This window comes from Pleurodeles waltl, chromosome 6, assembly GCF_031143425.1.
Source record: "Pleurodeles waltl isolate 20211129_DDA chromosome 6, aPleWal1.hap1.20221129, whole genome shotgun sequence".
NCBI classification, from domain to species: Eukaryota; Metazoa; Chordata; class Amphibia; order Caudata; family Salamandridae; genus Pleurodeles; species Pleurodeles waltl.
In genome coordinates this window covers 1640304613-1640426508 of record NC_090445.1, presented here as the reverse complement: position 1 = coordinate 1640426508, position 121896 = coordinate 1640304613, and the positions used below count along the sequence as shown (strand labels likewise).

General features: G+C 42.9%; 2 protein-coding genes across 4 annotated transcripts; one reads left to right on the top strand and one right to left on the bottom strand.

The window, feature by feature from the left end:
* Positions 1-8262: 8262 nt before the first annotated feature.
* On the bottom strand, positions 8263-59868 carry ZBTB6 (zinc finger and BTB domain containing 6). Its single transcript, XM_069241545.1, has 2 exons — positions 59637-59868; positions 8263-10298 (listed from the first exon to the last, which is right to left on the bottom strand). Exon 2 carries the CDS (start codon positions 10286-10288, stop codon positions 8993-8995), a length of 1296 nt encoding a protein of 431 aa, XP_069097646.1. The 5' UTR covers positions 10289-10298; positions 59637-59868; the 3' UTR covers positions 8263-8992.
* A 386-nt stretch (positions 59869-60254) lies between these two features.
* ZBTB26 (zinc finger and BTB domain containing 26) lies at positions 60255-74109 on the top strand. Of its 3 annotated transcripts, none has more exons than XM_069241544.1 (2): positions 60255-60417; positions 68551-74109. In XM_069241544.1, exon 2 carries the CDS (start codon positions 68561-68563, stop codon positions 69749-69751), a length of 1191 nt encoding a protein of 396 aa, XP_069097645.1. In that variant the 5' UTR covers positions 60255-60417; positions 68551-68560; the 3' UTR covers positions 69752-74109. The 3 variants fall into 3 exon arrangements, with proteins under 3 accessions (XP_069097645.1, XP_069097642.1, XP_069097643.1); XM_069241541.1 differs by having other exon boundaries at positions 60255-60546; XM_069241542.1 differs by having other exon boundaries at positions 60255-61115.
* The last annotated feature ends 47787 nt before the right edge of the window (positions 74110-121896 follow it).

Here is a 121896-nt window from a genome sequence, read left to right as displayed (position 1 = left end):
AAAGTGTTAGCACCCCTGTCCAGAGCAGGTCTTCATTCTGAGCCCTCAAGAGCGTTGGCTCTCACCTCGGGGGCAGAACTCTGTCTAAGGTGGCTGCACTAGTTTTGACCAGGCTGTGTCCATGCTGAGAGTTGGTAGGTTTTCAGCTGGGAACCTCTAAAGTGTCCTCTGTGTGCAGTTTTTCATAAATCCATCACCGGAGTCAGTAAGGGTTTAATATTCTGAGATGTTTGATACTAAACATCCCAGGATACAGAGAAGCCATCATTTAGCTGGGGACCTCGTAATGACCGGTGTCCATATTATTTAAAATGGCTTCCTTGGAAACTTACTATGTCCGACAATCGACAAAGACATACCAGGGGCATATCTGCTCATGCAGATATGCCCTCACATGTAATGTAATGCACCCTGCATTAGGGCTGTAAGGCCTGCTAGAGGGGTGACTTACATATATTGCTGCAGTGTTTAGGGGGCATGGCACACTGGCTGTGTGCCATGTCGTGTTTGAAATGTTTTGAAATTTAGTTCTGCACCATTACACACAGTCTGAGAAAGCACCACTGTGTGCAAGTAATGGGGGGAGGGGAGTGGAGGTGGGGGGAGGGGGTTGGAGGGGAGGAGGGTGGAGGGGTGGGGGGGTGGGGGAGGTGTCACTGAGGGCTGCACAATTTGTGCTGTAGCCCTCAGGGGCCTTCCCTTAGTACCTCAAGCCCTAGATACCAGGGCTACCATTTACTAGGGACTTACAGTTTTGGGAGATTAGATCTGGCACTGCAGGAACCAAGTGCACTAACAGTCAAAATCACACTAGAACACAAAAAGTGTGTGCGGGGGTGACCATGCCAAAAGAAGCATTTTCCTACAGCGCCATCTGGAGAAACAAAGTCTGGCCCTCAAATTGACAATCAAATCACATAAATTGCTGTTAAGTTGCACTGCAGATACTATCAAGCTGGCCAAAACTAGATATGCAAATTTTATGATGGAATCTTAATTCCCTGAATGCCTGATCTTACCTAAAGGAACTTATACATAGCTTAGTTCGACAAAAAGTACTCAAATGAACTTCATACTCTTTCCTAATAAAAAAATTGAGATCATCCTGGTCTAGAGTAGCCATTCACAAATCTAAGATGTAAGCTCTGTAATTACAAAACTGAATCAATACTTCTGGTGAGTGGGAAATGGGAGAGGCAAATTGTAATTAAACAGTTTTATCATGTTAACAAAATTATGTGATGCTCAGGATTAAAGTAAAATATGGAGAAATAAGTGTCTGTCCCCAAAAATGAGTGGCTTTTAAGCCCAACTTGTAACCATTGATCAAATTAACAAATGATTCAGTGTAAGGGTTTCTTGTCTGTGGCAAGTGTTTCTTCGTGTTTGGAGTTGTCACCTGTGCCTTTTGTACATAATTCATGGTGGTCTCCTTCCAGAGTCTGCATTGTGCTACATGCCAGTTATGCTGCTCAGAGAGTGCAATGCCACTGATGCCTAATAACTGAACAGAGTTGGGAGGATCAACAGTTATTGTCTAGTAAACATTCAATACTTTTGCAAAGGAAGAAAATAAAAATAAAAAGATTGTCTTGAATGATTTCCCAGCTAACTTGTAATACTTAAGCATGAGCTGTAAATACAAGACCATGAAGGCTACATAAATAACACAAAATGTTGGTGTACATGTCACAGAAAAGAAAAAGATGCAACAATGGAGACTTATCAGAAGCAATATGGTAGGTCTAGCACAAACTGCATACCTGTGAACACCACAGGGACACTTTAGTGTCACACCACAATCTAGTTCACACCATATTGGAGTCATTCAGTAATGATCTACAATATGTAGCATAGATCCAGAAGATACAGAGGAGACTCTTTTATCAAGTGTCTCACAGCAAACTATTCTCTATGAATCACTTAAAATAGAAAGGGGATCTGAGTCAGTATAGTAGGGCTGGATCCATGTCAGTTTTTCAGGATATTTGCAGAAAATGAATTTACTAACAACACATCTGAATGGAGTTTGTACACAATCTGCTGTTTTCCTGAATCTCTGGCACATATGCAGCCCTCGTGGATCTAAATTGGAAATCCCAGATTTAAATTATACACATACGAGGAACAAGGCAGCTTTATGGTTGTCAAGGGTGCCTAAATACGTTTCAGTCAGGAAAATTTCAACACTAGTGTGTGATACAGTGCAGCTTATGGGTGATGTCCTGGCTGCTTTGTTTGTTTATCTATTCACGGATATCACTGAGACCATGTCAAAAAGAACTCAACATTGTAGAGTAATGATGGGAGCGATTTTCCTCTTGCACTACAAGGCTTAATCTTCTTTTCAAGAGCATCCTCTTAAAAACAGTTAAATGCCTTTCAAGTATTGAGCCAGAAAAGTAGGCCCTCTATTACTTTACCAGCCCTGACAAAAAGTCTTAAGATATGAATAGGACTTTGACATAAACACATTGGACCTTTTCATCCATATCATGCATTACGAACGAGATTACTTAAGTGGAAAGTAGTCAGAGATTTATCTGCAACCCTGAACTAGGCCAGACCTATGATAAAGTTATATCCATGAATAAAAACAAAAAATCAATTGTGTCACAAAACTTCAATACTTGGTAAATGTCTCGGTGAATGAATGGCAAAGATAATCAAACACAGAAAGGCACTGTCTCAAGTGGGGGAAAGGAGGAAATTAGCTTAAGAATAAATGTAGCATAAATGTCTTCCTTTCTTTGCAGAAAAGAGAGAGAAAAAAAAAAAGAAAATGCTGTGCACTGCAGGGGATTTAGAGACCAACAGTGGTGGATATTTTTATAGTTTAAAGATAAACGTGATGAAGTTGCATTCCTGCCTTCTGAAATTTTGCATTTGGTTACCAACGACATGGAGTTTAGGACACCCAACACATCTGCAATTTGAAAGACTGTTTGCCAGGAATGTATACATAAAATACACAAAAATGAATTACAACTTCACTCCAGTGACAAATTTACATGTGCTACAAGACTTTTTTAATGCTCATATTTAGGAGTGCCATACTTTTACTATACATATATCAAAATTCAAATAACAAAAAAAAAAATCCAGTGATCATCCATTCGCTTATCAAAAATACAAGCTTTTCAAGCCATACAAATACTTGTTTCAGTATACAGCAACAACTTTAAAAACAGATTAAGTGAAGGTAAAAGCTCTATTAAGAAGAAAAAACAATATAAACAATGTGCATATTGAATTTGTCAAAATGTTAAAATGTCAGGTTTTAATACATGAATGTCCAATTTTCCAAAATAGCTTTTTTGATCTATTTAACAGACAAAATACTTACATGTATACTTCAAGAAGGTGAACATTATTCAAACAATTACAAAAAATATAAATGATGTTCAATTTGAATAAAAACTGATTTTTACCGTACTCGATATGGGGATTTAAGAGCCTTAAAGAGAAACCCATCAGCTTTTACATCAGGCACTGCTGTTATGTTTGTGAAGTATAAAACAGTGGAGAAACATGTATGTTATACCTCAACTGGTTCCACAAGTTATTAGCAAACACATGCTAGGCAGAAACAGTAAACCACCAGTTATAAAGACTGGATTAAAATGATGAAACTCATTTTATATTGATAACCTTATTCACATAAAGTAGAAAATATTTCTTCCATGTTGGGTCAAACTATGAATTACCAATTGTAAGGTTATAATCTGGTTTCCAATTTACATGAGTACAATACAAAAATAAATGTACTGTTTGCCTTGCTTTGAAATAAGAATAGTTAAATAACAGGAGTCAGACAGGTGTCTGCACTCAAGTGCAATAGAAACTGAAAACTGAAAAGATAGTTTTTGGATGTGGCCTTATGTATCAGCACAGTCATCAAATCCAACGGACATTGCCGGTCTAACTGACTTATTGATTCCTCAAAGCAACTTTCAAAAGCTAAAAAAGTTGGTATTCCCATCATGATCTTCATTACAGCAAGTGATATGAAAGTAGCTCCATCTGCCTACTTGAACAAACAGAAAAATAATCTAAACAAGCATTATTAGTGACATCAGTAATATCGAATAAGAAAATTAGAATCAAATCAGGAGTAAGGAACAACTTACTTAGGACATAGAGACACTATTCCTTTTACAAACTTCATGACAGTAATTATTATGAAGGTGTGTTTCCATCCACCTTCATGAACAGATAGAAAAATAATCTGAAAAGATATGAATAGTGACTTCATTAATGGAAACAAAAATAAAGAAACAATCTGGGATAAGCATAAATATGGAAAAGTTTACAAACAATTGTTTACAAAAATAAATACATTAAAACAGTTTTTAATATTAGAATGCAAACTGTTAGAAAACATTCATGCAAGATTCTCTGCAATATATTTGTTTAAAAAACAAAATAATACATAGGATATTTCATGCATATAATTGATATTACAAAACAAATAATTTATACATTAATGTCAAAAGTCTTGCCTGTTTCTCTTCCCAGTTATTGGATAAAATAGGCTGGATATCAGATAAATGAGCACATACAAGAATGAAATGAAATGAATGGGACATGCTCATCTTGCTACCATAGCTCACAAAGTAGGAGAAAATGTATCAAATATGTTGATAAACAGTAGTATTATCTTTTAAAAGAAGAAAGGTTGAGCTATAAATATGGGACAAGTTTCTCATAACGTATACTGCAAATGCAGGACTTATATTGACAAAGTCCATGCTGGAAACAAGTTAACATTGGGATATGCATGCCACTATTGTCCCATCCTGCCCCTAGAAGACAAAATCAGCAATGGATCTGGTTAGCTGAAGTGCTAAATGAAGATTGCTATACATGTACAACACTCAGCGATCACTCCATATTTAAAGTAATTAAATCTTTACATAGTAGAGAATGTTTCTTTAGATAAATTGTAATTGCATACATCATGTACACTCACAAAACAAAAACGTCTTTGTATAATTCAATATCCATCAACATAGGTGTTCAACATCAAATAGCAGAGGAAAATAACTTTGTAGGGATCCCCACATTCACTCAACACACAGAGAAAAGGGAAATGAATTCAAATACACAAAAGGCAAAATTTGCAGAAAATATACTTAATTCAAATAGACATACTTGACTATTAAATTTGTAAAATCCCCTTGTCCTTGTTGGTCGGTCCCAATTCAAAATATGTTCTTACACAAATGATCCATCATCAAACTGGTGCCAAGTGCCACTGGATTGTCCTTTAGATAAATCAAAGGCTAGAGGCCAGGTTACATACACTTTGCACTAAGTTTCATGCAACTGTCCACCGGCATATTTACCAACCAACCAAACATGCAGAAATAATATTTGCACCAGTTAGTAGAAGCAAATGATTTGCACCAGCCAGTCAATACAAATGAGCAATGTTATATACTGAATTTTATCTTGTAGTATAATTACTAGTTTGACTTTTCACATTTTATACTTTTTGTTCCAATAGCAAAAGCAAAAACATGGTTAGCTCAGCAGCTCAGTAGAACATTATCTACAAGTGCTGTTCATCAAGGTACATTTACTTATTATCAGACCAACTATGAAACTATGTATGCCTATTTTCATGGGCTCATTTTTAAAGTGTTCACTAAACAAAATAAAATCAAATTTTTACATATTATATGTTTGCTTTTGTTTCTGCAAAAGGGCTCACCGTCGCTGCCAGAAGCAACACTGTAAAGTAAGGGTGTACCACAGTTGCTATAAATGGGAAATTCACTCCTTATTGCAAATGTCCTTCTCTGCCTGACATCACCTGTCACAGTTATTAGGTCTGGTATTAGCCAAGATCTATTGATTTGACCACATTTGTATGTATGGTATACTTCTTTATAACGGCTTTCAGCCAGCCCTGCCCGTCCACTGGTTTGATGCATTTTTTTTCCACCCACCAAAATATATAGCATGGGGTAATGGATCAGCACACTTCAGCCATTATCTAACTTCACTGAGAACGCATTCTGCATTTCACAAGGAGCAGCACATCGAAGTACAAAGTAGTTCCCACACGTCAAAGGGACTGCTATGCCAACATTTTATTTTGGAGACCAAACCATATTTTAGCCATGTTATTTCTTTTTAGATTGACAGGGGCTCAGAAGCTTCTCAAACAATAAAGTTTTTAAAAAAATAAGCAGCACTGGCAAATCCAAACTGCTGTTTTCTTTTTTAAATTAGACCGCTAATGTGCTTTATGCACGGTGAGTATCCAAGGGGATTACAGTGATGCTAGCTAGCCTCCTAGCTTCTGTAGGATAATGGCCTAGATAGCATGTCCCAGCACTTTCGAAATACTTACAAAAACATTAAAGACTGGGGAAATGAAAACTCTGTGAGGCAGGGACTTTATTCATTTAAGAATATACTTGAACTAAGACTAAAACATCGGTTGGAAAATTAATACAGCACTCATAATCTGCCATTGCTGAAAAGGATTATCATCATCATCATCCTTCATTTGCTCACAAGAATGCCTTTCCATTTAATATTAATCACAAAAAGGACAGGACTTTTTTTATTGGAGTTACAGGAGAAATCTATAAAGGAAGAACTGTTAAGCTAGCAACCCAAAAACTGTTGCATGCTCTTCATAATTCCACACGTTTGTTTGAAGAGACAAATCTTGTATTCTTCCCGAATGTCCAGATCCGATGGTGGTGGATATGGAGGAGCAGATATCCTGATTAAGTGTATGAGCCCTACAAGAAGCTTCTTGATTCTTACCAAAGAAGGTGTAACTCTGTGTACACATGACATTGTAATTAAACACCATTGACATACTATAGGCGCATCAACAGAAAGTTTTGTTTTTAATTTTTAATACGCAATAAAGAAGATTACATTAGCACATACTGGTTGAAGAAAGAAGTCTATTTGCCTTTTTGTACTCATAGAAAGCATACCTCAACAAGACTATAAGGATTCTGAAGGAATCACAAAATAAATGGATCACACAAGCATTTCTGGTCCATCATGAAAAAGGTTCAACAGAATGATGCCCTGGCAAATCTAAGTAAGCAAAAGCAAATAGGAATTCAAAAATTATTTCTAGGTCCTGCATCTGCTAATGTTTAAGTGCATTATTAAGTGCTTCCTAATTTCTTTAAAAATATTCGAGCAAATAAACAACACTCAAATAAACAATACTCACAAATATGATACAAGGTGGATATATACCACTACCCCTCATTTTACCTCTTCTAACTTTACCTCATCAGACTATTTTGAACATTTCAAATGCCTTTACATCGTCATGAACCAGTATTACATATTCAGTTATTGTAGTATTAACTTAGAGTTAATTACCTTAAATAACGTGTCCTTACTCAATCCCCACTGCAACTGTAAATCTAGCTTTACACTGCAGAAGATATGTAGGTATTTGTATTTGGTCAGCTTTGATTTATTTTCTTTATGTTGACAATGTAGCTTAATTCTCCTGCCTGTAACCCATACAATATTTATTTTGAATAAAATCTGTAAATATTCTCATATGAAATGTATTAATGCATGTTAAATACATATTTTTTAAATTAAATGTAAGTTATTTTCTTTGCATGAAGTATGGTACCCTTACCCTAGCCCTAATGCCAATTCCAGCACTAGACAATGTTTAGCATTTAACATGATCAATTTAATTAAAATAAATTAATTAAAAAAAAAAAAGCAGGCAAACATTACTTTGTCTAATAACCATAACCCAAACATTAACCCGGAGTCTTAAGCCAGGGTATTTAAAAAGCTATACAACTTCAGTTGTATTTAATGTGAATGAAATTATATGTATTTGCATCAAATGAACATAAAATAATGTAGCAATAAATATGCCATTATTTTAAAACTCTGACAAGGTAATGGCGTATAGTATTATGGCAAATAAGTTAATATGATGCAGAGGAAATTTCACCAAGGTAGTCTTGGGGTACTAAGGTAAACGAATTCTGTTATCTTGGTCCGGACAGCAGAGCCAATTTGAAGCTCTGCATAAATCACCCAATGAGGTGGTGGCAACGACCACAATCAACATTTTCTTACAGGTGCACAAAATGCACATTTCAGCAATGTGACACTAAACAAGGCTCACAATGCACAGTGTTTACAATGCCCACTGCCCATTTACTACTATCCCCAGTGTGTCTTTATAATAATAACATATACACACACATTACACGCTTGATTAACAAAGGCACTGAGATCACATAAAAACAACCATGTTCAAGATTTATGTTTACTACCACATGTGAAAAAACATCACCATATTAAAAACATTAGGAAACTAGCACCAGCAAGGTAATGTTAAAGTAAATTATTGTTGGCAACAGTACATGAATTTGCTAAATATCTGAAAAAAGAACAATTCATTGAACCATGTTTTCTAAGAATAAAGCTTCTCATAATAGTCAGGCAACAGTTACATAAATGTGTAGTGGGTAGTAATGCACTAAAAATAAGCATGGAGAAAATCATCATTTTAGAGCACTGGTTCCCAACCTTTTGACTTCTGTGGAACCCCACTTTATCAGTACTGGAACCCTATGACCCCCACTGAATCATTATTGGAATCCTGGAGACCCCCCCCCTTAATGAGCCACTACTGAAATTAGTTAGTATTATTACATTTTCTCTAAGCAGTCACGGACAACCTGAGGAGGCTTTGCAGATCCCCAGGGGTTCCCAGAACACAGGTTGGGAACCACTGTTCTAGAGCATCAATAGATTCCTGTGATTTACATGCTGGTAATTTGCTGGTGTGAAAACACTTGAAGGAAAAGCATCCACTGTGTTTTATAAAATGATTTAAGGTTCAAAGGTGGTACAACCCAACAACATTGTACGGTCTTAACATCATTCAGGACAAAAGTTGCTTAAGTAATCATATTTGGATGTGTTCACCCTAAAATATAGCCCTTAGGTTTAAAACTGAATTTTATTAATCATAGTCTATTGTAATCTTTGTAATGGTGTCAGGGTTTGATTTGTCATTGTTACCCCTTGCATGGACTGAATTCAAATGTTTTTTCAGAGCAGATTTGTGCTTGAAGTCCATGTCACAGCAATTACACTTATAAGGCCTGTCTCCACTGTGAATATTCATGTGGTCCTGGAGGGTGCTTTTGGCAGTAAAAGTCTTCATGCACACTGCACACTGGAAGGGTCGGATCCCCATATGCCCACGGATGTGCCTGTTGAGGTTTTTCTTCTGAGTAAATGTCTTGCCACACTCCAAGCAGAGAAACAGTTTATGCATCTTCAAATGCCGGATATAGTTCTCAAGGTTCAAAAATCCCCGTGGGCACTTAGGACACTGGTGTCGCCACTGACCAGTGCCTTCCGCCACGCACTGCAAGCCATGGAACATGCTTGTATTTGAGCTCCCCTCCTGGTTTTCCTGAGAAAAGACCTGGAAAGGGCCCATTGCTATTTCAGGCAATCTGTTTTCTACCGTAGAATTGATGAATGAGTGCTGCGTTTCTGCAGAATACATGTTCAAACTAGACGAGGTGCTGTGTTGCGAAAAACGACCTCTATCAGAAGCATCTGCTTTGTCGGCCGTGGATCCCATTTGAAACACACAAATCTCATTATTCTTATAATCCATTTCAACTGTAGATATTTCAGAATCTTTTATTTCACTCTTGTCAGAACATGGACTTTTAACAACAGTTTGTGGAGAATGTGCTGTTCCTCGTTCCCTATCAATTTTTGCATCAACTGGACCATCTTCTGAAATTTCAATAATTTCACAGTCTTTCTCCAGGTTGCGGTCCACATTATCAGGTTCACTGTCAATTGATTCACATTTTTCACTGTTCTGAGAGCTTTTCACTAGTGGTTGTTCATTGTCAAAATATCTTGACAGCGCTTCAGTGCATTTCTCTACAATATGGACCATTTGGAGGTAACTTGCCGCAGTGAGATATTTCAGAAGTTCCTTTCTCCTGACCTCTAAAACACCAGTATAACAGGACAACAGCAGCTTTCTTCCAATCTCCGCACTCTGCAAAATGGATATCCTCATTTGCTTTGACTGGTTGAGCAAAAATTGATCCCTCATGAATGTGGAGCAAGCAGCAAAAACCACCTTGTGCCCATGAAATTCTGCATCGTTTATATGGATTGACACATCGCAAAACAAGTTTTGTTCACGCAGAATATTCATCTTGTGCAACACACCATTACCCTGCTGTTCAAATCGGAAGTGTAGGATATCCAAATCAGAGGCCATATTGTATACCCTGTAACAAGAAAAAAGGAGAAACATAAGAAAATAAGATCTACAGGCACATGAAGATGTTACACAATCCCTTTCTCTCCTAGCAGGACCGTTACATAATGTATTATGGAGGAACCCACGTGTCATTCGCACATAGCTGTACAATGACATTTTTGAAACTCTTCTTTGTATTGAATATATGGCATAGGGAGGACAATCATCAACACACTTGTATCCGAACATCGGGAGAAGTGTACATAGTCCTTATGAAAGAGGTAAGTAATGGTCCTAATTGTTCTATGCTCTCCACCTTCCAAATCTATCTCCCGTAAGTTCTCATTTGTATTGGTTAAGGTATTCATGCATTTCTCTTTAAATTACAACACTTGTTGCAGCCAGGTCAGTAAAGTGTCACTATTAATATTGACATACGAAATAGGTTGATTCTGCCATCAAAAGCTTCTTTCAGTCATAAATATGAGAACAGGCAAAGAGTCATGAAGCACGAGGGGCAGGTAAGTGTAGGAGTGGTCATTGAAAGTTAAGACAGCTCCTCAGAGTTTCGAAATTCTTGTACGTTTCTCAGAACCTGGGTTAGCCTTTCCATTGCCATCATATTTCACAGTCTAAGGTCTCAATGTGCAATCAAGGGACCTTATCCATCTTTTAGAAAGCCAGGAAGAGTTCTGCTGCGCCCACACAATTCCACAAGTGTTCCATCGGACTTAGGGGGTTATTACAACTTTGGAGGAGGTGTTAATCCGTCCCAAAAATGACGGTAAAGTGACGGATATACCACCAGCCGTATTAAGAGTCCATTATATCCTATGGAACTCGTAATACGGCTGGTGGTATATCCGTCACTTTTGGGACGGATTAACACCTCCTCCAAAGTTGTAATAACCTCCTTAGACTGGTATTTCAAAAGGGGTGATTTTAAACCTAGTGGTACAAAGTAAAATGACCTGGAATGGGCTTTACCAGGATCTCCTTCACAGTTGCTAAGATTTCTTGCCACAAATTCACAGCTGCTAAGATTTCTTGCCACATGGGCTGGCTAAAGGGGCAGTCCGACATGTATGATCAATATCTTCTAATAGTCTGCAATAGTTAGTTTGTAAGGGCGGTGTGAATCCTGCCCCCAAGGGTTCCCTCAAGACATCCAGTGGTCCCAGGGTTTTTATGGTTCCATCTAGTTTTCGAAAAGGGGTGGGGTGTGGGCCTCCTACATCTATCCATCAAAGGGTTCCACACCAGATTAAGGTCTCCAGTGAGATTCAGTTCATCCTTTACAAAACCTGCAATGATGCCCCAGAAGTTCTGTTAGAATCTCTTGCCCAGTATAGAGAGCATAGAGTATGGCAATGGTTGTCTGATGACCAGCATCTACTGGTCATGTATCTGCGGGAAGGTTGTGTGGTGTAGGAGAATCTCGCCCAAACCAGCCTTAAATAGTGGCAACTATGAAGTAGAATTGGGCAACATATATAGAACCTGTCCCTAATCCCACCCCTAGAGTCCTTAGGAAACAAATAGGAAATCCATCAACAAAGTAACAAGTAAACTGTAACCGGTGTAGAATCAATGAAGTGGCCTCTCCAGTGTGGGATGTATGATGGAACAACACATGCGTGAGCCACGCATGCCTGAACAACGCAGTCGGAACATTGTTTCCATGCATACCTTTACAACGATTTTACGTTATAAAAGCATGCCTAGTGAAGGTATGTGTGGGAACGGCATGCATGGTTATAGCATGCCACCCCTCCCCAATAAAAACATATCTACCCTGACACATCCACCCACCCTAAATACATATCTACCCTGTCCCCCATCCTAAAAACACTACTACCCCGACCCCCCACCACCTGCCCTAAAAACACTACTACCCCGACCCCCCACCACCTGCCCTAAAAACACAACTATCCCGACCCCCCACCACCTGCCCTAAAAACACAACTATCCCGACCCCCTCGCCTGCCCTAAAAAACACAAATACCTGACCCACCACCCGCCCTAAAAACATAACTACCTGACCCACCACTACCAGCCCTAAAAAATAACTACCCCGACACCCCCTCAGCCGCCCTCAAAACATAACTAACCCGACCCCCACCCCTAAAAAAAAATTATTAAAAAAATAAAATAAAAATACAGAGCCCCACCCTAAAAAAAAAAATATATAACTACCACCCTTGCCCCAACCACCCACCCCTAAAAACTACCCCCGCCTCACTTCTCTTACCGCGTCCTGTCCCGATGCACTCTCCCTTTTTCTCTGCCTTAACCACGCATGTGCGTTGTTCAGCACATGCAGGGTTAAGGCAGAGATAGAGGGAGTCGTTCCCGTAAGTGTGCTGACGGCATCGCGGTAAATGAGTCTTGTTGCATTTTCTGCGTTGTAAGTGATGTTTCCCTCCACTGTGCATGCCAGGAGGGTCAACTTGGCACTGCGTAGGGAAAGTCCTTTCAAAAAGAGTCCCCTCACGAAGAGACACTCCACAAAGCCGTTTTAAGCACCCAGTACTTTACTGCCAATCTTCAGCTGTTCATTGCAGCTAAGCATACCCAACTTCCTGGAAGGAACTGGAACGTATTATACACGTGAATGCATATATGCATTTATGCATATTTTGAGTTTCAACTTTCTCCTGTGGCTTGAACTAAAATGCAGTGTACAAAGAACATGTACTTACAGTGGTTTAACATTAGACATATTGTTGGTAGCAAAATGTGATTTACCATGATGGGCAGTTCAAGTGAGAAACAGGGAAAAGAAGTAGCCATGCTCCACAGCATAGAAACACTAGCGATACAGTATCTGCTCTATACAAGCGCCTGGCCTTCCCTCTACTTGCACCTGGTGCTCCAGGGCACAAATTGGCTGCCTTGAGCAAGTGATGGGTGCACAGTGCCCGACTTCTCTTTGTCAGCCACGGACAGTAACTTAGCCAGCCAGCACCTTGTTCAGCCTAGCACTTTCATGCTGTTGCTGAAGGGCAGTGTATTGTTTTAGCAATCATGGCATTAATCCTCTGGTAAAAAAGGGTGGGTGTTCCTTACCTGTTTTGATGCACGTTATGGCAGTAATCGATTGGAGCACTGCCAGAGGATAGTGTGTTCATTTTATTATATTCTCTCTTTTTTTTTTTTTTTAAACAACAGGCTTTATCAGTGATGCTTTTGTATCACCTTTTTGGCTGTGTGTGACTTTTACAACTTTAAAGTTATAAATGGGATTTTACTCTAATTTACCCCACTATAGCTCTGCAAGTTTGTGGATTCTTCAAAGAAACCGGATTTATTCTGTTATGAATAGATGTCAAAAATCACATAGCTCATAACCAACTTTGTAACTTGCAATCAATGTTGATCCATGGGTGATGCACTAATCAGTTGTTGTGGTCATCTAGATTTCTCTAGAGATGCACAAATGTGTGAAAGAATCCGGTCATAACGGACAGAACATGTATTGACCCCACCAAGTCCCATAAAAAGGATGTTCTAAAAATAAATAAAAAATGCAGCTTTCAGGTGCGGTGTAAAAAGGATATCAAACCAGTGCAAAGTAAGTAAATGCTTCACTGATGAAAAATTTACTATTTTGAAATCCTAGTTCACTCGGCACAGTTTCAAAGGATCATGAGTAATGCAACATGGCTTTAATTCATTGTGGCATAAAATCATTTTAACAGTGGTTAACTCACTTTAGTATAATAGGGAGTCTGAGATCCAGACTGAGCTATCTAAACAAATTAGTAAAACCAGACAGAAAATAATTTGACATTTTTTATAATTTCTGGTAACAACCCACATAACACTTTATGGGTCCCTGTGGACATTCAAGACCTTAAATTATACCTCTAATGGCCTAGCTGTAGTCTCTAGGACCCATTTCTAGTCTCTGGACACCTGTTTTACAAAACATTGTGACATCTGTAGAAGTCATATCTCAGTTTTCCTGGAAGTATATTTATATCCTATGTACTCACAAAGTGAGTCAGATAACCAGTCTGAGCTACTTGAAAAATTATCAAAACTGGGCTAAGAATAATTTTCTGATTGGTTTTGTTAATTTTTGGTATCTACCCTTGTGACAGTTTATGGGTTCTTGTTGACGTTAGGACCCCTATATTAGACCTCAGATAGCATAAAAGTTGTCGCTAGGGCCCATATCTAGCCTCTGGGCACCGGGTTTTAGAAAGAATTGTGACATGTTATGTACTCAGGTTTGAAGAGACAAAGTCATCTTTTCTATCCCAGGCCATGGAACTTCGAGACTGCCGTAGACAGGTTGTGAAAAACAAATTAATACAATCCACAAGCTAAAAGAATTTTGGTAAAGCATTATATCTGAGCTTTCTAGGATGTGCACTAAGTCCTGTGTACTCAAATAGTAAGTCTACTATCCAGTCTGAGCTAATTGAAAAACATAGCAAACCAGGCATTTTGACTGGTTTTGCTAATTTTTGGTAGCAGCCCTTATTACAGTTTATTGGTCCCTGTGGACATGAGGACTATATCGGGTCTCAGATGGCCTAGCAGTAGTCTTTAAGACCAGCTTTTAACACCTGTAAACCAGTTTTAGTAAGAATTGTGAATAATTTAAGTCTTCAAGTTCAAGGAGACAAAGTTCTATTTTCTGCACAATGCCACAGAACTCAGAGTCTGGCAAGATTACACGTTTTTCCACTGGCATGATGTAAAAAAAAAAACTGAACTTGGTCTTAAAGATACCTAATCAACTTTAACGAATCATACCTGAACTTTCTAACAAGCGTATTTAAGTCAGGGGTACTTAAAAAGTGAGCTGGATATTCAGTCTGAGCTCATTGAAAAATTAACAAAACCAGTGAAAATTACTGTCTGCTTTTTTTTTTTTAATATCAAACCTTGTGACGGCTGATGAGACTTTGTGGATAGCAGGACCTCATTGAATAACTTAGAGGGTATAGCAGTAGTCCTAAGGACTCATTTCTTGCTTCTGGGTACCAGTTTTAGTAAGAATTGTGACATGGTTAGGATTTCAGGTTCACAAGGACAAAGTCTTAATTTCTACCTTAGGCCATGGAACTACAAGTCATGCAGGATTGCAAGTTTTTCCCTAGACTGAATGTGAACAAACTTAAGATCGAAAAAATATTTAACCGCCTTCAAAGAATCAGATACTTTCTAACAAGTGTATTTAGGCCCTCATGACAGTTTATGAGTGTCTGTGGAAATCAGGGCACCATGCTATACCTAAACTGCCCTAGGAGATTACAATGTTTCAGCAGGAGGGAGTAGTCTCCATTAAAACCCCGATAGCCTCGCCATATTGATTCTGTTGCCACTGATCAGTGACACTGTCCCCTCTGCTCACTAAGAGGTTCACTTTTTGCAGAATGGAAGGGGACCAGGCAAATGAGACCTAAAGTAAGGGTAAGCTGAAGAAGACGTATGTTAAAGGTTTTTTTTCTGTAAGGCTCACCGGTCAGAGAAGAGCTGGTCTAAGATTGAAGAAAACGTAAACAATCAAATTCTGTGCCATGCTGCTTTACTTGCTGAAAAAATAAAAGTAGGATAAGTCTCTGTTCATTATGTTGTTGCATTTAACCCTGAAATTCCATTCAGTACTAAAAATATAAGTGAAGTTAGCTGGGAGCAAACTGTAGAAGGTCAGGCCAACGCCTCCCTATGTAAATTAGAAGAAAAAAAAACAAGAGTGTTTAAGATATAAGGAAAGCAATTGGCTTGCATGGAGGGTTGGAGACAGAAGGGTAACCCGAGTCATGTGATCAGCTCTTGAGCTGTCAAAGCAGCAATCAACCAAGCGCCTGGCCTCTCATCCTTGCATGTGCAGGGTGCCATTCTGTCTGGGCTGTGAGACATGACACAACTACAGAATGCCCACCTTTCAAAGCCTTCGGAAGCTTGGGGTGCGAATTCCTGCTCTATGTTTGGCCCTCCTTGGGCCCAGAAGCAGCAGGCTCAATTCTGGGTTTTTTAAAGACTATGTCGTTTTTGTTCAGCTTGCCACTGATATATGCTCTGCAGAATACACTTTTCAATCTACTGGGGTTAGCACTTCCAAAGTCTCCAAATTCTTGGAATAACACGCAAGCCTTTTTGGGTTATGTAAATCGTCATCATGTCTGCTTTCTGTGTAGGAAGAACACTGTAAGGAAATACAGGAAAACAGGCTTTGGCTACCGTAGACAAATCATGGATCCCAATTATAAAGAATAAGGACATACAGAAAATCGTCCCTCTCTGATATTAGTATTTTATGCAAATGTACATGCTGGGAGGTAGAACATCACCATGTCTATTTGAGACATCCTGGTGACTTCTATTGGCATGTTGATTCCTCAAACGGATGGATCCTTCCTACTACCGATACCTAGTACTGACAATTGAGAGACTATAAATGACCTTGAATCTGAAGCTACGCTGAATAAATACTCACTATAAAGAATAAGCAACCCCCCTAACCCAGGATTCTGTTCTGGTCCCAGTTCCTCCTCAGTCTTTGAGGAGATCAGAGCAAGGTCTTTAGGAGATCAGCCACCTGCCTACTGGAAGGGGAAGCTGTGCCATGAAAAGGCCCTGCAGAGAGCTCTTGGCTGCATCAGCCCACGGTAAAAAAAAAAATGCACAATATGCTCTTCCTAATTACACTGTAGATTGGTGAGGAAAGTGGAAACAAAATAATTAAGGAACCCAAGCATAATTATTTATTAAATTGGAGGTCCTTGTTAAAAAATAAAAAAAGTAGAATATAAAGGAAAGTAATGTTCCTTCGTAATCTCTATAACTGGTCAACGTGTTTCTTGTCCTTTATTTAGTCAAGTGATCTACAGCAATTTGTCAGGACGAACAGGAGGAGTGTGCTCACATTTAGCAATCACCAAATTTGTGTTGGAAAAAAATAGATTTACCTCTTGTCAAATGCAGAGATACTCTGCACCTATCCAGGATCGTGTAGACGGGGCAAGTTCCTGTCAGTGTCCACAAATGTGTTCACACCAATAAATGGGTGGTTTTCCAGGATACTCAAATCCTAAGGGTCCTGATCTAAATGGGAATAGGTTGGATATTTTGGGTACAGTGTCTCTGCAATTGACAAGAGGTACATCTCTTTTTTTCCAACACGAATTTGGTGGTTGCAAAATGTGGGCACACTCCTATAATTTAGTTTTAGTCCCATTCATTTGTAGATTAGGGTCCTGACGAACTGCCATATAACATCTGACTAGTTATAGACAATAAGACAGAACTTACTTTCCTTTATATTCCACTCGGTTTTATTTATAAGCAAGGACTTCCATATAATAAATAATTATGGTTGGGTTCGTTAGTTATTTTTTTCCACTTTCCTCACCAATCTACACATTCAAAAAATAGCCTTTCAACTTTAAGTAGACTTCATTAACAGCCAGACAACTAAAAGGTCTTGGGCAAACAGCCCCTTTCAGGAGCCCGCTGTGTATTGCAGCGCCAGCCCAAGGAGGAGCTGGGCGATGATGAAGCATACCACCTTTGTTGGTTGGTGAGGGGTTTTGCTCCGAAATGTAAATATTTTCACCGACCTGTATTTTACTTGGGTATACTAGTGGTGTTTACCTGAAGTGTAAATATTAACAGCATATTCTGAATTTGTTGATAGCACTGGGATTGTGTATGCTGGACCTTTATTACTGCTTGTCCCTCCAATTATCGATAATGCATCAGCACAGTGATAGTAGAATCAGCAGCTGCAAGTGCAGATCAGGGATAGGGAGAATTGTCATGTGAAAGGGAAAAAAGCAGACCGGCTACTGGGGATGAAGGTAGGAAATAGGTGCTTTTAATCGGTCATCTACAAGAATTACAAGGGGGCAATGGAAGACATATGCCTGTTTATAATTGTAGGGCATTTATTGGATTATTGTCACTGGTAGAAGTGGTTCTGACTAAGTCACTTCACTGCTATTAGTACTTAATGTATGCCAAAATAAATGGAACGGAGTGGAAGGTGACAATGCTATTCTGAGGTCTCTCAGCTCACTTTTGCTTAAATTACAAACTCTGCAGATCCTTTTCTTCTGCCTTCCTTCAGGCCCACATGCAGTCCACTTCGGTTAAACAGTGCAGGTCACCAGAGACTTGTATTTCCTCATATATTTTGTGCACAATCTCACTACTAAGTAACTGCAATATAGGCAGTATTTGGATGGAGAATGAAAGCTGGATTTAAGGGGTTGTTAAGCCAGCTGTATACTTCCTTCTACCACTGGTTGGAACAATGTTAAAACATGCCTGTATTATAAAAAGGAATGGCATCAGGGGCCTACTTGTTGCTAAAGAAAACCACCAATAAAAAGATGCATGAACAAAAATATATCATTTGGCCTACAATAGCACTCTACAAATCTCTACTAGATGCTTAGAAAAGTAAACAAATCTTTGTGTATTATCATCATCATCATCATGCCTAATGGGCAGGCAGGAGTGGTGCAAGGAGGAATTGGAAGACACAGGCTGCCTTTTGATTCCAGTTGTCTGTTCTTGGGCTCAAACTCACTGATTGGAAATGATAAGAAAAATGTACCACTCGCATCTCTGTTTTTTAAAATCAAAGTTTTTGTTTTTTTGTGCAACATTGCACCTACATCAGAAAATACATTAACCTCTTCTCGCACCAGCACAGCGCTTAAATATTGTCAATAAGTTTAGGTAGCACATCATAGAGTTATACACCATTAACAGTTGCAAGCTGTATATCCAACCACATCTAAGCCCACCCCATACTGTACTGCCCACCCGATCCCATCCTTTATGGTTGTCTAGTATGTGCCCGGTGCATCCCCTCGCCTCTGCATGTCCTCCTTATGAGTGGGACATGCCCGATTATAAGTCAGTGATCATCTCCTAGCTGTCCTCAGGTTGCAGGGCTGGCTTCAGCAGAACTTCCTACTTGGTGGCCCTGATGGAGAGCCTCTAGCACGGTTTTCCAGCATGCTGTGTCCTCTTGTGTCCCCATATCCTGTCGCATATTTGCCATTTGTTTAAGGAATTACCTGTGGAGATGAGTAGAATGTCATCATCAATCTGACCTTTCACTGATCATTTCTGTGTGCATGTTCATCCCTTTAAATAGACAAAAGAGTTTTTGTTATGGATCTACAGATCTGGATACAGTGCTTCTTTGTTAATCACTGCACAACATTGGAAAGCTTCGTTTTTCTTAGGTGCCTGGGCCTCTTGCCCTTCCAAGCCTAGCTTGCTACAGGTTCATGAGCAGTGAGGCTTACTTGGATGAGGCACCCCCCTGAGGCAGCCACAGAAGCCTTATGGCCATCTGGAGCTGGCTTGAAGCCTTGGGCCTCCCCCAAATGCCTACAGTGGGTGAAAGCCGGCAGCTTGGGGACAAGAAGAACAGGAGTGGGGGACATGCTATTAAGAGCCAGAGGTTACTCAGACTGCGAGAAGTCATTAGTGACAAAGTCTCCCAGCTTAACTGCACAGGAGAGATGACCCTCGCCAGCTGGTGAGTGAGGAGCTCTGCCGGGAAAGTTCTGGGAGAGGTTTTCTTGTGAAGGGAGCTTTGCACCGGAACATGTGTCCACAAGGGAGTGTGGAACGTGGTGAGAGTGAGTGATTCAAGGCAATGACAGTGCAGGTAGAGGCAAAGGATGATTGACGAACCATCTCATTCCTACTTCATTGCATATTTTCTCTACTCACCATCTGCCTTTAGACGTTTCTTAATTGATTCACCATTGTTTTTTCAGCCATCCTGTCCCTTCTTTTTGAACGGTCTTTCTTTCTCTTCATGCTTCCATCCCTATTCCCGCTGCCTCCATTTCTCTGTCGCGCTACCTCCTTTTCCTTATGTCTTTCTTACACCCTACCCTCCAGGTGTATGTCAGTCCTTCTCAGTCCGCTTCTCCCTTCCCACGTCTCACTCACTCCTATATCTGCTCCTCTATTCCAATCACTTTCCTCCTCTGTCTCACTCTCGCTTCCTACTGTTCCTCTTTAACTCTACAGCCTTACCTCCTTCTTGTATTTCATCCTCTGTCTAACCTCAGTGACTCCTGGAGTCTCTCCCTTTCCTTCGTTTTGAGGCTTAGGCCTCATTCCCAATTCCTCCATACACCTAGCGGTATCCCTTCTGCCACCAGAGAAGACTGCAAGTATAGGTTATTTTTTACATAAAATTAAAGGTGATGGGAACGCTTGGCCCCCTTCTTTGCCCTTCCTCTGCACCCCAAATAGACCAGAAAATTAAGAAACAATGTTTTTTTTCCCTTGACTACAAGTCTAAATCTCTTGAATTCCTTTCGGTATAGACGAAGGTTCACCTGCACAACTTTAAGTATTGCTCTTGCCAGAAATGTTTAAATGGGACCTATTGTGTGTTCTTCGAGTTTGTTCAACAAGCAATTAATGTGGTATTTCCGGCATCAGGATGGAACAGCCATAACAATAAGGGCACAATGAAGTGCAAGGTCTCTGTACTCAACTGTCCTTAACATTTCTGAGGCTACTAGGCACAGCCAAAGGGCAGGGCAGGCTTAGGAACTTCCTAACCTTGAACATCAGAAAGTGCAGTCTCACTTCTGCAATCTACGAAACAGCAGTGCTCAGGAAGAAACTATTTAGCAGCACCTTGATAACAGAATTAACACAATAGGGGAAATGAGCTCTACATCTGCCTCAGTTCATTGTCTTGGTCTCCACCCTACAGCCACAGGAATGCGGGCAAAATACACTCCTACTGTCTGGGAAACCTTACTCTCTGGTGCATCCAAAATGGATACTACTTTGCTTTTGTAATAAATACTCTGAGCCAAACGAAGGTTGAACATCAGAAGACACACACGCCTGCATTTGCAGAATCTCCTTTTCGATGAGTGGGTTATTTACGTGCACATTCCTTCTAACCTAGCTAGGATCATAAGGTTCCTGCTTCCTTTGAACGTGGTCTGAACTTCTCAAAATTTCTTTACGCATGCACCAGCCATTATTTTACCCTTACAGCCCTTGAACAGATCAGCTGTTCTTGCTGAAATGGAGGTCTAGAGGGGACAGAATATATGCCTGATTCTACTGCTTATCAAATTTACCTATACAGCAAAATATAGCAATGTCTCACATGTAAATAAAAGATTACTTTTACAGTTTTGCATTATCAGATTGCGTGCAATCTCAAAACAAAGACTCCTCTGTATTAACAGGAAAATTGGCTTTGCCTTAAAACTAAAATCATTGCCTGTGCTTTTCTTTCAAATGACCCTCTACTTACTTTCTATCCTGTGCATGCCTCCTCTCTCTGAGCAGTTTACTCTTAATCCTATTTTTACCTTAATCCCTATTATTGTATTGTACCATGTCCATGGACTGACTTAACCCCTCTCCCACTAAAGATCACACTTAGCTCCTGCTAACTTATTCTACCACACAAACTGGAGTTAATGTATGGAATGGTTTCCTGAAGAGCACAAGACTAATCCCAACAGCCAATAATAATCAGTGGAGAAAAAAAAAAACTAACCTTGAGTTCAGGAGCAGTGTGCTGCATGACAAAGAGCTTTCAGAAGGCCAGGCCACCAAAGAGTGGAAACATGGAATGATAATGCCTCTGTTAAATAAGCTGAATCTCGATCTTCCCAATTGGTCTAATTATAAACCAATTTCTCTTCTATCATTACTTGCGAAAATTCTCAAAAACCGTGTCAATCAGCAAATTTCATTGTTTGTTGAAACAAATGGCTTCCTCTACCCTTCTCAATCTGGTTTTAGGGCTGGTCACAGCACTGAGTTCACTCACTTGGAGTCACTGAAAAGCTTAGACTCCAACTAGATAGAGGTGGACAGCAGCCTTGATTTTACTTGATCTCAATGCTGTTTTCGACACTGTGTCTCACCAGTTACTTCTTAGAAGACTGGAGGACATGAGTGTTCAAGACTTAGCCTTGTCCTGGTTCAGCTCAGTCTTACAAGACCATTCTTTTCAGGTCTTTTCTAGAACCCAACCCCTATCCTGTGGCATACCTCAGCATTCGGCTCTCAGCCCAACCCTATTTAACATTTATGTGCGACCCTAAGCAGATGTTGTGGAAAGTTGAGGTCTCACTCTTATTTTCCTACGCAGATTATTATCTTTCTTTCACTTAAGGAAGATCACAGCTCTGAACATCTGCCTTATGAAAGTTGCTACTTCAATGAGTAACTACTCCCTTAAACTAAATGGAAATAAGACTGAACTGAAGTTCTAATGGTGGGTAATCAACCCCATCTCTAGGGACCATATCTGTGGCCTGATGCTTCTGGTACTCCTCAGGCCCCGTCTCAGCAGTTAAGAACTTAGGTTTGTGGCTTAATGAAAAGCTCTCAATGAATTATCAGATCACTAAGGTATTCTCCTCCTGTTTCAGCGTCCTAAGATGGAAAAAGGAAAATACTTTGGTTGTCGCCTGTCTATGCCCAAAGAACGGTAATACAAGCATTAATTAATTCTAGGTTGGACTACTGCAACATTCTTTATCTAGGGGCCGAAAGGCCTCACTCAGGTATGTTCAGGTAGCCCAGAATGCAGCCACCAAATTGTGATTTCACCGCCCTAAGCATTCCTCTACCTCTAATCTTCTTTGAGACTTCCACTCGCTTCCGACTGAAAAGTGTATCCATTCCAAAGCTTTGTGCTATATGCATAAGGTTACGTCAAACTCAGGCCCACTCTATCTTAGAACTTTGCCAACACCCTATTGTCCCAGCCCTCCTCTTCGATCTAGCAACAGCAATTTCTCTACAGTGCCCAGAGTTAGGAGAACCCAACAGGGTGGTGGGTCTTTCTTTTACCTGGGTCCCACATTGTGGAACACTTTACCTGCCTCTATGAAAGTGTGCCAATCCTTTGGTGTTTTCCAGAAACGTAAGGACTTGGCACTTTTAACCCCTCTGCTTTCTGTTAAGGTGCTGATGCTCTACATACACATGCCTAACGCTGGGAACCTTTTTAAACTAGAAATGCGCTCTACAAAAGTGTAAATAAAATATTATAATGATAAAGTGTATATATATATATATATATATATATATATATATATATATATATATATATATATACACACACACATACACACATATATGGAAAATGTCACTTACCCAGTGTACATCTGTTCGTGGCATTAGTCGCTGCAGATTCACATGCTGTGCACATCCCGCCATCTGGTGTTGGGCTCGGAGTGTTACAAGTTGTTTTTCTTCGAAGAAGTCTTTTCGAGTCACAAGACCGAGGGACTCCTCCATGGTAGCCCCTTTCTTTCTAGTTGAGTGTGCCTTTGGTGTAATAGGCAGATCTCTTTTTGCTTTAAGATAACAGGTTTGAATGCACTTAACTATCCATCTAGCAATTCCTTGTTTAGAAATTGGATTTCCTGTATGAGGTTTTTGGAAAGCAATAAATAATTGCTTTGTTTTTCAAATTAGTTTTGTTCTGTCAATGTAGTACATTAACGCTCTTTTGATGTCTAATGTATGTAGTGCTCTTTCAGCTACAGAGTCTGGCTGTGGGAAGAACACTGGTAATTCTACTGTTTGATTTAAGTGGAACGGTGATATGACTTTTGGTAAATATTTAGGATTTGTTCGTAGAACTACTTTATGCTTGTGTATTTGAATAAATGGTTCTTGTATGGTAAATGTTTGAATCTCACTTACTCTTCTTAAAGATGTGATGGCAATTAAAAATGCAACTTTCCATGTTAAGTATTGCATTTCACAAGAGTGCATGGGCTCAAAAGGTGGACCCATGAGTTGTGTTAAGACAATGTTGAGGTTCCATGAAGGAACTGGTGGTGTTCTTGGTGGTATAATTCTCTTTAGACCTTCCATAAATGCTTTTATGACTGGTATCCTAAATAGAGAAGTTGAGTGCGTAATTTGCAGGTAAGCTGAAATTGCTGTAAGATGTATCTTAATGGAAGAAAAAGCTAGCTTTGACTTTTGCAAATGTAGTAAGTATCCTACGATGTCTTTGGCAGATGCGTGTAAGGGTTGAATTTGATTATTATGGCAGTAATAAACAAATCTTTTCCACTTATTTGCATAGCAATGTCTAGTGGTAGGTTTCCTAGCTTGTTTTATGACCTCCATACATTCATGTGTAAGGTCTAAGTGTCCGAACTCTAGGACTTCAGGAGCCAGATTGCTAGATTCAGTGATGCTGGATTTGGGTGTCTGATCTGTTGTTTGTGTTGCGTTAACAGATCTGGTATGTTTGGTAGTTTGACATGGGGCACTACTGAAAGGTCTAGTAGTGTTGTGTACCAAGGTTGTCTTGCCCATGTTGGTGCTATTAGTATGAGTTTGAGTTTGTTTTGACTCAACTGGTTTACTAGATATGGAAGGAGTGGGAGAGGGGGAAAAGCGTAAGCAAATATCCCTGACCAACTCATCCATAACGCATTGCCCTGAGACTGATCTTGTGGGTACCTGGATGCGAAGTTTTGGCATTTTGCGTTTTCTTTTGTTGCAAATAGATCTATTTGTGGTGTTCCCCAACTCTGGAAGTAAGTATTCAGTATTTGGGGGTGAATCTCCCATTCGTGGATCTGCTGGTGATCCCGAGAGAGATGGTCTGCTAACTGATTCTGAATTCCTGGAATAAATTGTGCTATTAGGCGAATGTGGTTGTGAATCGCCCAATGCCATATTTTTTGTGCCAGGAGACACAACTGTGTTGAGTGTGTCCCCCCCTGTTTGTTTAGGTAATACATCGTTGTCATATTGTCTGTTTTGACAAGAATGTGTTTGTGGCTTATTATGGGTTGAAATGCTTTCAGCGCTAGAAATACTGCTAAAAGTTCTAAGTGATTTATGTGAAACTGTTTTTGGTGAGTGTCCCATTGTCCTTGGATGCTGTATTGATTGAGGTGTGCTCCCCACCCTATCATGGAGGCATCTGTCGTTATTACATATTGTGGCACTGGGTCTTGGAAAGGCCGCCCTTTGTTTAAATTTATACTGTTCCACCATTGAAGCGAGGTGTATGTTTGGCGGTCTACCAACACCAGATCTAGAAGTTGACCCTGTGCCTGTGACCACTGTGATGCTAGGCACTGTTGTAAGGGCCGCATGTGCAACCTTGCGTTTGGGACAATGGCTATGCATGAGGATATCATGCCTAGGAGTTTCATCACCATTTTGACTTGTATTTTTTGTTTTGGATACATGGCCTGTATTACATTGTGAAATGCCTGAACCCTTTGTGGACTTGGTTGGCAATCCCTTTTGCTGTGTTGATTGTCGCCCCTAAGTATTGCTGTGTTTGACACGGTATAAGGTGTGACTTTGTGTAGTTGATTGAGAAACCTAGTTTGTGGAGGGTTTCTATGACATACTTTGTGTGTTGTGAACATTTTTCTAGCGTGTTGGTTTTGATTAACCAATCGTCTAGGTACTGGAACACATGTATTTGCTGCCTTCTGATATGTGCAGCTACGACTGCCAGGCACTTTGTAAAAACTCTTGGTGCAGTTGTAATTTCGAATGGCAACACCTTGAATTGGTAATGTATCCCCTGGAATACAAACCTTAAGTACTTTCTGTGTGAAGGATGTATCGGTATATGGAAATATGCATCCTTTAGGTCTAGTGTTGTCATGTAGTCTTGTTGTTTGAGTAGTGGAATTACGTCTTGTAATGTTACCATGTGAAAGTGATCTGATTTGATGTAGGTATTTAATGTTCGGAGATCTAATATAGGTCTCAGACTCTTGTCTTTTTTGGGTATGAGAAAGTACAGAGAGTAAACTCCTGTTCCTTTCTGGTGTTTTGGTACTAATTCTATTGCTTCTTTTAGTAGCAATGCCTGAACCGCTAGTCCTAGAAGATCTATATGTTGTTTTGACATATTGTGTGTTTTCGGTGGGACGTTTGGAGGGAATTTGAGAAATTCTATGCAATAACCATGCTGGATAATTGCTAGGACCCAAGTGTCTGTTGTTATTTCCTCCCAATGTTTGTAAAATTTGGTTAGTCTCCCCCCCACAGATGTTATGTGTTGGGGATGTGTGACTTGGAAGTCACTGTTTGTTTTGAGGAGTTTTGGGACTTTGGAACTTTCCTCTGTTCTTTTGAAATTGTCCCCCTCTATATTGTCCCCGAAAACTTCCCTGCTGATACTGGCTCTGGTAAGTGGGTCTGGTCTGTGAGGTTGTGGGTTCCGTGCTTTGTCCCCGAAACCCCCCTCTAAACTGTGTCTTTCGAAATGTGCCTCTGCCCTGTGGGGAGTAGAGTGCGCCCATGGCTTTGGCCGTGTCAGTGTCTTTTTTAAGTTTTTCGATCGCAGTGTCCACCTCCGGCCCAAACAACTGCTGTCCGTTGAACGGCATATTCAGCACAGCTTGCTGTATTTCTGGTTTAAATCCTGATGTACGCAGCCATGCATGTCTCCTTATTGTTACTGCTGTGTTGACAGTTCTAGCAGCTGTGTCTGCAGCATCCATTGCTGACCGTATCTGATTGTTGGAGATACCCTGTCCTTCTTCTACTACTTGCTGCCCTCTCTTTTGGAACTCTTTGGGCAAATGTTCTATAAAGTGTTGCATTTCGTCCCAATGGGCCCTATCGTATCTGGCTAACAAAGCCTGTGAATTGGCAATACGCCACTGGTTTTCTGCCTGTGCCGCCACCCTTTTGCCTGCTGCGTCGAATTTTCTACTTTCTTTGTCTGGAGGTGGTGCATCTCCTGAAGTATGTGAGTTCGCTCTTTTGCGCGCAGCCCCTACTACAACTGAGTCCGGTGTTAGCTGTTGTGTGATGTACACGAGGTCTGTTGGTGGCGGTTTATATTTTTTCTCCGCTCTTGGAGTAATGGCCCTTCCTTTTACAGGCTCTTCAAACACTTGTTTGGAGTGTTTTAGCATTCCGGGTAGCATAGGAAGACTTTGATACTGGCTGTGTGTGGACGACAGTGTGTTAAAAAGAAAGTCGTCTTCAATGGGCTCAGCATGCAGGCTGACATTATGAAATGCAGCTGCTCTCGACACCACCTGTGCGTAGGCTGTACTATCCTCTGGTGGCGACGGTCTAGCTGGATAACATTCAGGACTATTATCTGACACTGGTGCGTCATAAAGGTCCCATGCGTCAGGGTCATCTTGACTCATTCCTGTATGAGTTGGGGATTGCATCATTGGTGGAGTGGCTACCGGTGATGGTTGCGGAGAGCATTGTGGAGATGGTGGCGGGGTTACTTGTTTAGCCACCTTCGCCTGTGGCTGCTTGTCTTTTTCCTGAAAGGCAAGTTTGCGTTTCATTTTAATTGGAGAGAGAGTACTGATCTTCCCTGTTTCTTTTTGGATATGGAGCCTTCTTTGTGTATAGTCTGGCTCTATTGTTTCTAGTGCCTGTCCAAATCTATGTGTCTTCATTTGTGTGGACAGTCCTTGTTCCTCAGTGTAGGAACTTGTTTTCAGTTCCGAGGCCAGAAGTTTCGGTATTGAAACCTTTTCGGCTGCATTTTTTCGGTTCCGACGAAACCTTCTTTCCTTTCGGCATCGTGGTCTCTCGGTGCCGACCCATTTCGGTGCCGCTATCTCGGTGCCGAACCTGCTCGGAGCCACTATCTCGAGCCCGAGATTGCTGTGTGGCGGTATCTCGACCGGAGTCGGATGACTTCGCCCCCAGCGTGCCCTTTTTCGGTGCCGATGATCGGTCACCTATTTTTCGGGTTAAGCCATGGCCTGTTGGCGGTGGCGTCCCCTGGGCTTTAGTGGTTTTTTCGTGAGTTTTGTGTTTCGATGTCTTACTCACGGTTTTTGGCGTTTCTTCGGGATCGATCTCATCCGAGTCCGATTCATGGATGGAGAATGTTTCTTCCTCCTCCTCGAAACGCTCTTGTCCTGTCAGCGCCGATGTCATTTGCAGTCTCCTTGCTCTTCGGTCTCTTAGTGTTTTCCTGGACCGAAACGCTCGACAGGCTTCACAAGTATCTTCCTTGTGTTCTGGCGACAAACACAAGTTACAGACCAGATGCCGATCTGTATATGGATACTTGTTATGGCATTTTGGGCAGAAGCGGAATGGGGTCCGATCCATCAGCCTTGAAGAGACACGTGGCCGGGCCGACCAGGCCCCGACGAGGGATCGAAAAAAACCCAAAGGGCCACCGGAGCTCTTCAAAAGTCGGTGTCGATCTGTTGTAACTAACCCGATACCGAACGCAAACAATACCGACGATTTTTCCGGAGATTCTAACTAACTTTCCGACCCGAAACACGGAGCGAAAAGGAACACGTCCGAACCCGATGGCGGAAAAAAAACAATCTAAGATGGAGTCGACGCCCATGCGCAATGGAGCCGAAATGGGAGGAGTCCCTCGGTCTCATGACTCGAAAAGACTTCTTCGAAGAAAAACAACTTGTAACACTCCGAGCCCAACACCAGATGGCGGGATGTGCACAGCCTATGTATCTGCAGCTACACATGCCACCGAACATATATATATATATATATATATATATATATATATATACACACACACACACATTATATATATACATATACACACACACACACACACACACACATGAAAAAGTATATTGAATGCAGAAGAATTCCGAGGGGATTGAAGATATTTGTATTACCTACACTTAATGATATGGATGCTGATCTACTCAAACAGTGGCAGACAGGCACAGTGGCATGCTTCATGAGATTGATGCAAAAACCAATTACCCAATCAGAACGAAAATGAGATAAGACATTACAAGGGATAAAAGAAATTGAGGATCTACTTGAATCTGCTAGTACATCAGAAGACATCAAAATATGTTAAGTGAAATGAAAAAACAACTAGAAAAACATAAAAAAGAGATACTAGTCAAAATACCGAAGAAAGTTAATAGAGATAAGGGTGCTTATCCCATTGGGGAGAATATACACATTTTCAAGATTCTTTGACTCTTTATATGCCACACAGAATATGGACAAGACCACTGAAAGAGATAGGATTGTGTCAAGTGCTGAAAGCTCTGACTTAAGTTCGGCAGACGAGCTCCCCTCTATAAAAGGTCCAGTATTGTATTTTTCAGGAAAAATGCATCTCTACAATATGTAAACGAGACAGAGGAGAAGAGGAATACAAAACAAAATGAGCATAAGAGCACAAGAAGATCAAATAGGAAGAGGAAGAGGAAGAGGCAAGAAAAGAGGAAGCGAACAATAGATATCAACATGTTCGGACAGCAAGAGGACTTAATCATAAACCTGTCCTCAAAGTCATTAGAGGATAAGCATATTAGACTTTTAAACAAAGGCTTGATTTTTTTCCCATGGTTCAAATGGATCTAGCCACTGCCAGAACTGATCTATATAAATTTTCCAGGAAGTTGAAATTGAAAAAATACTTTGCATTAAAAAGTCAACAAAAGAAATCAGAGCAGAACACAAAACCACACGAGGTGTCTCCCACTAACAGTTCAGATATGGAACAACATAAGAAGCCTTCTTGAATTGGAAGAAGAATCCAAAGAGATCACAGAAAGGTCAAGTTTTGAAACTCTTTCTAATGAGGAGCTATGCCAAAATATAGGCACTCCAACAGATTTAACATTCTTAAGTGTATACAGACCCAAATCACAGTTTTGTCCCCAACTTCCTATGGGGAACAAAGTAGACCTGTTTCAAGAAGTGATGGTAGAGGGGTTAATGAAGGTTGCTTCGGAGACAAACAAACACAGGCAGTCTAATATGATGCAAAAAGATTGGGAAGCATTAAGACACTTGAAAAATGATGATACAATCATCATCAAAGCATCAGATAAGGGAGGCAATATTGTTATCTTAGACCATATGGAATATATCAAGAAGGCTAAGAGACAACTCAATGACAAAGGGAGCTATATCACGTTAGATAAGAATCCTATGGATGAAATATGGCAGAATATCTCAACAAATTGAGAAGATGGCAAGATGAAGGTCTCTTAGAAGAGGAGGAAGTGAGGTATCTTAAGATAGACCATCCCATCACTCCGCCAATATACTTTTTATCAAAAGTACACAAGAACAAGACAAATCCACCAGGGCAGGCAATTGTAAACTCCATAGGATGACTGTCAGAACATACTTCAAGATTCATGGACATATTCTTGTTCCCTTAAGTTCTAGTCTCCCCTCGTACTTGAGAGACTATATGGATTGCCTTAATCAGTTCAATAACATACCATGGAAAAAGGAGTACATTATGGCAACAATTGATGTGGTCTCCTTATACACCTGTATAACACATGAAGATGGCTTAGAGGCCTGTAATTACTTTCTAAGAGCCAGATCCGTCAGTTTAATGAAACACACGGAGATGATTTTGGGGATGCTACAATATTGCCTAACCCACAATGTCTTTTTTTTTTATGGTCCTTTTATTTACAAAAGAGAGGAACGGCACTGGGAACATCCTTTGCACCAACATACGCTAGTTTAGTGATTGGATGGTGGGAAGCGGATATCTATCTGGCGAGACAGTAATGAAAAAGATCTGGAACATGTGATGCTATGGGTTCGTTATAATGGTGATTTGTTCTTGATCTGGGAAGGAGAACAAGAAGCACTAGAGAGTTTCATCATTTCATTTAACGATAACCCACAACAGCTGAAATTTACATATGAAATCAGTATGACGAATATCACTTATTAAGATACTGGTGGCTATGTAAAAGACAATACTTAATATAAAAAAATTAATAGAAAGCCAACAAGTGTGAATAGACTGCTGCACGCAAATAGTGGTCATCCTCGGGTCCTCAAATGGAGTATACAGTATGGTGAATTTTTGAGGGTCGGATGTAACTGTTCGGATGAATCTGACCTTGAAATACAAATGGAAGACATGTATCATCAATTTGTCCAAAGAGAATATCCGGACACGGTCCTAAAAGATGCATTGATAAGGGTGAAAAAACGTAAACGGAATAAGCTCTTGATACCAAAGAAAATAAAGCATCTCTAAAACATATATCATAAGATTTGATACTACTAGCTTTGAGGTTAAGAAATTGCTAAAAAAAGAATTGGAACTTATTGCGATTTGATGAAACACTGAAAGGAATACTACCAGATCATCCACAAATCACATATGAGAAAGCACCATTGTTAGGGGAGCATTTGTCAAAAAGGTATATGGCCCCTCAAAATAGACATGTCTTAAATTGGTTAGAACAGAAGAAGATCGGATTTTGGAAATGTGGGAAAACGCAAGGCATGCTCCATTGGGAAGAATATGAGCACATTCAAACTACACAATGGAAAAATGATGAAAATGAAAGAGAGAATTACTGGTGAAACATCATTTGTAGTTTATGTATTGGAGTGTGGATGTGGTAAGAAATATGTGGGAGGTACTGTGAACAAGTTAAAACTTTGCATACTCAAACACCTCAGAGCAATCAACAATAAGAACATAACCTACTCCATGCCTAAGCATATTTGGGAACAACACAATGGAGAACAGACAGGGTTACAATATTATGGTATACAATGCATCAATTGAAATCCCAGAGGAGTTAAGAGTCTAATGGATTATCCTAACGGGGTCTGCGAGTCCTTAGACGTTAAATACAGATGCAGAATTACATGTCCATTTGTGATATAAAATAGGGAATGTGCAATATGAGGGCACCCGAAGCTGGATATATTAAAAGATAAACAGAAGACCCAGGGTCCACATAGTTTACCAAAATGAGATGACCAATAAAATAAAATAAAAGGCAATAAGTGGGTATCCCTAGTTAGATATATTAACAGACATACAGAAGTTTGAGGACCCGAACAGTTTATCAGAATGAGATAATTAACATAATGAGACTTTCAGCAACAGGAAGCAAGATTGATCAAAGACGGACAGATATAATTATCTGCCATCAGGCATTTAATGATGAAATGACCAATGCAAAATGATGGTATTGAAAAGTCAGAGACTCGATTTTGCACCTGTGGTTCAGTTATTTGATTAGGTACATTGATGATAATGGTCTTATATTCATCTGAGCATTCCCTTATTGATAAGGATATTCTTTTTAAACATCGTTGATGAGAGTATCAGCACTTTACCAAAAAGAAGAAATGCATTCTAATATTTAAAAATGTAGGTAATTGTAAAAACTTGAACATTTTAAATTTGAGTTTGTATGTGCTAGTATTTCTTATAGTGATAACAAGGATCCTTGAAACTATGATATTCTGTTCAGTAAAAGGCATTTGCACTTTAATTGGGTACCTCACCTAAAAATAGCTAAGTTTGCTTATAAAATTAATGGTAGTAATAACTTCCAAGTTTTAATTTCGAAAGGTTTTGTACTTTAATTATTTGCACGTGCACTTTGATCATTGGCGTGTCATACTTATATAAGGCTCCTTATAAATCTATCTTCTATATAAAAAGTACATGACTGATTATGCACCTTATTGATAATGAGTAATGTATCTGTAGAACTAGTAGTAAAGTAATAACTTAGAGGCTCAGATTCCAACCTTGCATTTGCGTTTTACTGTACTGTTTAGTAATAACATTGACAAAGGTTCTCTCAATCACTACAATGTTATATTACTTGATCAACAGCCATATGTGAAACGAGTATTGTAAATAAATAGATTAGTGGTACTGTAACAACCTAGAGGCAAGCCAAGTTCCAGATTTCCAAAGACAATAGTGGGAGTTACAAAGATACTAGTGAATAGATTGCTAAAAATATACTAATGAATAGATGTGCACACTCCAACGACGTGCAATAGCGTTAATGAATATGCAGCATGGATTTACTGTTTATAAGAGGTTCAATCGGATACTTTACCATGAACAAATAATGGCTAGAAAGCTGTTTTGTGTATAATATTTATGCATTTTATTTAACAACTTTGTTGGGGAAGATCAAATTCAAAGAGTTTAGACATTACTCCCAATAAGGAAACCGGAAAAGCACTGGAAAGTATAGAAAACGATGGTTAACGCTCTAATGGTTGTGTAATTTGTGTGATGTGGGTTTTTTTAACTTAGTAAAAGGCACGCTAGCATAGAGAACTCTATGGCGAGTCGAAGGCTTTGGCCGAAACATATCACCATTTTCTTTATATGCACGGAGCACTTTATGAATAAATACAATTTGGATTCCAGATCTGGTGGTGCCGCCGTCTCTCTTTTTCAGAACTTACAAGAGAATTGGAAGGGACAGAGGTTCCTGGAAGAAGAAAAAGAGACATTCACATATGTAAGGAAATGCCTCTTTGGCATGGTTACCCCCTGACTTTTTGCCTTTTGTTGATGCCAGTTATGATTGAAAGTGTGCTGGGACCCTGCTAACCAGGCCCCAGCACCAGTGTTCTTTCCCTAAACTGTATCTTTGTTTCCACAATTGGTACAGCCCTGGCACCCATATAAGTCCCTTGTAAATGGTACCCCTTGTACCAAGGGCCCTGATGCCAGGGAAGGTCTCTAAGGGCTGCAGCATGTCTTATGCTATCCTGGGGACCCCTCACTCAGCACATGCCCACTGCCTCACAGCTTGTGTGTGCTGGTGGGAAGAAAATGACTAAGTCGACATGGCCCTCCCCTCAGAGTGCCATGCCCACCTCACACTGCCTGTGGCATAGGTAAGTCACCCCTCTAGCAGGCCTTACAGCCCTAAGGCAGGGTGCACTATACCACAGGTGAGGGCATATGCGCATGAGCACTATGCCCCTACAGTGTCTAAGCAAAACCTTAGACATTGTAAGTGCAGGGTAGCCATAAAGAGTATATGGTCTGGCAGTTTTTTCAAACACGAACTCCACAGATCCATAATGGCTACAATGAAATCTGGGAAGTTTGGTATCAAACTTCGCAGCACAATAAAAGCACATTGATGCCAGTGTGGAATTTATTGTAAAATGCACCTAGAGGGTATCTCAGAGATGCCCCCTGAATAGCAGTCCAACTCCTAGAGCTAGGCTGACCAGTTTTGCCAGCCTGCCCCAAAAAGACGAGTTTCTGGCCACATGGGGGGGGGGGGGGGGGGGGGCGCACCCCAGGGCATCCCAGCTAGTGGTGATGCCTGCCCCTCTGGCCACTGCCCCCACTTTTGGCGGCAAGGCTAGAGGAGATAATGAGAAAAACAAGGAGTCACCCACCAGTCAGGACTGCCCCTAAGGTGCCCTGAGCTGAGGTGACCCCTGCCTTTAGAAATCCTCCATCTTGAGATTGGAGGATTCCCCCAATGGGATTAGGGATGTGCCCCCCTCCCCACAGGGAGGAGGCACAAAGACGGTGTAGCCTCCCTCCAGGACTGTAGCCATTGGCTACTGCCCTCCTGACCTAAACACATCCCTAAATTCAGTATTTAGGGGCAACCCAGAACCCAGGAAATCAGATTCCTGCAACTTACACAAAGAAGAAGGACTGCTGACTTGAAAGCCCTGCAGAGACGACAACTGACTTGGCCCCAGCCCTACCGGCCTGTCTCCAGACTCAAAGAACCTGCACAGCGATGCATCCGACAGGGATCAGCGACCTCTGAAGCCTCAGATGACTGCCCTGAACCGAAGGAGCAAGAAACTCCCGAGAACAGCGCCATTGTTCACCTACAGCAACATTTGTGCAACTTTGAAGCAAATTTTAAAGAACTTACTCTTCCCGGGAAGCGTGAGACTTCACCCTCTGCACCAGACGCCCCCGGCTCGAGCTCCAGAGAACCAACACTGCAGAGAGGACTCCTAAGCGACTGCGACTTTGTGAGTAACCTGAGGAGACCCCTCTGCACCCCCCACAGCGACGCCTGCAGAGAGGATACAGAAGCACCCCCTGACCGCAACTGCCTGGAACAAAGAACCCGATGCCTGGACCACGCACTGCACCCGCAGCTCTCAGGACCGAGAGAAACCGAACTCCAGTGCAGGAGTAACCCTCAGGCGACCCTCTGCCTAGTCCAGTCGGTGGCGTGCCTGAGAAGCTCCCCTGTGACCTGACTGCATCGCTAGAGTGACCCACAGTCCCTCCATTGATCTCTACAGGAAACCAGATGCCAACTTTGCACACTGCACCCGGCCGCCCCTGTGCCGCTGAGGGTGTGTTTTGTGTGCCTGTTGTGTCCCCCCCCCAGTGCTCTACAAAACCCCCCTGGTCTGCCCTCCGAAGACGCAGGTACTTACCTGTTGGCAGACTGGCAGTGGAGCACCCCTGTTCTCCATAGGCACGTATGTGTTTTGGGCCCTCCTTTGACCTCTGCACCTGACCGGCCCTGTGTTGCTGGTGCGGTGACTTTGGGGTTACCTTGATCCCCCAACGGTGGGCTGCCTATGCCCACGAAACTGAACTTGTAAGTGCTTTACTTACCTCAGAAACTTAACCTTACTTACCTCCCCCAGGAACTCTTGATTTTTGCAGTGTCCACTTTTAAAATAGCTTATTGCCATTTTAACCTATACTGTGTATGTTACTGCTCTAATTCAAAGTTCCTTACTTACCTGTGTGGAGTACCTTGCATTTTATGTATTTTCTTCAAATCTTGAATCTTGTGGTTCTAAAATAAACTAAGAAAATATATTTTTCTATATAAAAACTATTGGCCTGGAGTTAAGTCTTTGAGTGTGTGTTCCTCATTTATTGCCTGCGTGTGTACAACCAATGCTTAACACTACCCTCTGATAAGCCTACTGCTCGACCACACTACCACAAAATAGAGCATTAGAATTATCTAATTTTGCCACTTTCAACCTCTAAGGGGAAACCTTGGACTCTGTGCACACTATCTCTCACTTTGAGATAGTATATACAGAGCCAACTTCCTACAATATATACACACACACACACACAAACACACACACTACAATATAGAACCCTCCTGGCCCACACAAACACTTATATTATAACAAATAGAGGATAGAGTTCGGGCAGTCGAATGTAATTCGTACAGGCTGCATAATGATTGCCTTATACTGGGCAATAGTCTTACGCTTACATAAGAACAAATGCCTTAGGACCCTGTCCATCACTCAGCAATGTACTACAACACAACATTAAACCACGCATCACCAACTGAACAGGCATGAAATAACTGAGGAGGTAAGTCGCATACTGCAGCCCAACGGAGGACTTTAATTTAGTCCACCACTGCAGATCCCAACAAGTTACATATTAAGACTGCTTTTTGACAGCTAAGAATGACAATCAGATAGACGTTGATATTAGGAAAGTCCACCCCAACAGATCTCTCCGCCATTTCTGCTGCCAACCTATGCCTGCTCTTGACTATGAACGTCAGACAAAATATCTCTGAATTAGCAAACTAGTGAAGTAACCAGCCAAGTGGACTATGTTCACAAGAAATACCATAAAGCGACTGCATAGCTGCTAAAAGCTGCCAGCTCACTAATAATCAAAAGATGTGTACCTCTTTCTCACATCTCTTCATTCAAGCACTGCGTCCTATGCCACGATAATTGCATTTCGGTAGTCAACACGCACGGCATTGACACTCTTCCAACACAGGATCGTAACAAAAACATACTACCAGCCACACACTCTACAAGGTCTGGTGCGCTACCTATGTAGGCAAGTGCTTCAGTGCCCCACATCCGGGAAGTAAGCACTATAAAATTGTTGCAATAAAATGGAAATCTACTATAGTCAATGTAAATCGCCCAAGACATGTCTTTTATGGAAAATGCTCGTTTTAGTGTTCGATTGCGCACTCATTGAGTGATTAAATTTGGAACAGTAGATTTAAACAACAAGACTGAGCCGAAATGCTCTCAGTGATGAACAACCGTTCTATTCAGAGTTCTATGTCAGAACGTACAGAACGTTACAAAATGCCTCACTCAGCATACAATATTTCCAAATGTTTCCACATTTCATAACCCTACTAGCATAAAAACGCCTGAGAGATTGTGACCATCCCAGCCCACTTGCACAACTAGTGTGGTAAATTATGGCTTTTGCAAAGAGAGGCTACGCAATCAGAGCACAGCTTTGTGGAAAACAGAACTTTCTGATGTAACTGCAAAAAGAAGAGGAAAAGAGCTTTGCAATATGTACCAACCCTAATCTGTTGTCGTCGCTTCTAGTTTACACCTGGACTACTAGAAAGAGGCAGCATTCTTGAATTTCAAGAATGGTCATTTTACCTTGCAAAAAGAAAAGAAAAGACTCACATGATCTGCATTTTAAACGTTACGTTATACTTTAATGTTTTGCTTTCCACTTTCTATGAGCACATAAATGTAAGGCTCTAGAAAATCATTTTTTTCTTAAGCTTTGTTTTGTAAAACCGGGAAATTTGCACCCATTTCTCCTTTGTTCTCGTTGCAAAAGCAAAAACAGTATTTTCTCTTCTGTGTTTAGAGATGCCCTGATTAACTTTTCTGTGGAAATTCTAAGAAAACCAAAACTTGTTTTGACTACTAATTTCATCTCATTCTGGGAATAAAAACATATTTATCCCAAATAACATCGGGAAGTTAAACACTGGATATTGATGCTCAATGAAACATGTAAGAAAAGTGAATTTCAGTGATATATTTTTTGATAGATCTTTTTTATATTTCAACCAAAAGAATAAATCAACACACCACATAGCGTCGTTGCTGTATCCCTTTTATCAGTTCCCATCCGCGCCTTCCCACCTTCAACTTTAAAGAATCGGGATACACACTCAAAATTGGGCCTTATTCCATATTCACGTGGGGGGGGGGGGGGGGCAAACAGTCCACCACGATAGTCATTTTATTTCCCCCGTATTTTCTCCCATTTATTCGGACATCCTATATTCTTATAAACCACTTTCTCAGCTACCATCCACAAGTCGATGTTGTTCTTCCAGTCTCTCAAGCGTGGCGCAATACCTCTTCTCCCCCACTCCACCCAACTCCAAAGCCCACTTCTCACGCAGTTGTGTAAGTGTGTATGGGGTGGTGTTAATCAGTTTCCTGCCTTACGCGCCATGTGGTCATCAAGCAGTCTATCCTCCAGGGGGGGAGGACTCGGGCAGCTCCTCGCCTTTAAGCAGCACTGTTTGAAACGCGTAACAATCCTGTAAGTAACGGTACGTTTTCGAGGGAGCAAATTGATAGTCCCGCTGCAGGTCTGCAAAGGGAATGACGGCTTCTCGAGACCAGAGATCGCCCACCCTGGACAGTTCGATGAGATACCATTGGTCAAATTACGGTAGTGTACCTAGTGCGTCCTGCGCCTCGGAATTCCATAGGGCATGGATTGGGTTAATCTACCCCTTCGCCTAGCGCGGCCAGTGCAGTGTGCCAGAGTGTGATTGTGACAGCCGTGGGGCCTTGTAATGTACAGCGCAGTGTAGTGGAATATAAAGCGTGCAGGTACCCCCCGGTTGCATAGTCAGGCGATCCATACAGAGCGATGGCTTGTCGTCTGGGAGGTGTACCCATTGGTTGATGGTTGCCAGCTGGGCTGCCCCGCAGTATGTTTATATATCGGGCAAGGCAATACCGGCGTCATACCACCCCCTCATAAGCTTGCTTAGCACTATACACGCGTATCCCCTCTCCATCCTTCCCATTTCACAGTAGCATTTGTACTGTGGAGTTTATGTTTCTGAAGTAGCACCTTGGGACGGGTATGGGGAATTATGGAGTGAGTACAGGAAACAGGAAAGTGCCATCATTTTGGAAAGCGCTGCTCTTCCCAGTAGGGACAGGGGGAGAGATCTCCAGTGTTGTACGTTGTTCTTTAACCTCTCCAGGGGTGGCAGCAGGTTTTTCCTCATAGAAGAGGTCTCGGTTAGTGGTAACAAAGATTCCCAGGTATTTGAAGCCCTCGTGACTACTCAGACCTCACAATCGCGGGGCAGCACAGGAGTCGGACTATGTAATACATAATCAGTGAATTCGTTCAATCTATAGACTATACAGAGTAGCGGCCAAATAGGGTCAGTATGTTCATTATTCTACTGAGGGAGAATTTGGGGTCAGCACGTATAACAAGACATCATCGGCATAAAGAGAAATTCTATCCTCCCACCTGATCAGTCCAGCGGAGCCTCCTGAGCAGGGGGTCCATTCGGATCCAGGCAGTCAATGGCTCTAACACAAGGGCTAGGAGGAGGGGGCGGCAAAAAGAGCACCCCCGCCGGGTACCTCGCTGTAAGTGAAAGACTGGAGAGGTTCCACCATTCACCACAACCTGGGCCCGGGGTTCAGTATATAGAAGCCAGATCCATCCCAAACATTTTGGGCCAAAGTCCATTTTGGCCAATACCTCGAAGAGGTATGGCCACTCAACTGTATCAAATGCCATGCAAGCATCCAGAGAGAGGACAACAGCCTTCTCATGGATGTGATGCGCATGGCTCAGTACCCCGTGCAATCTCCTCTGATCGAGCACCGTGCTGCCACCCAGTATGAACCTGGATTGGTCCGGACGGACCTGTCTACTTATAACCTGTATTAACCAGGAATCCAGGAGTTTGGCCAGTATTTTGACCTCAGCACTGAGGAGTGAGATCGGCTGGTATGAAGCACATTCATCTGGCGGTTTGTTCTCTTCATGTATGACTAGAATTGTAGCCACATACTGGTCTCTGGGGAGCACATCTCATTCCCTACTCTCCACAAACATCCGTAGCATGTGGGGGCAAGGTCCTGGGCCCTTAGCTTGTAGAGCTTGATGGGCAGCCCGTATGGGCCAAGCACTTCACCAGTGATTAGTCCGCAAATCGTGGAGCATTAGGTGTTTCTATAGCTGTAAGATGTCATTTTCAAGCCTCTAACCCTACCCTTCTGTCCCTTTTGTGGCCCACGTTTAAGGAGAGTCCCTGTCCCTTTATTACTGCTTTATAGGCTTCCCACACTGGAGTCTGAGGCCACAGCTGCCTCATTTTCTGAGAAGTAGTGTTCAGTGGCTTTCACCCTTGGGACTCTGAGGCACCAAGGGATGCCTTATCCTATGTCGGTTTTCAGAACCACCGAGATTATACACCACCCAGAGTGGGAAATGATCGGAGATGCCTCTTGCCAAATGCTGGACCTCACGAAAATGCAGGAGGCGATTGGCCAAGGCTAGCAAAAAGGCAATTCTGGAAAGGCTACCATCGGCCCCTGAAAAGAAGGTGAAGTGCCTCACTGTGGAATTAAGGGGGCGCCACAAGTCCACAAGGCCTTTGGTATTAAAGAAGTCCACCAGTGAATTATGATTGGATGGTACTCGTCTTGAGGGGACAGGGGAGGGGGCGTGAGCGATTGCTAGCCTCACTGAGTTGGGTTGAAGTCCCCTCCCATAAAGAGCTCTCCATCTAGGAAATTAAGGAGCACCGAGCCCAAGTCGGGCAGCGCTGTATAATGAAGTCTAAGTGAGATATAGACACTAACGATATTGACAATTGTCCCCTCCCGTATGCCAGAGAGGGCTACATATCCCCCACTCTTATATGCCCAGGTGTTCTGGATCCTTAAAGCCAGTGATCTTCTGACTAGTATGCCAACGCCCCTTGAGCCTGTTGTGGAACCTGCATGAGCTGCCATTTTATAATCCCATCTATCCATGGCCTTACACATGATGCCCACCAGGTGTGTCTCCTGAAGGAGGACACCGTCGGAGGGAGTGCCTTTTTATATATTGTTGCACCACACCCCTCTTGATCCCATCACCCAAGCCATTTACGTTCCAGGAGTAGACATGCGTTATCTCCACTAGCTGTCATGTGCTGAGTCTGGGCATGTATTTAGGGTGCTGTCACTCCACCGTGGTGGGGTAGTCAGGGCGCGAGCACCTCAGAATGACCTGTGGAATTGTGTAGGTGCAGCAGTGGGAACAGTGATGGAACTCAACCCTGCATATTGTGGAATAAACAGAGCAACAGTATAAACCCAACAGTACTCTCCCCACACCCCCATCTGACATTTCCTAAAATAAACAAATTACCCATCTAAAAACACCCATTATTTAAATTAGAGTTGACTGAGGAGAAAAATAAAGTCAGTCAGCCAAAGAAAAAACTGGTTCAGACTTGAGTTAGTAACCAACACAATGTCGTCACAGCGAGTCTGCTCAAACCAAAATGATGGGGAAAGACTAATGCATAGTCTCCTTTCTATGTTAATATCCTCACATGGCATGTGCACCTGGCGGAGACCGCTAAAAGAAGAAGAAAGGTCTTGCAAGCGTGTCCCCGCTGTCGGTATGCGGGTGAAGGCTGCCAACATTCAAACCCAAACAAGAGGTAAACCTCAGGTAAGTGCCAAGATGTGAAGCGAGTGTGTGTCACATAGACAAACAAACAATGTAGGCTTCAAGTCTTTTTTAATGTGAGCCTGAGGTGGGAACAGACGTATAGAAGCTTTCAACAAAAAAAAGCTAACGTGATCGCAGGAAAAGCATCCTGAGCAGGGACGCTTCAAACCTAAAACAGACAAAAAAAACACAAAAAAACTACCAAAAGGTAGATCACTGGTGTTGTATAGCTATTTTAGCCATATTTTAGACAGTTATTTTAGCAAACTTGGCCTGTCGCTGTGCACTTTAACTTAGTTATATTTTATTCAGTATTGCTTTATTTACTAGCAATAGCTACATTCTTGAGGTGCGGTTTTATTTCTATCTCATTGTCTTTTCACCTAGGAAAGCATTACGCTCATAGTAAGACATTTACTCCATTCTGTGCTTTTTCCAAGGCTACAGTCAGATAGGGTTGCAGACAAACGTGGTATGCTGTGTCTCCAACATTAACAGAAAAACACACTCATACGTTGGACCATTTTTTAGAATGTCCACTGTTTTAGTACAAAAAACACTCCTTTGTCCCAATCACCTGAGATGGAGATTCCAGCCAGATGACCACGACTGTACGCTGATTGCTTTGCTACAGCTACTTGCTTAGACAGCCGAACCCCTAACGTACATGGGGACGATATCTTCCTAGACTACAGGCTTTGTTATCCAGGTAAGAGGGATGATGCTCTCCCGGGTGGGAAACCTGAAGGGCAGTTTAGGCGTATCATGCTGTGCTCAATCATTGAGTAGGGAGAAAACATATACAACATTATTCTTAGCGACAGGATAGTAGGACTATTTTTGTGTTTCACCCTCCTCTTGTCCTCTTGCTTTTATTGTGTTTTATCATCCTAGTTATTGCAATACATGCCTTTTTTTAAATCTAAGATGCAGTTAATTCAATAAACTCTTATTGAACTATATTCTGCCTCTGTTGTCTTTGGCTGTGTGAGACCTGAGTAACTGGGAGAAAGGGATAAGATCTGATTGACCAGGATTCCACAGAGGAGTCTTTCTTGTCATGTGCCCAATTGCCATAATCATCCCTGTTCTTAGACAGAGATGAGGCACTGCTAGTTAGCTGAAAACTCCGGATTAGGCTAACAGGCGTCATATGGTGAGGAATTGTACTTAGTACCCACAATCTATGTGATTCTGCCGCCCAAATCCAGTAGCCGTATTGGCATAATGAGAACCTACGCAACACTGGCATACAAAGGCTATAATGGTTAATCCTTACACTGGAATTACTAAAGGGCAAAATAAACACCATTAAAATAAAGAAGTTTAAAGATGGAAAGATGTACGTATCTGAAATAGCAGCTAATAAAAGAGGAGTAGGTGTGTGTGTGTGTGACAGATCTATAAACTCTGGTGACACCAGAATGGAAATACATGTTTTGTGATTTTTTATGTTCTTTAAAGGGCTACAGTTTGGAAGCAGCAACTGAAGACACGGTTGTGGAATTCCTATAGCCCAACTCCCAAGACCTATTGTTTGGGGTCAAGGGCAACAGGTTTTCACGTTTATTTTGTTCTTTGGACAAGTAGATCCAACCCCCTGTAGCACAAACCATTTGGCTGCAAGTTTACAGAGAAGGGAACGTTCTGCAGTTGAGGTAATGTGTGTTGAACTAATGTTAATGCTGTTCAAACTTGTATTTATGGTGCATTCATGAAAAGACTTCATTATTAGTGTGTGCGCTGTAAATAAATGTTTTGAGCTCACACTGCACTACTGACAGTGGTTCCACTAAAAAGAAAATGTACACATTTAAAAAGTTTACCAATATGTAGCTAAGTATAATGCACCCAGAATGGTCTCCGATTAGATGCAAATGTTTGTAGAAGCTTGTAAGCAGGGGTGATGATTCTTTGCTTTCAAAAGTAAACGTTCATTAAAAATGCAAGTAGGAAAAAAATAGTTTTGCTACTATGAAATTTTAGGTGCTATTTCTTTGAAACATCATTTAGTAAAATGTGTTGATGCATGCTAGTATTTCCAAAAAATATTCCTAATGGAAATTCAGTGTAACCATTTTCAACATGATTTAGGGAAGCATGAAAATAAACAAACACTGGCAAAGCCAACCGATCAGACATTTTGTTGTGAGTCTTTTGGTTTCGTCAGTGCATGTCTTGTTTTGATATGGCTTCTGTAACTCTTTATTGTTGTGAGAGCTGCCATGCACTCACCATTGTTGCAAACACTGGCAAAAATTAAAAAAACGTTTTGGTCTCAAAAAGCACACATTGCCACCAGTGGCGTAACAAAGGCCCAGTATGTAGCCCCTTCTTACAGCACCCTCCCTGAATGAGTCTGGAGGGCGGGGGGTGGGTGTTGTGCGTTTACAAGTTCACTTTCCCTCTAACCACTTTATTCCCAATCCAGGAAGAACTTCTACTTCTGCCATTGTTTGGAGTAAATTTCCAACATTTCTCATTATGGGAAAAGATTAGAGGAGAGCTGGTGAAAATCCTTAAAACATGCAAGTTAGCAGGTTTGAAGACTTAAAGGCATTCCAGCCCTGGAACTACTGCTTACTGCTTCCTCCAGCCCCAGTATGTAGATCTGCTAAATGGTGGTAAAATAAGGAAATTGCTATCGTAAGGATTGAAATTGCAAGTATTCGAGCCCAACTATGGTAGCCCTGGCATAATCAGAGGGGATATTGGTCAGAGCTCTTGCACAATGAAATGGCTGCTATAATTTGTCCCAGCACTACATGGCATCAAAGTGACAAGTAGATTTTATTTAGAGGACAAGTAGATTTAAGAAGCAACCTGTCCCATGGACAAGTAGATATTTTATTAAATTCCACAACCCTGAAAGGATATGCATAACGATAGCCTCTGGGCCTGTAATGAAATTCTTAAAGTATGTTAAAAGGCCATTCTTCAATGGCAGTTGCATCAGTCTTGTACTACCTTTTCCACAAGCCATTAGCCCTTGAGATCCGGCTTGGAACCACAAGAAGAAGAAAGTCTCTGTTGTATGCTGCAGAAATATCTTGTGAGGATGGGGAGCTGCAAAGCACAACATGGAATGGGAGTATCAGATTACATGCCTCCTAAAAAAGAAATGCCTCACTAAGCACATTACTAGAGGTCTGAGGAAGTTTAAGGGCCTCAAATGGGCATCCACAAATATAAAAAGCTCACATGACACCTACCTAAGGTACAAGGAGTGTCCCTGGCTGCTCAGGACTGGAAACTAAAGTCGTTTTTAGAGTCAACTTCCAGATTACCCACGGAAAGGACACCGCCTCCCAGAAGACACAGTACCACCCTACACAGAGTTGTATATGTGAAAACTGTCATGTGTCTCCTCGACAGGGACCCAATTAGGAGGAAACCGCTGAAAGGAAAGAAACCTCCTTGGCAATCAGCAAGCCATCAAAAGCCTCTCTGACATAAGGAAAGTGATAAGATCAAAGGAGAATCCAGGCATACAAATCTAGAAGAATGTCACAGGCAAAAATAGTAGCAGTTGATGACAAATGTGACAAAAAATAAGTTAATAAATGTGTTGAGATTCCTCCAGCACTTAAAAAAGCCTCCTTCTGAATGGCATTAACAGAAACTGTTTGTACAGTAAAAGAACTCTGTTCTATCTTGGATAGGCCGCCTCTTAACATTATGCAACGCTCAGTTTGGAGTGGCTGGTTATATGGCTTGACCACATACCATTTCTGGAATTTGAGGTATTTACAACTTAGATGAACCAATAAGATTGAGTTCAACATCTCTTGATCAGCATGTATTTGTCAGTACCTCCGCCACCATCTGCAGCTGGTACTCGGACTAGCTCGTAGGATAAACCTCTGGGGGGCCACGAGCAAAGAGATACCACTGCAGTTCAGGTGGGTGGTCAGCCAGCAGCCGAACGAACTTTGGTGGTGAATTTAACATGAAGCATCTCTGATTTACCTTCATCTGATTCTGTAATTTATTTAACTTGCAGTCTAAAAATGGACTACAGTTAAACAAGTATGGATTCTTGGGTCGGCTTGTGGCTAAAATGCCTAACAAAATTAAAATCTAGGCAGAATGTATTTCCTCGACTTATCCTGGAATCAGAAATTGGAACATGCCTTTGCTCACATGGGACTCAGAGCTGGGCATTCATCTACTTGCTCTGTAAAATTCCATGTTATCTGCCACATTCTCACTGGAATCTGAGCCCACCTGAATATACTCTCCTGGAGCCATAAGTCTGGAAATTATCCTTCCTTTCTCAGATTCAGATTTGGTGTCTGTCCCACCTCCCCCCAGGAAAAATACCCACTTCTTCATCCTTGGTATCAGGGCTTGATATTTACTCCTAACTTGCGTTATAGTTTAGCACAAGTCCCATTTCCCACTTTCTCCATTTCCCCCTGAAACGTTGCTCAGTACCTGTTGCCTCCTACATGCAATTAGAGGAAGCCCTCCTAAGGGTCATGCATCATAAATTAGGACTCACACTTCAGTGTCTTCACTACATCATCACAAGGAAATGCAATGTCATGCTTCGGTAGAAGTCCTCAGTACTGCCTTATTCCTCGAGGCCCTTTCAGTGTGACAGCATTAGAGACAGCATTAGAGACAGCATTAGAGACAGCACAAGCTGTTAGCCTGCATTTAACAATCTCAGAGGAGCAGAGAGGTGGGTGCTATACTGAGGTGATACAGCTCAATAAAACACATAAATGGTAAGCGGGCAACACACAGCTTTATTCTTCACTACTACAACCCTCAGCAACAGCAAGATCAACCGTTCCTTCTTGAACACTCAACACATACATCATTCACATTCAGAGTATGACATATGTGGCATTTATGACATTACCAAAACATGTCCCTTCTTCTCATAAAAACAAAATAACCTGCTGCCCAAAAAGGGGCACAGCCAGCTTAAAATATAAAAGAAACATTGTTGCACAATTGTCATCTTAAATCATGCAATATGTACAAACTATGAAAAAATAAAACAATTGATATACCGTATTTTCCGGCGTATAAGACGACCCCCTACTTTTCCTGTTAAAATATAGGGTTTGGGCTATACTCGCCGTATAAGACTACCCCTCTTCCAACGCACACCAAATAAAAATTAAAAAACATCAGATTTGATTTTAATATGGTAATTTTAATTCAAATGCTTATGACATGCAGGTACGTAGTAGGAAAACTGTCACTTATAAACATAAGGCTGTTTGTCATCAAACATGTAAACATAAAACAGTGCAAGTGGATTAAACGTTTCCTAATTCATTCTAAAGCTGAAAGGAAGGATAAGACAATAAACCCATGGGAACTGCCATGCTGTTTGTTTTCTAAGCTGTCAACCAAACTGGAACTGAAGATGATAGGAGGAAGATAACAAACAAACAGAGAGAGAGAGAGCAAGTGCCGGGCAAGATCCTGGGGAGTCAGCAACGCCCATCATAACTCCAAGCTATTTTTACAGGACTTGCTGGCTTGACAGTTTCTCTTTAAAAGCCTTCAAAATCCTCCTGTTCGTCATCTGATATCATAAGTAAATCAATTACATCTTGTGGTACATTTGTAAGGCAGTCATCGTATGGATCTAATTCCGTATCAGATGGTGTGGTCTCAGCTTCGGCTTTCTCTTCATCTTGCCACAAGTAGTCGTCCTCCATACCATCTAATAAATTTGATATGCCACACTTCTTGAAAGACTTGATTACTGTTTCTGCATCAATATCATTCCAGGCTTTTATGACAAACTTGCACAAAACATCCAACTGTGGAGCACCCATGTTTCCTCCTTTTGTGAAAGACTTTTCGCCGCTAACCATCCACTCATTCCACTGTTCTCGAATGCGATCTTTAAATGGCTTGTTTAGGCACACATCCAGTGGCTGTACCAACAATGTCAATCCTGCAGGAATAACTGCCGCATCTGTGTTTATTCTTGCCAGCCTTTGCTTGGTGCTGGGAGTTAAATGAGCCCTGAACATATCCCACACCAGTAGACTACGTTTTTGAATAAGTCCACCTGGTCGCCTGCTCCATACATTATCAAGCCATAGCTTTACCCCTTCTTCATCCATCCAGCCTTTTTCATGTACATGTACAAAACAACCAACAGGAAACTTGAGTTTCGGCATTGTTTTTCTTTTAAAAATAATCATTGGTCTCAGTCTGGCACCATCAGCTGTGCATGCTAGTACCACTGTAAAACTGGACTTCTCATGTCCTGTTGTTTTAATTAAAATTGTTTTTGCACCTTTTGGATGGACAGTTCTATTTCCAACCATATCAAAATTCATTGGAGTTTCATCCATATTTCCGATACTACTTAACGCATAGCCATGTTTATTGCGCTGTTGTATTACATATTGATGGAAACTATTTACTTTGGCTTCAAGATCTGCAGGTAATTTTTGTGCAATTTTCATCTTTTGCCTCAGTACCAGATTATGCCTTTCAAAGAATTTAGTACACCAGGATACAGTGGCTTTAAATCTGTTGCTGTGATCTGGGTTAGATTTGGCCCACTGAAGGGCAAACAAACGTATTTGATTTCGTGTCACTATATAACCACTTTGGCGATGCTCATTCACCATGTCTGCTACATGTTTTTCGAGTTCCGGCCAATGTGGGGTGCCTCTTCTTAATGCACACTTACCCCTTGGCATACTCCTTAATGCTTTTTCATTTGCTTTCCAGTCCCAAACCATCTTTTCTGTTACTCCATATTGTCTTGCAGCAGCACAGTTATGTTCCATGGCAAAGTTTACAACTTTAAGTTTGAAACTGGCTTCATATTTCTTTCTTCTTGCTGGTGGAGCCAGGATGGGGTCTTGTCTGTTAGCCATTTGTATACTGTACTGTATGTACTGGTGCTGTACTGTATGAACTGGTACAGATACTGGTACTGGTGCTGTGCTGTACTGTATTCACCACCACATGTATCTGCTCACCAGATTGCCTTCCCTTAGAATCACCAACAATACAACAACCAGCCAATCACGGAGAATGAATATTACATTTAAGATTGTTGAAACTGCAGTACAACCAAAGTTAAATGCGGTCAAAATATATATTTTTTTATAATATTGTCATATCCCAATCCAAAATGGCCGTTACTATATGGTAATCTCCTAACATGTGCCATGCGCGAGAAGAAAGAAACAGAAAACAGAAAACAAATGTTGTTTCTATGGTACCGTAATAGCGCGCTTTGAATAGCCTGGGGCACGCGCAGGAACACGCGCCTGCCCAGACAACTGCCAGCGAGGACGCGGAACCCATCGTACGCTTGGAATTCATTTCCAAATGCAGCGTACGGTGGTTCAGCTACAGGGCGCCTGTCCCTGAAGTTTCGGCACGCCGTATACCGGCGTATAAGACGACCCCCGACTTTTGAGGAGATTTTCAGGGGTTAAAAAGTCGTCTTATACGCCGGAAAATACGGTACATTAATCATAGCAAAGAAAACTTTAGGTAACCGGTAGTATTAAAACTAAAACTAATAATTCCATAAATTTGATGTCTTAGAAAAGGTTTCTTAATTTGCATTAGACTTTTGCATCTCAACACTTCCCCATCTTTTCCCGCATCGAGATTGAAACCATTGCCTTGCCCCGCAGATATGTTGTGGAATTTTGAAGACTTCACTTCAAGACTTGAAGCCCCCCCCCCCCCAGACTTCACATCCTTCACTCTCACTACTCTTTCCAAAGTCCACCATTCGTTTCCCTTGACAAGTATAGCATTCCCAGACACAGCTTCAACTTGGACAGGTGGTCTGAACTTAGGTGTACCTTTCTTCATCACATAATTAGGATCTTCAATCCTTACCCAATCTCCAACATTTATTTTTTCCATCTATTTCACTTTGTATCTATCTTCATGCCACACCTTCATTTTGACCTGGTGTGTCTCAGGCTTAGGTTGTAAAACCTTGTCAACATACTTCTTGTGAGCAGTTTTAGATTGAAATTTACACACCCAAGCTGGATGCATTTTGGAAACTGGTGCACGTCCTCATGACTGCAGATGGGCTTACCTCAGTAGTACTGTTCGGACATGACTGATGAAACCACAGCATATTCTCCACAGCTCCTCAAACCTCAACCCTGTTCCGAATGGACCACTGGACACAATCCATTAAAGTGTGATTTATCTTCTCCACAAGGCTGTTGGCTTGGGGTTGATAGAGTGCAATTCTTCTGTGTTTGATGGTATTTTTTCTAGAAACTCTCTCATTTATTTAAACCAATTGAACCCCATTGTCCAATATAATTTCCTTGGGGCACCCTTCTCTTAAGAACACTGTACTCATGAATTTGATAGCACCATTTATGTTGGATTCTTCCATAAACTCCACCTCCCACCATCTGCAACAATAATCTACCACAACCATGGCAAATCTCAATCTCAAAAGTAGAGCATTTAGCCAACCACCAATTTAGACCATGGACCCTCTCGTACTTCAGTAGGTTGTAAAGGTACATGCATAGTTTTCAAAGCATTGTCAATATTTGAGCAAATAACAGATTCCTTGGCCATTTCTACTAGGTCCTGGCCCATGCTTGGCCACCAATAATGTGCCATAATTTTTCTTTTAGTGATGGTTTGTCCTAAATGCCTTTTGCACGCACAAACCATAATCTTCCCTTTCAAAGCAAAAGGTGGTACAAATGTTTCTCCTTGCATAATAATGTCATCACCCTCCACTGACAACTCTTCTGCCACCTTGTAAAATGGTTGAATTCTGAAAGATAACAATTTTTCTCTAGGCCACCCTTCCGTAATAATACGTGTTACTTCTTTCAACACATCATCTTCGCTAAATGCTGCATTCAAGTCAGCTTGCATGAACCCACTAATCACACACATCAAGTGTCAGACTCCGGTGTTGGCGCGGTTTCAATCCCATGTTATCGGAGGATAAACTATGTACTTGTTCAATTCTGTCTAAACACAAAGGGTTCTCCTCCTGCCCCCTTTGTGGCAAGGTTCATTTGCCAGGGGGAAGCACTAGGTGGTGGCTGACTTGCATTCACCCTTCACGCATTGTATCTGGGACTACATATCCCAGCAACCCTCAAGGTTAGCCATTTTTAGGGTGTGGCTCTGCTATATAAACCAGCCACACCCAATCTCCAGTGCACACTATTCTGGAGCCTTCATCAAGCTGACTCAGTTTCCAGACTCTGCTAGAGAAACTAATAATGAGTGTTCCAACTCGTTCACGGTGAGCCCATTCCATTGGGGTTTTCCCTAATGGTGTTTGTGTCAGTTACTAAGCAACTATAATAGTTGCAATCTCATCTCCGACCTTCGAAGTTGAGAAATTGCATGTTGACTTAGCGCGCGGCTTTATTTAACCAGCAACATTGTTTTGAATGTTGCCTTGAATACAAAGTATCCAAATAGCTGCCGCTTTGCTAAAGAATAACATTTGTTCTTGTTTTTTGATTTTCCAAATAGCTGCCACTTTGTTAAAGAATAACATTTGTTCTTGTTTATTGATTTTTCCAAATAGCTGCAGTTTTGCTAAAGAATAACATTTGTTCTTGGTTATTGATTTTTGGATTGCTTGTGCTATCTGTTTTACACACGTTAAATAGAATAAGAGAATTGACCTTGTAATAGTTTTCTTTTGCAGCATCTCGTTCGTTCTTGTAATCACTAAAAAGAAAACGAGTGGACTTATTTAGAACGATTTTCCTGTGATATTAACCCTTGATTTCCTGGTTTCTATTTTGGGGACTTACTATTTCTCTTGAGTTTCTTACATATGCTCTCTGGTACATTATGGTGTTGGTTTGGAGTTCCAATTATTAGATTGTCAAGTGAGAATAGGGAGTTTATTTTATTTAATATGTTTGATGGAAGACATATTTACAATTTTATATTGTTTGATTTATAAATACTGTGATTGTTGTTTTATGGTAAGTCTAACAGTTTTTCCTTTTAGGTCTCCCTCCTGGCTGTTCCCATCCTAATTCCCTTCCCCCCGCCTGGCCGCTCAAAACATCAGTGCTATTACAGCATTCTGAGTTGGTGCTGCCTGGAGGTGGGCCTCTAAATCATCAACGCACAGACTCCGAGGAATTGGGCCTTGACAGAAGAGTGGCTATTAAACATTTTTCTTCTTCACCAGGACTTCCTGTAGTCTCATGATAACACCATGCAGGAGATAGTGATAGTCAGCTCTGATGTTTTTTCTCCCAGTTCCCATGTTCAACTTGAAAATTGTATTGCAACACCTTTGAGCTCAACCTTGCTATCCTGGATGCATAGTCTTTTATCTCAATAATACTCAGGATGTTTACTAGTGGTTTATGATCTGTCTTTACCAAAAATGTTCTTTCCCAAATTAAACACTTAAAATACTTGACTGCCCAACAGCAAGCTAATAGTTACTTCTCCATCGCAGAAAAAACTTTTTCATTCTCTATCAGAGCTCTAAATGCAAAACCAATGTTTTTTTCTAAATCATCTTCGATTTAAGCTAGTGTAGCACATAATCCCCCAATGCTCGCATCCACCATAATGATACACTGTCTGGTGGGGTCAAAAGGTGCTAACACTTCTGAGATACAACGTCATTTTTTAAAACAATAAATTTCCCTTTCTTTAATAATTTGTGCATACTGACAGTTTTACAAGCAAAAATCATAATAACTTTAGGGTAGAACTAGCACACTCTCAGAAAAGAAGAAACTTGCTCACTTGACTCTGGAATGGGAACATTAAGGATGGCATCAACCAAACTAGGGTGTGGTTGAACTCCTTTCTCTGAAATGACATGACCGGAATACTAATTTCTGTCCTTTTGGAAATCACATTTGCTACCACGCCTGCATCCTCCAGCCTTTTTATAACTTCAACAATTACCCTATCATGCTCTTCCATGTGCTTTCCAGCAATCAAAATGGCATCTTGAAAAGTGACCACACCATTTATCCCTTCCAAAATATTCTCAGGAATGCACTGAAAAAGAGATGATTTGGATGCTAATCTGAACAACATCCTTTTAAATTGAAAAGTGCCGATCTTTGACACAAATGCTGTTAGATGTCTAGAGAGGGATTGCACACTACTTGGTGGTATACAGATGTTAGGTCGATCTTGTTGAACACCTTCGCTATCACAAAATTTATGACGATATTATTGATTCTGGGTAGAGGATGAGAATCTACCCATATCGCTCTATTACGACTCCTGAGATCTACACAGACTCTCTGTTGCCCATTCTTCTTGTGGGAAATAACCAGAGTAGAAAACCATAAGTAAGACTCAATGGGGTCAAGCACAACATCCTCACACCTCTTCTTCAAAATGGTAGTCAAATCTTCTCTTACACTAAATGGACCATTACGTAACTTGTGCTTGACTGAGTTAGCTTCTCTTTGGACATAAATCTTGAGCTTAAACCCCTTGATTCTGTCTAATTTACCCCCAAAAACAGTTTTGGATGACTTAACCTAAACATTGCCTTTCACGGATGCAGACACTGCGTCATCCCCTTCAGCAATCACAACACTTGAATATCCCTACCTGGCCGAAGTGACATTCCAAAGAAAAACTTGATGATACCAACCAAGAATATGCGCTACATATACTTTCCCATAGATCATTTTCCCTTTAAACTCCAAAATTGTTTGAAAATATCCTGTTACTCCAATCTTTCTTCCATCATACGATACTGGATTCCAATCCGGTGGGCATAGCTCTCTATCTGGCCAAGATTCCTTATACAACTAATTTGTTATCCTGGTCATTTGTGTCCCAGAATCAATCAGCAAATTCAAAAGCCTTCCATCGACAACAATGTTCTCATAAGGATCTACAGACTCTGATTCACCACCCTGAACAACCAAGACAACATCCCTTCCAAAACATTGCTCTTCTTCTGATCCTTCATTAACTTCTATTTCTGGAATTGCATTAAATTTTCTCCTTTTTAGACTGAAACACGTTTGCGAAGTGTCCCATTTTACCACAAACTCTACAGTTTACATTTTTCGCTGGGCAGGGGCGTCTATTGAGTAAGTGATTTGGATTGCCACAACGAAAACACATTTTTCTGTTTGAAGAAAGGATTTTTTCTCTTCCTTTCTCTCACCACCCTTCTTACCTGAGAACCCTGTTTGTAACTTCAAGATTCTTTCACTAAAGCAACATCACTTTGCGTGTCAGCTCTTTGCACGACTTTTGCGACAATTCAATGCTCTTTACAATTTCATTAGTCCTATTAATATGGGACTTTTTTAGTGTTAATTTCTCCTGAACTTTTTTATCCCAACATCTAACAACAATTTGGTCCCTTATCATTTGTGCTGTAAAAGTCTGAAATTCACAATCCGACAAAAAATTTGCAAAGTGGGCACATAAATATCAATAGATTCCTCTTGGCGTTGTTTTTTCGTGAACAAGGTGTCTATTTACTATCAAACTAGGTTGAACATCAAAATGTTGTTCTAATTTAATGACAGCTAGTTGCAACTCATCAATATCCCCCTCATTCTCCCTTAGTTGGAGCAGTGGTCAATGCTTATAGATGGCTTGGCCTTCAGACTCAAATTGTGTTAAAGAAAAACAAACAAAAAAAAACGTTCTTTCTGGGCAATATCTATTTCCTTCAATTGCTCCAATGTATTTTGTGAAAACTCTGGACCATGACTTCCATGGAATGGAAGGATCTCCAGGTTTTTGAAGGAAAGGAGATGGCGCATTGTTGACTTGCATTTTTTATTAATCAATGTTGAATGGAAGTGTGTGTGTATCACAGATGCCACTAGAAGAACTTAACAGTGTCACAGCTGACACTAGGTTGTGCCACATCGCTTGGATTAATTACTCTGGAAGCCAACAGGTTTAGAATTCTGAAATGTGGCATGTAGTTTGTGTTGCATAGCGCGGTGTGGTTGATCCAGAAAATAATGTGTGTGTATAACAGCTCTGGCAGAAGTTAACTAGCTGCTGTAATTACTAGTGTTGCCTGGTAACAATGGCTGCGATGTGTAGTTTTTAGAATGATGTAACACTGTGTGCTTTTCACAACTGAGGCAGGAAGTAACAGGTCACGTTATGCTGTGTGGTGTAAATTATTTAGAACGATGCAACACACTTTGTGTGTGTACCACAGCTGAGGCAGAAATTAACAGGCCACGTTTGTGTTGCCTGGTAACCTTCATTCAGGAGAAACCAAACACAGTGGAACGCCAATAGCAGAGAGTCAATTAAATTAATATATACTTGTGTTGCCCGGCAACTAACAGTATCTTGTCAGCATTTGCTGATGTAACATGTTGGTGACACACGCCAACACCATCCGCGTCACAAGGACACACCTTCCTCTAAGCACGCGAACGTTACTGTGCTTCCCTGACTTGTGCTCCGCCTCCACAGGGCGTTCGCTGTGCCAATGATGCACCTCAGGCTCCACTTCATGGAACCCAAAATGACATACAAAATATTCTGAGCCCCTCGTAGCAGCACAACTGGTGAGTCTGTCAAACTCCCTGCGCACTGGTCTGCAAAAGTCCTAAAATAGGTATTTTTTTCCTTACTCTATTCTCCACACTTAAGTCAGAATCTTGCTGGGTGAAGAACACCACCAGACACCGTCGATGTCGTGGGTTCAGGGTCGTGATCACTACGCTCATCGCCATATTGAGGTGATACCGCTCAATAAAACACAACAATGGTAAGCGGTAAACACAGAGCTTTATTCTTCAGGATCACAACCCTCTGTGACAGCAAGATCAACCTTCCCTTCTTCAACACTCAACACAAATGGCATTCACATTCTGAGTATGACGTTTGTTGCATTTATGACTTCACCACACGTATTTACTTACAGCACAGTAAAGGCTTGATTGATGGACACGAGTGGTGCCTCACCCAGAAAATGCACGTTTTGTTGTTTGGCCATGCTGTGGGTATCCATCTATACTGTAGCAAAACTGAGTCATGGCCAGGATCAGACTGTAATACTAAAGTGACATATCTCATGCAACCATCACTTAGCACTCTGATTTAGGAAGTCATTGCCTCACAAGGGACCCAAATTCTGCAGATCACACTGTTCTGATGACTGTGCATCCCATCTTCTTTAGCTAGAGTTTCCCTGAGACACATCGCCTACTCCGTGATGACTGGTTCCAATTGGCCATGTCAGAATTGGAGCTTGTTCTCAATGCATCTCCTCATTAAGCTCAGAGCCTAGTGACTTCTAGTTTATGGGTGTCTCAGTCCTACTTGAACAGCTCAGAGTTCAATGATTATGATCCATTTACCATAATATGTTTGAGGTAAGACAGAGACACTGAAAGTACTACGGGTGCCACAGTTAAGAAAACATTAAAGTAAAGATTCCTTCGTAAAAATAGACTACAGAACACTACGTGTTTTAAGTGTGTGTAGCAGTGTTTATGTAATATGTATCCTAAAAATGTATAAATAGTAATATAATGTGGTTACAGATATATTCCATATATTTCTTTCACATTCTTTAAGTACTAAGTCTGCTCAGCTGTCGAGTATAATAAATACTTTAGAAAGTATTTCACAAAAAGCTACATCTTCTGACAAATTGCGCCTTATTTTTTTTTATTTCATTATTTTGAGTCATAACAGTACATGTGGTTTCCTCAGTCGTAATGATGTAATTTACGATGCAATATCACGGGACACAAACAGTAAAGAGACTTGAGTACCATTAGGTGTATAAACATAAAACAGAATTTAGTAGGGGAGAGGAAGGGTAGGAGAAAACAGGTGGTAAGGGTCGAGAACTAGTAACCATACCTATTCCATAGCATTCAAACGTTATGTTGCAGAGTGTCCCATCAGAATAACACATTTGGCCCAGCAGGGTAATTAAGATTACTAGGTGTTTAAGTACTGTGCGGGGTACCCTCTGTGTTCATTTTAATGTCATCGTCGAGTGCCACTTTGATGTGTTGTGCAGAGGCATGGAGATCATGCAGGATAGGTTCCCAATACGATGAAATGGGGTATTTGTGGAGTCCCGAAGTATCCTCCTTATGCAAAGCCACACTCTCTGCTTGGGCCCATGTTGAAATGGAGTGAGATCAGGCTTCTACTGTTGGGGGTGCAGAGGACTTCCACCTGCAAATAATGAGGCATTTAGCAACTAGGAAACCCAGATCTAAGAAACGTGCAGTGGCTTTATCACGCTTTCTGCACTGATGTTTGCACATACAAGATTAGAGTTGTTGTTATTTTTTTTAATCATTGTTGACGGTGTGCCAAAACAAACCAATATGTCTAGTCCTACAAGAAGTAACCAGAGTGGTCCATACTTCCTCCTTAAGTTCTGCCTTTCTTCTGCTGATCGCCAGTTTGTAGGCGATAGCCGTCAAATCCCTTGGGTTAGCCCTTAAGGCATTCTGCAGGCATCTGTTCGCCTCTGTGCATGCCTTTTTAAATCAGGAGTTGGCAACAGTACTGGTGTTTGATATGGGCTTCAAAAGGAATGAGTTGATGGTGAATCCTAGGGCAACAAATGAGTCCACACTACATCTGGAATCGTAAGTCAGTCTGAGAAAGTCGTAGAGCATACTCAGATGGCCTGCACACAGCCTGCTCTGGACGTCATTCAAACTGTCAGTCTTCCACACTAGCCTGAGCCCATCAATCCTCTTAAGAACATTCATACCCCCATGGATTTGACCAGAGAGCAAAGCTTTAGGCATGCAGTGTGATGGAGAATGTGTTGTGATTGCTGTAATTACAAGGGATAACTACACCATCCACAATATAGTCAAGAAAATTCTTACTGACAAAAATGTAATCAATTATCGACATTCCAACCCCTCCGATAAAAGTGGGTGTTGAAGGAAAGCGTGGAGCAACCCATTCAATCGTGCTACATAAATCATATTTGAGCAAATAAGGGAATAACAACGATCCGATAAGGTCCCTGGACCCAGCAAGTGCTGCTGTGGAAAAAAGATTGAAGTTAAGAAATTTTGAGCCTGCGGAACCATCCCCCGGTATATATCATTCCAGGGGGATGGAGTCCCTCAGAGGCAGGCAAACGGTGTGTGAAAGGCGTCCCGTGCTTCTAGGCTTGGGTATACCTCAGAAGTTATGACTGGGGCAGTATCATCGTGATAATGTCCCTCTTACTGGTAATCTTAATTACTCAGTCGTGCTGGTCTTCCTCTCAGTCACTATCCCCTGCCCACCTTCCCTCAGACTTTGATAGGACTTGGTAGTGTCTGGAGGATACTGGGCATGCCTCAACTATTTTGACAGCCAGTATATAGCAGACAAGACTGGCGTTTTCAGCTATCCTGGTGCGTGCGGTTTCTGGAGGTGAGATACACCTCACAAGTAATGACTGGGACGAGTAGGACTTAGAGTAATTAAGATTGCTAGCAAGTAAAGCCCTGTCAACTTGAAAATAAAATTAGCCCCGTAAGAAGGGGCGTGGCCTTGGAGGGGTGGAGCTTTATACTGAGAACAACATTTGAAGGTCATCTGCCCCTGTGCCCTGTTCCCTCGACCTCCTTCCCCACCAATAAAACAAAAAACACAAAGGTTGATAGGGCTGTGCCGATGTACTTGGGTGTTTTCAATTCTCTTCCCAGGGTTGTCACTTTTCTCAGAGAACAGACTGACCACCTGATCTTACTTTGAGGTTCTGAAAGTGCCAGGATTGAGCAAAACCCCACAACTTATTTTTATCTAGGGAATTCTACATCTGTTTTCTTTCACATTCATTAGGGCACCTGTGGAATGCGTTTAACGTGTTTTCATTATGTATCAGTAGTTATAAAAACATATGGCGGAAATCTAGGATTTCGAATCTTTTCCTCTGTTTTTAACCACTCTTAACTCGTGTAACCCAATTATAACGCATTGGGGGGTTAAACTAACAGCTGATTTTCCAAGGCTCGGGTGATTGCAGACAGCAGTACTAAGTTGCTGCAGGCCAGCACTCGACCCTAAAGAGTTAAAGTATGTCAGGAGGTAAAACTGTGTTAGCATTCAGCTGCTGCTTTGGGTGCGGCCTAGAGGCGTTGCCATGGTCATGGGCTCTGACTTTCTCAGCTTCAGCAAGGCCTGCTGTCCGACGACAGGGACACCGTTTAAACTCAGAGCCTATACTGCTTCACACAGTCTGTTTGAGCGTATCCGAGCCAGTCTCTGGCAGACAGTGACAAGACCTGAGACATATTCTAACAGGAGAGAGCCTTGTAACCAAGCTATTTTTTGTACCGGCAAAACAGTTTTGGTCTTAAATCGACATTTTCTGTCTAATAAAAGATACACCTTTACAGTATAAAATGTTCATACTTTATCATGCACATTTTCGGATAAAATTGGATTTTGCCTATGGGGATTTGTTACCATTGCCTTGCAGATACTTGATTTAACAGACCATAGCTGGATGGGATGTTTTTTGTTTTGGGCCTATGAATGCATACTAAACGTGTAGAGTTCCTGGTTGAAAACATTGTGGTACTGGTAGTTAGCTCTTGGCAGGAATAACAGGCATACCGAGATGGCACAATTAATTAATTCTTTCTTTTTTTTCTCTCTCTCTCTCTCTATATATATATATATACATACACACACACACACCATTGACACACATTGTTAATAACAATATATTAAATGGTGAGTGTTAGTGCTCTTCACAGATGTGATCATTTACTCTTCCATTTGCAGCAATAAAAAGAAAAAGTGTCAATATTCATTTGAAAAAATAATCAAAATTGCTTGATTGTTGTTTATTATGGCCCCACTTATGTTTCTAGCTCTGTTGTGTTAGAAAAGCGAATTAAGTGAGCACCTGGCTGAAGCATTCGGAGCTCTGCAACATTATTTTGACAATTTCTAAAATGCATCTCATATGAGCATATCTGCTTCGTCTGCTGTCAATAAACTGTCACTCAAATTGTCACACATAAGGCACTGGAATGTCACACATACGCGCACTAAAATATAGAAATGCCACATATAAGCCAAATAAAACCTATGCACTCTTTGCATGAAAATACTGGTCAGGTGGGTAAATTAACCACTGGTCGTCCAGAAACTTGATCAGATACAGAGACCACATTTTTCCTGAACGCTAATGTCTCTCCCTCCCCCAGGCCCGCCTTGTTGTATTGGTACCTGTCAAGCAGCCGGTTCTGGCCAATTGGGTCTGAAGCCTCGTTCCGCTGAAAAAAGGGGGAAATGCCTCTTTTTCGCTACTACTGGGACCAGTTATGACACCAACATCCACTTCCTCTGTATACAGAGCGTTCAATCTACCTCCAGGCTCGCATTCCATTTGTGCTCATCCCTCTACAACAACGCGAGATCTCAATACCGGAGCAGCATCTGTTCAGTTCGGACCTATACAAAATAAAGGCCCTAACTCCCCACAAAAGAAGAGCTCGAAACAACACCCACCCACCCAACAAAGCGGACTTGCAAATAGCTTCAGTTTAAATTACTAAAAAAATCAATTTGTAAATAGTTACTAGCATTAATGAATGGATCTCGCCGCTAAGTGGCACAATTATATATTTTTCTTGGTATCTTGCTTGTAGTAATGGTTCCAGTTCATAGAGGTTACAGTTAGTGTAGGAGAAAATAGCCCACACGGTATGGATGGACCTGATGCAGCCTTTCCACACCTAACATGGCCGCTCTCATAGCCCTTTTTAGCGCACAATCATAAGTTTATTCGAGGTCCAGTCGTTGATAAATTGTTTAGGCTTTTTTCTCGCGATGCTAAAACACGGTAATTGTCTCGCGATAATTCCAGGACAAGGATTCTCTAATTTCTCCAAATGGAATTTGTAGCTCTAGGCTGGGTGGTTTGTGATCCCTCTAGGGTTTGGTATTTGTAGCCGTGCCCTTTCGGCAGCTACTTGCACCGTCACCGCAGGCCCCGGGTGCTGGGAAGGTATGGTTTGCACGGCGGCTCATGGCCAAATAACTGGGTCGGGGACGTCTGTCCGGGGTAGTGATTCTTCGCGGAAAGGCCAGTACAGTAGGGCGATTGTGTGGACGACGTAGCTCGAGTAGTGTCAAGGTACTGGAACAGTTTACCTGCCCCGTAGGTCAGCGTTGTGCATCCGTGTATGTATAACCTAGGCTACAAGGTGCTCAAGAAGGCAGTTCATTTCATTTCAGTGTAACGACTGGGTGTTGTGTGCTTTACCGCCGCACATTGTGCATTGCTGTGATTGTGCAGATGATTAAGCGGTGTTGTGACAGTGTTTCTGGTAGTTGACTGTGTGCGCTGTTTGAGTTTCAGGCCAAACCTGTACTTGTTTTCTTTACCATGATTGTGCGATTTCAGGGTGTATAGCAGCGCCAGAACTTTATATCTAATGTCAGTTGCAGCACCAGTACCGTGCATCTGGTGTCTGGTTTCCCTCCCCGAACTTTGCACCTTTTGTTTCTGCTTGACCTGCAATGCGTTTAAACACGTCTGCAGGCCAAAGTATGTACATTACCATTGTATTACACGTGCATCGTATTCTCAGTGGGGATACTTAGCATTTGCATAGTGACAAATCTATACTACAGCCGCTGCTGCAGGTACTGTCTTTGTACATTACACCGCTGTCCATCTTCGCTGTGCCTCCAGAGTTCCAGGTATCAACATCTGCTGGCTTAGTTGTTTACTGCTGTCTTGTCATGTTGGGCTTGTGTGTCTATGCGCATTACTAGTATTGTGATATACGTTATAATTAAAGTGGACACTGCGTTGGTGTTATGCAGTCCGCGATTGTGGGCGTGCTTTTTTAGAACAGTGTGTACCCTGTATGTTCTGTGATTCAGCTTCCTTTTTATCTGCAATGCAAATGCTATCACTTCGTGGCCCATCTTCCTTCGCGCGTTCTCTCAGCTCTGCAGCTGCACGATTTATATGATTAATCCTATCATGTGTTTTACCTGCATGCAGAAGTGACTGCTGCACTATGCGAAACCAGGGTAGAAGGATGAATAGATTTACTGATATATTGCAAGATTTTTTGCGGTGTTGTATGTCTGCACATATTATCCATGGCAACTATTTGTGTGTCTGCACATATTATCCATGGCAGCTATTTAAGAGTACCCTATTACTCCGACGTGGTGCCTTATGCTTATAGATTCGCATGTGAGGGATGTATGTTTTTCGTGGGGTTGGCAGTGAGAACGAACTAAAATGTAAACCGTTGGCTAAATAATGCCGAATGTGTATGTGCAAGAATGGTTGGACAGATGGCAGTATGTCCCGATATTTGAGCCAGGACAATGGATGGAAGATAAAAGATGTACCCCAACCATTTCCAGTCATCCTCTTTCGTGTTCTGTTCTCCAAAGGCCTCAAGCCACCCACCCGCCAAATTTACAACACATCACTCGAACAACACTTGGAATTCAGTAATTCCCCCAGGGCCTTGGAGGGTTCCCTGACCGCCAAAAAATAGTCCCACACTCCAGTTCGAACCAGGAAACACCTCGGTGAGCTTGCTGGACGCGTGTTGGGTTGACTCTACATTGGTATTTCTTGCCCATATCGGATGCCCATCCATTCCCTCTCAACCCCAATCCGCCATACACTCTCTCAGCTGATACCCAAGTCATCCCCAATAGGTCATTCTGAGGACCTGAAGATGTAAATGGAATCGTAAATGAGAACAAATTGTCCTGTAAAGTTCCTTATTTTATTTAGCATGTAGATGTTTTCATTTTCAATTTCCCAAAAATAGACATGCAGAGTTACCCTATTGGCATTTTTTGTCTACATGCAGAAGTAATTCCTACTTTATAACCTCAGCACAGTGACTTAGTATGAAGTAATTTTTCACCTTAATAAGCATGTTTTAACGCGTGGCACAAGATCGCATGAAAGTGAACGGGAACAAATAATACTATCAGTAACATATGAGGGGGGGGGGGAGTGGTTTCTTGTGCTGATTTTTGTTGGGTTGCCAAAGTCTAGGCAACAAATAAAGATCCATTTCAATTCTCTATTTATTGTGTCACCTTTGTGTTTCAAAAACAGAGGTCAAATGCCAGGCTGTGACTTCTGCTGCTTTATGTTTTAACACAGGTACTGTTGTTTGCAAGCTCCTCTCACTTTGCAGTCAGAGAACGCAGACTATAGGGGATTATATGACAATCCTGCTGGGATGGATGAAGCTTTAAAGGAAAGCTGGAGGATGTCATTTTGTCCTAAGAACACTACAAAATGTACATACCTATAAATGATCTGTACATGTTCAGAGTTGGGAAAGTAATTTTTTTTGTGTAATTCTGAAGTGTGATGCAAACAAAGACACTTTAGTTGGTGATACACAAATAACTGTTCTATGAAACTTGATTTCCACACATTATCATTTGTGTGCAATATAGTTTGATCTATAAAACTATATGTCTCTGCAAATGCAATGTAAAATGTGCTGTTTGCAAATAATAATGTGCTACCACACAATGCTTACTACATTACAAAATTGACCTCCTCATGCCCATTAGAGCTAAGTGGGTCACAAAAGATGTCCATACTAAAAAGTCTGTCATGGGCCTAAAACAGTGGTTCCCAGTCTGTGGTCTGCAACACATTTCCAGGGGGTGCACATGTCTAAATAAGCTGGGAGGGAGGAAGTTCTCCAGCTGGGTCCTCTGACAAACGCCTGCATGTTATTATATTTATTATCTCCTTTGTGCTGCAGTTCTAAAAGCACTGCAAAGCTCCTTGTACATCCAGCTTTTGGGCAAAAATAAAAGCATCACAATATCTCTAGTGATTAATGTACCTGCTGGAAAGGGATGGGAGTTTTGTCTAGTGGCAGTTTTGATTCAAAGGTATTGCAGATGGTTAATGTGCCTGCTGCAAAGAACGCATATCATGCAAAGAACAGTATTTTATGTGCGTAGCACAATGGGTTACTGTTTTTGTCAGAGATTCTTTTGTTACTGTGCAGTTCATAAGTTTTAATCTTAATATAGCACAGTGAGCTATGAACTGTCATTAAAAAGCTGCGTGCAAACTGCATGGCACAAATTAGAAAATTGAGTTTTTTTTTGTTTTTGTTTTTTTCCAGTCTTTCATTTTCCTTATGCTGCTAAAAAAGGTTTGCTTGTGTAGAAATCCATCCTTATTATTAAAGTCCATGCTAACCACTGTGTTGTGTTCTGAAACCTGAGTTTGTGCCTGTCCAGACCAAGCACTCTTAGAAAATGCCTACCACTGTGGATGACATAAATTCAACACCTTGTACTCCCCTGTAAAGTGCTCAGACACCCTACACTGGTATGAAAGGTGCTATAAAACAAATGAATTACATGTGACGGAGAGGCTATGCAATGATGGGAGGACATTATGGCTTTGCTTCTTTTCACCAAAACATATTTATGTGAAAAAGGTTTTTCAGATCTTATGTCCCTAAAAAAATAAAAACAGAAATCGCTTGGGAAATGTAGAATCTGACCTAATGATTCAACTTTCATAAATCAAACCAAACATTGAAAGTTAGTCGCAGAGATGCAGTGCCAAACTTGCTATTTTTTTTTTTTTATATTTGCATACTTTTTCTATATAAAATAATTAAATCTTTAGAAATTCAAGTATTTGTTTGGTGTATACTTGTTTGTTTATTTTTTTTGTGAATTATCGTTTTAATGTTTGAAATGTAAATGGTACAAAAGGCTTGGGTGTTTCCAGCTTCTAGTAATGATTCAGTGGGGGTCCACTGGAGTCAATAGATTGAGAACCACTGTTCTAAAATGTTTGGGATAAACTGATACTGGCATTTTCTCCACATTGTTCTCTCATCTAAGTCCTTATTTTTTAGGCAGGCCTGAGTACAAAAGAGTGACTGAACTCCAAGAACACACAAAAGCAAATAGTGGAACATCAATCTCAAGAGACTTGGTGCCTGTCCTCTGCTTGGATGACGACATGGAGAGACTCAAGTTTTGACGTTATTAAACCTGAATTAAGCCCTTCTGAGCCAGAGAGATAGAAATGGCAATTTCAGCTGGGGCGCTAGCATCTTTTGGCATATCACCTGCTTGTCTAGAGTGGAACTTAACAGACAGGAGGAAACTAATGGAAATCATACCAAAGCCTTGATGTCCATCCTCAATCTATTCTGTCAGACCCTAAGGCTGGTGCTTGTACGTAGTTTCTAGATTGAGGCACACCGCACGGGTGCCACTTCTTGAGAATTGAAAACCAAGTACCATGTAAATCACTTTACTGCTTCACACGGAGAGAGTGACAACAGTGCATGCTTGTTTACTGCCTTGAAAGTGGCAGAGGGATACTCATTTGTCCAATTCTCTAGCTCAAAAGCCAGCTTCACAAGATGCCTTTAACGATTATCTTTCTCCTGCCTTTTCACAAACCCTTGGATCACCATGTCTGTTTAAAAGAGAAACAGGTTCTGCTATATGTGAGTTGGAGGTTTTAGAATTTACAATAACACCCCCTCGCTATTTGTTTCAAACATAAAACGTCCGCCTCGCTTAATATTCAAGGACCTTTTATGTCCCCGGACCCCATTTTGTTTTTTTGCAGGAAACAAATGCACGTATAGTTGTCTGTCACTAAACACAAAGGCCTTACTACACAAAAGCGTCTAGATCATGAAGGCTTGAGGCTGCTTGATGCACCTGCTCTTTCAGATGGATTCTTAGCCCGTCTACGCAGGTCTTGAGTGGAAACGTTGCCCTTGATCAATTAAAAATGGTGACCAAGTTAAAGTCACACCACAACGAACGCAGGCATGATTTCGTCCACTTGATCAAACCTTTACAATTTCTAGAAAATCGCATGCATATGCGATTGTTCCTAATGTTACAAAAAGGGAATAGATGATTGGACTTCTTGCTTGGAGCCACTGCACCTTGCGCTCTGTTGTATTGCCTTTGTGCTATGGGTTATGTCGGAGACCGGTAGGTGTGCACTGTGCAACACAAACAAGAGGTACGAGATGGTTTAGTCAGTTAAGTTTAAGAAATCAATCCCCGTTCTCTTTTTTTTTTTTTTTTTTTTTAGGCCTCAGAACTAGATGAAAACCTTATGTGAACTTGTTGCCCGGAAAGAGGTGGGCTAAATGCCGAACTCCATTCAAGGGGTTAAGCTCAACACACATTTTTTAATGAACATTTTGAATGTTTTCTACGAGTGTCATGCCAAGCAACGCCTCAAACTGTAGGCAGGCAGCAGCCCTGACCCATCGTTTGCATTATTAGGACCTCAGATTCTTGCCATCCTACCAAGGAGAGCGATTCTTTAATGTTTTTGAAGCAGACTGCCTACTTTAAAAAAAAATGTATTAAGTTTTCTTTTCTACCTTTTAATCATATATGATTCAAACATTATCACAATTACAATACTTCTCTTACATTATTGTTATGTATTTATCCTTAAAAATACTTTTCTTGTGTAGCGACTGGTGGCGTATGTGGGTCCATGTTATATCTTTATCTTTACCTTTATGTTTATATTTGGACCTGTCGAAAAATAATTCTGTATAAAACTATTATTACTTTGTTTGATGGTACACCAAGCATTTTGTACATTCTTATCATTCATCCTTTCTCAATGGTCTAGGCAACTGATATCTTTGAATAAGCATTATTTTATTTAAATGGATGGCATCTTCTAGCCTGTTTTGTTGAAGTTACGCATAACCACGTCCCACTTTCCAATTATCGGGCGCCTTCTCAGACCTCGGGATACCACACCCTTTAATGCCATTTTTTTTTAACTTTGGACCGCTTGATCACCTCTCCTACACATTTGACATACAAAAAGGTCCACCCACTGCCTTCCATGTATGTCCTATTGGTCGCTGAGGCAACACCAGGGAACAGTACAAAAATCAACCTTGCTCAGCCTTGGGCACCTAAAAAAGACTCTGCAGGCATGCTTCGCGTTTGTACAATTCAGTTCTGTTTCCAGTGTTTTCTAAAAGTATTGTCACCTGTTCCTAGTACTCGCTAATCACCTGGCATTTCTATACCATATGATACAAGACTGTTGCCACGGTATCCCAGCAACGGCAGGTCATACTTTGGAGCTAAAAAATCTTACTGCGATTCTGGAGTGTTAAGTATGTCTAATGAACTGCGTCTACTTGAGGAATCTATTTCTAGAGACCTTTTGTGTGTACAGTAATAACGCTCTCCATTTCTTATCTTCAAGTTCCCTTCCAAGGTTGGTTTCCTAAAACATTCTTGGCCTATTCGGTGGTTCTCTTGGCATTTTGTTCAACATTTCATAAAACCGGATAGCTCTGTAGGCGCGTCTCCCTATTGTACATAGAAGCTGCAGTAGGTCATGCCGTGATGGGTTCACATGCTTAGAGTAACGTGCCCCACATTGTGTGGTTTACTCCTCTGTATGCCAGGCACACCTCCACCAGTGTCTACAAAGGGATCAGCTTTCTGTTTGCACAGCAGTTTTCTACAGTAACCAACACTACCTCTGTACAACTTGACATTTGCATAGCGGTAAAAACATTCTGTTTTTACATGGCAAACCCATCTATGGTATGGCTGGGAGCACACGGTGGGTATCGTATGGTGTGTGTGTTTAATCCAATGCTTCCAACATTTTAATGCTCACTTAAGAAGCAATGACTGTTCTCCACTTTTCCCCTAAAATAATATCACTAAAGTGCCCTGGTCTGGGAATTATGTCCTATCTCATCCTGGCCATCCCTATCAACCACTGGGGCCCCCCACCTGTGACTGTTTACCAGATAGTATTATTTTGGGCACTCAGACCTCCCTCTATGATAGGTAGCTGCAGCAGTGGTAGTTCTGATTTACTAGAAATTTAAATTAATATAGGGACGTATTCTGTAGTTCTTTTGTAGTAGAAAGAGTACTACTTTGGCGATGGCACTGTCCTCACTGTTAAGATATACTTGTAGATTATTAGTGCACTTGTATTTTGGCATTGGTAGACATGGCAAAGAGAATGTAGGGAGAGAGGGAAGGCGAGTTTACTATCGAAAGGCAGAGCAGATGCAAATAGTTGGGAAGTGTTGCAATGCAATTAGTGTACTCCTAACAACTATTTAAATGATTCAACAAGGGAAATGCAACCTAATTCCTTGCAGGATAACAGCCTAATTTAATTTATGTGTATATGTTCGCATGTATGACAATGAGACTGTAAAATTGATATATTTTATCTGCTATGCCTTTGATGATTGTTAATACTGATGAGATGTTCTCACGTTTGGATATTTACGCTATATCTGAAAATCATTCTCCTAGGTCTTGCATTTTAATTTACATCTGATAATTGGTTTTGTAATGGTCTAGATGAGACTAATTGATTAGAATTATAAGGGCATCTCCAAGTAAGCATCTGTTTAAATTTAAATTCACGTAAATGATTTCAAAATGATGTACATAAAATCATGTATTATCATCACTGCTTGGAAAACGCCCCCCACCGGGGTCACTCATTCTCTTCCTTGGCAGACTAGGACAGCACTTTTCAACCTGCACAGGGAATACGTATAGGGCCCACTGTTTCTCCAGTCTGCTCCACAAACCAGTTCTAGCACTTTGAGAGTACCATGATCCTCATGGATTCCTGATGCAAAAAATTGCAGATTAGGCAGACCTAGAGACGTCTGGATGTACTCACACCTAGGCTGTCTATTACAAATCCCTTTGACGTGTCCTGGATATCTCCACCCCCCCCCCCCCCCCCCCCCCCCCCCCCCCCCCCAACCACCCACCACCCAAGTCGTGCTTTGCGTTCTTGATTTAGCCTACTGGCCACTCTGTGCTCAAATATGGATGCTCCGGGCCTCCATTGGTGTTTGCAGGTCTCCTACATCGGACAACACTCTTCACAGCAGACAGAGGCCAGTCTTTATTTTCTGGGCCATAGTTTTTACCTGTGTTGTACTGGGACCTCCACTACTGGCTTTCTTACACTCAAGATTTGCCCTGGGTAAATCGCAAAGATGTTGGGTGCTATAACACATATTTGACATTAATGAATTAAATCTTACTTCGATACTCTTGCCAAAACGAGTAACACATTTTTATGTTTGTGTCCCTCTAGGTCTGCAAAAATGTGTGAACGTTCTGATCATCTTCAGTTCAAATTTGAGAATTATGGAGATTCAATGTTACAAACCATGAACAAACTGAGGAAGGAAAATAAGTTTTGTGATGTGACTGTGCATATTGATGATGTTGAAATCAAAGGACATAAAATTGTATTTGCTGCAGGATCACCTTACTTAAGAGATCGTTTTTTATTGAATGATGAACAAGAAGTAGAGATCTCCATTTTGCAAAGTTCCGAAGCTGGGAGACAGCTGCTTTTATCCTGTTATACTGGTATGCTGGAGTTTCCAGAAATTGAGCTTGTAAACTACTTAACTGCTGCTAGCTTTCTTCAAATGAGCCATGTTGTGAAAAGGTGTATACATGCCCTTTGGAAGTTTATAAAACCAAAAGAGCCTTTGGATAGTGAAGAAAAATGTGAACAGGAAAGTGATTCTTCTGAACTAAAGAAGAGTGATGACGAGATTGAAGATCAGTTGCTACAAAGTTCTCCTTGTTCTCCATTATCTGAAGCTAGTGTTGACATTGATGATGGTGATATTCAGATTGTCAAAGTGGAGACAATCGGAGAAGCATCTGAGAAGAAAAATCCGAACCATATTTTTTCTTCAGAACAATCTGCCCTGCATGGGTCTGAACCGCAACACTCACTGATAAACTCAACGGTTGAAAATAAAGTCAATGAAACTGAAGAAAACCAACTCCAGAACTATGATCTCTCGGATACAGGCAGCGACAATATGGTACCCGAAGCTAAAGAAATGTTTGGACCTATGAACAGGATGATGGAAAAAGGGCTTCAGTGGCATCATCAGTGTCCTAAGTGCACTAGAGTATTTCGTCATTTGGAAAACTATGCCAGTCATTTGAAACTACACAAACTGTTCATGTGTCTTCTCTGTGGGAAAACGTTCACTCAGAAAGGAAATCTGCACAGGCATATGAGAGTACATGCGGGAATTAAGCCTTTCCAGTGCAAGATATGTGGGAAGACGTTTTCTCAAAAATGCTCGCTGCAAGATCATTTGAACCTTCATAGTGGTGATAAGCCCCATAAATGTAATTACTGTGATATGGTGTTTGCACATAAACCTGTTTTAAGAAAGCACCTCAAACAGCTGCATGGTAAAAACAGTTTCGACAATGCAAATGAAAGGAGCTTTCAAGATGTTACTGTGGACTTGGACTCTTAGATTATTATATGGCCACACACCAATAATAGTCTTGTTTTTAATCATCAAGTTTTATCATTGTTTCTTTGTTTTATATTTTTTGTGGTATATTTGTTCAAGAAGGTACACAAATTGAGTGTGTATTATAACTACTGAGATTTCAATATGAAATTATTACTCCTTAAGACAAAAGTGTTGAATTATGTCCTGTTTGGCTCTCGGAATATGTGGCGTACTTAAACATGCACTCTGACCTTGCACATTTTGCCACTCTCGCCCCTGAGTCATGTTTGTCTATTTCAGGTGCTTTTAAAACAAATGTATGGTATCATTATGTGGTTAGATGAACATAGTGATGTGAATTTTACCTGTATATGTTTATTCCTGTTGAGCACGATGGTTCTACCCGGGTGCAGCAAGATGTTTTGTCAGTAGCCCCTTTGACAGATAAACTGCTACCAAATTGGCTATAAGGCTGTCCAATGTAAATTGGATACTTAAAATGGCAATTCTCTCTCACTGTCTTTGGGTAACAAGAGTGTCTGTACATGTTCTAACTATGATGTTTGAAAGCTAGGGAAGGTGCAACTCTCCCTTGAAAACCTAATGCCAAATAGTTTTTTTACCAAGCTCAAACATACCCCAATACAATCAAAGTGGCAAACCTATTTTCTGATCTCGAAACAGTTTATTTTTCAAAGGGACTGCTAAGAAATCAGTGTGTCGAAGCAGGAGGCGTTTGGGTGAACATACTAGAGATTTTGACTCTTGATAATAATCAAACTTTTATTTTTCAAAAGCAAAGCTGTTTTGAATAGTGTGTACACAATAGATAGCAACAGTTGCCACAAATAAGTATGTGTTGAGAAGTTCTTGTGTGAACTAAACTTACTTCTCTTATTCACCTATCTAGGTGAGTGTGCTATTTTCAGTTTAATATATCCCTTCCAGAAGAGGGCAGCACATCTGGTGCAACTGCATTCTAGTACAAACTGGAAAGTATAGTCAAACTCCCAGATGGATTTGTGTGTTTGTACACATTTATTAGGGTTTTTGAAAACCGCCTCAGCGTGCTTATGAACATAAAGTGGGGGCAAAAAGGTTATCAAAAGTGAATGACAGTGGTTCATGCTGTTCTGCCATGGGTACAGTTAAATGCATCAATATTGAGATTGCTAAGTCCATCTCAGGTATAGTGTAAAAAGACAAATCCTCAGTGGCGGTGAGCTCAATGGAAATTAATCAACACCTGCTTCATAATGGTGTCAGGAACAATCTTGTGCATATGATCCCGCCGTTGAGGCTGATAAATGGAAAGCATTATGAGATGTTCTGACTTCCGGTTGAAGCTGAAATGAAAGTTGCTGAGCTTCAGTCCTCTCTTAATAATTTTTCAGACCTTGCTTCCTTATTAAGTGTGCTGCCAAAGTGTTGCAGACTTTAGAATCTTGGATGCACAGTGTTCTCCCTTTGAACTTTCTGCATATGGTTTGGTGGCGTGCTGGTAGGCGTTGGTTTGGTGATCATGGTCAACTAAAAGGAAACGATGGTTCACAAACCTAAGTGCCTGTTGCTGGGATTATTCATGGTTTGAGGGAGTAAAAGTTGGAATTTCTTTTCTCTGTGCAGGTAATTAAAACTTCTGGCTACCAGGAGTAAAGACTTATAGTCAGCTCATTGTGCAGTAATCGCTTTGAAGTGCGTTTGTGGGGGACTTCAACATTGGTAGTCCGTCTTCTGTATTGCCAGACAAGTTGACTGCTTTTGGTCCGAGTTTCACTGGACGTTTTCAGATACATAAATATATATTTTTATGTATCTCCAAATGTCCTACTACTTGGGTTTTAGTTAATTCTTATGATTATATGAAAATATACTTTGGATTTAACAAGAGACAAATTTATAAGCTGGCCAAAGGACAGCCCAGAAAATGGAATACTGTCTAAGGCCACAGAACACCCTCTGCGTTTTCAACCATAATGCATATGCCTTCATTATCAGGTCTCTAAATTCAGTCTAAGAGACAGTTTGTTGTCTCTTTTGATGGACCCTGACCGCTGTTAGCTTTTAAGAATATTTGCTGCTTCCTTCTAAATACAAATTGCCATCAGCAAAATGATGAGTTGTTGATCTAGGCTGGTTTAAGTTCTCAATGAAGATACGTGTACTGCATCCAGGGTCACTGGACGTTTGTTGAAAAAGTTGTGAATTAATACGTGTACTGCATCCAGGGTCACTGGACGTTTTTTGAAAAAGTTGTGAATTATGTACCATAGAATATGCCCATGCATAATCATTTATCAAAAGTTTGCTCCATGTTTTGAAGAATTGTGACCTCTGATACACTACTGCTGAATCGTAATAGATTAAAATACTTGTGAAAATGCATTTTGTTTAGTAAGAGATGCCAAAGTGCCATGCTTAAGGGAGCATTATTTGCTTAACCATTAAGCTAAGTGAATAAACCTAGGGGTGTGCCACAACTGTGCAATCAAGGGTCTTTCCTAATCTGACAAGTACCAAAATGAAAACGTATTTTATGTAAATGTGAAGGTACGAAACAAACTGCTCTCACCATTGAAACAAAGTTCACATATCTAGAGATTCGTCATATGCCTATTTCTACCACAACATTATTATTTAGTTGTAGCAATGGGCAATATTCTTTATATTCATATTGTCATGAAAAGGTACACTTAACCTCACTCAGGATTTCCTACGTTTTTTCTTATTCTTTAAGGTCAGCCCCATGAAAAGGCTGGTGAAAATCCAGTGCAGTTGGCCACAGGGGACCCTTGCACTGCCCATGTCATGGGCAGTGGAGGCCCCCCCTGTCCACCCACTTCAGAGTGAGCATTCTGAGGGGGCTGGTTTGCTATACTATTGGCCTGAAGCCAATAGCATAGCACTGTTCCTGCAGGTCAGCATGGCAGGGACGTGTATTACAATGTTCCTGCTGGTCAGCCCGGTGAGACATTGTAATACACTTGGGGGACGAGGGGGGCACGCCACTGGTATGACTGTGGCGTCCTGGCTTTGGCGGTCCACTTTTAGGGCCACCAAAGTCTGAATTGTACTCCAAATCGAATTACTATAATTTAGTTGTACTGCAGTAAGAAATTGTCTCACATCACTGATGTCCGTGGCTTTAAAAGCCAGATGAAGTTGTAGAGGTTCCTGGGTAAGTATGAAAAATTAGCATACCAGGAGAATAACAGACTATTTCACCCACTGCTTTCTGTTTCAGGCTTATGATTGAAGCATATTTTTTTATTGCTGAAATAAGCATGATGATGAGGAGGTCTGAATGGTGCTTGAAGCATGTGCTTAATAATGGGGTGTTCATTGCATCACACAGTTCCAGTGGTTGAAGTGGAGCCTACAATTCCCAGCACGTAAAAAGATAATTTTTATCATTATTTTAGAAAAAATGATAGTACATTAAGTTTCACCAAACGGATAAAATGATGAAACTCCATGAAATGAGTAAACGTTTTGTGAATGAGAAAAAACTGATAAAAATAATCACAGGCTAACGAAACAATACAGAGAAATGAATTCAGATAATGTGCATTGGAATGAAAAATGTAAACGAAAATAATCAACCTAGAGGAATGAAAGGAAAAACGATTGAGGGGAAAAATGAAGAAAATTCACTACACTTTGTTGTTTAATGATGTGTATGGTGAAAAGTTGAATGGTTCTGCCTTTCTGTCCCCTGGCATTTAACAGTTAACATGTGTAACACCTACAATGCTAGATATGCAAGGGTCCTCAAATTATATTTGCATGATACATATTTTATGGTTCCATAGTGACATGGCAAGTAGTGTTTTTAAGCAGACAAAAAAAATGAAAAACGTTTGTTTTTGCAGGCATGTTCTTTTTCTTTTTTTCTGAAGATTCCAACCCCTTAGATAAATGCATACTTCATTATTTATACCGTTTTAGCTCGTTCTACTGGTCAATTTACTTTTTATGACCCATTTTTACAAAATACATACAAGTTCAAACGCCCCTTTTAAAGGAGGGATGAATCGTTATTAAATTGAACTAATTTCTGTTATGAAAGCATGCCCAACAGAGCACTTACAGAAAATATTTCACATTCATTCAGGTGATTTAAGTATGGATATTCGTTTTAACTTTGTCTTAATTGTTCCCACTGCAGTTGTCAATGTACTAATCTCCTTATGCAGTTGCAAGTTTATTTTGGAAGGTAAAAGTGATTGCAGACAGATATATTAAATCCAACAATACTTAGCTTCTGCAAAAGTTAATTACTTTTAAAGTGATACAATGTTTTAACTTTAACTGACCAAAATCTTGGAATACCTCTTGATTTTCTTAATAAAAATGTTGATAATTTAAAAACAAGACATGTCATGTTCAGAGCCTCCTTTTTTTTGTTTTTGTTTTGTAGAGCGCTTTGGAAAACTGAATATGAAGTTAATTATGGGTACTGTAGAATGTGGCGTGAGCTCTTTTCTCCGTACTGTGACGTTTACTAACATACCATTATAGTCTGCTGCCAAGGGCAATACTGGCTGTTAAGAGTCCCCACAGCAACGGATCCTCCTCCTTTTTTTTTTTTTTGCGACAGACGAACCACACTCGGACTCTTCATAACTTGCAGCGGAAAATGCTGACGAATTCACCAAGACAACTGGACCTTGACGAAAACAATGATCGAAACCTCATTCGCCGTTGGTAATTGCACCTAAAGGTAAAGAAAATATACCAATAATATCCTTGGAAAAACGAATAAATCTCAAGGGGGGGAAATGACTTTAAATATATATCATCATCACAATTATGCATTTCAAACAAATCGTTTAGCAGACATTACAATTTGTCAACAGTATATCGGTGGGATAATCCTCGCCTCCGTGTCCTTAATAGAATTGAAAATTCTTGACGCAATAGCTAGAATTTTTTTAATTCTATGTCCGGACCGGAGGCTTCGGATTATGCTAGTTTAAAGCTGATCTACCACAGTAGATGCTATATCAACAATAGGTTTATGATAAAATACTTTGAACGTATTGTCTGAGGACCAATCAGCCGCTGCCATAATATCCTCTAATCTGGAACCCGCTCCAAATGATTTAGAAGCCATAGCTCCTCGAATGGAGTGAGCCCCAAACACAGAAGTGTCAATACCCACTTTTCCTAAAAGCCACCTAACCCTTCTAGCCAAAGTGGCCGCTGAGACAGGACCATATGGTTTTTGCAGGGAGATTAATAATTGACCTCCTACATCCCTGCGAGAGTCTCTGGTACAATTTCATAAGCTTTCAAGCATTGCACTACACACAATTTCTGATTATGTGGAAAAGCTGGGTAAGAAATACATTGAGATGCAGTTTTTGTACATTTAGAAATTGTGAACAAAACTCCCATAGGAACGAATACTCTACCTGTCAAATCCAAAGCTTTTACATCAGATACGTGTCTGCATGAAATGAGGCTCACAACAGAACAGTCCGTTTGGTGGACAATTGTTTGTGTGACAGATCGTCATTGCATGGCCAAGATCTAATAAAACGAAGGACAACATTAACGTCCCACAAGACTAAATAACATGTTTGAGGAGGATTAACCATCCGAATGCCTCGAAGGATCTTAGAAATCAACGGGTGTTCACCGACAGGCTTACCGTCCACATGGGGATGTCCTGCAGAAATTGCAGACCTGAAATTATTGATCGTTCTGTAAGCGAGCCCCTGCGAAGCCAACTCAAAAAGTGAGTTCCAATCCGCTACCACGTTGGAACGGCCCGGAATGTACTCCGCTATTACATGGATCTGATTCTGAAGGCAATAATGCCAAAATTCCGCAGCAATCTTCACCAACAGGTGAGATCTAGTCCCCTCCCAGTCGGTTGATGTATCTCACCGCTGAAATGTTGTCCATTCTCAAAAGAATGCAACAACTGGCTTTGTTGGGGGAAAGCGATCGAATCGCGAAAGCTCCTGCCAGTAGCTCCAAACAGTTGATGTGGAGATTCAGCTCCTCCGAGGACCACCATCCCCCTGTCTCCACCAAGCCACAACGAGCTCCCCAGCCCCAGTGACTGGTATCCGATTCTATGACAATCTCCGGAGAGGATGCAAAAATGGCTCTTCCATTCCATGCTTCCATATGGTTCAACCACCAGACAATCTCTGTCTTGGCCTCCTCTGATAACGGAATCTGATCCGTATAGGAGAGACCCTTGCAAAGATGCAGTATCGTTAGGTGCTGGAGAGCCCTGTAATGTAAGGGGCCCGGAAAAATCGCTTGAATGGAGGAGGCCAGAAGCCCCACCAACCGGGCTAAAATCCGCAATAATATAGTCAGAGAGGCAAGGGCTTTCCGTAACTCCCTCTTGATAGAGGTCTGTTTCGCTAAGGGTAACCTCAGTTGAGCCTGAACTGAATCCACTTGGATACCTAAGAATTCTATACATTGCGATGGGATTGTTACTGACTTCTCGCTGTTGATCAAGAATCCCAGGTCCTGAAGGATCTGAATTGCCCAGGAGAGGTGAAGTAGGACTAACTCCCTGGACTGTGCCATGATCAAAAGATCGTTGAGGTAAATAATGAGGCGAACGCCTCTTTCCCGAAGAAATTGGGCTACAGGATGAATCAGTTTTGTGAAACACCACGGGGCGGAGGAAAGTACAAAGGGAAGAACCTTGAATTCGTACCATTGGTGTCTCCATTGAAACTGAAGGAAACAACGATGAGGGGAGAAAATTGGAACTGCAAGATACGCGTCTTTGAGGTCTAAACGCACTAACCAGTCTTTTTCTTGAAGGAGATCTCGTAACATATGGATATCCTCCATCTTGAAATGACGGTAGACTATCCAATGGTTGAAATCTTTCAGATTTAAAACTAGACGAAAACCCTTTCCTTTTTTTGGAACGAGGAAAATAGTACTGACAAAACCGTTTGGATGGGAAATTGAAGGGACGATCGCCTGTTTGCGAAGAAGGTTGTCGATTTCTGCATCTACAAAGTTGCTCTCTGCTAGGGGAAAAAAAGGAGAGGAAGAGGGGGAAGGGTCTGGCTCGGAGTGGAGTAAAATTCTAGCTTGTAGCCCCGGATTGTTTGTAGAACACAAGGGCCTTGAGAAATGCGATCCCATGCTTGAACATGTCCCTCTAATCTCCCCCCAAGAACTACCTCCGAAAAATGAATAATTGTCACCTGAAGTGGAGGAGTCTTGGGAACGGTCGGAGCCCCGACCTCTGAAACCACGGGCTCTTCTACCTCTGGAGGGGTAGAATCCTGAGGACTGATAATAGGCGGCGTAGTTGGGAGAGGTCTGTTGGAAACATCGGCCCGACGCTTGACGCCGATAGCGTCCGGCCCTGGTAAAAAGGCCACCAGTGAACATCCGCTTCATGGAGGATTGGGCTTTGTCAAGAGCTGTAAAGGTGGAGATGTGTTTACCTAAATCTTTAACAAATTTGTCCCCGAAAAGGAGTCTATTGACCAAGGATCCTGGCTCAGAGGGGGCAAGTTCTGCCAATTTAGGGTCTATTCTCATAAGAAATGACTTTCTGCGCTTGGTGGACATGGCGCAGTTTGCGTTTCCTAGGAGACAAATGGCTTTTTGGGCCCGTTCTAGCACTGTTTGAGGATCTAAAAGCGTATTCGTCTCCTTAGCATGAACAGCTAATTCAAGGAGTTTTGTAATGGGACCTGACAGGTCCAGCATCTTGTCCTGGCATCCTTTCCAGGTGCGGTCTAGTCCCTTTTTGGAGTCCTTGGTAAACTTCTTTAGAAAAGTTGCTTCACTGGGGTCAAGCTCTGGGGTGTCAGCCACTTTGCCCCGCAGAGAGGGTCGAGGACATTCAGAATGAAGGGTACTGCGTATATCTTCATCGAAGCCCTTACGCAATCTGTCTTGTACATAATGGGCCACCTCCGCACAAGGAACCCATTCTGTTGACCTGGGGTGGATAATGTTCTCCGGGTCAAAAAGTAAATTCCCCTGAGGAGTTATGTCATCAAAGGCATAGTGTTTAGCCTTTCGTTTACGTTTGCCCGCGTGCTTGGGTTCTGAGATATCTGAATGGGACTCAGATGAATGAGAAAGATCTTTATGAGCCCCTGAAGGAGGAGGAAAGCTTTCAGAGGGCGGTTGGAGATCTGAACTATACTCGTGATCATTGATCACCGCTGATGCCATCTGGGAAAGAATTTCAGCTGAGGACAATGGACTCAACGGTCCTTTGCTGATAAAGCCAGAGTCTCTGGGTTGGGGATCTCTACCCCCCCGATCCAGTGGGAGGGGGTCCCATCAATTCTCTCTGTCCATATCGGACCAAAGGCAGAGTAAATGGTTTCAACACTTTAATCAAAACTTGGTTGACAGAATCCTGTACGTGATGGCCAAGGGCCTGTACCAATCTCTCCTCCATCTGTTCAGGGAAGGGACCTTCCACTTCCTCTTGGTAGTACTCATCCTCCCCAGCAAAGTAAGCCATGGCAGGATACCGGGGGAGTTCATGAGGGGAGGAAACCCCTACAGGTTAAGGAATCTTACTGTAAGAATACAGTTCTGAAAAAATGGCCCAAATCATGTGGAGGCAGCACCTGCAGTAACCTCCTAGGCCAGGCCTGATTGTTTATGCGCCCCGTCGGGCGTTCTGGGGGGCAGAACCAGCTTTTGTCCTACTCGCGCGCTGCACACGTCGGGGATTCTGAGGAAGGACGAAGCTCCAAACACGTGCAGGCGTGGAGAGAAAAAAGTGAGAAATAAAGAGCGGACTGCTCTCTGAGGCAGCGCTCGCTCGGTCTCCCAGGGAGACCGAGTAATCACCCTGAAAGCTGCGCCGCGGAAGGTAATAAAGCGGCCGGACCAAGAATGCAGCAGGCAACTGATCGGCGCGTGATCGGAAGAGGGAAGAAATTCCTCCGAACGTGCGCTAGGGTGAAAGACGACGGGCAGGTCGCAAGCGAGACCGCAGCCCTTTCAAGCGCCGCTCAGCTCCGCTCCCACTCCAAGGGCCGCAAGTAACAACAAGAATACACAATAAATTGGATAACAGTAAAATAACGCAATTGCAATAAAAACAAAAGGGACTCAACTTCGGCTGCGCAGCAGCAAAGAAAGAGGAGGATTTCTTATAGTTGGGGCTAGCCTGGGATTGGGCAGCCTGGACTACAAATGTTTATGGGAGTTGTAGTTTTTCCTTTGGTTAACTCTTTGGCTGCTGTGTTTTGATCAGTAAAGGAAGAGAAGTATAATCCGAAGCCTCCGGTCCTGACATAGAATTATGTAATATTACCCCTCTTCACAATGTCACTGTGCCTCGACCTCCTAGTTTCCCTGTCTCCCTGTTTCACAAAAGTGTAAGCATACAACCATGGCAGTAAACACTATAACCATAACTTGCGTTTATATTTTACTAAAAGAGGAATCTATTTATGTGAGCATCCTAATTGCATTGTTCCTGAATACTGACCATGGTTTTACTCCATGTCTACATTTTAATCTTTAAAACCTTAGCATGCATAACATCTTTGAGAAGTTCTGTTCAAATTATATTTATAAGTTACCACAACTGTGCAGGCTTAATGCTTTTAAATTGTGAACATTTTCTGAACACATTTCATTTTAAAAGCAAACTATCACTGATCTTGTATACCTTCTTTCATTGAGTTTACTTAACCCCTTCTCTGCCAGGCCTTTTCCCCCCTCCTGTGCCAGGCCTTTTTTTGGCTATTTGGGGCAGTTTGCGCTTAGGCCCTCATAACTTTTTGTCCACATAAGCTAGCCAAGCCAAATTTGCGTCCTTTTTTTCCAACATCCTAGGGATTCTAGAGGTACCCAGACTTTGTGGGTTCCCCTGAAGGAGGCCAAGAAATTAGCCAAAATACAGTGAACATTTTGTTTTTTTCAAAAAAATGGGAAAAAGTGGCTGCAGAAGAAGGCTTGTGGTTTTTTCCCTGAAAATGGCATCAACAAAGGGTTTGCAGTGCTAAAATCACCAGCTTCCCAGCTTTCAGGAACAGGCAGACTTGAATCAGAAAACCCAATTTTTCAACACAAATTTGGCATTTTACTGGGACATACCCCATTTGTAAAAAAAAATTGTGCTTTCAGCCTCCTTCCAGTCAGTGACAGAAATGGGTGTGAAACCAATGCTGGATCCCAGAAACCTAAACATTTCTGAAAAGTAGACAAAATTCTGAATTCAGCAAGGGGTCATTTGTGTAGATCCTACAAGGGTTTCCTACAGAAAATAACAACTGAAAAAGAAAAATATTGTAATTGAGGTGAAAAAAACAGCAATTTTTCTCTACGTTTTACTCTGTAACTTTTTCCTGCAGTGTCAGATTTTCGAAAGCAATATACCGTTACGTCTGCTGGACTCCTCTGGTTGCGGGGATATATAGGCCTTGTAGGTTCATCAAGAACCCTAGGTACCCAGAGCCAGTAAATGAGCTGCACCCTGCAGTGCGTTTTCATTCTAGACCGGGTATACAGCAATTCATTTGCTGAAATATAACGAGTGAAAAATAGCTATCAAGAAAACCTTTGTATTTCCAAAATGGGCACAAGATAAGGTGTTGAGGAGCAGTGGTTATTTGCACATCTCTGAATTCCGGGGTGACCATACTAGCATGTGAATTACAGGGCATTTCTCAAATAGATGTCTTTTTTACACACTCTCTTATATTTGGAAGGAAAAAATGTAGAGAAAGACAAGAGGCAATAACACTTGTTTTGCTAATCTATGTTCCCCCAAGTCTCCCGATAAAAATGATACCTCACTTGTGTGGGTAGGCCTAGCGCCTGCGACAGGAAACGCCCCAAAACACAACGTGGACACATCAAATTTTTTGAAAGAAAACAGGTGTTTTTGCAAAGTGCCTACCTGTAGATTTTGGCCTCTAGCTCAGCCGGCACCTAGGGAAACCTACCAAACCTGTGCATTTTTTAAAACTACAGTAGAGACCTAGGGGAATCCAAGATTGGGTGACTTGTGCGGTTCTGACCAGGTTCTGTTACCCAGAATCCTTTGCAAACCTCAAAATTTGGCTAAAAAAAAACACATTTTCCTCACATTTTGGTGACTGAAAGTTCTGGAATCAGTGAGGAGCCACAAATTTCCTTCCACCCAGCGTTCCCCCAAGTCTCCCGATAAAAATGATACCTCACTTGTGTGGGTAGGCCTAGCGCCTGCGATAGGAAATGCCCCAAAACGCAACATGGACACATCACATTTTTTGAAAGAAAACAGAGGTGTTTTTGGCAAAGTGCCTACCTATAGATTTTGGCCTCTAGCTCAGCCGGCACCTAGGGAAACCTACCAAACCTGTGCATTTCTGAAAACTATAGACCTAGGGGAATTCAAGATGGGGTGACTTGTGGGGCTCTGAGCAGGTTCTGTTACCCAGAATCCTTTGCAAACCTCAAAATTTGGCTAAAAAAAACACGTTTTCCACTCATTTCAGTGACAGAAAGTTCTGGAATCTGAGAGGAGCCACAAATTTCCTTCCATCCAGCGTTCCCCCAAGTCTCCCGATAAAAATGATACCTCACTTGTGTGGGTAGGCCTAGCGCCCACGAAAGGAAATGGACCAAAACACAACGTGGACACATCAAATTCTTTCATAAAAAACATTGCCTACCTGTGGATTTTGGCCTCTAGCTCAGCCGGCACCAGGGGAAACCTAGCAAACCAGCACATTTTTGAACACTAGAAACCCAGGGGAATCCAAGATGGGGTGACTTGCGGGGCTCTGACCAGGTTCTGTTACCCAGAATCCTTTGCAAACATCAAAATTTGGCCAAAAAAAACACTTTTTCCTCTCATTTCGGTGACAGAAGGTTCTGGAATCTGAGGGGAGCCACAAATTTCCTTCCACCCAGAGTTCCCCTAAGTCTCTCGATTAAAAATGGTACCTCACTTGTGTGGGTAGGCCTAGCGCCCACGAAAGGAAATGGCCCAAAACACAACGTGGACACAACACATTTTTTCACAGAAAACAGGTGTTTTTTGCAAAGTGCCTACCTGTGGATTTTGGCCTCTAGCTCAGCCCCAGGGGGGAGCAGAAATGGCCTAAAATAAATTTGCCCCCCAACCCCCCCCCCCCGGGAGCGACCCTTGCCTACGGGATCGCTCCGCACCGTGACATTGGCGCCAAAGAAAAAATCCCTTGTGCCTAGTGGTTTCTGCCCCCTTGGGGGTAGATTGACCTAAAATCCGCCAATCTACCCCCAAGGGGGGCAGAAATGGTCTAAATACAATTTGCCCCCCAGGGGAGTGAACCTTGCCTAATGGGTCGCTCCCCATCTCTAAAAAAACAAACAAACGAAAAAAAAACACAAAAAAAAGTTTGCCCTGGTGCCTAGAGGTTTCTGCCCCCATAGGGGCAGAAATGTCCTAAAATAAATTTGCCCCCCTATCCCACATCCCCCCCCCCGGGAGCGACCCTTGCCTATGGGGTCGCTCCCCCTGCGTGACATTGGCGCCAAAAAACAAATCCCCGGTGTCTAGTGGTTTCTGCCCCCAAGGGGGGCAGAAATGGTCTAAATACAATTTGCCCCCTAGGGGAGCGACCCTTGCCTAATGGGTCGCTCCCCATCTCTAAAAAAACAAACAAACATACAAAAACACATAAAACTAATTTGCCCTGGCGCCTAGAGGTTTCTGCCCCCCCGGGGGCAGATCGGCCTAATAATAGGCCGATCTGCCCCAAGGGGGGGCAGAAATGGCCTAAAATAAATTCCCCCCCCCCCCGGAGCGACCCTTGCCTACGGGGTCGCTCCCCCTGCGTGACATTGGTGCCCAAAAAAAAATCCCCGTGCCTAGTGGTTTCTGCCCCCCTTGGGGGCAGATTGGCATAGCAAAAAACTGCCCATCTAAATGGCCTAAATACACTTTTCCCCTCCAGGGGAGCGACCCTTGTCCAAGGGGTCGCTCCCCATCTGTAAAACAAAAAAAAAATAAAAAATCCCCGGTGCCTAGTGGTTTCTGCCCCCCTTGGGGGCAGATCGGCCTAATCAAAATAGGCTGATCTACCCCCCAGGGGGGCAGAAATGGCCTAAAATAATTTCCCCCCCAGGGTAGCGACACTTGCCTAAGGGGTCGCTCCCCTTGCGTGAAATTCACGTAAACAAAAAAAACTCCCTGGTGTCTAGTGGTTTCTGCCCGCCTTGGGGGCAGATTGGCCTCATCAAAATAGGCCAATCTGCCCACAAGGGGGGCAGAAATGGCCTAAATATAATTTGCCCCCTAGGGGAGCGACCCTTGCCTAAGGGGTCGCTCCCCACCTAAAAAAAATAAAAAAAGATCCCTGGTGCCCTAGAGGTTTCTGCCCGCCCTGGGGCAGATCGGCCTAATAATAGGCCGATCTGCCCCTGGGGGGGGGGCCAGAAAAGGCCTTCCTAAAAAATTCCCCCATTGGGAGCGACCCTTATGTCTATTTCACAACAAAAAAAACATCCCTGGTGTCTAGTGGGCGTTTCAAAAGCCGGATGGCAAGCAATCCGGCTTTTGAAACGCTTGGAGAGACTTCAAAGGGAAGGAAATACATTTCCTTCCCTTTGAAGCCTCGATGGGGAGGCCCTGTGACAAATCAGCGCGCGCTGACGTCACAGGGGGGGCAGGGGTGGGGGGGTCGGGGTGGAAGGGGAAGGGCTTCCCCTTCCATCCCTGCCTTGGGGTGGTGGGTGGGGAGCACAGGGGGGGAGCGCCAGCGCTCCCCCCAGTTCCTGTGACTTGGACGAGGTGACCTCGTCCAAGGCACACGGGAACTGGAGCCTTGGACGAGGTCACCTCGTCCAAGGCACAGAACCGGTTAAAGACAAGATATGTTCTCTATACAGCCAGATTTTATTATTTGAGGCCAGTATGGTGAAAAATCTATTAGACCTTGTCCTTGTGATGGGGTGTCCCTGCAGACCCTGTCCCATTTTACATTATTTTGTGTTTTTTTTATGCACCTTTTAGAAGTCGTTTTTTATTACACTTGTTGAGGCCCAAGGCTTTTGGGCAATATCCTCCTGCTTTTATGTGGCTGCTGTAGGAAAGTACCATCTTGCCTGGCATGTTACCCCCCATATTTCACTGTATATATATTGGTTTAGTGTATGTGTCACTGGGACCCTGCCAGCCAGGGCCCCAGTGCTCATAAGTGTGCCCTGTATGTGTTCCCTGTGTCATGACTAACTGTCTCACTGAGGCTCTGCTAACCAGAACCTCAGTGGTTATGCTCTCTCTTTGCTTTCCAAATTGTCACTAACAGGCTAGTGACCAATTTCACCAATTCACATTGGCATACTGGAACACCCTTATAATTCCCTAGTATATGGTACTGAGGTACCCAGGGTATTGGGGTTCCAGGAGATCCCTATGGGCTGCAGCATTTCTTTTGCCACTCATATGGAGCTCTGACAATTCTTACACAGGCCTGCCCCTGCAGTCTGAGTGAAATAACGTCCGCATTATTTCACAGCCATTTACCACTGCACTTAAGTAACTTATAAGTCACCTATATGTCTAAGCTTTACCTGGTAAAGGTTGGGTGCTAAGTTACTTAGTGTGTGGGCACCCTGGCACTAGCCAAGGTGCCCCCACATCGTTCAGGGCAAATTCCCCGGACTTTGTGAGTGCGGGGACACCATTGCACGCGTGCACTATACATAGGTCACTACCTATGTATAGCGTCACAATGGTAACTCCGAACATGGCCATGTAACATGTCTAAGATCATGGAATTGTCACCCCAATGCTGGCATTGGGGAGACAATTCCATGATCCTCTGAGTCTCTAGCACAGACCTGGGTACTGCCAAACTACCTTTCCCGGGGTTTCACTGCAGCTGCTGCTGCTGCCAACCCCTCAGACAGGTTTCTGCCCTCCTGGGGTCCAGCCAGGCTTGGCCCAGGAAGGCAGAACAAAGGACTTCCTCAGAGAGAGGGTGTTACACCCTCTCCCTTTGGAAAAAGGTGTCAGGGCTGAGGAGGAGTAGCCTCCCCCAGCCTCTGGAAATGCTTTGATGGGCACAGATGGTGCCCATCTCTGCATAAGCCAGTATACACCGGTTCAGGGATCCCCCAGCCCTGCTCTGGTGCGAAACTGGACAAAGGAAAGGGGAGTGACCACTCCCCTGACCTGCACCTCCCAGGGGAGGTGCCCAGAGCTCCTCCAGTGTGCTCCAGACCTCTGCCATCTTGGAAACAGAGGTGCTGCTGGCACACTGGACTGCTCTGAGTGGCCAGTGCCAGCAGGTGACGTCAGAGACTCCTTCTGATAGGCTCTTACCTGTGTTGCTAGCCTATCCTCCTTCCTAGGTAGCCAAACCTCCTTTTCTGGCTATTTAGGGTCTCTGCTTTGGGGAATTCTTTAGATAACGAATGCAAGAGCTCATCAGAGTTCCTCTGCATCTCTCTCTTCACCTTCTGCCAAGGAATCGACCGCTGACTGCTCAGGAAGCCTGCAAAACCGCAACAAAGTAGCAAAGACGACTACTGCAACCTTGTATCGCTGATCCTGCCGCCTTCTCGACTGTTTTCCTGGTGGTGCATGCTGTGGGGGTAGTCTGCCTCCTCTCTGCACTAGAAGCTCCGAAGAAATCTCCAGTGGGTCGACGGAATCTTCCCCCTCCAACCGCAGGCAACAAAAGACTGCATCACCGGTTCTCTGGGTCCCCTCTCAGCATGACGAGCGTGGTCCCTGGAACTCAGCAACTCTGTCCAAGTGACTCCCACAGCCCAGTGACTTCAGTCCAAGTTTGGTGGAGGTAAGTCCTTGCCTCCCCACGCTAGACTGCATTGCTGGGTACCGCGTGATTTGCAGCTGCTTCGGCTCCTGTGCACTCTTCCTGCACAACCTCCTGAGTTGTCCTCCGGCATCGTGGGATCTCCTTTTGTGACTTCGGGTGAGCTCCGGTTCACTCCTCTTCGTAGTGCCTGCTCCGGCACATCTGCGGGTGCTGCCTGCTTCTGTGAGGGCTCCTTGTCTTGCTGGGCACCCCCTCTATCTCCTCACGCAATTGGCGACATCCTGGTCCCTCCTGGGCCACAGCAGCATCCAAAAACCCTAACCGCGACCCTTGCAGCTAGCAAGGCTTGTTTGCGGTCTTTCTGCGTGGGAACACCTCTGCAAGCTTCTTCACGACGTGGGACATCCATCCTCCAAAGGGGAAGTTCCTAGTCCTCTTCGTTCTTGCAGAATCCACAGCTTCTACCATCCGGTGGCAGCTTCTTTGCACCCTCAGCTGGCATTTCCTGGGCATCTGCCCAATCTCGACTTTGTCGCGACTCTTGGACTTGGTCCCCTTGTTCCACAGGTACTCTCGTCCGGAAATCCACTTTGGTTGCATTGCTGGTGTTGTTCCTTCTTGCAGAATTCCCCTATCACGACTTCTGTGCTCTCTGGGGAATATAGGTGCACTTTACAGCTACTTTTCAGGGTCTTGGGGTGGGCTATTTTTCTAACCCTCACTGTTTTCTTACAGTCCCAGCGACTCTCTACAAGCTCACATAGGTTTAGGGTCCATTCGTGGTTCGCATTCCACTTTTGGAGTATATGGTTTGTGTTGCCCCTATACCTATGTGCTCTCATTGCAATCTATTGTGACTGTACATTGCTTGCATTACTTCCTTTTGCTATTACTGCATATTTTTGGTATTGTGTACATATATCTTGTGTATATTTGGCATCCTCATAATGAGGGTACTCACTGAGATACTTTTGGCATATTGTCATAAAAATAAAGTACCTTTATTTTTAGTATATCTGTGTATTGTGTTTTCTTATGATATTGTGCATATGACACCAGTGGTATAGTAGGAGCTTTGCATGTCTCCTAGTTCAGCTTAAGCTGCTCAGCTATAGCTACCTCTTCCACACTAATAAGGGATAACTGGACCTGGTACAGAGTGTAAGTACCCCTTGGTACCCACTACAAGCCAGGCCAGCCTCCTACATTGGTTGTGCAGCGGTGTGATAAGTACTTGCAACTGCTTACCACTTTGTCATTTTGTACTTTTCATAAGAGAAAAATAAACAAAACAAGTTCAGTGTATGTACACCTAACCAAAAAGTTTTGCTTTTCTCCTCTTACTCTATTTGCTAAGTGCTGAAAAGTACCTCTAAACTTTCTAAAAGTTGCTAAAAAGTTGAATTTTTTTTTTCTGTTTCCTTAAAACGTTCTGAAACTTTTTCTTTCTTTTTCTGTCCCTTAAACCTTATTCTATCATGTCTGGTACAGGTCCTACTCTTGATCTGGTCAGCTCTGCTTATGACCACCTTATCTGGAAAGTTGAAAGGAGTCTCTGAATTGATAGAGGTTTAGGGGTAGGGAAGAATCCCTCTAGAGAAGTGTTGATTAACATGCTCATTGAAAATGATAAGGCCTTAGGTGCCACATCAGGTGAGAAGTTAGCAGATGGTTCACACTCTGATTCTGGGGTAGCCCCAGTAAGAATGTTAGATGGTATTCTTTCCAACCTGCCCCTTAGCAGGCCACCTAGCATAACTGGTACTAATGTGAGCTCTCATCACAGTAGGGATGTCATTCCTGCAGGCCAGGTTGTTAGAGTGCCAACTGTTAGGGACAGGTCTCCCTCTGTTCATTCCCACCATTCTTCTGTGTCAAAGCATGCCCAACCCACCCACCCTGATGAGAGAATATTAGAAAGGGAGCCCAATAGATTGAGAGTGGAAGAGTCCAGGCTGAAGCTTAAACAGCAACAGCTGGCTCTAGACAGGGAATCTTTAGACTTAGAAAAAGAAAGACAGAGGTTGGGGTTTGGACCCCATGGTGGCAGCAGCAGTATTACAGATAGTAATCCTGTGAAAGAGCATGATTCTAGGAATCTGCATAAGATAGTTCCCCCTTACAAGGAGGGGGATGACATTAACAAGTGGTTTGCTGCACTTGAGAGGGCCTGTGTTGTACAGGGGGTCCCTCAAAGGCAGTGGGCTGCTATCCTATGGCTATCTTTCTGTGGAAAGGGTAGGGATAGGCTCCTTACTGTGAAGGAAAGTGATGCCAATAATTTACAGTTTTGAAGAATGCACTCTTGGATGGATTTGGCTTAACCACTGAACAATACAGGATTAAGTTCAGAGAAACCAGAAAAGAGTCCTCACAAGGCTGGGTAGACTTTGTTGACTATTCAGTGAAGGCCTTGGAGGGGTGGTTACATGGCAGTAAAGTTTCTGACTATGAAAGCCTGTACAATCTAATCTTGAGAGAGCATTTTCTGAATAACTGTGTGTCTGATTTGTTACACCAATATCTAGTGGACTCAGATCTGACCTCTCCCCAAGAATTGGGAAAGAAGGCAGACAAATGGGTCAGAACAAGAGTGAACAGAAAAGTTCATACAGGGGGTGACAAGGATGGCAAGAAGAAGGATGGTAAGTCTTCAGACAAGGGTGGGGACAAATCTAAAAATGAGTCTTCATCAGGCCCACAAAAACACTCTGGTGGGGATAGTGGGTCCAAATCCTCTTCTAATCAAGTAAAGAAACCATGATGCTATCTATGTAAAGTAAAAGGCCATTGGACAACTGATGCCAGTTGTCCAAAGAAAAGCACCAAGCCTCCCACTACCACAACCCCTACTGCTACACCTAGTGCCCCTAGTAATAGCAGTGGTGGTGGGAGCAAACCTACTAATAGCCAATCCAAGGGAGTAGCTGGGCTCACTTTTGGTAATTTAGTTGGGGTTGGTCTTGTTAGGGAGACCACAGAGGCTGTGTTAGTCTCTGAAGGTGCCATTGATTTGGCCACCTTGCTTGCTTGTCCCCTTAATATGGATAAGTACAAGCAACTTCCCCTAATAAATGGTGTGGAGGTTCAGGCCTACAGGGACACTGGTGCCAGTGTTACCATGGTAATAGAGAAACTGGTACACCCTGAACAACACCTACTTGGTCACCAGTACCAAGTGACTGATGCTCATAACAACACTCTTAGCCACCCCATGGCTGTTGTAAATCTCAACTGGGGGGGGGGGGGGGGGGGGGGGGGTTACTGGTCCAAAGAAAGTTGTGGCTGCCTCAGATTTACCTGTAGACTGTCTACTAGGGAACGATTTAGAGACATCAACTTGGGCAGAAGTGGAGTTGGAGGCTCATGCAGCAATGCTGGGCATTCCTGGGCATATTTTTGCTTTAACCAGGGCTCAGGCCAAAAAGCAAAAAGGACAGGGTGACTTGGATCCTGGAACAATGGACCAAGTGCTCCCTAAAGCTAGGGTTAGTAAAGGTAAATCCCTACCTACTATCCCTCCCTCTACAGATGATTCAACTTCTGAGGAAGAAGAATTTCCCCCCTGTGCAGAACCTTCACTAGAGGAGCTGGAAGCAGACACTGCTGAGCTTTTGGGTGGAGGGGGGCCTGCCAGGGAGGAGCTGGGTGTGGCACAGCAAACCTGTCCCACATTAGAGGGTCTAAGACAGCAAGCTGTCAAACAGCAAAATGGGGATGTCAGTGACTCACATAGAGTTTACTGGGAGGACAACCTCTTGTATACAGAGGCAAGGGACCCTACACCTGGAGCAGCCAGGAGATTGGTCATTCCCCTGCAATACAGAGAGTTTCTCCTAACTCTAGCCCACGACATTCCTTTGGCTGGACATCTAGGGCAAATTAAAACATGGGAAAGGCTTGTCCCCCTGTTTCATTGGCCTAGGATGTCAGAGGACACAAAAGATTTTTGTAAGTCCTGTGTCACCTGTCAAGCCAGTGGCAAGACTGGTGGCACCCCAAAGGCACCCCTTATTCCACTGCCTGTGGTTGGGGTTCCCTTTGAAAGGGTAGGGGTTGACATAGTTGTCCCCCTTGACCCTCCTACTGTTTCAGGCAATAGGTTTATCTTGGTGGTAGTGGACCATGCCACAAGATATCCTGAAGCAATTCCTCCAAGGACCACTACAGCTCCTGCAGTGGCAAAAGCCCTCCTGGGAATCTTTTCCAGAGTGGGTTTCCCAAAAGAGGTGGTATCAGACAGGGGTAGCAACTTTATGTCTGCATACTTGAAGGCCATGTGGAATGAATGTGGTGTAACATACAAATTCACCACACCTTATCATCCACAAACAAATGGACTGGTTGGGAGGTTTAACAAAACTCTCAAAGGAATGATAATGGGACTCCCTGAAAAACTCAGGAGGAGATGGGATGTCCTGTTACCTTGCCTCCTTTTTGCTTACAGGGAGGTACCCCAGAAAGGAGTGGGCTTCAGCCCCTTTGAACTCCTATTTGGGCACCCTGTAAGAGGTCCTCTAACACTTGTAAAGGAGGGTTGGGAACAACCTTTAAAAGCTCCTAAGCAAGACATAGTGGACTATGTACTTGGCCTAAGATCCAGAATGGCTGAGTATATGAAAAAGGCCAGCAAAAACCTTCAGGCCAGCCAAGAGCTCCAAAAGCAATGGCATGACCAGAAGGCTGTTCTGATTCAGTACCAACCAGGGCAGAAAGTGTGGGTCTTGGAGCCTGTGGCCCCAAGAGCACTCCAAGACAAATGGAGTGGACCCCACATTATTGTTGAAAAGAAGGGAGAAGTCACCTACTTAGTTGACTTGGGCACTGCCAGGAGTCCCCTTAGGGTGCTCCATGTCAATCACCTAAAACCCTACTATGACAGGGCTAATCTCACCCTGCTCGTGGCAACAGATGAAGGACAGGAAGAAGAGAGTGACCCTCTCCCTGATCTCTTCTCTTCCACAGAACAAGATGCTCTAGTGGAAGGTGTAGTTTTAGCAGATTGTCTTACTGCTGAGCAGAAAGACCCCTGCATAAATCTCCTGGGTCAGTTTTCTGAACTCTTTTCTACTGTGCCAGGCACCCCTTCTTGGTGTGAGCACACTATAGATACTGGAGACAGCATGCCTGTCAAAAGTAAGATCTACAGGCAGCCTGACCATGTCAGGGACTGCATAAAACAAGAAGTCCAGAAAATGCTTGAACTGGGAGTGGTTGAGCACTCTGAAAGTCCATGGGCCTCTCCTGTGGTACTTGTACCAAAACCTCATTCCAAAGATGGGAAAAGGGAAATGAGATTTTGTGTGGATTACAGAGGTCTCAACCAGGTAACAAAAACTGATGCTCACCCTATACCCAGGGCAGATGAGCTAATAGATACACTGGCATCTGCCAAGTATCTAAGCACCTTTGATTTGACTGCAGGGTATTGGCAGATCAAGTTATCAGAGGATGCTAAAGCAAAAACTGAATGTTCGACTATTGGAGGGCACCACCAATTCACAGTAATGCCCTTTGGTTTGAAAAATGCACCTGCCACTTTTCAGAGGTTGGTGAATACAGTCCTGCAAGGGTTGGAGGCTTTTAGTGCAGCATATCTAGATGATATAGCTGTCTTTAGCTCCACCTGGGATGATCACCTGGTCCACCTATGGAAAGTTTTGGAGGCCCTGCAAAAGGCAGGCCTCACTATCAAGGCTTCAAAGTGCCAGATAGGGCAGGGGAAATTGGTTTATCTGGGCCACCTGGTAGGTGGGGAAGAGATTGCACCACTTCAGGGGAAAATCCAAACTATCATAGATTGGGTTCCCCCTACAACTCAGACCCAGGTGAGAGCCTTCTTAGGCCTCACTGGGTATTATAGGAGGTTCATAAAGAACTATGGCTCCATAGCAGCCCCTCTTAATGACCTCACTTCTAAGAAAATGCCTAAAAAGGTATTGTGGATAGCTAGCTGTCAGAAATCTTTTGAGGAGCTGAAACAGGCCATGTGCACTGCACCTGTCCTAAAAAGCCCATGTTACTCCAAGAAATTCATTGTTCAAACTGATGCATCTGAATTAGGGTTAGGGGCAGTCTTATCACAACTCAATTCTGAGGGCCAGGATCAACCTGTTGCTTTTATTAGTAGGAGGTTGACCCCTAGAGAAAAGCGTTGGTCTGCCATTGAGAGGGAGGCCTTTGCTGTGGTCTGGGCACTGAAGAAGTTGAGGCCATACCTGTTTGGCACTCCCTTCATTGTTCAGACAGACCACAAACCTCTACTTTGGCTAAAACAAATGAAAGGTGAAAACCCTAAATTGTTGAGGTGGTCCATATCTCTACAGGGAATGGACTATACAGTGGAACATAGACCTGGGAGTACCCACTCCAATGCAGATGGACTCTCCAGATATTTCCACTTAGACAATGAAGACTCATCAGGTCATGGCTAGTCTTATTGTCCTTCGTTTGGGGGGGGTGGTTGTGTAGGAAAGTACCATCTTGCCTGGCATGTTACCCCCATATTTCACTGTATATATGTTGGTTTAGTGTATGTGTCACTGGGACCCTGCCAGCCAGGGCCCCAGTGCTCATAAGTGTGCCCTGTATGTGTTCCCTGTGTGATGACTAACTGTCTCACTGAGGCTCTGCTAACCAGAACCTCAGTGGTTATGCTCTCTCTTTGCTTTCCAAATTGTCACTAACAGGCTAGTGACCAATTTCACCAATTCACATTGGCATACTGGAACACCCTTATAATTCCCTAGTATATGGTACTGAGGTACCCAGGGTATTGGGGTTCTAGGAGATCCCTATGGGCTGCAGCATTTCTTTTGCCACCCATAGGGAGCTCTGACAATTCTTAAACAGGCCTGCCACTGTAGCCTGAGTGAAATAACGTCTGCATTATTTCACAGCCATTTACCACTGCACTTAAGTAACTTATAAGTCACCTATATGTCTAAGCTTTACCTGGTAAAGGTTGGGTGCTAAGTTACTTAGTGTGTGGGCACCCTGGCACTAGCCAAGGTGCCCCCACATTGTTCAGGGCAAATTCCCCGGACTTTGTGAGTGCGGGAACACCATTGCACGCGTGCACTATACATAGGTCACTACCTATGTCAGATGTCTTCAAACTGGGGGGCGGGCCCCCCCTAGGGGGGCCTCAAGGGGTCCCAGGGGGGGCGCCAGATGCTGGCCAAAAGAAGCATTATACAGATAAAAGGCCTTTATTTTAAGCAAAAACATGTCATTGCCCTTTTAAAAAGGCAACAGTACTTAACTGCAATGTTTAAATAGGTCTAGATATATTTAAACATTGCCATCTTTATAAAATAATTGTGAAAAATTCTGAGGGGGGGCCCAATGATTTTTATTTTTCTACTTGGGGGGGCGCGGCATTAAAAAGTTTGGAGACCACTGACCTATGTATAGCGTCACAATGGTAACTTCGAACATGGCCATGTAACATGTCTAAGAACATGGAATTGTTGCATTGGGGAGACAATTCCATGATCCCCCGAGTCTCTAGCACAGACCTGGGTACTGCCAAACTACCTTTCCCGGGGTTTCACTGCAGCTGCTGCTGCTGCCAACCCCTCAGACAGGTTTCTGCCCTCCTGGGGTCCAGCCAGGCTTGGCCCAGGAAGGCAGAACAAAGGACTTCCTCAGAGAGAGGGTGTTACACCCTCTCCCTTTGGAAAAAGGTGTCAGGGCTGGGGAGGAGTAGCCTCCCCCAGCCTCTGGAAATGCTTTGATGGGCACAGATGGTGCCCATCTCTGCATAAGCTAGACTACACCGGTTCAGGGATCCCCAAGCCCTGCTCTGGCGCGAAACTGGACAAAGGAAAGGGGAGTAACCACTCCCCTGACCTGCACCTCCCAGGGGAGGTGCCCAGAGCTCCTCCAGTGGGCTCCAGACCTCTGCCATCTTGGAAACAGAGGTGCTGCTGGCACACTGGACTGCTCTGAGTGGCCAGTGCCAGCAGGTGACGTCAGAGACTCCTTCTGATAGGCTCTTACCTGTGTTGCTAGCCTATCCTCCTTCCTAGGTAGCCAAACCTCCTTTTCTGGCTATTTAGGGTCTCTGCTTTGGGGAATTCTTTAGATAATGAATGCAAGAGCTCATCAGAGTTCCTCTGCATCTCTCTCTTCACCTTCTGCCAAGGAATCAACCGCTGACTGCTCAGGAAGCCTGCAAAACCGCAACAAAGTAGCAAAGACGACTACTGCAACCTTGTATCACTGATCCTGCTGCCTTCTCGACTGTTTTCCTGGTGGTGCATGCTGTGGGGGTAGTCTGCCTCCTCTCTGCACTAGAAGCTCCGAAGAAATCTCCTGTGGGTCGACGGAATCTTCCCCCTGCAACCGAAGGCAACAAAAGACTGCATCACTGGTCCTCTGGGTCCCCTCTCAGCACGACGAGCGTGGTCCCTGAAACTCTGCAACTCTGTCCAAGTGACTCCGACAGTCCAGTGACTCTTCAGTCCAAGTTTGGTGGAGGTAAGTCCTTGCCTCCCCACGCTAGACTGCATTGCTGGGTACCGCGTGATTTGCAGCTGCTTCGGCTCCTGTGCACTCTTCCAGGATTTCCTTTGTGCACAGCCAAGCCTGGGTCCCGACACTCTAACCTGCAGTGCACAACCTCCTGAGTTGTCCTCCGGCGTCGTGGGATCTCCTTTTGTGACTTCGGGTGAGCTCAGGTTCACTCCTCTTCGTAGTGCATGTTCCGGCACTTCTGCAGGTGCTGCCTGCTTCTGTGAGGGCTCCTTGTCTTGCTGGTCGCCCCCTCTATCTCCTCACGCAATTGGCGACATCCTGGTCCCTCCTGGGCCACAGCAGCATCCAAAAACCCTAACCGCGACCCTTGCAGCTAGCAAGGCTTGTTTGCGGTCTTTCTGTGTGGGAACACCTCTGCAAGCTTCTTCACGACGTGGGACATCCATCCTCCAAAGGGGAAGTTCCTAGTCCTCTTTGTTCTTGCAGAATCCACAGCTTCTACCATCCGGTGGCAGCTTCTTTGCACCCTCAGCTGGCATTTCCTGGGCATCTGCCCAATCTCTACTTTGTCGCGACCTTGGACTTGGTCCCCTTGTTCCACAGGTACTCTCGTCCGGAAATCCACTTTGGTTGCATTGCTGGTGTTGTTCCTTCTTGCAGAATTCCCCTATCACGACTTCTGTGCTCTCTGGGGAATATAGGTGCACTTTACAGCTACTTTTCAGGGTCTTGGGGTGGGCTATTTTTCTAACCCTCACTGTTTTCTTACAGTCCCAGCGACCCTCTACAAGCTCACATAGGTTTGGGGTCCATTCGTGGTTCGCATTCCACTTTTGGAGTATATGGTTTGTGTTGCCCCTATACCTATGTGCTCTCATTGCAATCTATTGTGACTGTACATTGCTTGCATTACTTCCTTTTGCTATTACTGCATATTTGTTGTATTGTGTACATATATCTTGTGTATATTTGGCATCCTCATACTGAGGGTACTCACTGAGATACTTTTGGCATATTGTCATAAAAATAAAGTACCTTTATTTTTAGTATATCTGTGTATTGTGCTTTCTTATGATATTGTGCATATGACACCAGTGGTATAGTAGGAGCTTTGCATGTCTCCTAGTTCAGCCTAAGCTGCTCAGCTATAGCTACCTTCTATCAGCCTAAGCTGCTAGAAACACCTCTTCTACACTAATAAGGGATAACTGGACCTGGTACAGAGTGTAAGTACCCCTTGGTACCCACTACAAGCTAGGCCAGCCTCCTACAGCTGCAAATGGCTTCAGATGCATTGGTGTGGAGGGGGCTGGTATTGTTTTTGAAGGGAGCTATCACTTAGCGCAGCAATCTAGAGCTTTTTAAAGAATGTTTTATATTTTTATCCTTGGCAATGAGGTGTTATTTGTTTTCAATTTTATGGATATTTCTATATATTGTTTTATTGCTATTTTGGCTTATATATTGTTGTTTACTTGATGTAAGGGTTGAATTATTTCATACCGAATAAAGTCTTTCTTCTATTTGAGGCCATAACTAATTCTTGATCCAGCTGATAAAAAAAAAGTGTTCATTCTTCCTTTTATTTCATAGAATGCATGAGTTCCTACAGCCTTCTTTAAAAAAAAAAAAAAATAGTCTTCTTGATTGGCACGTTTTAGGACTGTTCCAGGCCCTAGTAAAATGAGAACGTGTTAGAGAAATGTATTTTGCTTTAACAGTGTCTGCTTAACAGTAATAAAAAGTCAATTTGGGAACACCAAGCTAATTGAATGTGTAGTATTCCTCTTTAGAAATTAAAGAGGCTTTTTTATATAGAAATTTAATTTTTGCCATATAAAACTCCTAATCAGACCGTCCACTTCCTTAAACAATTCTGATAGGTACATTAGAAAACAAAAAATACAAATAAAAAAGAGGCTAGATCAACATTTTAATTAAGGCAACTTAGCCAATAATGGACAGGAGCAAAAACCTCCAGGATTCCAACATCCTGTTAACTTTTCCAAACATTTCATAATAATTGATCTCATAAAGTCGAAAAAATGTTGCAGCTAATAAAGACACCAAGGTATCTAATACGACAAGAGGGGGTCCCACTGGTCTCTAAGTACAATAGTAAGTTCCCCAGCAGAAGCATTAAACAATAACATTTCTGATTTGTTGTGATTGATCTTATATCCCCTGAGTCACCTAAACTTGTTAAACATATCAAGTGCTTTTTTTTTTTTTTTGTGGATATTGGCTTGATCTGCTTCTAAATATAAAATAATATAGTCCGCACAGATTTTTCATTTAGCCATACCCAAAACCAGTGGTAAAATTGAATCATTGTTTTGTAGAAGAATGGCTGACAGTTCAATAAAAAAAGTAAATAAAAATGGTGAAAGAGGACACCCTTCATGCCTTCTTATTCTTACTTGAACTGATACTACTCATACTGACTACTCATACTGACTACAGCTTTGGTGTTGACTGAGTAGTCTATGGCCTGAATCAGATAGTTGGGATTGGCTACCATAGACCTGTTCGAGAGAAGGCCATTTTGATCCCTATTAATCAATTTCTGGACATTAGGAAAAAGGCGGTTAGTTAAGACCTTCATTAAAAGTTCAGAGTCCATGTTACCCAAACTGATAGGCCCATACGGGGTGATTTATCTTTTTCCAAAAAGCTTAGTAAAGTGGATTGAGTAAAAGAAATAGAGATTTGCTCACCTGCAATTATTCCTTTAAAATGTTTTATCAGTGAATCTTGGGGGAAAAAAAACAGCAAATTCTTTATAGACCTCAATAGGTATGCCATCAGGTCCTGCTACCTTAGCATTGTCCATGGTGGTCAACGCCATCCCAAATTCCATCTGGAAGACTGGATTTAATAAACATTCCTGTTGTTCATTTGAAAGCTGAGGCAACAAAATTGTATTGATCAAATTTGCAATAACATTCTCTGCTACTTCCGATGGTGCCTGATAAGGATAGGAATAATGCTGAAAAAGTATTTTGTGAGTATTTTCACTGGTAGCGTATTTAGATCTAACATCTGACATCCAATTGGCGCTGGCCCTAGATTTTTCTGATCGGGCCAAATCGCGACTCATGTGCTCACTTTCCTCATAAGCTTGCTGGAATGCAGTCCTCTAATTCACTATCACTTTGTTCAAGTGAAAATCCCAGAGATTAGTTTTAGCCAGCTTTAGAGATTTACTAGGAAATTGAAAAGATTGATGCAAACAGTCCTTGATCTTCCATTCTATATTGGCCTTCATTCCCTCAATTAAGGCACATCGAATCGTCATAGAGTTTTCTATAAAGGCAATGACTTGTCTGAGAAAACTGGCCTTAAATGGTTGCTTCCCAAATATTCATTAAAGAGGCTGAATCTGCATTGAGTCTAAACTAAAGTTCCTCGACAAAACTACTTGCATCGATTTTCAAATTATTTTGGGCTAATAGGGACCTATCAAAACACCATCTATTGCGTCTACTATTAGCTGATCTAATTTCTATGTGGAGAGAAACCACAAAGTGGTCCAGAAGCAATGTCCTAAAATTTGAGAGATTAATCTATTGAACTGCAATGAAATGAAGAATTGAACAAATATACAATCGAACCTAAGGATTCACAGAGCGCCATGGATCTAGCAAGCCACGACTAATCATGGGCTAATTTGCTAGAATAGTCATTTCTTAATTGCCCCATAAACAGTGTGGATCCCTAGCACTAAGCAAGTAACGTTTTATTTGTACCACAAAGGCATGCTGTCACTTGGCACACGTTTTGAAGGACGTTCTGTGATCCTTTATGTGCATGCAATGGACATTTGTTAGTTGAAGCATTGAAAAGGTACGGTGGTGCCGCACTTATACCATAATAATATACAAAAAACATGAGTAATGTAGTGATGTGTGTGTATTTTAGCTAATATTACTTTTGGTATTGGGATTTATATTTCTTTATAATTCAAAGGTTTACACTCCTTGTATTGTCCTGAGGAGGACTGAAGTGAAAAGGCCAATGGTCAACTTTTGTTAACGAGTCCCCAAACGAATGATGAAGGGTTTGTGATATTAACAAAACCAATCTAATCACAGTGGATGCACAACATGTGGACATTAGGCATCTAGTCTACTAGATTACCTGTAGACTGATCTATGCCTATAAATAATTAGGCCTTCTGTAGCGTGTACAAGTTATGTGGAGTCTGGATCTTCCATTTTACACTACACTTTGTATATAATCAAAAAAATGGAATCATTTTGGAGAAACTAATTAAACCTGACTCTTATTTTCTAGAGGTGGTATGATTTGACCAATACAAGTGATAAATGTGGTTAAGGGAATAACCAATGTTCAATAATAATTTTAAGTATTATTTTCGACTAGATACATCTTTCTATCTATCCCTCACAAGTCACTTTTATTTTTTCAGTGAAATGTAATCTTGACCAGCTGGATGATTATAGCCTGCACCCCGTCTGGCGAAACGGTGGGAGAAGAACCTTAACATCCTTTCTCCTACAGGTTGATTCCAGAGTAATGATTGAGCAAATTCAAATCGAATTGTCATTGTTCTCGAAACTTGCTTTCGCCTGAATTGGCTTTCCTAGAACCTTCCCCTTGACCCAAAAGTCAGAAAAATGTATCAAAAACAGGCATGGATATTTAGAGTTAGCTGGAACTTAAGCAGGGACTCAATGCACACGTACAATTGTTAAATCCTACAGCTAATCAGGGAGGACGTATTCCTTAATCAAATTATTCACAAAGGTGATTGGGCCCTCTGCATCCTCCTTATGTTCTGGAATACCTGTGATTCTAAGGTTAGACCTTCGGGAACGATTTTTGAACTCCTCCTGCTTTATCTGTAATGCCCCTAGCTGTATCTCGATCAGCTGCATTGTCCTGGAGGCCATGGTCAATTAATCCTCACAACCCGAGATGCACTGCTCCATCTTTTCCGTCTTGTCGCAAGCTTGTGATACTTTCCCCTCAAGGTTGGACAAATGCTGGGCAACCTGCTTAGCAAGTACTTGTTACATATTTTTTATTGATTTTTATCTTGTCAAGGATCTCGCATAAAATGCCTTGAAGGAAAATAATTTATTTTCGAATCTTCAGCTAGAGTGGTACCCCCTATAACTCAAATGTGCTAGATCCACTGTCAAAGTCTAAGTCCCATCCCTGGAGGGGTTTCTGAACCTCCAAATCTGCTTGCCCTCGTGGAATGTCAGAGCTTAAGGGTGCAGGAGGCGTTTGCTCCAATCTGGAGTCTAAGCCAGCAAAGATGTATCACTTGGGGTTCTAGGGTTTCTATTAAACAGGGGAAAGAACTACAACGCGCTGCTACTCATGTTAGTCTCAGTTTGATTTTGCAACCCATCCAGCCCCAGTGAACTCTTTTTGGGGCCAAGAAGTGGACCTACTTGTCCTCCTCGTCTCTCATGAGCTTTTGATTCAACCTCTCTGATTTGCGATGCCTCATCGTCTAAACTCACCACAAGAAGCTGCCCTTCTCCCACAGGTGGCACCCTTTGCCCCTTGTGGAGTTGTGGGCTGCCAATCATACCAATGTCTGGCCTAGCAGCTTGGTGGGGGTGTCCTGTGGTTTCTGGTTGCTGAGCAGCAGAGTCAATGCCAGCTCAGAGTCTGCCCTCTCCGATTCTGACTAGCCCGCCAGTAGCACTTCATGAGAATTCACCACTGTTGTTGACTTAATGCTGCTGGGTCGGTTCATACCAAAGTCCTGCGAACCACCCCCGGCCGATTGTGCACGCTTCAATATGGGAGTCTCCTTATTTATTTTACAGCCTGCTTTAGTTACCTTTTATGTCATGCTTTTGTCGAGTTGCTTCAGTGACAAAAATCACAAGCAATCACAGATGAGCTCCCTCCCCTACCAAACAATACCCTCCTTACTTCTGTGAGGTCCAAAACTCAAAGAGCATAGTCCATCTTCAGGAAGAAGGGCACCAGGAGTGATCAACTTAATTGTGAGAGGAAAAACAATCAGATCATCTGCCTCGAGTTCCCGATTTTCCTTCACTCTAGATCTGAAAATCCCTGCCTTAACTCGTCTTCCACCCTCTGCCTCTAAACCTTCTACCACATGCTTTGACCTCTACAGAGTGCTGGTTTCCAGAGCATGCCAAAGCCCCGCTCCCTCAGTTGGGCCAACGAGTATTCGACAAACGGTCCAAATACACTTCAGGACTGCTTTATGGCGACAGCACCACTCGACCAGAGTGGCGGTGTCTAGGCGGGCAAGAGATGTGGCGTGCGGGTGCTACAGGGACTGCCTGCACACCATCCCTCCCTCGTCTTCAATTCTTGCTGTATGTTTGGCCTTACTTTGCTCCGCTGCTATCTATAACACCTCCATGCTATTGCCCTTGGGGAATGATTGTGATTCACCACTACCACTTGCCAAAACACACTTTGCCAACACATTATTCCTTGTGTTCTGGCCTCTAGTTCTCTTTTCATTCTGTCTCCGTCGTTCCCAGGTGTACATGACTGAAGGGTGTCCCCCGTTGGCGCAGTTACAGTGACGATTTCCATGGGTAATGGCCTCAGAGGCTTTTGTCCTTCTCTTCTGGCTCCAATGAAATACAGCACTGTCTTTTCTGCTCCTGCATAGGCTGCCTCTTTCTTATAAGCTCTGTCATCTTTTGACAGTTGGCTTTCCTTCTTTTGGTAGCCAGTGGGCTGGTAAAAGATTTGTTGGGAGCACATTTGCACAACAGATCTAGTAGCGACATTGTAGCAAGGGGGGAGGGAGGTGCTGCCTCTCTGCAGGCAATCAAATTAAGTGGTTGCCTAGAACCTGGTGACCTGCCCAGAAGTACTTTTGCTGAAACTCATACCATGTCCATGCTCCTATAAACCTATTTTTGATGATTTCACAAACCTTGCTATGTTTATTTTTTAATTTTTGAACCAGGCCTTCATTACAATTTATTTGCGGTATCCCCCTGCGCCGGTGGAGGCTGACACAGCTTCTGGGCAACTCAGAGAGGTTTGATATTTCCAGACCTGAAATTTCCAAGTCCTGTAACACTATGCTGGATTTAAAGGTGATGATCCATAACTGTAAACGCTTCAGGCTGGGAGAGGTGTAGAAATTGCAGAAGACAAAGCCAGCCCTCCTCCCAGCACCATGGTTGGCGCAAACAATATTCCTCTGAGTGCAGCCTCCCGCTCCTCAAATGGCCTTTCTCGAACCCCCAGCCTACACCCCTTGACCTGCACAGCTCACCCCACCTCTCCACACAAAAAAAGGTATATCTAACAGACTTCGAGCATGTAGTAAATATCTGTATCACCCTTTCCAGGAATCGGGATAAACCTGTGCAAAATGACCTGGTGATCCCAGGTCTGGCAGGTTGATCCTTATTACGGGCAGTTTCCTTTTCTGCTTTAGGGCTGAGAGGCAGACTCAATATATAAAGAGCTAGGTTTTGTAGATCCTTGCCTGGCAACTGCATGTTGATGGGCTGTCTCCTGATCACGTCCAAGTCCAACACGAATTGGGCATGCAGAACAACTGTCCATTGATATAATCCATGCACCTACCTTCTCCGTCCTGGCTACCACTGCATGCAGAAGAAGACATCCTTCCATTGATTCGATTAAGGTATACACTTGCTTCTCTTCCTATCACTTCCAGAAACACAGTTGTTCTAATTGTTACTGCTGCTGTTTCCAGCTTTCTATGGATTCATACAATATTACTTATGAAATTCAAGAAATTTGAAGATATTTTCAGTGAGACAGGGCTAATCCTCTACCACCTCCATGTCCTTGTAGATCCATCACTGAATTCAGGACTGGTGCAAAAATACTGCATGGATGCATAAATGCATTGATTCAGAGAGAAGAAAAAGAGCTGCAGAACTACTGTGAGGAAAATCAAAGTAAGGGGGCCTACGCCTCACTTCATTGGGCTCTATCAGGTTTTTCCTGCATTCAAATGGAGAATTCCACCCTTGATATGACTACAGGGAATTGTAGGCCTTCACCGTAATGAGTAGACACACATTACCTTTGATTTCAGTACCTGTAAATCAACTAAAGACTGCACAATTGGTCAGTAAGCTACACTTACGGGGTTCCTACAACAAAATCAGAATCTGTGTGAGTGATGAGTGGAAAATTGTGTACAATACTAATTAATACATTCCTAGTTGTGCTGTTTGGCTTCAGCAGCTCCCATGTGTTTCAACATTTGTATCAATGATGTCTTCTGTGATTTTCTAGCACAGCTCATAGAGGTGCACCTGAATGGCATGCTTCTCTTTCCCTCTTACCCCCACCGAATAAAAGGAACATGTATGCATGGTCATGCGATGTTTGCAGTAATAGCATCTATATGCAGAACTTCCCAAGTGTTTATTTGATGCTATCTCTGTCTCCTTTGAATATTTCATCTCAGCAAATGGCATTCATTTGCATCATCTGTGTGACTTCCATTTACTGCGACGGCAATGTTCCAACTATATTACAATGGACACACCCCAGACAGTGAAAGAAGTTAAGAGATTTGACTTTTATAATTTTTACTGTCAATTTATTGAAGGGGTCTACTCACTAATTACTCGTAGCAGCATGAAGTAGTTCAAAAGAATCTGCTTTTTGATTAGGGAAAAAGAATGAGGAGAGATTTGGGAAACTGAAAAGGGCATTCACCACAGACCATATACTCAGCTATTCAGATGAATTGTTACCATCTATTGTGGATACAGATGGCTGTGAAACAGCTGTAGGTATACTATTATCACAACAAAACCCTGATACCCATGAATTGCATTCAGCTTCTTTTTACAGTTGTTTTCTATCTAAAACCAGGGGCGGCTCCTCCGTGAGAGTGGAGGAGCGTCACCCAACACCAGCAGCAACCGCTCCAATCTTTTCACAAGGAAGGGATAATAAACTCTGTTTATTATCCCTTCCTTGTGAAAGGGGCGGACCACAGGCTGTGACGAGCAGAGGCGAGTGCTCTGTGCACTACCCTCAGAGCGCATGTGTGTGGCCGGCCTGAGACAGACGGCCGGCCAAACACACATGCGCACAGGGCTGGGTTGCTGGGCTGGAGAGAGCCTGCACAGCCAGTCCTGATGCTGTTTTGAGCAGCGTCTGGATTGGCCACAGGGCAGGCTGGGAGCCTGTGCCTGCAGGCAGAGGTGAGGAGCAGCGCGGTTCTCCAGGTAGTGGTGGCCCAGGCAAGTTTATTATTATTATTTTTTAATCTATTAATATTCCCTCCCGCGCATGCTGCCACACCACCCCCTCTAACACCGCAAGTGTCGAAAGATGAAAAACATTTAAGTGAGCAATTGGGCTGTTGGTTGAGGGGGATGAAACTCCACTCAAGTAACAGTCACAATCACTGTCAGGATTAACCACAGAAAGACAGTAAATTAACCCGTGCTTAACCCTCTGGTAGCATGGCATTAAAGCAGGCAAGCTTAACCTAGCGGCAATGTGTAAAGTATTTTTACAACACTTAAAGTCTTAGGGGGTCATTCTGACCGCAGCGGTCGGCGGTCACCGCCCGCCAAGCGGTTCCCGCCGAAAGACCGCACCGCGGTCAAAAGACTGCGGCGGCCATTCCGGCTTTCCCGCGCGACCGGCGGCCGACCGCCAGAAGACCGCCGCCCCGCCCAGCGGGACAGCCCCTTCAACACTGAAGCTGGCTCGGAATGGAGCCGGCAGAGTTGAAGGGGTGCGACGGGTGCAGTGGCACCCGTCGCGATTTTCACTGTCTGCTAAGCAGACAGTGAAAATCTTTGTGGGGCCCTGTTAGGGGGCCCCTGCACTGCCCATGCCAGTGGCATGGGCAGTGCAGGGGCCCCCAGGGGCCCCACGGCACCCGTTCCCGCCATCCTGGTTCTGGCGGTGGACACCGCCAGAAACAGGCCGGCGGGAAGGCGGTCGGAATCCCCATGGCGGTGCTGCAAGCAGCGCCGCCATGGCGGGTTCCCTGGGCCAGCGGGAAACCGCCGGCTTCCCTTTTCCAACCGCGGCTTTACCGCCGCGGTCGGAATCGCCCAGGAAGCACCGCCAGCCTGTTGGCGGTGCTTCCGCCGCACTCCGCCATGGCGGTCATGCACCGCCAAGGTCAGAATGACCCCCTTAGTCTCTCCAGCAGGATGATGCTGCAGGCTTTAGCCGACAAGACCGGATACCCCTTCTGCGAGGAGCCGCTGGACAGGATTTGCTGGTGCATGCAGAGAACAATGTAGTGGGAGGTGCTGCAAAGTCAGGCCAACCGGCGATACACTTCGAGCAGATTGGTGAACAGGTAGGTCCCAGACTAGTCTCCGGTTTCAGAACTTTTTGGCAGAAAATGTTCTGAGTCCCAAGTTTTAGATTTGAGGGGCACCACTTAGAGGGCCAGGACTCACTCAGGCTGGGTCCAGATGTGGGTCCTAGAGTGTTGAAGCCTTTTCTATCCCTAAGGCTCTGATTAGGAGGCCAGCTAACTAAACCTTGGAGTCCCTCTAATATAATGCCAGTGGCATTAAAAAAAATTGGGCAATACTGGCTACAAACATGAACAGTGTCAAGTGAAAGCATGTACATTACTTGGACATGAATACTAAACTTACTGTCTTTTGGTTTACTGGCCGCGGCATCTTGCAACGCATTGCACAGGGCAGAAGCTGTGTTCTTCCTGCCAGTCCCTTGCAGACTGCTGCGGTTTAGATATAGGTGAGCAGCTTTCACATAATTTGATTGCCCATATGTACGTGCAGTGTACTACTTAGGGTGTTGCTTTTCTGCTGGTAAGAATCTTGGTATAATGTGTCATGATTTAAAACCTAATTATCGTAATACAGATTTTATGGTTTTCCTCTACAGGATACCAATGATGCTACCAAAGACAAGGTTGTAAGGTGGGACCTTTAGCTACTACCACTTTATTAACAGGGTCTAAATAGAGTAGCCATTGTAGTGTCACCAGTTAGGTTGTGATGAAAGCCCATGGATGACTCAGTTCACCAGAGGGGGCTGAAACATGTTGTCCGATTAGCAGTAAAAGGAAGATGCCCCAATAAATTGCTCCTTAAAGTGGCATTTTGAATTACCTGTCTGATCGGCGAGGTTCACACAGTTTGTCTGCAGGTCTACATTATCATAGTGACTGTCTTGCTTGGGGCAGGAAAAGAATACTATACTTTCCATGGTTGGTTTACCCACGTGAAATGTGAGTTGCAAAGTTCTGAATATTAGTTTTAATTCAGTTACTGGTCCTTAAAAATTTCTGGTGGACAACAGAGAGGGCCGGCGGCTAATTGGGCCGAGCCCTCAAAGCAAGAGTGGTGTATGTGGCCGGAACAGGCATAACTAGTTCTATCCCAGTAGTCGCTTAGTGCTCTTAGGTCTTTTTTCACTACTTTTACCCCACAAGATTATTCTTCACTTTATTTTCTCTAAATAATTTTTAATTTGAGCTGAAAGCAGATTGTGGGTATTTATACTAGTTTTATGATCCTGTTATTGCATAAGGTATTTGATATGGTTTAATGTAAACTTATACAATGCACTGCTGGCTGATGCACCCCATTCTGTTTTTTTATAAGGACAGCTCTTTTTAGACAATGATGATCCACCTTGAACCACCACAACTAGAGACGATCACACCACTGCAATCCCTGAGGCACTGGACTATTTTATCTATTCATTTTTGATAACCGTATTTTTTATTTGTTTTTTAATTTCAAGGGTGCTAGTAACCATTGCCGCAGTGTAGAGCTTATCAGAGGCCATTAGTGTACTTATCTTGCAAAACGATTTAAAATCCAATATGTATTGGTTGCCACAGGGTGGTTATTTTGGACTTATTTTTAATACTGTCAGGCACCGATTTTAAGAAATCAAGCAATAAAGAATCCCTCCCTCTCTCTCTCTCTCTCTCTCTCTCCCCCTCTCCCTCTCTCTGGTCCTGTCGACACAATAACGTTTCTAGTATTTTGGTTGGCTGCAGTTGGTGTCTGTCGTTGTTGGACCAAATGTTTTGATGGTGTATCTGGTCCAATGGAATGCTAAACTATATTAACAAATGTCACTAGTATTGTAGACAAAATAACTTTAATATTTTTATTGCATAGAATTGGTCGCTCTGTTATTTTTGGACCAAATGTTTTTGATGATGTATTTGGTTCAATGGATGCTAAACTATATTAACCCCTTCGCTGCCAGGCCTTTTCCCCCTACTGGGCCAGTCCTTTTTTTGCCTATTTGGGGCAGTTCGCGCTTAGGCCCTCATAACATTTTGTCCACATAAGCTAACCAAGCCAAATTTGCGTCCTTTTTTTCCAACATCCTAGGGATTCTAGAGGTACCCAGACTTTGTGGGTTCCCCTGAAGGAGGCCAAGAAATTAGCCAAAATACAGTGAAAAATTTGTTTTTTTCAAAGAAATGGGAAAAAGTGGCTGCAGAAGAAGGCTTGTGGTTTTTCCCCTGAAAATGGCATCAACAAAGGGTTTGCGGTGCTAAACTCAGCAGCTTCCCAGCTTTCAGAACAGGCAGACTTGAATCAAAAAACCCAATTTTTCAACACAATTTTGGCATTTTACTGGGACATACCCCATTTTTGCAATTTTTGGTGCTTTCAGCCTCCTTCCAGTCAGTGACAGAAATGGGCATGAAACCAATGCTGGATCCCAGAAACCTAAACATTTCTGAAAAGTAGACATAATTCTGAATTTAGCAAGGGGTCATTTGTGTAGATCCTACAAGGGTTTCCTACAGAAAATAACAACTGAAAAAGAAAAATATTGAAATTGAGGTGAAAAAAAACATCAATTTTTCTCTACGTTTTACTCTGTAACTTTTCCCTGCAAAGTCAGATTATCGAAAGCAATATACCGTTACATCTGCTGGACTCCTCTGGTTGCGGGGATATATAGGGCTTGTAGGTTCATCAAGAACCCTAGGTACCCAGAGCCAATAAATGAGCTGCACCCTGCAGTGCGTTTTCATTCTCTACCGGGTATACAGCAATTCATTTGCTGAAATATAAAGAGTAAAAAATAGCTATCAAGAAAACCTTTGTATTTCCAAAAAGGGCACAAGATAAGGTGTTGAGGAGCAGTGGTTATTTGCACATCTCTGAATTCCGGGGTGACCATACTAGCATGTGAATTACAGGGCATTTCTCAAATAGATGTCTTTTTTACACACTCTCCTATATTTGGAAGGAAAAAATGTAGAGAAAGACAAGGGGCAATAACACTTGTTTTGCTAATCTATGTTCCCCCAAGTCTCCCTATAAAAATGATACCTCACTTGTGTGGGTAGGCCTAGTGCCCGCGACAGGAAACACCCCAAAACACAACGTGGACACATCCCATTTTTTTTAAAGAAAACAGAGGTGTTTTTTGCAAAGTGCCTACCTGTAGATTTTGGCCTCTAGCTCAGCCGGCACCTAGGGAAGCCTACCAAACCTGTGCATTTCTGGAAACTAGAGACCCAGGGGAATCCAAGATGGGGTGACTTGTGGGGCTCTGACCAGGTTCTGTTACCCAGAATCCTTTGCAAACCTCAAAATGTGGCTAAAAAAACACATGTTCCTCACATTTCTGTGGAGAAAGTTCTGGAATCTGAGAGGAGCCACAAATTTCCTTCCACCCAGGGTTTCCCCAAGTCTCCCGATAAAAATGATATCTCACTTGTGTGGGTAGGCCTAGCGCCAGCGACAGGAAATGCCCCAAAGCGCACCGTGGACACATCCAATTTTTTGAAAGAAAACAGAGGTGTTTTTTGCAAAGTGCCTACCTGTAGATTTTGGCCTCTAGCTCAGCTGGCACCTAGGGAAACCTACCAAACCTGTGCATTTCTGAAAACTATAGACCTAGGGAAATCCAAGATGGGGTGACTTGTGGGGCTCTGACCAGGTTCTGTTACCCAGAATCCTTTGCAAACCTCAAAATTTGGCTAAAAAAACACATGTTCCTCACATTTCTGTGGCAGAAAGTTCTGGAATCTGACTTGTGACTTGTGGGGCTCTGACCAGGTTCTGTTACCCAGAATCCTTTGCAAACCTAAAAATTGGGCTAAAAAAACACTTTTTCCTCTCATTTCGGTGACAGAAAGTTCTGGAATTTCAGAGGAACCACAAATTTGATTCCACCCAGCGTTCCCCTAAGTCTCTCGATAAAAATGGTACCTCACTTCTGTGGGTAGGCCTAGCGCCCACGAAAGGAAATGGCCCAAAAGACAGCATGGACACAACATATTTTTTCACAGAAAACAGAGGTGTTGTTTGCAAAGTGCCTACCTGTAGATTTTGGCCTCTAGCTCAGCCGGCCCGGGGGGGGGGGGGCAGAAATGCCCAAAAACAAATTTGACCCCCCAAACCCCCCCTGCCCAGGAGCGACCCTTGCCTACGGGGTCGCTCCCCCTGCGTGACATTGGCGCCAAAAAACAAATCCCCGGTGCCTAGTGGTTTCTGACCCCTTGGGGGCAGATTGACCTAAAAATCAGCCAATCTGCCCCCAAGGGGGGCAGACATGGTCTAAATACAATTTGCCCCCCAGGGGAGCAACCCTTGCCTAATGGGTCGCTCCCCACCTCTAAAAAAAACAAAACAAAAAAAAAACACACCCAAAAAAATTGCCCTGCCGCCTAGAGGTTTCTGCCCCCGGGGGGGCAGAAATGGCCTAAAATAATCACCCCCCCCCAGGGAGCGACCCTTGCCTAAGGGGTCGCTCCCCTTGCGTGAAATTCACGCAAAGAAAAAAAACTCCCTGGTGTCTAGTGGTTTCTGCCCCCCTTGGGGGCAGATTGGCCTCATCAAAATAGGCCAATCTGCCCCCAAGGGGGACAGAAATGGCCTAAATATAATTTGCCCCCCCGGGGAGCGACCCTTGCATAAGGGGTCGCTCCCCACCAAAAAAAAAAAAAAAACATAACAAAAAAAAAAAAAAAAAAGATCCCTGGTGCCTAGAGGTTTCTGCCCCCCCTGGAGGCAGATCGGCCCAGGGGGGGCAGAAAGGCCTTTCCGAAAAATGCCCCCCCCCCCGGAGCGACCCTTGCCCAAGGGGTCGCTCCCTTATGTAAATTTCTGGGGGAAAAAAAATCCCTGGTGTCTAGTGGGGTTTCAAAAGCCGGATTAGAAGCAATCCGGATTTTGAAACGCTGGGAGGGACTTCAAAGGGAAGGAAATACATTTCCTTCCCTTTGAAGCCCCTCCGGGCCTCTCCCAGTGATTGAAAGAGAAATGCTTTGCATTTCTCTTTCAATCGCGCTGGAGAGCTTCCAGCGCGATGGGGGAGGCCCCTGTGACAAATCAGCACGCGCTCGCGCGCTGACATCACAGGGGGGGGTGAAGGGGGGGTCGGGGTTGGAAGGGGAAGGTCTTCCCCTTCCATCCCCGCCTTGGGGGGGAGGGGGGTGCACAGGTGGGGGCACGCTAGCGCTCCCCCAAGTTCCCGTGTGCCTTGGACAAGGTGACCTCGTCCAAGGCACACGGGAACTGTAGCCCTGGACGAGGTCACCTCGTCCAGGGCACAGAACCGGTTAACAATTCTCACTAGTACTTTATGTGTATTTTATTAAATATTTATGAGATTCTAGATATTGTGGTTGGAACATAATTGGTTATTGTTTGAGATTGAGTTTATATCTGTTGTTCATGTGTTGATTATTAAGCATCTACATAGAAAAAGTTTAGATTTTAACAATAAGTCCAGGGGAAAAACAAAACCAAACCATTTTGTTTAGCACTACTGTCAATCAGGAGATGGAGCACCTTCCAGTTCTAAATGCTTTGCTACAATAATGGTGTTAACCTGTCAACCTGAGGGTGGTCTTCCCTATTTCACCTTTACCCTCCTATGTTTGTGAATTCATTTTTGCCAGCATTAGGATTCTGTGCACTTTATCAGTGCTAAAGTGCTTGTGCTCACTTCCTAAAATATAGTAACATTGGCTCACACCTGATCAGTATATTTAATTTACTTATAAGTCCATAGTAAAGTGGTATATCATATAAACAGGGCCTTTAAATCAAATGTTACTAGAGGACCTGCAGAACGTATTGTGGCAACCACTTAAATAGCCACTTAAAACCTCTCCCAGGGCTGACTGAATGCAGTTTTAAACTGCCAATTTGACTAGGCAAAAAAATCTCTTGTCAAGCCTTAAACTCCACTTTTATTACATATGAGTTACCCCTAACGTAGGCTCTAGGAAGCCCATGGGGCAAGGTGCATTGTAATTAAAAGGTTGGGCATGTACTTTTAAGAATAACATGTCCTGGTAGTGAAAAACTTGTAAATTCATTTTTCACTACTGGAAGGCCCACCTCTCCTATAGGATAACATTGGGTTGCCTTATTATTTTTAATATGTGCTAACATTTGATTGAGAACAGATAAACATTTCATGTTTGGTGTCTGAGAAATCATAATTTAAAATCCTCTTTTTCATGGTAAAGTTTGATTTTAAGCTACAGTTTTGAAAATGCCACTTTTAGAAAGCCCTAACTATTTGGTGCCTGGGTCATATGACTTGGCGTAGTTGGCAGTAGGACTTTGATTACTCCTCCCAGACAGCCACACAATAGAGGGATTATGTGCGCCTGGATTGGCCATCAGTGGCAGGATTGGGGGCGAAGTTGGGCACAGCCCTACTTACAACTGAATAGGCTTTACCCTCCTTTCACACAAACGACTTGACACCACTGCATTGTTCATGCAGCCTACTTGAATCCATGGCAGGGGAGTCAGGAAACCTTGTTCACTTCAAAAGGAATTCTCTAGAATGTCTCCCGCTTCAAAGAAGGCACCCAGTATAAAACTAAGGACCCTTAGACCCACTCTTCAGTTCACTCCCTGGATCTACGGAAGAACTCAGAGGACTGCCTGCTGCTGCGGTCTGCTGTGTTCTTCAGAAGTCTGCTTTGCATCACCTGGAAGGACTGCTTCACTGCCTGAAGCCTGCTGTGAACCCTCAGAGGCCTGCGCTACTGCTTGACCCCTGTTCCATTTCTTGAATGCAAGACTACCAGAGTGACTCCAAGGGTTAGTTGTTTGGTCTCCTGATCTGACCCTCAGGGACAGAAAAGACTACAACCATCGTGAACTCCCGCCTGAGTGAGTCCTAATCCCCAAAGTGGTGCCCCTCCAGTCCTGGACCCTTGGTGGTGGTGAAGGTGCCCAGAGAGCAAAAATCCAAAACATTGGACTTAGAAAGGTTTCGGCCAAAAAATGCTCTGAGAACCGAGAGGAGCCTGGAACCAACCTGCTTGTCTGTCCACCCAAGGTGCATGGTAGGTTGCCTGACTTAGTGGCAGCTCCTGCGATGTTTTTCTCCGCAGCAGCAAATCCTGTTCAGTGGTCCCTCGCCAAAGGGATATCTGGCCTCTTGGAACACTCCTTGGCTACAGCCTCCGGGTTTGTTCCGATGGAGAGTTTCAACTTTCAAAAAAAGAGAGTACGTCCAAATGTAGAACTCCTCACCGTGACTTTGTCCAGCAGCTTCCCAATGACAACGCTTCCTCCTGGAAAAACCCCTGCGCCCGTTGCCCCACTGAACTTCTACCTTATCAAATACTTTTTCTTCAAATTTCTTACAACTCTGAAGGTAAGCTCTGACTGGGATTAATCCACTTCTTGTATTCGACTCATGTTCCATTGCAGACTGTCATATTTTTCATTTTTGACCTGGTCTAGCATAACTAATTGACTGCAGTTCGTGCTTTGATCTTTTAGGCGCTAGTTTTTAGCGTAAACTTTAAAAATTCATAACTCTAGATCTACTAATTGGATTTTTGTCATTTTGGTGTCAAATGCTATATTAAAATTCACTCTTTTTTAAAGTTGTTTGGGATTTTGCCTGTGTTGTGTTTTCACTTTAATCCTGCTTATGTGTTGCATAAATACGTTACACATTGCCTCTAAGCTAAACCTGACTGCCTTTGTGCAAGGCTATCAGAGGGATGAGCACAAGTTAATTTAGTGACTTTTGTGGTTTACTTTGCCAGGGATTTTGGCTGTTGCTTGAGCAGGGTTAACACCCCTCTCAAACAACAACCCAGGTTCTCACAAATGGATAATATTGCTAATAGCTTTTGTGGCAGTATTGAAAATTGTATAGGGCTGAGCTGATGCAACCAATGGCAAAAAAAGAAAATTATCTACTTTTGACCCAAATTCAAACTATAAAAAAGAAAAGTGTACTGATCCTTAAAATACCATGTGCTAATACCAAAATGTGACAGACAGCCCCAGAAGTCAACGCCTAAGTGAGTCTTAACCAAACAAGACATTGGCTCAGTGGTGATAGAAGGTCTGTGAAACAGCTTAAGCTGTATGTGGTCAGAGTATAACGAGGGACAGCAAAGAAATCTTTGGAGATAAAACAAGATGAAAAGAAAGATGGATAAGGAAAGAAGAATCAAAGTTGAGTAAGAATGAAGAAAACAAAGAAAAAGGAAGATGAAAGAAAAGAAGGGAAACACACTAGAACAAAAGAATTAGAAAGAGATAAAAAGATGGAAAGAGGAAAACTGGTGATAACAGAGAAAGAGCAAACTACAGATACGAGAAAGAATTTAAGTGAAACAGAAGCTTGAAAATGGAGACAGGTAAAACTGAGAAATGGAGGAGATTTAATGAGAGAGATGAATAAGAGAGAGAAAATGTGACAAGTCAGTGGTACAAGTAGAAAGGATTGAGGTAAATAATCTAGGTGGTCCTTATTGGCATACTTTGTGTTTCAAACCCTGTTTAGGGGCCACAAGGCAGACATGGGTAACTTGACCCCAGTTGTGGTGGTTGAGGTTATTTGCCATCGTTTGTCCTCGGGCGCATCCTACTGTGGCTGTTTACATTGGACCAAGTACAACCCAGTCTGTACTTGACTTAGGGTAGCAAGGATGTGCAGTCACAAGCTTTACGGGAAAGTAGTGTGTAGGGCAAGAGCTCAGAACTCAACCATTAACCAACAAACACAGTAACTCAATGGCCAGCCCAGTGCTTGTCTCTTTGTTAAAGAAATACTTATAATCACACAGTCGAAGTAAATACATAATTCAATTGTGGGTGTTTTTCTGGATCACAATTCTGTCCCACTCATAGGTGCAACCCCACTTTTTTCTATTCAAGTCTTTTTCCACACTTCGGAGCCCCTGCATGTTTCAGTAGCCAGCAGTTTCTAGCAAAGGCGAGAATTAGGCTCTGGTACAGATAATGTTCCTCACAGGTTTAAATGCTCAACCAGTTGTTTTGATCTTACCCCTATTATGGTTAATAAGCAGAATCAGTCTCAGGTCCCTATGCTCACTTCATTGCTCTGCAGGCACCCACGGTATCATTTGTGGTCTCCTTTCTGGTCAAATAAGGAGGTTGAGTGCAGAGCAAGTTTTCGACTTGTGCGGCCTCTTGGCAGGACAGATGCTGGCCTTGGCATAGTGATCTCATCACCTTCGGCAGTTGTGGCCCTCCTCTAGGCTGGTGCAGACAAATCTCATGGGACGGTAGTTGCGGCTCTCTTCTTCATTAGTGCAAACGAATCCCAGTGCAAGGTAGTGGCAACCCTCTGCCAGGTTGATGTGTCCACAGGTGGATGCTTCTGGCAGTTGTTTCCTGTTTATCCTGATCAACTCTTCTTCAGCAGCAGTGGTGCTGATTCTGTCACACCGATGGTTAATTTTGCCAGTCTTTTTAGTCGCAGCTTCTTAATCGGAACTAAGGAGAAGGCCTGGGGATACATGTGCAGCAAGGGTCACCCCAGGAGCACACTCTCAGGCATTCCGCATTGGGTTTCTCCTCCTGGACATTCTCTTCTCCTGCAGGTCAAGGCAGACTCTTTTCCTCTCTCTGCACCTGGCAGGGGACTAGTCACTGGGCAGACCTCACCTCCCCCAGCAGAAAGAGTAGACTGCTTGTGATGTCCACTCATCTCTGGGAGACTGGATTTCAGCCACCGGTCATGGTCACACAGCAGTCCTTTGAACTTTCTGTTGAGCTCTACCTTCCTTGGTCTTGAAGACCTTGGAACTGGAAGCAAATGAGGTGGTTTAGATATCACTTTTATACACATTTCCTAGAGATGGGATGTGGAGCCACTGTCTCAATCTTCAAAATTGGTTTGGGAGCTTTACTTTCAGTTATCCTTCTCAGGCTGTTCTGAAGACGCAGCCTTTGTGTAAAGTTGCATCTCATAGCAGGTAGCACTTGGTCTGCTTCCATACTAGAGCATCCGCAATATGGGGGAAAAGGGAGTGTGAACGTTCTCTACCGGGCTGCCATCAGCATTCCTGGAGCAATAATCAGGGACAGACAAAAGTGAGGACTGACTCTGGGGAAACTGTTATCATCCTCCATCTTGTGTTATGCTAAATCAGGGGCATCAAAAATATATCCCACTGGCCTCTTCACAGAGTCCTTCTAGCACAAATGCATTCACACACACCACTCATGCACAGAATTTTAGCGCAAGGTTCTGGGATTTACTTAACAGTGGAACTTTGTCCGAGAGAGGCTGATAAGCCTTGTCCTAACAAACAGATATAAAAGTTGTGTTCACATTAAAGCATGACAAAACACGGTACACTGCTACCATCGCTCTGTGTGCATAAACCAGGACTAAGGCAGCACTTCTTTGTCCACTAAAAGGGCACACTTGGTGCATCCCTCTAGGTCAATGGACAGGTCCTGGACCTTGCATTTTGAGAGACTGACTAGCCCTCTGTGCACATGCTAGATGAGTGTGACATCAGGGCCAAAATTGACAGAATCCTTTTGTCACAATTCCATGTATAATGGTGGCCATCTCTGGCATCTAGTGCTTATGCTAGGCTTCTAACGGATATTATGTGGTTTTTCTGATCTTTGCTATTTTTCACTACTATATTATGGACATATTTTGTCATACATGGGTCTGAAAGGCAGATTTTGTCCACGATATGGAGTAGTACATTCTATGTTTTGATCAAAGTTATAACTTTGTAATTTGAGACCTCCTCTGTGGATTTACTAAAAATGAAACTGGTATCTGAGAGATAAAAATGTACTTTTAGAAGATACACACGTTTTTGTTTAGGGGAATTTAGTTTATATATGTACAGGCAAAGCTGGAATTTGGGCACAAATGCATGTTTCATCAGGAAATATGAAGGTGATGCTTGGGCCAACATATTGTAGTTTCATATTATATTTAAAGATTATATTTGAGAAAGAATTCATGCATGGTTGAAGACACATTGCTACTGCTAATTTCTCTGTGCCAAATGTCACTTGCTCCTGATGCTATTATTTTATGATTCATTTTGAGGCATTTCAGCATCTAGAATGCTAAATAATTTTATGACATTAGTAAGACTATGGCATCTCAGTTCAAAACACGTACAAATGAGCGTAACCTTGTGAATATGTCTCTTATCTAACCTTGTAAGAACCCTGTTAAGTGAGCAATCGATGTACAGCCTGATCCACAAAGATCTAACATAAGGAAGGTCTCTGCTGCCAGAGAGTATTTGGTCTCTGCAACTTCATTGTGTAACCCTTTATTCTCCCTTTGTATTCTTACTCATAAAATATGACCTAGAATATAAGTTGGTCATTGGAGAAGATCAGATTTGCTTAGCTCATCAGGAAGTATGGGACTATTTCATGAATTCCCCTTCAGAGTCTGAAGCAAAACTATAACATTTTAAGTCATTACATTAACATAGTTTGCTTTGAATTGTAAAAGTTAGCCACATCTATTTCAGAATTTCTTGGCCTGTACTCCTAGAATATTTTCTATTCCCTGAGTAGACCACCCACGCCAAGAAAAGGGGGGGGGGGGGGAGTTGAGCACGTCCCGAGTCACGGGCCCTGCGGTATGATTGGGCCACCAGCCCTCCAGAGGCCGCCAGACCCTTCAAGGGTGCAGGGTTAATGAATATGTGTGAGGTGTCATCACATTCTGCATGGGGGAGGGTCATCATTTTGCGTTACACCGTTGAACTGAGCTCGATCCCACAAAGAGTCAATCTGCACCTCATTTGTGAGTCCTAACCAAGGTCGCAATTCGACAATGTAGCTGAAGCCACTTGTGTTCTCAATACGGCTAGAAGGCAGCCGTCCTGTTTTGGGGAAAAATCAACAGGATCAAACTGACAAGAAGACTTCAAACCAGCCAGGGCTCGAACCGCTGACTTTCCGACTCCTCCCCTCTCTTCATGTCTTTCTCTCTTTTATTTTGTCTTCCATTCCCACCCTCGTTCTCCTCACTTTGGCCTTGATTTGTTTTTTTCTCTCTCTTTGTTTTTCATACCCCTCTCTTTTATTTCTTTATGTCTTCTTCGTCTCATTCTCTATCTCTCTCATTCTTTCCTTGTCTCTCCACCGTTCTCGCCATCTCTCTTGTTTCGTTCTCCTTCCAACGCACTCTCTAACCCTCTGCCGCTCTAGCTCCGCATTTTACCCTTATTTATGGCTTTTCTGTGGGTAATGTGAAACCAACATTTTTACACAGATAGTTTGGTTTCATAGCAAACTACAGACTTCGTTTTGACACGTGTTTTTAAGCTGCTTATTATGGGACTTGTTTTTTGCTAAAATGGATCGGACAAAACACATATCGGAGCAAACAATCAAGAAACCAGCAGAGGGCAGTGTTGCTCCGCCAATATTTTCCTGGTGTTCGTTTTGCTTGATAGGAAATAATATAGCAACGCAGGTGCACGTTTTTGCAGTCAATTCCTTCACCGATAAGACCCCAGATGACGTGTAGTTATTTCTGAAGGCTGCTCCAATTTCAAAGCAACAAAGAACCTTCCACATTTTTTTGATACTGAGAAGGTAGACACCAAAAGACCCAGCAGTGGTAAATGAACAGATTACTGGTGTTGTTATCATGAGTGAATAGATATATAAGAAACGAAGGATAAAACGACGTTGGAGTTGGAGTAAGATAAAAACTAAAGCTTAAAAACCCCGAAAAACTTGTCACCAGTTTACTAACTGGCTAACTATAATTTCCGCCCCTGCCATGTATTGCTTCTAACCTCTCATACTAAATCACTCACGAAATTACATCATTGATGGCATCAGTGGTGACATTGGAAATGATATAACTGAAATTAAACTGCCCCAAATTCATTAGCATATAAAATGTTTTTACCTTTTGTTTGGAGGACATGATGTTCACTCCCCCCACACCAGTGCTTTATTTGTAAATAAAAACGTGCCGGTGCCCACAGCCCTCCTCTTGAACACGCGGCTGCTGCAATTAAATGTCTGAGCACGGAATACTGAGGCAGCGTAATCCTGAAGCCATCTCGGGCCTATTCATTCCTTTTACAGCCACTCCCTGTCCTTTCAGCTCACTCTGCAGCCTTCTGCTTTCTCCCTTTGCGACGCTTTTTCGTTTTTCTCTTCCTCCGTCTTTCCCATATGTGTCTTTTGCTCGCAGTAAATGCGTGAGGCAGTAAAATAAGTGCCGGCCCAAAAAATAAGTGCTGGTGCTCTGCACCTGAAACAACAAGCACAAATTAAGCACTGCTCCACACTACCTCTTCTATGTGACGGGCATGAATGACATGTCCTACCACTAATGGAAAGGAAGAGCTTTCCTTAGGGTCCAAGATTTTTTATTTTAATTTGATGTATAGGGTGCTAGAGCTTGTGAAACTAAAACTGAAACTAACTGAGGCTTTAGGTTGCAGCCGCTTTCAGTTTGATCGTTGTTCGGTGGCATATCTCAGCATCCCGAGCACCAATCACTACAGGAGGGACGGTATTAGAAAGGGGAGACTCTTCCTTTTCCAAAGGTACTTCTCTAGTGGATCTCTGCTCAGGGATCGCCACAAGAGGGATGGTGGCAGAACATGGGTGAACACACTGGGCTACCATGGACGTTTTAAGATGAAGAGAGCAGTCGAAGGGAGCATGGACATTTGCTCCCCCCACCCAGCAAGATCCCCACATTATTTATGCCCCTTGGAAGACAGATTGGTGTTTATCTTCAATCTGCCCCCCCTAAAAAAAAGTGGTGGAAAGGGCCCTAACCATAAGCATTTTTTGTTTTTTAAAGACGAGGATGGGGTGTGGGCTGGCACATCTAGACATCAGCCCATACCCATATCAGTAAAGGCCGAACAGTCTGTCTGCCTACCCTTGGTCTTGTACAAGGTACTGCAGAGGTTTCACTAATGCCTGCTCCTTACTTTTTTGTGCATTGTTAGAGTTTGTGCTTGGACTGAGGACAGAGATTTTTTTGTATCAGGCACACTGTTCAGGTCAGCACAGGGTGGACCTGATTAAGGGTATAACAGACCTCAAACCGGGACATTTCATCCACTGTGTAGTTCAGGCCCATAGTTTTTTGTTTTTCAGGGAGATCCATTCTGGCATCAAGTACACCCCCCTCACTGGAGCCCAAACAGTCTTTCTTCCCCCTGGGGTATAGCCTAAGAATACTAAAGCCGTCTCTACATGAGGCAAGAGAAAATTTGGATTACTTTGGACCTAATTTAGGCAGTGGGTAAAACCCCCATTCTGCATTCCCCAAGTGGCAGAAAGCCTGGCGGTACAGCACGATGTCAAGCTAGGATGATGCCCCACCTTTCTCCCAGTAAAAACACTTGACACCCCTTGTGTGGGTGGACCTAATGCACGCCATAAGAAACAAACAAAAAACTAACCATGTGAAGATCACATTGAAAGACTACATTGATTTCACATCTGAGGTACTATTCTTATTGGGAAAAAGTGTGGAAGCGCTGCGTGGCATGGCTTTTGTTAATTCCCACAGATTCTTGAACTTTCACAGAAATACAATTCAAATCTGTGATTTTACCCAAAGTTTTAAGTTTGTATGGCATTCTAGGTAAGAAAAAGTAGCAGGGGCCACACAAGCCACACCATCCTGGACTGCACCATGTGGCTATTTTTCTGAAATGTCTTAGGTTGGTAGATTTCTCTCAGTACTTGCAGACCCCGGGCCCAAATACCACAGCTAATAACATTTCCACAAAGTTTGAAAATCAATGGAAAAATATGGATGTCTCCACATTACATTTTTGGGACCTTTTCTGTGACAGGTGATATGCCCACCACACGGCCCGCTCTCTCAGACCCATTAATGCCCCTGGGGACCCCATCCCCCAGGGCCTGCTTCAGCTATGATCCAGGGTGCGCTTCCCCAGGACATAGCAGTTTCCCTGCCTGCATTGGTGCGGGCAGGGAAACCTGTGCTTGCTCTTGCTTGGAGGAAGAAATTTCAAAGCTCTGCCAAGAGAGAGCAAATACTAAGACCGCTCCCAACAGACGAGAGCATGAAAAATGCTCCCGCCCAATGGGAGTGGACTTTACATCTGTTTCCCTGCCTTCACTGAAGCAGACAGGGAAACACATGAAAAGATTGCTTTGTCCACAGGGGGCAGCATTTTTAGCTGCTCTCTGCGGGCAGGAGCAATGCCGGCTCCCTCTGGAGGCGGAAGGGCGGCTGGGGCTGCAGTAGCATTGGGGCTCCACCCGCAGCCCCAACAAAAAAGTAGTGGGTGTCCATTAAAAATGCCCATGAAAGCTGGGAGCCGACTTGAGGACCAGGGAAACAGAACTACAAATTGCTCCTTCCTGGATGGAGCAGCAAACGTGGGTGCTCTCTCTCAGCAGGAGCAATGCAACACTCCCACAGCATGCGGAGAGCCGGCTGGGGCCACAGGGGCCCTGGGGCTCCCCTATGCCCCAAACGTGTGCTTGGTGAGTGCAACTGGTTGTCAGGATCCCCAGAGACTAACATGTTGTATTAATCCTGTGCTCGTACATTATGTGTGCATTGGTGGTTCAACTGCTAACCTACTATTTACTTGATTTGATTTGATGTCCTATACACTAAAAAAACATGGAAGTCTGTACTCCTCTTCAATTACCAGACGCTTCATCATATAGGTTGTACTGTTACTAAGCCAGTGGGTAATGTGAGGCACACATTTTGGCATACAGGATAAATTGGCACACATGCTGGCATAACAAGACAAGCTAGGAAAAAGAAAACCAAATAAACAATGTGTGTGCTATTTTCATTTGTGTTTGTTTGTGTACATTTGTCCCATTTAGTTTTAGTTTCAGTGGCCTCGCGAGAATGTTCACATTGCGGCCACCATCTTGCCTGCTGGTGCTATTTAACCCCTTCTGTACCGGGGACGTAATGGTTACGTCCACCATCACAGTGCTCCTGTGCCGAGGACGTAACCATTACGTCCTCGGCATGGAGCTCAGAGGGAGCGCTAGCGCTCCCTCTGTGGGTTTCCCTCCCATCCCCCCCAAGGCAGGGATGGAAGGGGAAGCCCTTCCCCTTCCACCCCCAACCACCCCTTCCACCTCCCAGTGACGTTTGATGACGTCAGTGCACATTCCCGCGCTGCCCTCATCAGAGGCCACTTCCCCATCGTGATCGGAAGAGAAATGCTTTGCATTTCTCTTCCGATCATGTGATGGAGGCCTGAGAGGCTTCAAAGGGAAGGAAAGGAATTTTCTTCTCTTTGAAGTCTCTCAGAGCATTTCAGAAGCTGGATCGTAAAGCGGACCCGGGGGCAGATCGGCCTATTGTTATTAGGCATCATTTTTTGTTTTGTTTTTTAGAGTTGGGGAGTGACCCCTTAGGGCAAGGGTCGCTCCCCTAGGGAGCAAATTATATTTAGGCCATTTCTGCCCCCCTTGGGCGCAGATCGGCTTACTTTTTATGAGGCCAGTCTGCCCCCAAGGGGGGTAGAAACCACTAAACACCAGGGAGTTTTTTTTTATGGCGATTTCACAGAAGGTGAGCGATCCCTTAGGCAGGGGTTGCTCCCTGGGGGGGGGGGTATTTTATTTTAGCCCATTTCTGCTCCCCCCCCGGAGGCAGATCGGCCTATTGTTATTCGGGGGGGGGGGGAGAAAACTCTAGGCACCAGGGATAATTTTTTTTTTTAATTGTTTTTTAGAGGTGGGGAGCGACCCCTTAGGCAAAGGTCGCTCCCTTGGGGGGAAATTGGATTTAGACCGATCAGCCAATTTTTGTTGGGCCAATCAGCCCCAAGGGGGCAGAAACCACTAGGCACCGGGGATTTTTTTTGGCGCCAATTTCACGCAAGGGGAGCGACCCCTTAGGGAAGGGTAGCAAATTTATTTTAGGTCATTTCCGGCCTATTGTTATTAGGCCGAGGGGGCAGAAGCCTCTAGGCACCAGGGATCATTTTTTTTTGTGGTTTGTTTTTTGGAGGTTGGGAGCGACGCCTTAGACAAGGGTTGCTCCCCTGGGGGGCAAATTTATTTTTGGCCATTTCTGCTCCCCTTTGGGGCAGATCGGCGTATTTCTATTAGTCCGATCTGCCCCCGGGGGGGCAGAAACCACTTAGGCATCAGGGATTGGTGTGTGTGTATGTGTGTGTTTTCTTTAGGGGGGCAGCCCCTTGGGTAATGGTCGCTCCCCATGGAAGCACATTACTGTTGGCCATATCTGCCACCCTTGGGGGCAGATTGGCCTCTTTCTGGAAGACCCATCTGCGCCCAAGGGGGGCAGAAAGCCCACCAGCAACCAGGGACGTTTTTTTTCTCCAAAATAAGAGGGTGAGGGTATGGCCATACCCCCACCCCAAATAAATGGTGCCAAAGTTGTTCTGCCGACCATTGGGCAGATGGAGCAATTACCCCTGATCCACACCCCGAGGGGGGGGGAGGGCAGAAAGTCTACTAGATGCCAGGGAATAAAAAAAAAAATAGTGGGGTGGTAGCTACCAACCAGTATGGGCCTGGTTATGCCCCCACCTCAACTGATGGGGGTAACAGTCTTTCAGCTCTCCCCCGCACTCTAAAACATCTTATCCCACAGCAAACAAGAAGACATTTGATTATTTTGGGTTTTAGTTTTACATTTGGGCCATGAGAGCTTGGCTAACTCTCAAAATCGTCCCACTTGGAATGGTGAGGGCTGCACTTTATGGACTTTGGGACGCTGCCATGTTGA

Coding starts and splice junctions, on each gene's coding strand:
- ZBTB6 (XM_069241545.1), bottom strand. CDS start 10,288: ATGGCCTCTGATTTGGATATCCTACACTTCCGATTTGAACAGCAGGGT.
- ZBTB26 (XM_069241544.1), top strand. CDS start 68,561: ATGTGTGAACGTTCTGATCATCTTCAGTTCAAATTTGAGAATTATGGA.